Raw genomic sequence first — 144,179 nt, 5'->3', positions numbered from 1 at the left:
ATGAGAGCAAAGAAGCCCTCACAATTGCGACCCGCAACAAGTCTCGCATTGAATTCAAGCAGGCCAAAATACAGATTTACAATGACTTATCCCCTATTACTCTAGCAAAGAGACGCAGCTTCCGCCCTATTACCACTCATCTGCAGAACCACCAGGTCCCCTATCGTTGGGGGTTCCCTTTTCGCCTGTCTGTCCTGAAAGATGGGACCCAATATTCTCTACGAGACCTCTGCGAGTGTGATGCCTTCACGCGTAACCTGGACCTACCACCCGTCCCTGAAGAAGACCTTCAGCTCCCCGCGGTGAACCCTAAACCTTTGATGACACCGGCCAAGATCTGGACCCCTGTACAACGCAAGTCGAGAAAGGCGTTCTCTACTCCACAGAGGGACAACCGCTCAGGAGCTCACACCTGAAGTCTTCATCTTTTTTGTGACACTCCTTATGCCCCCTTTATTCCTCTGCCTTTATAGAGGGTCGAGGCTTACTCTGACTTTGTTCGGAATTTTCTTTTTTGACTCTGTGCTGCACATTGCCTCACGGACGCTCCCAGTCCCTATTGCTTCTTACCTCCGATCCTGTTGTCTGCGGTAGCCCTACAAGCTGAAATGCCCTCAAGTTGTTTTTCCTGCTTTTTGGTCTCGACTCGGTGCAGTCCATTCTCAGGTATGGCGGGGATCCACCCGCCCTAGGTCTTCGGGAGTCGACATGCCCTCCATCCAAACCCTGGGCTGCTGCCTGGGTTCCCTGGAGTTTTTTCATCTCCAGGGCTTTTTGAAAACATTTTTTTTTTCTGTGGTTCCACTGTTTTTTTTCTTTTTTTTTTTCTCTTTTTTGATTTTTCTCTATTGGGTCTTTTTTTTGACCCCCCATTGCTACACAGAGCTTTTTTATTGCACTCATTCTGAATATGAGCAGGTTACATTCTAAAGGTTTTGCACCATGGTTATTTCTTGATATAGATGTACTATATGTGGAATCAGCTGTACTGTTAAATGATGTACAATGGCTCTAAGGGTATACTCATGTAATGTTAAAGGCCTGAACTCCATTGGTAAAAGGTGGCAGGCTCTGAAGGAGTTTAGGTCCTCCGGTGCGGAGGTGATTATGGTACAGGAGACTCATTTCAAATCTGGAGGTTCCTTTAAATTCGCATCCAAACAATTTCCCGTGGCACATGTGGCTTCTGACCCCTCGGGTAAGGCGGGAGTAGCAATCCTCATTAAACGCTCATGCCCGATACGGGTTACATCTTCATATTTGGACCCTAAGGGCCGCTACGTACTCCTGGACTGTAGTCACCTAAACACCCAGTTCTCTTTGGTAAATGTGTATGCTCCTAATGTAGGCCAAATTGGATTTCTTTCAGAGGTTCTTGAGAAGCTTCAAACAATTTCCCACCCCTTCATGATTATAGGGGGGGATTTTAATGTATGCATGTCTCCAACTAGAGATAGGCAGGCCTTATTTCGGGATGCCCCTAGTAGCGCTGCCCAAAAGGTATCCGCCTCATTCCGCAAATTGACCAGGTCTTACAATCTCTTTGATACATGGAGGGTTAAACATCCGACTCAGAGAGGGTTCACCTTTTATTCCCCGCCCCATAAGCTATACACTAGACTTGACCATTTCCTTGTGACGGCCCCCTTGCTTCCGTATGTAGTCTCTTCTGAGATTGGCCCGATCACATGGTCAGATCATGCCCACATTGAGCTTGACATTGTTTTATCTGCACCTGCCCCCAGGACTTGCCACTGGCATCTCAACGAGTCCCTGATTAAAGACCCGTTGACACAAATCCAGCTGCAACAAAAACTATCTGAATTTTTTGTTCATAACGAGGGTTCGGTTGCTAAGGTTTCCACCTTGTGGGAAGCCCATAAGGCTTTTTTCAGAGGAGAGTGCATATCCGCCAGCTCTCGTTTGAAACGAGACTCTCTGAGGCAAAGAGACGAGCTCCTAGTTCAGCTTACTGCTGCGGAAGCTCGTCTTCTTGATTCCCCCACGGTGGAATGGTTGAGAGTAGTGACGTCCCTACGGAATCGTATTAAATCCTTTAATTTGAATAACATTTCTAAATCTTTGCTTTGGGCCAGACAGAAGTTTTATGAATTTGCCAATAAGCCACACAGGATGCTAGTTAACAGGTTGAAGCCACGCCCCTCTCTCTCGATCCCTGATCATTTTATGCAGTTGGACGGCACCCCCACATATTGTCCCAAGGCTATGACGCAAGTCTTTGAAGACTTCTACAAGAATCTGTATAACTGTCTAAGTGGAGACACACCTGCTCAATTTTCCCAGGTTAACTTTGATGCCTTCATGTCCTCTTTTGATCTACCCAAGCTATCTAATGACCAAATCCTGACACTTAACGCCCCTGTTTCTTTGGAGGAGATAGAGAGGGTAGTGAAGGCTCTTCCAGCCCAAATATCCCCTGGCCCGGATGGGCTTTCCTATGCTTACTATAAAACATTCTTGGACATTTTGAATCCTCACCTTAGATCTCTGTTTTCCTCGTTGCTCAAAGGCACCACCCCTCATGCCCATTTTTTACATGCGTTTTTGACGGTGATCCCAAAACCGGGTAAGGACCCCTCACTGCCAGACAATTACCGCCCCATTGCATTATTGAACTCAGATTATACGATTTTTACTAAATTGTTAGCTAACCGACTTTCCCCACTTCTGACGACCTTGATACACAGAGACCAGGTGGGCTTTGTCCCCACGAGACACGCTGGCAATAATACTAGTGGACCTGATAGACTTATTAACCAGAACCAAACAGCCAGCGATTGTCCTCAGTCTAGACGCACAGAAGGCTTTTGACCGCCTTAGCTGGCCGTTTATGTTTGCGGTCCTGGACAGATTCGGGTTCTCGGGCCCCTTTGTTAAAGCACTGTGTGCTATTTACTCCACTCCCACGTCCCAAGTTCAGCTGTCCTCCTGCCTGTCTCAGCGGTTCTCCCTCAGTAATGGAACCAGGCAGGGGTGCCCTTTGTCACCTCTGCTCTTTATTTTAAGTTTGGAACCCCTGGCTGCGGCTATCCGACTGCACCCGGAAATAAGGGGAGCCGCGCTGAGACAGAGGGATTTTAAGCTGTCGCTTTTTGCTGATGACATTTTATTGACACTCACTCACCCTTCCACCACTTTACCTGTGTTACATGATACTCTCTCTATATTTGGGAATCTGTCGGGTTTTAAAATCAATCAGTCCAAAACCGAGGCCCTGCCAATAAACATACCACCTGATGTGCTTCAAACTCTCCAAGGACAGTTTAAATATCATTGGCGCTCCTCCTCGCTGAAATATCTGGGTGTGCATATCACTCCCTCTTATTCCACCTTATACCAAGCCAATTTCCCCCCCATGTTTGTAGAGATAACACGTCTTTTGAATTCGTGGACCTCTCTCCCACTCTCTCTCTTAGGCCGGATCAACGTTCTTAAGATGTCAATACTCCCTAAACTGTTATACCTTTTCGAGACTCTCCCTGTGGCGGTCCCGATGTCGCAGCTGAAACTTCTCCAGAGGCGCTGCCTCAAATTTATTTGTAATGATACTTCCCATAGGATTGCGCAATCCGTTGTTTATGCCCCCAAACACAGAGGAGGCCTGGCGGCTCCAGACGTTATTAAGTATTACTTTGCATCCCACCTTCGAGTCTTGATCTCTTGGATCTCTAGAAAAGCTTCTTCAAGGTGGGCGGAGATTGAGATGGGGGTTACTGCCCCGGTACATCCCTGTTACATGCTATGGCCTTCTTCGGCTAAATTTATGCCCCAACTGAGATTTCTATGTCTTGCCCCAATGTTGTTTACCCTGACTATCTGGAGGAGATGTGTGGAGCGGTTCTCCCTCTCCTCCAGATGCTCCCCTCTAATGAACGTCCTTTTCAACCCAGATATCCCTGACAGTTTGTCATTTGAGAGGATGTACCCTTGGACCCAGGCGGGGGTCCTTCAGCTGCGACATCTGGTCCATCCTGTTACACGCGTCTTTTTGCCATTCCCGGAGCTCAAAGCGAAACTAGATCTCCCATCCTCCCTTCAATATTTTCATCTACAATTTCAACACATCTTCCTCTCTTCATTCCCCTCACTCACGCTGGAAAGACCCATAGATTTCGAGCTCCTTTGTGTGGCAGGTCCCTATGAGCCAAAACAGATCTCATCCATATACAAGATTCTGCATGAGTTTCCCCCTATGACAGATGCTTTGCATAAGTATATGACCAAGTGGACCTCTATCTTGCGACGTCCGATCTCGTTGCTGGATTGGGGGAAAATTTGGGCGAGTACATCCAAAATTTCACGTTGTGTGGTACAGAAGGAGACAGCCTTTAAGATTTTGATGTTTTGGTATAGGACCCCAGACCTGCTGCATGCCCGAGACCCTGCAATTTCTAATCTTTGTTGGAGATGTCAGGAGTCTGTGGGTTCCCCTTTTCATATTTTTTGGGAATGCCCCCTCATCAGCCCTTTCTGGATACAGATACAGGAGCTTTTACAGAAATTATTGTCTCACTCTGTGCCCTTGTCGCCTATACACTTCCTCTTGGGTTTGCCTATTACAGATCTACCTAAACCGTCACAGAAACGTATGTCCTTTGTTCTCCTAGCTGCCAAAAGGGCCATCCCTAGGTTATGGCTTTCCACTTCACCCCCCACCCTCCATCAAGTCATTTCGATTATAGCTGACACACGTAAAATGGAACATTTGACAGCTAAGGTTGAGGACACTTTACCTCTTTTTGACAAGATATGGTCCCTATGGGACGATTCTGATTTTTCGTCAGACTCTATACCTGCAAATATTCATGTTACTTGATTCTCATGGTGCTTTCGTTGTATGTGTTTGTTTGTACACCTACTCATTTGTTTATGTTTCTATAATATCCATGCCTTTACTTTATTATTTTGAGTACAGAACTGGCTAATCTCTACAGGTTTTGTTTGCAATGGATCACGGTTAGTTCATATGTCTTTATGGTATACAAGTCTTCCGTGATTTAGTGTACACCTATATGTTTACACTGCTTTGTCTCAGATGTGATTGGCAGTGTATGTCTAATTGTTGACCTTATGTATCTTATTGTCAGATGCTGTATTTTGTTTTTGAAAATCTTTCATAAATAAACAATAAAAAAAAAAAATATCAAAAATTACATAATTACCCATTCCAAAATGGCTATTTCCTACTGGCAAGTGACCAGAGTTAAAAAATGGCTGCCGTGGCTTTCTATGAAACTTCATGGGATAAGGATATGTCTTCATGCATAGTGCAAGTGTGCCAGTGTGCCAGTGTGCCCGACCCCGTCGCAGTCAATCCTCAGTCATCCCTCCACGGGTCTCTCCTTTCCTTCTTTCTTTTCCGTTTCATTCATCTAATTTTCCTTCACTTAAGTACCCCTCCGGACAATAAGACTATAAAATGTATACTAAGTTCCAACCGGTATGTGTCCTTAACTCATAGGTTGGTTGCAGATATGGGAGTGACTGTCAAAAAGTGTCTGGTTTCTATTGGTTGACAACTTAGGGCCAGATTCACGTAGAATTCCGGCGGCGTAACGTATTGCATTTACGTTACACCGCCGCAAGTTTTATGGGCAAGTGCTTGATTCACAAAGCACTTGCTTGTAAACTTGCTGCGGCGTAGCGTAAATCCGTCCGGCGCAAGCCCGCCTAATAATTTTTGAACGTCGACGTGAGTTATGTCCTTTCCTTTTCAAGCACGACTTATGCAAAAAAAATTAAAATTTGAAATTCGACGCGGGAACGACGGCCATACTTTAACATGGCAAGTCTAAAGATAGGCCATGAAATACCAGCTTTAACTATACGCCGGGAAAAGCCGACTAGCGACGATGTAAGAGAATGCGACGGCCGCACGTACCTTCGTGAATCGCCGTAAACAGCTAATTAGCATACCTGACGCGGAAAAAGACGCAAACTCCACCCAGCGGGCGCCAAAGTATTACACCTACGATCCGAAGGCGTACGAAGCCGTACGCCTGTCGGATCGAAGCCAAAAGCCGTCGTATCTTGGTTTGAGGATTCAAACTAAAGATACGACGCGGCAAATTTGAAAATACGCCGGAGTATCAGTAGATACTCCGGCGTATTTCTTCTGTGAATCTGGCCCACAATAATTAACTGTTCTCTGGACTTTGAGATCCTCAAGTAATATCACTTTCAACCACCAGGTGTCTCACATTTATTGTGAGATTATCTCTTTACGTTAATCTTTATATTATTCTGGTGCGACTACACACACACACACACACACACACACACACACACACACATACATACATATATATATATATATATATATATATATATATATATATATATATATATATATATATATATATATATATATATATATATACACATATACATACATTGAACATTCTGGTAACTTTATATTTCATAAAATACAATTAGTATATTTTTGATTCCTACATAACATGCTTCTATATTCCTGTATAAATGTATATTTATCAATATACACAAAATGATTATTAATGTGGATACATGAATCAGTTTGATATGTGTTCGATGAATACGTGTTACTCTAAGTACAGGTTCATTTATATTCTTATTTTCTTTTTTTTTTTTTTTTTTTTTTTTTTTTTCTTTTTTTTTTTTTCTTTTTTACCACCTCAGCTTTTACCAAATCCTTGAGACCGGCTCATGGTTTGATGCGTCTTACGTCTCGTTTTGTGGTTTGCATCATGTGTGGTATATTTACTATGCTCCTTATGTTTTTTTTTTTTTTTTTTTTTTTTTTTTTTTTTTTTTAATAAATATAGGCCAACACTATAATAATGATGGTAATAGATTGTAACAATAGCTTACCATTGTGGCTCTATATTGATTAACACCCCCCCGCCCCCCCTCTTGGCTCCCCGGAATCTCCTAAGTTTTCCTTCGTAAGCTAAAACAATCTTTAACGTTCATTGATCATGAATAATATGTGACTCGCTCTAGGGAAGGACCCTAGCCTGGGGAATGTTATAATTTCCATGTTGCCGACATGTGGCTTGTTAGTAGCATACCCTAACTCTTTCTGCATAACTCCATGTTTTTTTATACTCCCGCCATTTTTCCCATTTTTCCCCATGTCCCCCGCTCGTCTCCAGGTGCCTATCCTTTAACTCTTCCAGCCTGTACGTTTCCTCCACTTCGTCTATCCAGTTCCAAACGTGTGGACTTTCCGTCTCCTGCCACTTTTTGGGTATAAGTTTCTTTGCGGCATTTAGGAGATGAGGAATTAAAGACTGCTTATATTTTTTTTTCCCCTCTTGGCTACAATGAAAGAGCACGACCCAGGGGTCTTTCTTTAAGTCTTTGCCCGTAATAACTTTAATTTGACTCAAAATTATGTCCCAGTAAGTTTGTATTTTTGGGCATAACCACCAAAGGTGGGCCATCGTGCCTCTTTCAGAGCAGCCCCGCCAACACTCTGCGGTCTGATCTGCTTTATATTTATTTGCTTTGTCTGGTGTAATATACCACCCTGAGATACACTTATAGTTTGTTTCGGCGGTTCGTACATCAATTGCGGATGAATGGGTAAAATGCATAATCCTCTTATAACTGTTTGTCCCTCTTGTGGTTCCTAATTCTCTTTCCCATTTACCTATGAAGGGTGCTTCGCTCCGTGAACCTATCTTTACCAATAATCCATATAATTTAGTGATAGTGCCCTTTGTATTCTTAGATTTACAAATCTTCTCGAGTGGAGTTAGCTCCGCCTCCGTCCGTAATGGACGGGGGAGGTGCCTCACAAAGTGATGCAATTGGGAGTAATGCCACCTATCCAAGTTCCAAAAATCCGTTTTGGATCTCAAATCTTCATAGGTCATTATCTCTCCCTCTTTAATAATATCCCCTAAATATACCGTGTCTACCTTAATCCAATTCCCTCCAATTTTATTTTCCCCTGGTGCGAAATAAGGATTTTCTTTAAGGTTCATTAATGGGGAATTAAATTTACCCTCTATTTGTGTCAGGGTCTTGTCCCACATTCTTAAAGTATCCCGTGTTAAATCATGTGTTTTGTGGTCTAGTACTCTGTGTTGTGCAGGAATCCAAATAATATTATTCAAATGTTTACTAGTTAGTGCTTTCTCAATTTGCACCCACCTTTTGTCCTTCCTATCCCGTGCCCATTCTACCGCACGTGCTAATACCGCCGCCTTATAGTAACTTTTAATATCCGGAACTGCCAGACCGCCGAATGGCTTACCCTGTTTTAGGATAGAGAGGGATATTCTATGCTTCTTATTTTTCCAAACATAGTTTAGTAACAAGGAATTAAGAATTCTCAAAAATTGCTGAGGAAGTGCTATTGGGAGTAATAAAAATTTATAAAGAATTTTTGGGACTACAACCATCTTTAGCATATTAATGCGTCCGATCCATGAAATGGGTTTATTGACCGTTCTTTTTAATTCGCTCTTGATCTCATTTAGTAGGGGAATATAATTTATTTTATACATCTTCTGGATTGTATTGGCCAGTTTGACTCCTAGATACTTTAATTCTTTGGTCCAGGGGAACACACAGATCTCCTTGACCCGACCTACCTCCTTTTTGTTTAAACTAATGTTCAGAATTTCAGATTTAGTTTCGTTAATTTTAAAATTAGAAATGGCCCCATATTGTTGCAACACTTTGGAGAGCTTTGGGATAGATTTGGCCGGATTGGTTAGATAGAACAAAATATCATCGGCAAACGCCGATAATTTATGTTCCTCCCCTTCTACTCTGACTCCATTAATGTCGGGGTCGTTACGAATGGTAGACAACAGAGGCTCTAAAGAAAGAATAAAAAGAAGGGGGGACAGGGGGCATCCCTGCCTTGTCCCATTTTTCATCTCGAAGGGGTCCGATAGTGTCCCATTGATTTTTATTTTTGCTGAAGGGTGATGGTAGAGTGTTTTAATCCAGCTAGACATCCTTTTTCCTATTCCCATGGCATTGAGAGTCTCCATCATGAGCCCCCAGTCTACCCTGTCAAAAGCTTTTTCAGCATCAACTGACAGGAATAGACCTGGGGGCCCATTCTGCCTTATGGTCTGAAGCAGGAGGATAGCCCTGAGGCTATTGTCTTTGCCCTCTCTGTTGGGCACAAATCCTACCTGGTCGGGGTGAATCAAAACGTGCATAGCCCCTTTTAATCGCCCCGCCAGAATCTTGGCAAAGAGCTTAGTGTCTGTATTTAACAGAGAGATAGGTCTGTACGCCGAACAGAGAGAGCTATCTTTCCCTTCCTTTAAAATTATTGCAACCGTGGCCGCAGTAGCTTCCCTGCTGATTTCAAATTCAGACCCTAGCCCGTTGAAGTATTTGCACATCTTTGGGATCAAAATGTTGCTGAATCTCTTATAGTACTGGGGGGTAAACCCATCTGGCCCCGGGCTTTTACCCCCCGCGGTGGAATTTAGAGCTTCTTTTATTTCTTCTTCAGTTATGGGGCGGTCCATATTTAAACTTTCCATCTCCTCTAAACTAGGAAGTCCTGCCCTGTCTAGAAATTCTCGGGTCTTCCCCTCCCTTTCCCCTGCCTGCCACCCTGGATTTTTTAGAGTATAAAGTTCCTCGTAGTAATTTTTAAAAGTATCCGCTATTTCTCTATTTGCGTAAACCATGTTCCCGTCTTTCCTTTTTATTTTATCGATATAGTTTCTAGCTTTCTTTTTTTGAGCCATTTTAGCTAGTTGCTTGCTTGGTTTGTTACCCCATACGTATCTCTCTTTAGAGATACAGTTAAGTTTATTTCTCGCTTCCTGTTCCATGGTCTCCTTGAGGGCGTCTCTCTTTATTGTTAGGTTAAGGTATGTTTCTTTTGATCCCTGCGCTTTATGTTCGCGTTCTAAGGTCTCTATCTCTTTTTTCAGGGTGTTTGCTTTACTTTTCAACTCTTTTTTTTTTTTTACGCCCTCCGCAATTAAAATTCCTCTGATGTAGGCTTTGTGTGTCTCCCAAAGGGTTGCGCTGGTTATCCCTTCTGTATCGTTGATGAGGAAGAATTGTTTTAATTCCTCCTCCACCCTGCTTGCCCCCCCTTCATCGCGTATCAGGCTATCATCCAGGCGCCACACCGGCCTCTGTCTCTTTTGTATGGACAGTTTAATTTTCATAGAGATTGGAGCGTGATCTGACACCGTCATTATTCCTATGTCCGTTTCCGTTATAGAGTCCAGAAGCCTGTGGTCCGCCAAGATGTAGTCGATTCTGGAGTACGTTCCGTGGGGGGGGGAGTAAAACGTGTAGTCATGTTCCTTAGGATGAAAAATCCGCCAGGCATCGACTAGTTGGTGGTCATGAATCTTTTGTTTAATTCTTTGTAGAAGCCCATTTTTTGTCACCCTCCCACGGAACGTACTATCCTCTTTCGGGTCCAGGACAAAATTAAAGTCCCCCATCAGGATCGTATAGCCCTCGGCGAAGTCTTTTAACTTTCCCAGAATTTTCCCTAAATATTGGGTTTGATGAACATTTGGGGCGTAGATATTTGCTAAGGTATAGACAATGTTGTCAATCCTTACCCTAAGGAAAATAAATCTCCCTTCAGGGTCTGTCTTCCTTGCCTCTAGGGTAAATCCAAACCCCCTTGAGAACCCAATTGCCACGCCCCTAGCGCGTTTCGAGATAGAATCCCCGTAAAACCAAATGGGATAAGCGGGTGAAAAAAGCTTAATATTCGCCTCTATGGTTAAGTGAGATTCCTGAATAAACACGACATCCGCTTTAAGTTGTTCGATCTCTGCGAGGACCTTGAGTCTTTTAACGGCTGAATTCAAACCCTTAACATTGTACGATAGAAATTTTACTTCAGTCATTATTCTATCGCTGGATCATTTCTTAATGAACTGTCCATGAGATTCCATGGGAGCCAAGTTCCCTTTTCCCTTCCCCATCCCCCACCCTCCTCTCCCCCTCTCCCTCCCCCCCTACCCGGGCCACTACCTCGCCTCTGAACCGTAGGGATCCTTGGTACCCCCTACCCATCGGCTCTTATGGCTGAGGTGGAGCTCCTCTACGCCCCTCCCACCCTCTTTTCCTCCCGAAATTCCGGGGACTTGATCTTTAGTGGGTGGGGTAACAGATCTGCCCTCCCCCCTCCTCCCTCCGCTCATCCCCCCCCTCCCCCACCCCTTCCCCCCAATACCGGATAGTATCCCCCGGGACCTATCCCCCAGGACTACCCTGGGGGTCAAGCATCTTTCAACAAGCTATTCCTCCCATCCGGGCAGATCCACCACAGGCATATCGAATTTGCGGCAAAATCCCACCAGGTCCTCTGGGAATATTAATTTTGCTGACACCCCTTCCTTATGGCCTATCAAGCAGGCCGGGAAACCCCACTGGTAATTAATATTAAGTAAGCGCATCTGTTCCAATAAGGGTTTTTGGTGTCTTCTTCTAGCCAGGGTTTCCCCGGCCAGGTCCGAGAAGATCTGAATCTCAGTCCCAGCATAGGATAGCGGCGGTTTATTTCTCAATTTTCGCCAAATCTCCTCTTTATGTTCGAAATGTCTGAACCTAACAATAATATCCCTATGCCAGTTGCCTCCTCCCTCTCTGATCTTTCCCACCCTATGGACCCGTTCTATTTTGAGGGGACCCTCCGAGGCTTTATCGAGGAGGGGGAGGAGCAGGTCATTGAGAATTTTTCTCAGGTCTTCGCCCTTCTCCTCCCTAATAGAGCGTATTCTTAAGTTCTGCCTTCTGTTACGGTTCTCTTGATCTTCTATTCGATATTGCAACCACCTCTGGTTTTGTTTCAGCGACAGATGTTGGTTTTTTATTTCAATAAGGTCAAGGTCCTGCTTTTCAATCTTTTTCTCGACTTCCTCTACTCGTTCAAACACATGATGTAAATCCATTCTTAATGTGCCGATTTCCTCTTTTATTACATTCTCCAACCTCTTTAACATGGCCTCCATTTCTCCCATGGTGGGAACATGGGACTCCCGGCGAATGTCGTGTATTTGACTGGCTGCGGTTTCGGATACAATTGAAATGTCAGCAATTGGGGTGCCCGCCTCCCCCGCCCCCTTTTTCGTTGTCCCCGTTTTTTCTACTTTTTTTATCTGACCTGGGCTCTTGGTACTCCCGTCCGGGGTCATATAGTGTCTGATCGTGCTTGTAGAGGAAGTCTCTTTAGGGATTTTCGGGGCCGCCCCCCTAGTTGACCTGTTCATATTATATTTTTTGGTCTGTCTGATGCGCTTCCCCAGTTTGGAAAAAAAAAAAAAAAAAAGGGAAAGAAAAAAGGATGTTTTGTGCCGGGTATTTCGGAACCACTTTAAGAGTTGTATATATCCATACATTACCCCATACGTTAGGGTGAGCTCATGGGAGAAGGGTAGCGCACGCTCTACCTCAAAGGCAAAACCACCCCCGTTTAAACCAGCCCCTTCCCCCTCTGTGATGGCCGGCAGCCTCGAAACCAATTGGGCTGTTGCGCCCTGTTGTTTACCTCTGCTCCTGGGTTTCTAAATGCCCCAAAGGCTTTATAACACGTCCCTCCAACACTCCGGGCCAGGCCCGGTAGGGGGGTAAAAATTCTCTGACGTTGTATCTAATATTCCGGTCAAGCCCCCAGCAATTCCACTAACTCTGCTGAGGCAAGTAAAATGACTCTTAGGTGACAGGTACTTGCCAGCTGTACCTTAGTGGTGATTCCTACAGGGCGTGTAGCATAAAAACCTATAGGCCATACATGCTTATCCTTCTTGAGTAAGGCAAGTTTTCTTTGCCTTAATCTGTTGTTTTGTATAAACAGCCAATCTTAATCAGCAGAGTGATGCGTTTTTAATATATTTAGTGTATGCCTCTGATATTTGCCAGCTGTTTCCAATACAGAGCCCCTCTCCTTAATCCACCTATATATTCCCTTTCTTTCCCTTTTTTCTCTTCTTTCCCCTTCCCCTCCTCTCTTCCACCTTAGAGGTAGGTACCGTGACTCCAGGGAATCTGATATTTATACACTAAGTGTCCATATTAAAGTCCATATCGAACAGAGCTGTGATTGTAGACCTTCAGACCATCAATGTTTAAACTCTTAGTGGATAAATTGAAGAGATATATTGAGGAAAGATAAGGAAAAGCCACGTTTTTGCAAGGCACCTTTATAACGTTTAAAGTACAAAAAAAAGATGAATGGATAAGCTCCACTTTCTTACCCTGTCTCAGCTGCTTAGACTAGGACTCCAAATCCACATACTGCATTCATAGGATCTTTTACCAATAAAAAAGGGTTAATGTTACCTCATTCGTTGATCTTCTTGCCAAAGATAATTTGATTTTCCCCCTTCTTTTTTCACCTGGTACAGAAATATTCAGAAATTTCCCGGGATTGCTCCACGCAAAGAGGGGGGGGCGGGCGGACAAGCAACGTGCCCCGGAGGGAAGCCTCCCAGCTATTCCCTCATGTTATGCTTCACCTGCTGCCGGGGGGGGGGACGTGGGGGGGCCGGAGGATGAAAGATTCCCGGAGAGCGGAGGGAGTTGGTGCGGTCTACGGGGTGGACGGACTAGCCGCTCGGTGTCCACCTTCCCTGCGACGCCTCCCCCGTCGCTGGCACACCTCCGGGTCTAGGTCCCTCCATCCCTCGCAGCCTTTCCTGGGTCAGATCCGTGGCGCTTGCAGCTCCTCCCTCCGACGTGCGTGCTTCACGTGCACCACGTCATCCTCGGCCCCATTTACTTTTGTCAGGTGGTAGCACTCACCAAAAGCAACAGGGGGTTTTGCATTTATATTCTTATAATCACAATTTGGCATCTTTCATAATGTTGATTAGCTTCTATTAAACACTTCTATTTAAACTTACATTCATATATATATATATATATATATATATATATATATATATCATTTATACATTTCTTTCTTCTAACAAAGTCTCTAGATCAACAGATGCTATAATCATACTTTTCCCTATGACATAAGATGTTATTTATAATCTAAACATTATTTTTCATTTATTCCATGTCAACATATATTCTTACTTTTAATATCATGTGTATTTTAAAATATTTCTGACTTGTATCATATGATATGTCCATATCAGAGATAGATGCATGTATTTGTCATTTCACATTAGTTTCAATTTCTGTGAAGTCTCGTACACACGATCAGTCCATCCGATTAAATCGGTCTGAAGGACAGTTGTCCTAGGTTAACCGATGAAGCTGACTGATGGTCCAATGCGCCTACTCACCATCGGTTAAATAACCGATCGTGTCAGAACGCAGTGACGTAAAACACAACCACATGCTAAAAAAAACAAAGTTCAATGCTTCCAAGCATGCGTCGACTTGATTCTGAGCATGCATGGATTTTTAACCGCTGGTTTTGTACACTAACGATCGTTTTTGACCTATCGGTTAGCAATCCATCGGTTAAATTTTAAAGCAAGTTTGCTTTTTTTTTAACCGAAGGTTAAATAACCTATGGCGCCCACACACGATCGGTTTGGACCGATGAAAACGGTCCATCAGATCGTTTTCATTGGTTTAACCTATCGTGTGTACGAGCCTTGACTGTTTCTATCCTGGTGAGTAATTAACTGGGTTCTTCTGCTTTTGTCTAAGAGAGAGGCTGAGACAATACTGGCTGCTTTTCTTAGGGGCAATCTTACTCCCCGGTACAATGGGGATTATTTGCTCTGGTTTAGACTACGAGTAACTTCTATGTGTGATCATATTTAGCTATCTAGGTGTATTGCCCTCCTTGTCCATTCACAAGGGCAGGTGAAATGTCTTTCCTGGTGCCTCCATGGCAGCATACCTGTGATAGAGCTCCGCCTCGACTCCTCCTTCAGGACTAGTGAATAGCATAAATTAAAGGCATAGTCCCTCCCCCAACATTCTCCTTTCTTTCCTCATACCTTCTTGTGCTGGTGAAGAGTAGATGTATGTCCATACCTCTGCAGTCGGCAGCGTCCGCCGGGTTTAGCCTTTCCCGTGCGCAGTCCCTGTTCTTGGGCTGCTCTTATCGCTAATAAGACTGGGAACCCCTCTGTGGATCTGTTGGGGTCTTTTCGCAGAGTTTCCTCACAGGAACGCAGTCTGCTATCGCATCCATGATGAATGCAGTGGAGTCGCAAAAGGATCAGCTCACATCTTTTCAGGCTGGTGGTTTCCATTTTATTTTTAGGCATATATTGTTTTTTTGTCTCTCCCCTCTCCCATCCCTTCCTTTAACTTGCCTGTTAGGTCTCCTTTAAAAAAAAAAAAAAAAAAAAGTGTGCTTGTTGTTTTATTTTGTGATGCTCCCTTTAAGTCCGGTCAGTTTGATGGGGCAGGTGGCTTTTATCCTGACAAGCTTGCAGTTGTTGATTGTTTCCCCCGAAATCAGCGGTGGGCTACAGTTTTTGTTTTGTTTTGTTTTGTATATCACTCGACATCACTGCGGCCATCTTGGATTCTGGAGGAAGGGCCAGATTTGCCCTTTCCTTCCAGAATCAATTTGCAATGGTGGTTATGGGATTATTAGCCCATCCACCTGAGCCTAGTTAAGTTCAGATTCAGGGTTAGCTGTCAGAGTCTCCTCAGCTGTGCCCTGCTAGGTTTCACTGATGCTGCTCTGTGGTAGGTACCTTTTTGGTTTTTTTTATTCTAAAAAAAATGGTGATAAAAAAATAAAAATAAAAAATAAATGTATGTTATTAAAAAAAAAAAAAAAAAAAGTGTCAAAAAACTCCATAGTTCCTTTTTTTCCCTTTCTTACTAATGTTCCGCAGCTGATCCTTCTGCCCAACTCCGCAATTAGTCATTTATCTTGCAACAAAGATCCTCGCACCCCTATTAGGTATGTGACCAACTATATGTGAGTATAAAAAAAAAAAAAAAGTGCGCTCACTGGTCTAATGTGAGTTCCTTACACCGTGGCCCTGCCCACTCCAAGAGGTCCAGAAAATCTTCAAGACACCGTGATGACGTCAGCTCAGACCGCAGGTCTCATTCTTCACGCCACCAATCCCAGGTCCCATTCTTCACGTCATAGATCAGAGAGATCAAGATCCAGAGGACAAGATCCTTCCCCCTCTCTTAGGACCTATACAAATAAGAAATGCTGGACAGGTGGGGCCACACCACTACCAGACAGAGTGGTCTGTAAGGACTGTTTTATGGACTATGAGTCCAGCTGCGAGCTAGAAAATCAGCACGCTGTAGACCTGCTCAAGTGAACAATGAAGGACTCCTTCTCCGAGCTTGTGACTTTGGTCCCCACTCAACCACTTTAGCAGATGTCCCAGGTTCAGGATACAGAACCTAATCTCCCTGGTCCTTCAGCAGTCAATACACCTCTGCCTATGTCAGGCTGACTAGCTAGAGATTCACCACCTGTAGACTCTTCAGAGGAGTCAACCTTCTGGCTTCAGTCTCTCCTTGGTAAAGCTGTTCTTCCAGGCAGTCAAAACTGCAATCACCTGAAAAGACGCAGAAGAGCCTCCCCAAGAGTCTACGAGTTACTTCCCATCCTCAAAGGGAGGCAGGTTCTCTTCTTGTTGAGGGGCGACATTAGTCAGGTCATTCAGAATGAATGGTCAAAAACTGATAGAAAACTTTCATGGGGCTGGTTCAATAAACTATACCCCTTAACAGAGTCGGGAAGGCAGTCACTAAAGTCCATGCCAGTGGTAGACGCATCGGTGGTGCGACTCGTAAAAAAAAAAAAAAAAAAAGCGCGCTTTACCAATGGAGGATTCCGCTTCCTTCAAAGACCCTCTAGACAGGCGAACCAACCTGGAGCTGAAGAGGAGCTATTAGCCGCGGGAGCAGCGTGTAAGCCAGCTATCGCCCTCACATCGGTATCAAATGCCATAAGATCTTGGACATATAATATTGAGACGGCTTTGCGTCAGGATGTCCCCAAGGAGGATATAATTAAAGCCTTGGAAGAGCTTAGATTGTCAGCAGACTTTGTCAGGGTAGCGGCCATTGACACCATCAGATGCTCTGCAAGATCCATGTTGCATTCAGTAATGGTGAAGAGGGTCTTCTGGCTGAAAGATTGGCTGGCTGACTTATTCTCCAAACAAAATTGGTGCAAAATCCCATTCAGAGGGAAAGCACTATTCAGAGACAAAACGGATAAAGCTATCTCCAGGCTGTCAGGAGGGAAGTCCGGTATGCTTCCCCAGGACAGAAGGATGTGAAGATTCAGAGGCGGGTCCTCTAGGTTCCGCCAGACAAATCCAATAGATTTTAGGCAGTCAAGACAGCCCAGAGACAACAAAAGACCTTGGAAAGGTACTCAGACATTCCTTTTGAACAGGAAGATGAAGGACCTTTCCGGCTCCACAGGAGCAGAAGCAGTCTTTTTGACGCCAGAGTAGCCCAGGCACTCCCGGTGGGAGCCAGGCTAAAGTTCTTCGTCCCAGTCTGGGCCACATGCTGTCAGGACCCCTGGGTTCTGTCAACAATTCAATGGGGGCACCTTTGGAATTTCTCTCATCCCCCACCTCGGGATTCATTCAAAGGAACAGAGATTCCATCCTCTCCGCCAAAGGCTCAAGCTCTGTAAAACTTCCTAACGTCACTCCAGCTTCAGGGGGCAGCTGTTCTGGTTCCCTTGGCAGAGCGCTTCGCAGGTGTCTACTCCACCCTATTTCTGGTCCCAAAGAGGACAGGTGGGTGGAGGCCTGTGACAGACCTTCAGAGGCTCAGCCGGTATATCTGCCCCAAAAGCTTCAAAATGGAGTCCCTGCAGAGGATTATTCAGGCAGTCCAGCCATAAGATTGGATGATTTCTGCAGGATGCGTACCTACACGTTCTAATTCTACCTGCATTTCAAAAATGTCTGAGATTTGCAGTGGGATGGACAAACCTACAGTTTCAAGCCCTGCCTTTCGGTCTGTGCACCTCTCCCAGGGTGTTCACCAAGATACTAATATCCGCTTTGGTTCCCCTGCGGGAGAGGGGCTTGAGGATATTCCACTACTTGGACGACATCCTCCTAGCAAGCAATCCGGATCAGTTGGTATGTCACCGGGAAATTCTTCTACAGTCCCTAAAAGAGCTAGGGTGGCTAATAAATTCCGAAAGGAGTCAACTAGCACCCACACAGCAGATAATCTACCTGGGTGCAATGTTCAACACTCAGGAGGGGACAGTGTCATTACCACCGCCAAAGGCAAGGATTGTCACCCAGAGAATGATCAAGGTCATCCGGAGCCCGTATCTGACAGTTTCACAATGCCTGAGCCTCATTTGCACAGTGTCTTCTTGTATACCCATGGTTCCTTGGGCCCATTGGCACTTGAGGTAGTTTCAGACAGGTTTCTTGGTGCAGTGGAAGAAACAACGACTATCCCAGACGATACTGCTGAGGGGAGTAATGCACAGGAGTCTTCACTGGTGGACAGTTCCAGAAAACCTCTCCAAACCTCGTCACCTGGTCCCCCATCCTTGGATCACAATTATGTCCGATGCAAGCGGACAGGGCTGGGGAGTCCATTCCGGGGAAACCAGAATACAGGGTAGATGGTCATGTTCTACCCAGGGAGTGGTATCCAACATCTTGGAGATGAGGGCAGCCTTCTTAGCATTGGCGTCCCAAATCAGAGGCCAGAGAATACTTCTACATCTAGACAACATGGCAGCTGTTCGCTTATCTGCAGAAGCAAGGAGGCACTCGCAGCAGGTCGTTCCTCAAGGAGGTGATGCTGATCACACTCTGGGCAGAGAAGAACCTCCTGGACCCCAGAGCAATGCATCTGCCGGGCAGGTTGAACACGGAAGCAGACACGTTGCCCAGAAACTTCCTGGACAACAACGAATGGGCTCTCCACCCCCTCATCTTCCATCAGATTGCCAGCATGTGGGATCCCCCTCAGGTAGACCTGTTCATCTCCCCAAAGAATACCAAGCTGGAAAGATTCTTCTCTCGAATGCAGCATCCACAAGCCGTGGCAGTGGATGCCCTGTCATGCCCCTGAAGGTTCACCACAGCATATGCCTTTCCTCCCAGGCCATTAATATTCAAATTGCTCATGAGGCTCCTCAGGGAGTCAGTGCAGGTGGTGGCAGTACTTCCGTATTGGCCGAAGAGACCCTGGTTCCCTCTAGCCATGCGCCTCAGTGTGAGCTCTCCAATCAGGATCCTTCCTTTCCCTCAACTTCTGTCGCAGGGCACTCTAGTTCATTCAAACCCTCAGAAGTTGAATCTTTGAATCTGGAGGTTGAGAGGCGAAGGTTCGAGTCCCTAGGGTGTTCCCCAGGAGTCATAACAACCCTTCTAAAAGCCAGAAAACCGGCAACTAATGCCATGTAATCAAAAATCTGGGACAAGTTCTTGTCATTTGCTTCCGGAAATGGATTTGATCCAATCCTTCCCTCTACGTCCAATATTCTAGGTTTCATTCAGACAGGACTTGATCTGGGGCTTGGTCTGAGCTCCCTCAAAGTGCAGGTAGCAGCAATCTCTGCCGCAACAAGTAAGAGATGGGCGGAGGATCTCTTGGTAGTCACTTTCCTCAGAGGAGTATTGAAGATTCGTTGACACCTGTCAGACAATCATTTCCTAAGTGGGATTGTCCCTGGTCCTTAAAATTCTATCTGACCATCCCTTTGCTCCAGTGGAACAAGTAGCAAGATGGAACCTGACACTAAAGACAGCTTTCCTGCTAGCCATTACATCTGGCAGAAGGATCTCGGAACTTCACACCTTAGGGATGGGTGACGGCCACATCTCCTTCTTCCCGAACAGGGTGGAATTTCGCCCCATCAAGGGTTCACACCTAAGGTCGCTACTCCAAGCCACCTGTTGGAACCTGGGCACTACCAGTGTTTACAGACACAGGTTCAGAGTCTTGTCGTGAGCTGGATGTATCCAGAGTGCTCAGGGCCTACCTAGCAGCCACGACCCCTTCAAAAACTCTGAGAGACTTTTCATTGTACTGTTCAGTAAATACAGGGGCAAAGAAGCTTCCATCAGAACTCTGGCATCTTGGGTTGTAAAGTTAATCCAGAAGGCTTACAGGGTAAAGAATATTCTTCATCCTGAGTAAATGCTCATTCTACAAGGGCAGTCTCAGCTTCCTGGGCAGCAAGGGCTAATGTTTTGTTGAAGACGGTGTGCAGGGCCGCCACCTGGTCTTCTCACCATACGTTCCTCAGACACTACCATATTGGTCCAGGAGCTCTCACGACTGTTGAGTTTGGAAGAAGGGCAGTTCAGGCTGCTATGTCCTCTTCTAATTAAACATTTATTGTTAAGCATTATCCCACCAATGTCAGCTAGTTATTTATCACAGGTATGCTGCCATGGAGGCACCAGGAAACGGAAAATGGTATCATACTTACCAGTAATTTTCCTTTCCTGGTGCCTATCCATGGCAGCATACGCTCCCACCCTCGGTATTCTATATTACGGAGAATGTTGGGGGAGGGACTATGCCTTTAATTTATGCTATTCACTAGTCCTGAAGGAGGAGTCGAGGCAGAGCTCTATCACAGGTATGCTGCCATGCATAGGCACCAGGAAAGGAAAATTACTGGTAAGTATGATACAATTTTTCATTTTCTGGTTTATGTGACCAGAGACCCTATTGTTTCAGGCCAATCTCTGTTAGAACATCTGCTTGTAAAAGTTTACAGATAGCTAATGTATTGGGCACTTGGCAAACATGAGCTGAGGTGTTTTTTTTTCTTTTCTGAAAGGTCCCCAAAAGGACAAGTGTAAAGAAGAGGAGGGGTTTGGGACTTTAAGTGAGGTATGCATGGGAGAACTCAAAGATAAGACAGTGTAATATGGATGCGTTTATTTGTCTAAAACACATAGCAGAGCATGCGATTTCGAATGTATACATAATAGTAAACATACATGACAGTGCATATAAAAAAAGCATGATGCAAAAACCATAAACATTGTATAACAACTTGTACATTGCATTATTTAAAAATATAGAATCATTAAACTCAAGGTGAGTCCTAAAACTGAAACATGTAGCATCTGTGTAAGCCCGAGACGCCTTTCATGGCATTATAGCCAATCTTCAGGGGCGGATGCGTAGTGGAGTAAGATCTGCAGAAGGACACAAGTATAATATGTAAGTTTTAGCATAACGCCCAAATAATGGGAAGCAATAAGAGATGGAAAGAAGGCCATCTTCAAGAAACTTACTCATTCCCAGCATGTGAGGATGTGCGACCAGGAACGCACAAGTCGCTAGGGTTGTCTGCAACCGGGAATTGAGGTAGGGCCAGTGGGAAAGCCAAGAGCATAAACATGTATCACAGATGAATGTGTGTGACTGGGGCTCCCATCTAAATTAGATAATTGATAATTGATAACATTAATGAAAACCAAAAGGTTAAGTGGTAATTGGGTTATATAGTAAAAGCCCCCAACCCAGGTAGTAGCTGGGGGTAATAAATATGCAATTGTTAGCCTGTATGGAGATAAGACACAGTAAATAGGGATATGTAAAGCAGGATTGGCCCTCAGCTGGTGTCCTAAGTGAATGCTCCCGATATTCACCACCCAGCCCGACCAGCGTCACTCTGGTATGACACCAGGAAAGAGTCATTTAGAACCAGACAAAGCTTCCCATTGGTCAACCAAGATGGCATGACTCGTCCAAAATGCCGACGCCCCCAGGCGTCGGACATATGGGGCGGGTGCGTAGCGCCGATGCTATAAGGAAAGAACACCCACCCTCCGCACTCAAAATGAGTGACCAATGGGGGGATTGGAGGGCACCTGAGAGCATCGCAGCTCCCGGAAGTGCAGGCAAAAGCAACCCCATAGTCCCTAAATGCACAACCAAAACATGCCGGAATAGAGCAGAAAAAGGGTATGTCTAAAAAATCGCGTGGGGCGTGCACACGGGAATGTCCATGACCACCGGACCCGGCGCATCACGGTAAATCGCCGCTGATGGCGGCGGTATACCACGTGATCGCTCCGTCCAATGAAAACAATGTAAACAAACCGGCATCATGTGATGACGCCGGTTCCTCCCTCCTCTCTCTGTACCGAACGGTACAGTGTGAGAGGAGAGGGGAGAGAGCGGATGCAGCACGAGTGCTGTGGGCAGGATCTGTGACAAATGCATGTCACAGATACAGCCATCCATCCATCCCTACATGCTCAGCTACCCCTGTCCATACTGTGCAATACACAATACCCTGTGCAATACTCTGCAATACTCCACACTATTCTGCAATACCCCACACTACTCTGCAATACCCCACAATACTCTGCAATACCCCACAATACTCTGCAATACCCCACAATACCCTGCAACGTCGTCTATGGGGATTTTTAAGTGGCAAAGTTTGGCGCCATGCCACGAGCGTGTGCAATTTTGAAGGGTGACATGTTGGGTATCTATTTACTCGACGTAACTTCATCTTTCACATTATGCAAAATAATGAAGAAAAAATACAAAATTTGCTAAATTTTATAACAGAAACAAAGAAAAATTCATTTTTTTTTACAGAATTTTCAGTCTTTTTTCTCTTATAGCGCAAAAAATAAAAAACCCAACGGTGATTAAATACCACCAAAAGAAAGCTATATTTGTGTAAATAAAAATGACGAAAATTTTGATTGGGTACAATGTTGTATGACTAAGTAATTGTCATTCAAATTGTGAGAGCCCTGAAAGCTGAAAATTGGTCTGGTTATTAAGTGGGTGTACGTGCCTGGTGGTCAAGTGGTTAAAGGAGTTTACAGGGTATAGAGACATAGGGCCAGATTCAGAAAGATCAACGGATCTTTCTGCTGGCGTAACGTAACTCATTTACGTTACGCCGCCGCAAGTTTTTCAGGCAAGTGCTGTATTCACAAAGCACTTGTTTGTAAAGTTGCAGCGGCGCAGCGTAAACTACCCGGCGGAATTCAAATTCGGCGGGTAGGGGGCGTGTATCATTTAAATGATGCGCGTCCCAGCGCCAAACGAACTGTGCATGCGCCGCCGCAAATGAATCCCAGTGCGCATGCTCCAAATGACGTCGGCAACTCGTGATGCTTTTGACGTTTACGCAAATTACGTCCATCCGCGAATGACTTACGCAAACGACGTAAAAGATTCAAATTTCGTCGCGGGCACGACGGCCATACTTAACATTGGTTGCGCCTCATAGACCCAGGGGTAACTATACCCCGGAAAAAGCCGAACGCAAACGACGTAAAAAAAAAAGCACCGGGCGGTCGTTCGCTTCTGAATCGGCGTAACTCCTCATTTGCATATTCCTCGCGTATACAAACGGAAGCGCCACCTAGCGGACAGCGTGAGATTGCAGCCTAAGATCCGACGGTGTAAGTCACCTGTCGGATCTTAGGGAGATCTATGGGGAACATGATTCTATGAATCAGGCGCAAAGATCTGACCGACGGAACTCAGAGATACGATGGCGTATCAGGAGATACACCGTCGTATCTCTTTGTGAATCTGGCCCATAATAGTTAACTGATTCCTTTTAAAAATGATTAAGAATAGATAAAAATCAATCATATAATGTGCCAGTGGCGGCTGGTGAAGTTTTAGGATGGGGGGCGCCAGACCCGCCCTTCCTTTTTGACCCCTCCAACTTGGTGGAAATGGGCGTGGTTCAGAAAAATAGTGGGCGTAGCTCTAAGGTGGTGTAGAGAGAGAGAGAGAGAGAGAGAGAGAGAGAGACAAGATCCTACACAACAATAGAAATATATGTGTATTCTAGAAAGTTTAACAATCAGAAGATTGATACTTCAATCATCCCGGCACCATGGTTGTTATGGTGTCAGGATGATTGAAGCACATTATTTCTATTATTACATTGTAATATAAAATGAAATCCTTCAACTCACCATAATGCAGAATCAGTGGGAGCCCCGAGCGTGTAGCCTGCCATCAGGTGCCCACAGCGGAGTCCCTCCTTACATACAGCCCTGTGTCACATCAAATGCAGCCCTGTGTCACATCAAATGCAGCCCTGTGTCACATCAAATGCAGCCTTGTGTCACATCAAATGCAGCCTTGTGTCACATCAAATGCAGCCTTGTGTCACATCAAATGCAACCTTTCCTCCCCCCATAAAATGCAGCTTGCCCCCCCCATCAAATGCAGCCTGTCCCCCCCATCAAATGCAGCCTGTCCCCCCATCAAATGCAGCCTGTCCCCCCATCAAATGCAGCCTTCCCCCCATCAAATGCAGCCTTCCCCCCATCAAATGCAGCCTTCCCCCATCAAATACAGCCTCCCCCCCCCGATCAAATGCAGCCTCCCCCCCATCAAATGCAGCCTTCCCCCCATCAAATGCAGCCTCCCCCCCATTAGATGCAGCCTGCCCCCCCATCAAATGCAGCCTGCCCCTCCCCAGAAGCTGTGGCGCTTCCGAAAGCACCACAAGGCGGGATAAAAGCCCGCAAATGAAGCGCCGCATCTGCAATCTCATGATTGCATTGACGTGGCGCTTCCCATAATGCACGTGGCCGGTGCCACATAGTGCTATTACTGAAGCAAAAGGACTTTTTTTTTTAAAAGGGGCATTATTAAAAACATTATTACTACAGGGGGGGTGCGGCGCCCAGGTGCCCCCTATGGACGGGCCGCCACTGTAATGTACCTTCAGTTTCGTTTTTGCATGTTTCCTGCTTCTCGGCTGCACAGAGCCAATACAGGGCAGTGATGGTTTGGAAAACGAAACTGATTGGTGTTGAGGGGTTTTAGACACACAGGGGTAGATTCAGATAGATTAGCGGATCTTTAGATCCGCGTAATCTATCTGATTTACGATCCGCCGGCGCAAGTTTGAGAGGCTAGTGTTGTATTTAGAAAGCACTTACCTCGAAACTTGCGCCGGTGGATCGTAAATCCCCCGGCGGAATTCAAATTCCACGGCTAGGGGGAGTGTAGTATTTAAATCAGGCGCATGCGCCGCCGGCTAAATTTCCCAGCGTGCATTGCTCCAAATGACGTCGCTAGGACATCATTGGTTTCGACGGGAACGTAAATTCCGTCCATCCGTATTCGCGACCGACTTACGCAAACAACGTAAAATTTCAAAACTCGGCGCGGGAACGACGGCCATACTTAACATAGGATATGCCGCATATAGCAGGGGTAACTATCCGCCGGAAAAAGCCGAAAGCAAACGACGTAAAAAAAAGCGACGGTCGTTCGCTTCTGAATCGGCGGATCTCCTCATTTGCATATTAGTCGCGTATACAAATGGAAGCGCCACCTAGCGGCCGGCGAGAGATTGCAGCCTAAATCCGATGGTGTAAGTCACTTACACCTGTCGGATCTAAGGGAGATCTATGCGTAACTGATTCTTATGAATCAGTCGCATAGATCCGACCGTCGGATCTCAGAGATACGATGGCATATCAGGACATACCCTGTCGTTTCTCTATCTGAATCTGCCTCACAGTAATCACACCTCCTTGATTAGTGACCACAGAGAGAAAGCTCCCATGACTTTTTTCATCAGGAAACAGACAACCAGGAAGTGTTCAGAACAGAGAAGGATTATAGAAAAAACGAACAATGAGGGCATGAAACCAGGACTGCAGTAAGGTAAAATAGCTAAAAAAAAATCCTTTAGTGACCCTTTAAGCCTCCAATTCCACCCCCCCCCACTCCATTACACACATATGCCTCCAATTCCACCCCCTTCCCCCCAATCTATCATACAGTAAAATAGATTGGGGGAAGGGGGTGAATATGGAGGCATAGGTATGATGGATTGGGGAGGGTGGGTGTAATTTAAGGCATAGGTATAATGGATTGGGGGGGAAATTGAAAGCATAGATGCGCTGGATTGGAGGGGGGATTGGAGGCATAGGTGTGCTGGAGAGGGAAGGTTGGAAGACAAGGTGTGCTGGGGGGTCGTTAAAAGCACAGGTGTGCTGGGAGGGGGTGTAAGAAGGCAGAGATATGCTGGAGGAGGAATTAGAGGTAGATGTGTGGTAGGGGAGGGATGATGCATAGGAGGAGGTAGAGGTGTATTGGGGGAGGTATTGGAGATAGATGTGTACTGGGTAGGGATGAGCCGAACACCCCCGTGTTCAGTTCGCACCAGAACCTTCGAACGGACCTAACGTTCGCGCGAACGTATCGTACCCCATTGAAGTCTATGAGACTCAAACGTTCGAATTCAAAAGTGCTCATTTTAAAGCCCAATATACAAGTTATTGTCGGAAAACGGGTTTGGGGACCTGGGTCTTGCCCCAGGGAACATGTATCAATGGAAAAAAAAGTTGTAAAAACTATAGTTTTTTTCTGGAGCAGCGATTTTATAGATGCTTAAAGTAAAAAAAAAAATGAAAAATACCTTTAAATATCGTACCTGCTGGGTGTCTATAGTAGTGGCACGTGTTTAAAACTGTCCCTGCACAAAATGAGATTATTATAAGAAAAAAGTCATTTCAGACTGCTTGCGGCTTTAATGTAATATTTGGTCCCTGCAATATGGATGAAAATCACTGAGAAAAATAGCATGGGTTTCCCCGCCCCCCTCATTAAAAAGCCCCTTTGGCCCTATATACTTTGAACAGCAGTATACAGGCGGTGCAAACAAGACAGGGACTGTAGGTTTGTTAAGTAGAATCTGTTTGTAATTTTCAAATGGTACGTCTTTAAAGTGTAGCTTTAGCCATAAAATCTTTTTTTAAGCTTTTCTGAAAACATAGAGAAGGGTTATCACCCCTGTAACATTTGTTTTGCTGTCTGTGTGCATCTGTTCAGAAGATTGCACCTCACTTTCTGTCCCAAAGACAAATGATTTTTTTGAAAAAAATATTTTTTTTTGTGAAACAAGGATTGTGATAAAGCATCAGTGGACAGGAGACACCTTTTACAGAAGAGAATTTCCCATCCTAGGAGTAGATTTCCTCTCACTTCCTGTTGTCTCCTTCCGTTTGTAAGTTGGATGTTTGAAAGTAGGGGCCTGACGTATATGCTCTGCAGAAATTTGGGCCCTAGGTGTTGGTGTTGCCACAACACTGTAAGCCCTCACAGTTGGTCTTGATGGGCGCTGGAACACCCTGCTGTGAAATATTAGATCAAGAATTGTAATAACACGCCCCTGTTGAACAGGGGCAGACAAATTGGGCCTTAGCCACTGGTGCTGGTGCCACAACACTGCAACCCCTCACAGATACTGTAATTGGAGCACAGCAAAGAGCCACATGCAAAGTAGTGCATCAACAATTGTTATTACACGCCCCTGTTAAACAGGGGCAGAAAAATTGGGCCTTAGGCACTGGTGGCAGTGCCCAGAACCAACAATGTTCTTACTAGCTATCAGCAAGATCATTGAGGAGGAAAAGGATATTCAGTCAGCATAACAGGATAGTCACTCAGCATTAGCATAGGCAGTCTCCAAGGGATCTGACACTTCCAAAAAAATATTCAGTTACATCAGCATCAGGTGCTTGGTAGCTGGTGTTGATCCAAGCCTGATTCATTTTTATGAAAGTCAGTCGATCGACGGAGTCGGTGGAGAGGCGCACCCTGTGATCTGTCACAAAGCCTCCAGCAGCACTGAATGTGTGTTCTGAAAGAACGCTGGATGCAGGACAAGCCAGTAGCTCAATTGCGTACTGTGCAAGCTCTGGCCAGTGATCCATCCTCAAGACCCAGTAAGCCAGAGGATTTTTTAGGTGGGGAAGGTGTCCAAGTCTACGCCGTCGTATCTTAGCTGCCTATTTACGCTGGCCGCTAGGGGTGTGTACGCTGATTTACGCCTAGAATATGTAAATCAGCGAGATATGCCTATTCACGAACGTACTCACGGCCGTCGCAGTAAAGATACGCCTTTTACGTAAGGCGTTTTCAGGCGTAAAGATAAACCACCAAAAAGATGGCGCAGCCAATGTTAAGTGTGGACGTCGGAACTGCGTCAAATTTTTCAAATTTTACTTAGTTTGCGTATGTCGTCCGTGAATGGGGCTGGGCGTAATTTACGTTCACGTCGAAACCAATGAGTCTTTGCGGCGTAATTGAGCATGCGCACTGGGATACGTCCATGGATGGCGCATGCGCCGTTCGTTAGAAACGTCAAATACGTGGTCACAAGTATTTAGCATAGAACACGCCCCCAACCAGCCTATTTTGAATTAGGCGGCCTTACGCCGGCCCAGTTACACTACGCCGCCGTAAGTTAGAGCGCAACTTCTTTGTGAATACAGGACCTGCCGCTCTAACTTACGGCAGCGAAGTGTATCTGAGATACGCTACGCCCGCCTATAGATAGGCACATTTCTCTGAATCTAGCTATAAGTTGGTTTAAGTGCAAACTATACAGCACAAGTGAAGTAAACACCAAGTACGTTTAGGTGCAAACTATACAGCACAAGTGCAGTAAACACCAAGTATGTTTAGGTGCAAACTATACAGCACACGGGCAATACAACACGTTAGAACACTGCAGCTAGCACAATCAACTGCCTGACAAAAAGGAATAGCTGATTTAGCTAAACTATACAGTGTATAAATATATGTACAACACCTGGGATGTATATATATCCTCTACACACTGTAAATTTAACAAAACTGACTAGCCTGCCTGCTCTATCTATCTATCTATCTATCTATCTATCTATCTATCTATCTATCTATCTATCTATCTATCTATCTAGTAAAAAAGACACTGTCTCTCTCTCTCTCTCTATAGGACTGATCTTCTCATTAACAACGCCGCAACACACTACACGAGGCCGCCTTGCAGGCTGCCTTTTATAGTGTGGGGCGTGTGCTAAAGCCCTGAGCCATAATTGGCCAAAGCCAGCCTGGCTTTGGCCAATTATGGCTCTCCGTTTTTTGCGCGCTGTGATTGGCCAAGCATGCGGGTCATAGTGCATGCTTGGCCAATCATCAGCGCGCAATGCCGCAGTGAATTATGGGCGGTGATGCGTCACTTGAATTTGGCGCGAACGACCCGTTTTTTTTTTATTTCAACGAACAATCGAACAGGCAGTGTTTGAGTCGAACATGGGTTTGAGTCAAACGCGAAGCTTATCCCTAGTACTGGGGGAGGAGAATCAAAACCACAGAAATTCCTTCTCAACTTACTAACCAGCCTGCTAAACAACCACATTTTCCTGGCTGATGAGGCTGAGCTGATGGGCTCTGATGAGCACTGATGAGGAGGCACTGATGGGGCCACACTGATGGGCACTGATAGACTGCATTCCTGGGCACTGATGAGCACTGATAAAGTTGTTGTTAATATTCATGAGATATTTGAGGGTGTGTTTAGGGGCGGGGCAATGTAGGGGTTGGGTGGAGCAACTGGCATGAGTAACCCCTAAGGCCTGGCTAGTAGCTCAGGCCTTAAAATTTTGAGCCCTGCCTGCATGATATGTGACCACTGTCCCATTGCTCAAAGCAAACTTGAGAAAGCTTCACCTCAGCTCCTCCTTGGCTATTGGGTATGTTCTGGCTCATGAGCAGAGAATCAATAACATATAAGTGTCTCAACATTTATTGGCTAATAAGTGTACACACATCTAGAAGTGTATATGAGACAAGAGGGGTTCAGCTGCAGGATTTGAACAATTTTGGCACTTGTCAAGTCTTTGTCCCCTGGAAAACGGCATCACCTTCCCTTTTTTAATGTTTTGCTAGGAACTAGTCCCCCAAAATCCTGCGGGACCACTATGTCTCCAAAAAAGGGCACGGGGAGTCTAGTGACCACCATTATGGAGTCAACTAGTGGCAAAGCAATATTGCCACCATACCCAGTTTAAGGTTGGTTGACTAATTCTGGAAAATGTATGGCCAAAACAGATGTGACTTTTGGGGAATTGCTAAATCTTGTATTGTACTTTTTTTAGAGGAACTTGACAGTGAAGATTCTCAATTTGGAGCCATGGGATCTGTCACCTGGACCCAGCTCAGATCTTGTCTTACTTGGCCAAACATCCCCTGACATGACTCCCAGTGAGGGCCAAAGAGAGCCAGAAAGAGACCAAAATCTTTGTGAGCCTGTTTTTTGCCTAAGTATTTATTGAATATTGCTTATTCTGTATCGACATGTCCAGTGTTTTAAGCTACAATTAAAACACCCATTTACTAAATTCCCTAAGTAGGTAGTGCCTTACCATTACCATGGAGAAGAAAGAGGTGGAACTAGCTGTCTGTGATGACAGGTAACATAGTTTTGTTTACCAAGACACGAGGGCCAAGATAACAGAGTATTTTCAGTGTGTGCATTCATAGTAGTGTAGGTGTCAGAAGGTCCAGTAGGTTACACCGAACAAGACACAGGGTACGTAAGTATTTAATTATGTTTACTATTAACTTGTCCAAAAAACAGTATGTAGGGCCTCAGTCACTTGCCCATCATTGCCTTACTAGTTTTTTGTCTTTTTTTACCAGGTCATGTTTTTTCCCATTGTACAATTGGCAGAATGAGTGCTAATATGTTGCAGTGTTGCAAAGGAACTTGAGCAAATCAAGGAGGCTGCTTTACAGCACAGAATGCAAGACTTTGTGGACATGCTGGCTAAATTCTAGTTTCCTCTTGACTTGTATTCTCTTTTTGTTTATAAAAAAAGCTAAATTACTTCCCTTAATAAAGGGGTCAAGTTTATGCTGTGAGTGCGCATTTTCCACACATGTTGTGGCTGTATACACAAAGAAAAAAATGAAGAAGAATCACATGTTTCTGAATGATCTACATGGTGTTGGGTTACACTTGCTTTGATCTTTTCTTTTGAACTTTTGCTTGATTTGTGGTTAAATATAAATATTGAATTTGTGTTAGGCACATTATTTTTGCTGTCAATAGCCATACATGCACTGATTCAGATAAAAACTATTGGATTGGTGCATATACAATATATGAATGCTAGACAAGGCTCTGAGCAATGGATTATCAATAACTAGATCATTACCCAAAGAGTCATTTCTAATTGCATTTATATGATACAAGGTTCTAAGCAATATCTGTATCTCAAACAATATGGATGAAAGGACATTTTATTTTCTTTCACCTTATCCAAACATGGACTTAAAGGAAAATACTGGTCAACACTCACCACACACATGCCAATCCACATTGGGAACAGCGAACTTGATACATTATGAATCTGTAAATCTATTGGTGGTAAATTATATAGATTTAAAATATGCAGAGGGGGCAGCCTTGTCACGATATTGGTTAACCCCATACTACAATGGACCCCATTAATAAAGCATACCTCATCTTAACAAACAAAAATATCAAAGCAATCCATCCTAGTGCATACTTCGATAGTTACTTTGACTTTCACCATTTTTGTTGCCAGTCTCTGACCTTGTTCTAACATATCAATATATTTTTGTAAATGAGGTCTTCAGAACTGAAACAGCATTCTAAGTAAGGTCTAACTAAAGATCTATATGGGGGAATTGGGGCTACCTTCTTCCTGCTGGCGATCCCTCTAGTGATACACCACAACATTTTGGAGGCTTTTCCCGCTGCCTGGCTAGACATTACTAGACTGGTAAAAAAAGAAGATGAAAAGAAAAAAAGGAGAAAAAAGAAAGAAAAGTGCACCAATCTAAGTGCAGTAACATTAAAAAGTTTAAAAGATTAAATATTAATGTGAAATGAATGCATTATACATAAATGAATAACATATATAAATATATACAGAGGCCAATACCCAATATTGGGACATCATCAGTGCTGTGCAAGTTACAAAATGCAGGCACTGAACAAACATAATCAAAAGCAGAATGCTCTACAAGAACTAGCAAGTGCTACAGAAATAGGCAGAAGGGATTAAACAGAGGTCGTGCAGACGATTGCACAGAGGTCTCCTGGAAAAACTACAGGTGTTGTTGATAACTCCATAACCATCTATATTGGTCACTTCCTGTCCATGATGATAGCTGATGATGACCCAGAGGCCTTTCTGGTAACATTTGAAAGATTTGAGGAGAGGGAAGCATGGCCTTAAACACAGTGGAAAGGACTAGTGGCCCATGTTTTAGATTCTGCTAGGTCTGTTTTCAAGACAAAAATCAGGGGCCAGATCCTCAAAAGAGATACTCCGACTTAAGTGCTGTTCAGTCTGTGTGTAACTTTGGAAACGATCCTCAAAAGGCTTTTTCCAAAGTTACACAGAAGATCCGGCATGTGTAATTGAATTACACTGCCTAATTTTAGGATGCAGTACCGCATCCGCCGCTGGGGGCATTTCGAGTCGAAATGCCGTTGCTAGTATGCAAATTAGCACTTAAGGCGATCCACAAAGCTTTCTAGCTTCTTTTTTGCGCCGTAAGTGTTATTTTGCAAGTGTAAAATTAGGGCTCGTTTTACAAAGTGTAAAGTTAGTCACACCTTGTAAAGGCCCATTGCAGCGACGGCATTTGGTATGCTTTCCCGAGGGAGAACTCCACGTCAATTTGTAAAAAACAAAACCGGCATGGGTTCCCCCCCAGGAGCATACCAGGCCCTTAGGTCTGGTATGGGTTGTAAGGGGACCCCCCCTACGCCGAAAAATTGACGTAGGGGGTCCCCTACAATCCATACCAGACCCGTATCCAAAGCACGCTACCCGGCCGGCCAGGAATGGGAGTGGGGACGAGCGAGCGTCCCCCCCCCTCCTGAGCCGTGCCAGGCCGCATGCCCTCAACATGGGGGGGTTGGGTGCTCTGGGGCAGGGGGGCGCACTGCGGGCCCCCCCACCCCAGAGCACCCTGTCCCCATGTTGATGAGGACAGGACCTCTTCCCGACAACCCTTGCCATTGGTTGTCGGGGTCTGCGGGCGGAGGCTTATCGGAATCTGGGAGTCCCCTTTAATAAGGGGGCCCCCAGATACCGGCCCCCCACCCTAAGTGAATGGATATGGGGTACATCGTACCCCTATCCATTCACCTGGAGGCAAAAAGTAAAAGTTAATAAACACACAACACAAGGCTTTTTAAAATAGTTTATTATTCTGCTCCGGACGCCCCCCCTGTCTTCGTTATTAGCTCAATTACCAGGGGGGGCTTCTTCTTCCGCTCTCCGGGGGTCTTCTTCCACTCTCCGGGGGTCTTCCGCTCTCCGGGGGGGCTTCTCCGGACTCCGGGGGGGCTTCTCCGGACTCCGGGGGGCTTCTTCCATCTTCTCCCCTCTTCCGCTCTTGACTCGGCGAACCCCGGTTCTTCTTCAGCTCTCCGGTGCCTTCTTCTTCAGCGCTGGCTGCCTGCTATGTTTGTGTGTTAGCTCGATTTCAAACAGGCAGCCGGCGCGGTCTTCTGTGGCGTCATCTTCTCTTCTGGTCTTCTGTTCTTCCGATGTTGCCTCGTCGCCGGTTGTCGCTGTAATGATGGAAGCGCGCCTTGCATCACATTTATATAGGCATCACCGTCCCATCATGCTCCGGTAGGTACCCACGTGGTGGGTGCACGTGGGTAGGCACCCACCACGTGGGTACCTACCGGAGCATGATGGGACGGCGATGCCTATATAAATGGGATGCAAGGCGCGCTTCCATCATTACAGCGACAACAGGCGACGAGGCAACATCGGAAGAACAGAAGACCAGAAGACCCTGACGCCACAGAAGACCGCGCCGGCTGCCTGTTTGAAATCGAGCTAACACACAAACATAGCAGGCAGCCAGCGCTGAAGAAGAAGGCACCGGAGAGCTGCAGAAGAACCGGGGTTCGCCGAGTCAAGAGCGGAAGAGGGGAGAAGATGGAAGAAGCCCCCCGGAGTCCGGAGAAGCCCCCCCGGAGTCCGGTGAAGCCCCCCCGGAGAGCGGAAGACCCCCGGAGAGTGGAAGAAGACCCCCGGAGAGCGGAAGAAGAAGCCCCCCCTGGTAATTGAGCTAATAACGAAGACAGGGGGGGCGTCCGGAGCAGAATAATAAACTATTTTAAAAAGCCTTGTGTTGTGTGTTTATTAACTTTTACTTTTTGCCTCCAGGTGAATGGATAGGGGTACGATGTACCCCATATCCATTCACTTAGGGTGGGGGGCCGGTATCTGGGGGCCCCCTTATTAAAGGGGACTCCCAGATTCCGATAAGCCTCCGCCCGCAGACCCCGACAACCAATGGCAAGGGTTGTCGGGAAGAGGTCCTGTCCTCATCAACATGGGGACAGGGTGCTCTGGGGTGGGGGGGCCCGCAGTGCGCCCCCCTGCCCCAGAGCACCCAACCCCCCCATGTTGAGGGCACGCGGCCTGGCACGGCTCAGGAGGGGGGGGGGACGCTCACTCGTCCCCACTCCCTTCCTGGCCGGCCGGGTACCGTGCTTTGGATACGGGTCTGGTATGGATTGTAGGGGGACCCCCTACGTCAATTTTTCGGCGTGGGGGGGTCTCCTTACAACCCATACCAGACCTAAGGACCTGGTATGCTCCTGGGGGGGGAACCCATGCCGATTTTTTCTTTGAAAATTGGCATGGAGTTCTCCCTCAGGAATGCATGCCGCTGTCATTTTTTTTTTTCCCCGACGCAACTTTAAGCCGTCGCGATCCTCAAAACTCGGCGTAACGTAACTTCGCGCATGCGCAGTATGGCCGACGCGCATGCGCAGTACGGCCGGCGCGGGAGCGCGCCTCATTTAAATGGGACTCGCCCCATTTGAATAGGAACGCCTTGCGCCGGCGGAATTTTAGTTACACAGCCTGAATTTTCTAGATAAGTGCTTTGTGGATCAGGCACTTAGGTAGAAACTTTAAGCCAGTGTAACTTAAATTGGATTTTTTAAGTTACGTCAGGTTTTTGTGGATCTGGCCCCAGGTCACCAACCTGTAGGTGCTGTCTTGCATGACATGTAAATCTTAGGACTGCGTGGACAAAAATATAAATCCTTTTGCAGGTAAAACAGTACACATGCTTTTTATTTAGCCTTTTGCTGTAGTATAGCTTTATGAAATGCATCCATTTGTAGTGGGAGATATAATAGGTTGGTCTTGTTTACATTAATACTTAAGTCACAAAAAAACACAATAAAAAGCCAGCCCCCTTTATTTATAAATCTGTTTTTATTCTTAGAAGCTGTAGTATGACTCTTATGAATAGAGCAACTGGGCAAAAATTGCAGGCATAGTCAGACTTTCTTCATGAGAGCCTGTGACATGCCCTTACTTGTATTAACTCCACCAAACCTGAAGATTATGGCATCGGGTGGGGGAGCAACAGATGTATGGGGAATGGCCGAGTGGTGGTTCAGTTATCCTGACTCATATGACATCTTTCGGAATAACATGCCGGTGCACACCCAGCACGGCGATCAGTGGTGCGGCGTGTCAGTCTGTCACACTGCATCGTCGATCGTGGTAAGGAACCTCTTGCCGGAAGCTCCTTACCATGCTATCAGCTGTGACCAATCACAGCTGATCATTGCGTGAACCATGAAGTGTCGTTAAACAGCTTTCCTCGGGTTCACGCTGACAGGAAGAGCCGATCGGTGGCGGTGTGTATTCAAATCGGACAAGCATAAAAAAATTTCTTTGTACGATACCACATCGTACGATTTTCGTTTATGCCACTTACACACGGACGAAATTTCTGACAAGAAAAGTTTGATGTGAGCTCTTGAAATAGTGAACAAAAAATGTAGCGCTAATAAACTCAAAAGAAAACAATACGAGATACCATGTGAGGTAACAACATTAATGGTATATGTGCACATGAAGAGGAATACCAAACATTAAATAAAATTAGGTAACCAAGAGGATTTTTTTTTTTTCATGTGATAAAACGTGGCAAAGTCTCTAATCAAAGCATTAAGTGAATAGTCTCTAACTGAAGCATCAAGTGGACTTCAATGGAAAAATTAGAGCAATACATGGAGTGGACTGATGTCCAATGATTTGAATAAGACAGGTGATCAAGTTGTCTGTAGAGATCTATGGGAATCACAATCACATCAGGTGTAAGGAAAGTGTAAACACGCTTACCAGATGGGTTGGACTCTACTACTATACAGCAAAGAGTCAATCAGGCGTTGTGGTCTTTGGGGACCGGGACCACTGAAACCGGAAAAGGACCGTTGTTGTAGTGGAAACTCCAGCCGGCGTGGACTCCAGAAACAAACGATACTCAGACAACGTGTTGCGTAGTCACCACGGATTCGTAGGTGTAGCCCTCAGGCTTTGTATCCAGGGGTACAGGAGTAGATGTAACTGAACCTCCAGTGGGACCATGGAGTGAATGAAAATGGAAAAAGGGCTCCAATAGCGCAGGTCAATTAAACCAGGAAAGGTTTATTATTAAAAGTCATACATATAAAATTATGACAAAAATAAAAGTGATCACATAAAAAGCAATATGGGGTGCACAATGGCAATACCCGATGCGTTTCGGCCAAATAAACCTTCAACAGGGGCAAAAAGATGCACCCCCATATTGCTCGCTTAAATATATAACATGGCTCTAAAGCCCTCCCCAAACAGGGCGGTACTTACAAATAGGATGTGATGTAATCAGATAAACATTGCAATATAAATAAAATAGCAAAACAATCAAACATAAACTGCAAGTTAATAATAACATCATAGTACAAAGAACATATCAAATGTCCTCTGTCATTTGGTATGAACAATAACATATCACATGTTTTATAAAGGTGTATGTAAATATAACAAGGCGTGAAGCATGTCACCAAAGGGGCATCACTGTATTTGTTGTGTATGGGGACATAGGAAGTTGGTAAACTTAATAGCTCCCTGATCACATATCAACAGCCAGCAGAATCGGACACATCAATAGCCAGCAGTATGACAAAATGCTGACAATCCGCAAATGCAGCTAGATAACAAACTCCTACTGGTGTATATAACACCAATTTAAACGCCATATATGCACCGATCAGTGTGGCGGCCGTAAGCCGCCACATAGACCAATCAGATGCGAGGGCGTGTCCCACGGCCGCGCCGGCCAATCAGTGCCCACCTGTCATGGTCTTACCTCTCTCCTGTCTCCTTCGTTTGACATGTGCTGGCGGCCATCTTGGTTTCTGGGACTCTTGTAGCCTCCCACCCTGCGGCTCCTCCTTCCCACTGGGAGGAGCTGGATGCCTGGCTCACATATATAGGAGCTCTGTGGCTTCAGTTCCTTGCTTGGTCCTCCTGTGTTCACATGCTTCTAAGACTGCTGCTGCTTCTGGTTCCGATCCTGGCTTCGTCTGACTTCCCTGCTGGTTCCTGATCCTGGCTTCGTCTGACTTCCCTGCTGGTTCCTGATCCTGGCTTCGTCCGACTACCCTTCTGGTTCCTGACCTCTGGCTTCGCAAGACTCTGTTTAACCATCCGTTTGGACTTTTGCTTTACAGCTTGATTTTCAATAAAGCCTTCTTATTTTCACTTATCTCTTGTTGTACGTCTGGTTCATGGTTCCGTGACATTAGGACCAAACCATGAATTTTGACGGTACAGGGCCATCCTCGCTACCCACACTGGTTGCAAGACTTGATCAGCAGGATTACCTGTTGGGTCAGTTCGCCGTGGCGTTGCAAACCCTGCTTGAACGCACGTCTCATTTCGCTCCCGTTGCCGATGGGTCGGTTGTCGCTCCTGGGCCCGCTCCTACTGCCGCTCCGGTTGTTGCGCCAGAGTCTACCCCGACACCTGTTGTTGCGCCTGTGGTGTTTCGGGGTATGATCGGTTCTGCCCCCCTTCCACAGCGATTTGGGGGAGAGCCAACTCAGTGCCGAGGTTTCCTTAACCAAGTGGGCATTTATTTCGAGTTGCTGCCACATGCCTTTCCCACTGAGAGATCAAAGGTGGGCTTCTTGATCTCGCTGCTCTCGGACAAGGCCTTGGCCTGGGCCAGCCCTTTATGGGAGAACAACAATCCGGTGGTTGCCGAGTTTTCCGGTTTTGTTGCTTCTCTTCGGAAGGTATTCGATGTGCCGGCTCGCGCCGCCTCTGCTGCGAAGCTCCTTATGTCCGTCAGACAGGGTTCACGATCCGTAGCTGAATACGCCATTGAGTTTCGTACCCTGGCAGCAGAGGTGGGCTGGAATAATGAGGCTCTGGTCGCTGCTTTCTCTCATGGTCTCTCGGATGCCTTGAAGGATGAGGTTGCAGCTAAGGACCTACCAGTGGAGCTCGAGGCTCTTATTTCTTTCCTGATTTTGATTGACACCAGACTCAGGGAGAGACCTTCCTTTAAGGAGAGCCTGCGGAGGCCTCCTAACAGTTTGGCGCCTACGTTTGCTGTCCCACCCGTGCCTCCCTCTCCTCCCACGCCTCCTGGGGTTGACTTGTCTGGGGGTGAACCCATGCAGCTGGGGTTTGCTCGCCTGTCCGAGGGGGAGAGGGTACTCCGGAGACGCGAGGGCCGATGCACGTACTGTGGTCTCGGTGGGCATTTTCGGTTGGCATGTCCGAACCGTCCGGGAAACGCTCGCACCTGAGATCCTGTCGGGGGCAGATCTTGGGTGGAGTCTCCTCGTCCCCGGTTTCCCGTGTTGATAAACCACTGATCACTGTTGTCCTCTCCTGGGTCGGGGGCTCGGTGACGACCCAGGCGTTGGTGGACTCTGGTGCTGGTGGTTTTTTCATTGATAGTGAGTTCGCTGCCGCCAATTCCATTCCTCTGCAGGCTTGAGGTTCCCAGCTGGCTCTAGAGGCGATAGACGGCAGACCCCTCCAGCCGTCACACGTGACTCATGAGACCCTTCCAGTGGGGATAGCCATTGGTGCCGTTCACAGAGAGTCTGTCTGCTTCCAGGTTATTTCGTCTCCACACTACTCGGTGGTCTTGGGGTACCCCTGGCTCCAGAAGCATAATCCGACTTTTGACTGGAGATCGGCCGAGATCCTCTCATGGTCACCACAGTGTGGGGCTAGTTGCATCCATGGGCCTGTCAAGTTGCTGTGTACTTCCTCGGACTCTCTGTTGCCTCCTGAATACGAGGAGTACCGGGATGTATTCGATAAGGTGCGCGCAGTTGCCCTACCTCCGCACCGCCCATACGATTGTGCCATAGAGTTACAACCTGGTGCCGTTCCTCCTCGCGGCAGGGTCTATCCACTGTCGGTTGCGGAGAATGAGGCCATGGAGGAGTACGTGATGGAGGCGCTGTCCCGTGGTCACATTCGCAAATCCTCGTCCCCGGCAGGGGCTGGATTTTTCTTTGTGAAAAAGAAGGGCGGTGAGTTGAGGCCTTGCATCGATTACAGGGGCCTTAATCGCATCACGATCAAGAACGCTTACCCGATACCCTTGATTTCCGAGCTGTTCGATCGCCTTAAGGGGGCCACGGTCTTTACCAAACTCGACTTGAGGGCGGCATATAACCTGGTAAGGATCAAGGCGGGCGATGAGTGGAAGACCGCGTTTAACACCAGGACCGGTCATTATGAATCCTTGGTTATGCCCTTTGGGTTGTGCAATGCGCCCGCAGTCTTTCAGGAATTCATCAACGATGTTTTCCGTGACCTGTTGCAGCAGTGTGTGGTGGTCTATTTGGATGACATCTTGGTATACTCTGAATCCATGGAGGCCCACATTCTGGATGTCAAGCGAGTGTTGCAACGGTTACGAGAGAACAAGCTGTTCGGTAAGCTTGAGAAATGCGAATTTCACCGATCCCAGGTAACCTTCTTAGGTTACATCATTTCCGCTGAGGGGTTCTCCATGGACCCTGAGAAGGTTTCGGCTGTCTTACAGTGGCCTCAGCCCAGTGGTCTTCGTTCCTTGCAGCGCTTTTTGGGCTTCGCCAATTATTATCGGAAGTTCATCAGGGACTTCTCCATGCTGGCCAAGCCTCTCACGGATCTGACCAGGAAGGGCAGTAATTCCCAGGTCTGGCCGCTCGAGGCCATCCGGGCTTTTGAGGCCCTAAAATCCGCCTTTGTGTCGGCCCCGATTCTGTCTCATCCCAACCCTGGGTTGCCCTTTGTCCTCGAGGTGGACGCATCTGAGACGGGAGTAGGCGCCCTTCTGTCTCAGCGTAGAACACCAGAGGGTCCGCTGCTTCCTTGTGGGTTTTACTCCCGGAAACTGTCACCCGTGGAGTGCAACTATCAGATTGGTGACAGGGAGTTATTGGCCATAGTGCAGGCTCTCAAAGAGTGGAGGCACTTGCTCGAGGGCTCCGTGGTTCCGGTTCTCATCCTGACGGACCACAAGAATCTGACCTACCTTTCTGAGGCCAAGAGATTGACACCAAGTCAGGCCAGATGGGCTCTGTTCTTGTCACGTTTTAATTACGTGGTCTCCTACCTACCCGGTTCCAAGAACATCAGGGCGGATGCCTTATCACGGCAGTACTCCGAGCTGTCCAGGGAGGAATCTATACCGACTTCGGTCATACCTCCGAATCAGATCCTGGCCGCCATTCGCACCAGCCTGACCTCTCCCCTTGGTGAGCAGATTTTGGCGGCTCAATCTGGTGCTCCCTCTGGGAGACCCAACGGCAGATGTTTTGTGCCTGAGGAGTTGCGCACTCGGTTGTTGCGAACCTACCATAACTCCAAGACCGCGGGGCATCCTGGTAAGAATCAGCTGTCCTGGGCTGTTTCACGTCTGTTCTGGTGGCCTTCCCTACGTTCCGACATCGCCGCATATGTAGCGGCATGCTCCGTTTGTGCCCAGAGTAAGTCCCCTCGGCACCTTCCGTTGGGCCTGCTGCAACCCATAGCCACCGGGGAGCGCCCATGGTCACACCTGGGGATGGATTTCATTGTGGATCTCCCTGCATCCCGAGGCCATACGGTCATTCTCATGATTGTGGATCGGTTTTCCAAAATGTGCCACTGTGTTCCTCTCAAGAAGTTACCCTCTGCACAAGAATTGGCCACGATTTTTGCCTGGGAGGTCTTCCGGTTGCACGGTTTGCCCAAGGAGATAGTGTCGGATCGGGGGAGTCAGTTTGTGTCCAGGTTCTGGCGCGCCTTTTGCTCCCAGTTGGGGATTCATCTCTCCTTCTCCTCGGCCTACCACCCTCAGTCCAATGGGGCCGCAGAACGATCCAATCAGGCCTTGGAGCAATTCCTTCGTTGCTATGTCTCCGATCACCAGGACAATTGGGTTGACCTCCTGCCTTGGGCTGAGTTTGCCAGGAACACGGCGGTGAACTCTTCCTCTGGGACGTCTCCCTTCATGGCCAATTATGGGTTCCAACCTGCCGTGTTACCGGAGGCATTCTCTCCCCAGGATATTCCGGCTGTGGAGGATCACCTTTCCGTCCTACGCGCCTCTTGGGTACAGATCCAGAAGTCCCTTGAGGTCTCTGCGCAGCGCCAGAAACTCCAGGCTGATCGCAGACGAGCGCCTGCTCCTTCCTACCAGGTCGGAGACCGTGTATGGTTGTCCACTCGCAACCTCAACCTTCGAGTGCCCACTCCCAAGTTGGCTCCTCGCTTTGTTGGTCCCTTCCGAGTGCTTCGCAGGGTAAACCCGGTAGCCTATGCCCTTGCGCTTCCTCCTGGCATGCGGATCTCCAACGTGTTTCATGTCTCCCTGTTGAAGCCACTGGTGTGCAATCGCTTCACTTCCTCGGTTCCTCGGCCTCGTCCGGTCCAAGTGGGCAATCATGAGGAGTATGAGGTGAGCAATATCCTGGACTCACGCCTGGTCCGCGGTCGGGTGCAGTTTTTGGTCCACTGGCGTGGTTACGGTCCAGAGGAGCGTTCCTGGGTTCCCTCCGCAGATGTCCATGCTCCTGCCTTGCTCCGAGCCTTCCACGCACGTTTCCCTCAGAAACCGTTTTTTGCACCGCGGAGGAGGGGCCCTTGAGGGGGAGGTACTGTCATGGTCTTACCTCTCTCCTGTCTCCTTCGTTTGACATGTGCTGGCGGCCATCTTGGTTTCTGGGACTCTTGTAGCCTCCCACCCTGCGGCTCCTCCTTCCCACTGGGAGGAGCTGGATGCCTGGCTCACATATATAGGAGCTCTGTGGCTTCAGTTCCTTGCTTGGTCCTCCTGTGTTCACATGCTTCTAAGACTGCTGCTGCTTCTGGTTCCGATCCTGGCTTCGTCTGACTTCCCTGCTGGTTCCTGATCCTGGCTTCGTCTGACTTCCCTGCTGGTTCCTGATCCTGGCTTCGTCCGACTACCCTTCTGGTTCCTGACCTCTGGCTTCGCAAGACTCTGTTTAACCATCCGTTTGGACTTTTGCTTTACAGCTTGATTTTCAATAAAGCCTTATTTTCACTTATCTCTTGTTGTACGTCTGGTTCATGGTTCCGTGACACCACCGCAATGTGATGTGAGCTTTTGGTCGGAAATTCCGACCATGTATAGGCCCCATCGGACTTTTTCTGTCAGAATTTCCCACAGCAAAAATTTGAGAGCTGGTTCTCAAATTTTCAGATGGGAAAAGTTCTTGTCGGAAATTCCGATCGTCTTTGTGCAATTTCAATGTGCAAAAAAAAACATGCATGCTCTGAATCAATTTGACGCATGCTCGAAATCAGTGGACTTAATTTTTCTCGGCTTGTTGTAGTCTTGTACGTCACCACGTTCTTGACGGTCGGAATTTCCGACAACATTTGTGTGACCATGTGTATGCAAGACAAGTTTTTAGCCCAAAAAAATCCACGTGTTTTTTTTGGTCAGAATTTAACCACTTGCCGCCCGCCAATGACAAATTGACGTCGGCAAAGTGGTTGTAGAATCCTGACTGGACGTCATATGACGTCCTCAGGATTCTGAGCCGCTGCGCCCCCTGGGGGCGCGCATCGCGGCGATCGTTGTTGCGGGGTGTCAGTCTGACACCCCGCAACACCGATCTCGGTAAAGAGTCTCTCACGGAGACTCTTTACCACGTGATCAGCCGTGTCGAATCACGGCTGATCACGATGTAAACAGGAAGAGCCGTTGATGGCTCTTCCTCACTCGCGTCTGACAGACGCGAGTAGAGGAGAGCCGATCGGCGGCTCTCCTGACAGGGGGGGTTCGCGCTGATTGTTTATCAGCGCAGCCCCCCCTCGGATCGCCACATGGACCACCAGGGAAGCCCACCCTGGACCACCAGGGAAGGGCAGAAAAAAAAAAATGCTGCAAAAAAAAAAAAAAAAAGGCTGTAAAAAAAAAAAGCATTTAAAAAAAAAAAGATGCCAATCAGTGCCCACAAATGGGCACTGACTGGCAACATAGGTAAATCAGTGTCGCCCCAGTGTCCATCAGTGCCACCCCACATTGTCCATCAGTGCCACCCTACAGTGTCCATCAGTGCCACCCCACAGTGCCCATCCATGCCCAGTGCCCACCTATCAGTGCCCATCTGTGCCACCCATAAGTAGCCATCAGTGCCACCCATAAGTGCCGCCCATGAGTGCCCATCTGTGCTGCCTATGAGTGCCCATCAGTGCCGCCCATGAGTGCCCATCAGTGCCGCCCATGAGTGCCCATCAGTGCCGCCTATGTGTGCCCATCAGTGCCGCCTATGTGTGCCCATCAGTGCCGCCTATGTGTGCCCATCAGTGCCGCCTATGTGTGCCCATCAGTGCCGCCTATGTGTGCCCATCAGTGCCGCATACAAGCGCCGCCAATCAGTGCCGCCTATGTGTGCCCATCAGTACTACCTCATCGATGTCCATCAGTGCCATCTCATCGGTACCCATCAGTGCCGCCATATCAGTGCCCGTAATTGAAAGAGAAAACTTACTTATTTACAAAAAAATTAACAGAAAAAAATAAAAACGTATTTTTGTTTCAAAATTTTCAGTCTTTTTTTAGTTGTTGCGCAAAAAAAAAAAATCGCAGAGGTAATCAAATACCACCAAAAGAAAGCTCTATTTGTGGGAAAAAAAGGACGCCAATTTTGTTTGGGTACAGTGTAGCATGACCGCGCAATTGCCATTCAAAGTGCGACAGTGCTGAAAGCTGAAAATTGGCTTGGGCGGGAAGGTGTATACGTGCCCTGTATGGAAGTGGTTAAGATCGTGTGTACGATCTTAAATATACGATCAGTATAGTTGTCATCCCAAAGTACAATACAAATACATTACAACACATGACATCACTTCTGATTTTTTTTTCTATCGTACGAGAATTTTTGGGACTTTAGTAAACTATTTAATTTCTACTTGAGACTATTAAGCAAAAAAAGTTGTACGATCTGTCGTAGAATATTCGTATCGTGTGAACAGGCCATAAGAAAGCACAGTCGACATTTTGTGCAGAACAGATTCTGTAAGGACATCATTTTTAGAGCACACAAATAAAATAGTATACTTTTTTCTAAACAATGTAAACTGAAAAGCTTTGTAGATGCTCAGTGACATTTCCACAACCATCAATGCAATTTCTACAATTTAATCATTCGTAGATTTTGCAGTAGAACATAGCATAGCATTGAGCGCATCGAGGCCTTCGGGTAATGACTGCGCTCCCAATAAGCATTTTTATAAATAAATATAAATAAATAAATTAATTAACCATGTGTACTGCTAGTTAGGAAAACTAACAAGGGTAGAAAATAGATACTAATCCTTTGTAAATGTGAAGACCTGTACTGCACATAACTATATTAACAAAAGTATAATTTACAAACCTATTACCAACTTTTAATTTACTGCATATCTTGTTTTATTAAATATTTAAAATATATATAAGTATATATATATATATATATATATATATATATATATATATATATATATATATATATATATATATATATATATATATATATATATATATATATATATATAGTCTTAGTATATATTTAAATACTTTTTGTGTACTTTTTATATTTTACATCTAAATTACACAATCATTGTCATAGCACATGAAAGGTTAGCAAGCTTAGGCAAGAACCTTATCTGTTTAAAAATGATTTCCCCTTTGGTTTAGCTGCTCAAGAACACAATATTATCAGTTCAAATAGATATCGAACCTGCCTACTTATTGCGATTAATTGGCACAGCATAGTGCCCACTGCCCAGTTCCCAACAGCTGGCCACACTGGCTCATGGCAACATCCCAACAGTCACTGAGATAATGACTTTGGCATTAGCCTATGAGTGCTCGCTACTGCCCACAGAATTTACAACTCACAAGTGGGAGATGTCGGCTGCAACAGAACTTTTTTTCATGCAAGGTCTTTGAAATTTATTAATGTAATGCAAACACAAGCCTTCCAACCCATTAAATTGTTGATGTTATGCGAATCCACTCTGGAATTGCAGATCCTCATTAACATTATTTGCATGTTAATCTGCATCTTTTTAATTAGTGATATTATTTATGCACATAATTTTTGACTACCGGTGCCAAGGATGAAGCGCATTAATTAATCTACTGAGATGCCAAACTGTTTATTTTCTCCCACAGTTTTATTTGTTTACATGGTGTTTTGGATTCAGGGAAAATAAAAAAGAGCCTGAAGAATAAAAGCAGAAAGACAAGATTAACTAAAAGCTCTTTTTGTTTTCATAATTTAAATTGTAATATTAGCCAAATGTTGTGATTCTTCCCTCAGAGATCGGTTATTCAGTTACATTACCTTGATGTATTATTAAAATTTATAATGGACTCTAGAGGCTTCTTTTAGTTCTCTCCTTCATTTACAGAATATACTCAATGTTATTTTAATCTTCCTACAACGCTCCCATGCATAGGCAATGAGCAGTCCTCCCTTGTGAATCTTCAGCACTGCTCCACATCTCATAACTGATAAACATTAAAATAAGCCTTTATATAAAAGAAGAAAAGAGACAAATTATTAACCCATTCATGGAGTCAACGTTTGTGTTCCTCAAATGCTAAAGGAGTGTTCGAAACTCATCACTCAGTTGTATAGAATTCTACTGGACATTATAGTGTTATGATTATTTCTAAAAATTGTCCATTGAAAAAAAAAATTGGGGTTTCCTAAGGATTTTTTAACAGCAGCATTTCAGAAAATTATAAAATACAATATACAAAAAAGGGCATTTAAAAATGAAAAAGAAGCACATACTACCATGAAAATCGAATTGTTATTTAAACTGGTAAACTTGCTGAAGTTACTAAATATATTGGAGTTACTTTGTATGAAAAAAAAAAAAAACATTCTCACCTATACCTCAACCTGAGTGTTATATATATTTATTGTTATATATTTTGTTAAAATAATAATAACATATTAAATGTCATAAAATATTAGCCCAATACACAACTTTGCATTTCAATGTTTGTAAATGTAATAAAAAGCACGTTGGGAAAAATTATTCCTTAGTAGAGTATAAATTATAGATACAGGGGCAGATCCACAAAAGAATTATGCCGGCGTATCTATTGATACGCCGCGTAATTTTAAAGTTCCCGCGTCGTATCTTTGTTTTGTATCTACAAAACAAGATACGACTGCATCTGGGATCGATCCAACAGGCGTACGTCTTAGTACGCCGTCGGATCTTAGGTGCATTTTTCCGCCGGCCGCTAGGTGGCGTTTCCGTCGAATTCCGCGTCGAGTATGCAAATTAGCTAGTTACGGCGATCCACGAACGTACGTCTGGCCGGCGCAATTTTTTACGTTGTTTGCGTTAGGCTTTTTCCGGCGTATAGTTACCCCTGCTATTATGAGGCATACTCAATGTTAAGTATGGCTGTCGTTCCGGCGTCAAATTTAGATTTTTTTACGTTGTTTGCGTAAGTCGTTCGTGAATAGGGATTTGTGTAGAATGACGTCACCGTCGTAAACATTGGCTTGTTCCGGTTTAATTTCAAGCATGCGCACTGGGATACCCCCACGGACGGCGCATGCGCCGTTCAAAAAAGACGTTGTTTACGTCGGGTCACGACGTATTTACATAAAACACGCCCCCATCACATCCATTTGAATTGCGCGCCCTTACGCCGCCAAAGATACACTACGCCGCCGTAACTTATGGCGTGAATTCTTTGAGGATTCCAAAAAAAAAAGTAAGTTACGGCGGCATAGTGTATCTTAGATACGCTATGCCCGACGCAAAAATGTGCCGATGTACGTGGATCTGCCCCACAGTGTTGGCCAGGACAACAGAGAAAAATATTTGAATTACCTATTCAGATAATTGCAAAATTAGCAAAGTGTGGTCAGGGAGCAGGAAAAGCAAAAAAAACTCTGCCTTGTACACATGAGCAGAATTTCTGATGGAAGAAGTCAGATGGAAGCTTTTCATCGGATATTCCGTCCGTGTGTATGCCCCATCTGACTTTTTCCGTCGGAAATTCAGACGGAATTAGATAGAGAACATGTTCTCAATTTTTCAGATGAAAATTTTCCGTTCGTCTGGATGCAATTCAGACAGACTAAAACCCCTGCATGCTCAGAATCAAGTCGACGCATGCTTGGAAGCATTGAACTTGACTTTTCTTGGCTCATCGTAGTGTTGTATGTCACCGCATTCTTGACAGTCGGAATTTGGTGTGACCATGTGTATGCAAGACAGCTTGAGCAGGATTCCATTGGAAAAACCATCTGAGTTTATTCCGACGGGAAATCCGGTCATGTGTACAGGGCATTAGGTGCATCACAGAGGGATCTCCAGCTGGGGGAAGGAGGTCCAGATTGTTTTATAAGTAGTTGTAGTCAGCCCTCTTTTTAAAGCGGTATTAAACTGCTGCTGCAAATATTTCCCTTGTAAAATACTAGAATAAGGTGCTAGTATGCAGCGCACACTAGCACATTATGAAATGTTTACCTTAAAATTAAGCCCTCCAGCTTTGAAGGTCCAGCATGGTATGCCAGACCTTCAGAGCGCATGTGCAGTGATGTCAACAGTGTGACCTGGTCCCTTTTTTATCATTTTGAATACTGTGTCCAGTTCTGGTGATCTCAATTACAAAAAGATATTGATAAGAAAGAATGATTTTAAAGAAGGACAAACAAATGGCAAAATGGCTGAGGAATAAAATATATGAAGAGAGACTTCAGAAACTTAATATACACAGTCTTGAGAAAAGAAAAGAAAAGGGAGACATGTTTGAAACTTTTAAATACATTAAAGGTATGAATAAGGTTCAGGAGGACAGTATGTTCAATATAAAGTTAAAGTGATTGAAAAGTCTAATTTTTTTTCCTATAAAAATATCAAATGTGCTCTATGCAGTGGAGTTGCACAGAGCAGCCCAGATCCTCCTCTTCTCGGGTCCCTCTCTCCTGTTGAGTGCCCCCACAGCATATAACTTGCTATGAGGGCACCCAAGCCGAGTCACGGCTCCCTGTGTCCATTTGGACATGGAGGCCCCTACCTGGCCCGGCTCTCTCTCTCTCTATTGATTGGCTGGCTGACTTTGGTTGACAGCAGTGGGATTCAATGGCACCACTTCTGTGGCTCAGCCAATCACGAGGAGAATCTTGGATGTCTGAGACACTTGTGGACATCGCTGGACAGAAAGGGACCTCAGGTAAGTATTAGGGGGGCTGAGAGGGGCTGCTGCAAACAGAAGGCGTTTTATCTTAATGCATTAAGATAAAAAAACTTCTGCCTTTACAACCACTTTAAGATCAAGAACAAGGGGACATGACTAGCAGGAAGAAAGCTCAAATCTTGCTACAAATAGAAAAAAAAAAAAAGAACAGACAAGTACACACCCTAAAGAGTTAACTGAATATTTATTAAATTGGACACTAAAAACATGTATCAAAAAGTACCAATAGACATACATAAACCAAGTCCCCTATATAATATAGGGAATGTGCAAAAGATCCTATATGATATTCCAGTGACGGCATGAACAACTGACTGGCTGGAAAGAACCTCCCTAGATAGGGAGACAAGTAAATAGCATGCACACCCACCCTCCCCCAAAGACAAACACCCCCTAGTACACCCAGGGCTGGATTAACAAGGGGGCTGATGGAGCTGCAGCTCCAGGCCCCTTTCTCAAGATAGGCCTATTTGCCCAAAAAAAAAAAAAAAAAAAAATCGAAAAAAAAAAAAAAAAAGATGGACTTTGGGGGTTGTAGCTCGATGACCAGAGGTCACAGAAACACCACATTTGGGGGGTATGCAGTTGAAGACATACCCCACAACTGGTCAAAATATGGGACGGCTATCATTTATGGTTCCGGAGGTACAGGCCTGCTTGCACAGCCTGTCAGAAGCTACATTCAGAGCGGCCAGTATAAATACAAGCTGACACACTGCAGCAGACTGATAGGATCGCAGTGCTTATAATAATTATCTGTATATTACTCATGGTAATTAAACCCCTTGCCACCCAGGCCAATTCTGACACTTCTCTACTACATGTTAAAAATCATCATTTTTTTTTTGCTAGAAAATTACTCTATGGTGGTCTTTGCAACTTTTTATGTTGCACGGTGTAGAGCTGCATGATTCTGACTAAAATGAGAATTGCAATTTTTTTGCTTAGAAGATAGATCACGATTCTCTCACGATTCTTGCAGGGTAACATCATCTTTCACATTAAAACAAAACAAAAAAAATGGGCTAACTTTACCGTTTTGTTTTTATAGTTTTTATTATTCATTGAAATGGGCAAATGCAGTGTGACATAAAATATAAAATATTGCAGCAATAGCCATTTTATTCCCTAGAGTCTCTGCTAAAATATATATAATGTTTGGCGGTTCCAAGTAATTTTCTAGCAAAAAATATTGCTTTTTAACTTAAGAAACAAGTGTTGGACTTTAAGTGGTTACATTTCCTGCATTTACACACAGATGTTTGATCTAAGATGATAGTTGGTTACAATGTTTCATGTTGTTACAAACTTGGCAGACGGATTTGTTCTTTACACACTGGATTGGACATTGGACATTGGATTGCATTGGAGATCGTCAGGGGGGTTCAATGGAAATCCCGATTTTTTAACGATTAATTGTGCAGCTCTAGCACGGTATTTGCGCAGCAATTTTTTAAACATGTTTTTTTGGAAATAAACTGTTTCATTCATTAAAAAAAAACACTAAAGTTAGCACGATTTTTTTGGGTATCCTAAGCGATGCTTTAAAAAAATTTTAGGTTACATTTTTAGAGTTACAGAGGAGGTCTAGTACTAGAATTATTGTTCTCGCTCTAACGATCGTGGTGTATGTAACCTGTGTGTATCTGGCTCTGATACTAGCCAATGCCTCACCAGCCACTGACTAGTATATCTCCCCAGCCTGTCCCCACACACCCTCTCACCTGCTGACCTGTGGATGGGGGAATCACTCCTGCAGTGTTATTGTGTTCTGCCAGTGCGTACAATGATCAGTGTTGCTAACTATAGCTGGCAGCACTGATTGTTTTGGGAAAAACCTAACAGGCTGGTTGTACTCAAGTTGATTAATAGATTGACTTGTGTAAAACCAGCTAGCCCATACATAGATCGACTATGGCTGGTCTCTGCATAATTGGCGTAATTTCAATCCATGTATGACCCGCTTAACCACTACGCAGTCCCTAAACATCTTTCCACTCCTGTACATAGTGCTCACTGTCATACTCTCCACACTCCTCTCCTGTACATAGTGCCCACTGTCATACTCTCCACACTTCTCTTCTATACATATTGCCCACTGTCATACCCTACACACTCCTCTCCTGTACATAGTGCCCACTGTCATACCCTCCACACTCCTCTCCTATACAGAGCGCCCACTGTCATACCCTCCACACTCCTCTCATTTACATAGTGCCTGCTGTCATACACTTCTCTTCTGTACATAGTGCCCACTGTTGCACCCTCCACACTCCTCTCCTGTACATACTGCTCACTGTCATACCATTCACATTCCTCTCCTATACATAGTGCTCACTGTCATACCCTCCACACTCCTCTCCTGTACATACTGTTCACTGTTATACCCTCCACACTCCTCTCCTGTACATAGTGCCCACTATCATACCATCCACATTCCTCTCCTGTACATACTGCCCGCTGTCATACCCTCCACACTCCTCTCCTGTACATACTGCCCCATCATACCCTCCACACTTCTCTCTGGTACATACTACCCTCTGTCATACCCCCACACTCCTCCTGTACATACTGCCCACTGTCATACCCTTCACACTCCTCTCCTGTACATAGTGCCTGCTGTCATACACTTCTCTCCTGTACATACTGCCCACTCTCGTACCCTTCACACTCCTCTCCTGTACATAGTGCCTGCTGTCATACACTTCTCTCCTGTACATACTGCTCACTGTCATCCCCTCCACACTCCTCTCCTGTACATACTGCCCACTGTCATACCCTTCACACTCCTCTCCTGTACATAGTGCCTTTTGCCGTACCCTTTGCACTCCTCTCCTGTACATAATGCCCACTGTTAGACCCTCCACATTCCTCTCCCTCACCTGCACATACTTCCCACTTATATACCGTCCATACTCCTCCCCTATGTCGCTTACCCACAAAAACAGTTCTTTAAAATGATACTGAATACCCTCAATGTTACCAGCTCTCGAATGGACACACGTTTGATAGTTCAACTAAAGGAAATCTCAGTTCTCATATTTGTTCTGCCCCATTATTAGTACTCATTTAATTTTGTGATTACTACTGTGATGTATAGAGGAACATAGGGGATCTCAGCTACTCTAAATATAGCACTTGTATAAAAAAAGTGTTCCTGAAAAAAAAATTTAAATGTTGCCAACTATGCACTTAGGCACTCCCCAAGGGCCACCGCCCACCGGGTCACTAGGGGGCCCCATGAGAGGCTCCTGGGATCCTGTGATATTAAAGCAGTAGTAAACTTTCCTGACATTACTAAATTTTCAGACTGAGCTCTCCAGTGCTGCGCTGTGATGAATCCGGTGGGGGCCTGGGAGCTTCCATCTTCACCCGGTCTTCCTTCTGGGTTCTGTGCCTTTGGTCACTTGCCTTGGCCGGGCTGTGTTGATGTCATTCCCACGCATTTATTTATTATTTATAAAAGGCCCCACCAAAATCCTCAGCACCAGGCCCATGATGTTCTTAATCTGGCCCTGAGTACACCTAGTACAATGACCAAGTTACTATCTAAATATATGCCCTAAAATGTTCCTACGTTAGGGAAAGTGTACCCTGAAATCAGGTACTGTTGACACTGTCCCTATGTGGAACCCATGCGCTGGAGACAAAACAAAAATGAATGATAGATGTATGTGTATGAATGCACCTCAATAACAGACACTGGGAGAGAAAAATATATAGGAAAGCCAGTCACAACTTGAAAAATGGTAATAGTGACATATCTGTATATGCCATAGGTGATCACCCTCAGCAAGGCAGGTATAATCTCAGTCAGTTCTCCATAAAATCAGAGTTGTAGATGGATATAGAGCGTATCAAACACTATTGGTAACTAATCTTTCTACTCAGAGGTATGTCCAGAGCTAAATGTCACCTGAATAGCTGCAAAGAAGCAAGATGATCTAAAATGGGCAAGTAGATTTGGTAAGCTCATATAGCTAGATTCAGGTACAGTTAGGTCGGTGTATCTACTGATACGCCGACCTAACTCAGAATCTGCGCCGACCTATGTTTAAGTGTATTCTCAAACAGAGATACGCTTAAACATATTGAAGATACGACGGCTTGCGCCATCCTATCTTAGGTTGCAATATTTCGGCTGGCCGCTAGGTGGCGCTTCCATTGCGGTCGGCGTAGAATATGTAAATCAGTAGATACGCCTATTCACGAACGTTCGCCTGGCTGCCGCAGTACATTTACGCCGTTTAGGTAAGAGATAGGCCGCCTAAAGTTAAAGCTGCCCCCTAGGTGGCGTAGCCCATGTTAAAGTATGGCCGTCGTTCCCGCTTCGAAATTCGAAATTACTACGTCGTTTGTGTAAGTCATCCGTGAATAGGGATTTACGTAGTTTACGTCCACGTCGAAATCAATAGGCCCGTGCGGCGGACTTAGCCGCAATGCACACTGGGAAATGTAGGCGCCCGGCGCATGCGCAGTTATAAAAAAAAGTGTATATCGTCGGGTCAAGCCTCATTACCATAAAACACGCCCCCATAGACAAATTTGAATTAGGCGCCCTTACGCCCGCCCGCTTTAGGCTACGCCGCCGTAACTTAGCAGGCAAGTACTTTGAGAATCAAGTACTTGCCTCGCTAACTTACGGCGGCGTAGCCTAAACACGCTAAGCTACTCCCAAGAGATTACATGTTTTGTTCCCTAATCCTAGGAACTTCTTCAGAACTGGGGACTAGTCCGTGAACACTGAGTTATTTATGAAGCCACAACCCACCTTTAATTGTTTGAACAAAATACAGGTGCTGTTACCTATTTACCAATTAACCATCATCTGTGATAAACCCACTGGTGCTCTAAACTACTTAAAAAATTGACATGGTGTGCTGCCCTGCACAATACACAACAATCATCTATTGCAAACTTATTTTTGGTGTGTATCTTATTATAAAAATATATTGCATCGCATCATCTATTTACAAAAAAACACACATATATCTTTCTACATATTTAAGCCACAGGCAAAGAGATCTCCACTGCCAATCAATGTCAATCGTAAAGTAATTGTTGTAGCAGGGGTAGATAGTCCATACACCATCCAATCCTAACCCAAAGAATTCCAAGGAATGTAAAACATTGCAATGATCATCAATTAAATACCAGCACAGAGCATATATATTACAGCGTTCAAATGTCTACATTAGTAAAACAAATATATAATTTGATTCAGATATTCAGGAATATCGGTTAAAGAAGTTAGATAGTGATGAAAACTCCCCAGATAGACAGCCACATATATCCAATAGAGTGTCACATCTTACTTCCACTCATCAGCTAATCAATCATAGATTTCATTAATGTTTCACTTCATTGGTATATACACGACAATAATACATGCAGGTTGGGAGAGAGCCTGGGCTAGTAGCCATTATATCTGTTAAACAGGTTCATCCACATGCGAAGCAGTATTCACCCAATCAGACCAATCGCTTTTTAGTAGCGTAATGATACACAATATCTAAAGATAGTTCATTTTATAGTGGCATAACTGCTCTGATATAGTGGACGAGTATCCGATTGCATATGCATGGACAGACACAGAGTGTTTTCATTGAATATTCATTGTACATTTAGAAAAGGACAAAAAATAAAGATAAACGGCAGCGCCTCTATATAGCCAATACCTATATAACCATAATAGAAAATTCCAAAAACATGCATATATCTGTCTCATTATTATACCCAATAAAAGCTATTTGAAAAACAAATTGGAATCTCAGCCTTTAATACTATAGAGATGGTCAGATGCTGGCAGGTTATATGGCTATTATAAACACCCGTTTGCTTGCGGTCCAGTGTCCACCCTAATAATACATCCATCCATTGCCAAAATTGACATAAAAAATCATAATATGTAAGAATGATCTATACACAATTGATGTAATTCCTTTTGTAATATAATTTTGTCCCAATCTCCCCTATTTGACAGTTCCAATTTGTAGTTTATCATGCATTGGTCCAGAAAGTGCATAGCCACAGAGGATTTGTCATCGTGGCTATACTGGATAAGTGTTCACCCATCCTCTTCCTAAACTCTCTGATGGTTTTACCCACATATATCTTCCCACATGGGCAAATAGTCTGATAAATGACGTAGGTGGTAGAACAATTAAAGGAGTTGTAAATAAAAAAAATGTTTTTTGCTGAAATTACTGTTTACAGGGTATAGAGACATAATAGTTAACTGATTCCTTTTAAAAACGATTAAAAATAGATAGAAATCAATCATATGATGTACCTGTAGTTTTTAGTTTAGTTTTTGCATGTTTCCTGCCTCTCTGCCTTACAGACATACAGAGCCATAGAGCAGTGATGGTTTGGAAAACAAAATTAGAAACTAGACAACACAGTAATCACACCTCCTTGAAGTTAGTGACCACAAAGAGAAAGCTCCCAGCACTGTGGTCATCAGGAAACAGACAACCAGGAAGTGTGGAGATCAGAGAAGAATTACAGCAACTTGAGAGCAAAAACAAACAACGAGGACATGAAAACAGCACTGCATTAAGGTAAAGGAAGCTATTAAGATTAAAAAAAATCCTTTACAAACCCTTTAACAAAAGGTTTTATCTTAAAAGAATGCTTTCCAGTGGAATCTTTAAAGGAATTTGTTTTCATGACATATTTACACACTGAGCAATGTTCGCAGGGTTGCATTCCTTTAATTCATTTGGCAAAAGATAAAGTAGTTTGTTTTTTTGTAACTTACACTGTGTACTAGCACATCCCCTATGGTAGGTGCACGTTTTGCTATCATATTAGAACGGTGTCCCAATATCTGTTCGAATCTATTGTCAAGCATGAGTAAATGCCAGTGCCTGCCCATAGTTTTAAGGTATTCCCAGTGTGAACCATAAGTGGTTACCAGACCTATCCTTTTTATGTTTATTTTCGCTTCTTTTTCTTCATCCACCTCCAAACCCAGAATTTTCTGCCGCGTTTTTTTCAATGCTTTGATCTGCACTTGTTTTATCGTAGAGTTTGGGTATCCTCTTTTTCTTAATCTTTGACCCAATTCCCTACTCTCTTTGTAAAAGTCTTTTGTATTTGTACAGTTTCTACGAATTCTGAGAAACTGCCCTATGGGAATGCCTTTAATTAGTGGCCACGGATGGTGGCTGGTGGCGTGGAGCAGAGTGTTTCCTGCTGTTGGTTTTCTGAATGTTTTTGTCACAATCTGTGATCCTTCCTTACGGATCAACAAATCTAAGAATTCTATCTGTTCCTTGTCCACTTTATAGGTGATAAAGATATTTGTTATTTTCATTTAATTCTCCTATGAATTGTTCAAATTAAAGCAGAGTCCCTCTCCACGCCACCAGGACATCATCAATAAATCTTGCCCAAAGGGCTACATGTTCTTTAAAGGCTGGATGATGATAGACCTCTTGTCTTTCCCACCAGCCTACATGTAAGCAGGCATATGATGGGGCACACAAGGCTCCCATTGCTACTCCCTGCTTTTGAAGAAAGTATTTACTGTAAAAAAATATTGTTAAGGACTAATTCTAATAGTTCAATCAAAAAAATGATTTTGTGGGCCTGCCAGAGGATGTCTAATATCTAGCCATTGGGACACCGCCTGTATTCCAACTGCATAGGGGAAGGATGAATAGAGAGACTCTATATCTATAACTGCCAATAGGCAGTCATTTGGTACAACCAAGTACCTATCTAATTTTCTTAAAATATCAGCAGAGTCTTGTACATAGGAAGGTAATTCCATATTAAATGTTTAATTCTCTTATCTATGTATCGCCCAATCCTCTCCAATTGTCCACCCATCCATGATACAATCGGCCTACCAGGCGGTCTATTTAGATTTTTGTGGATTTTAGGTGTAACATACAAAGTACGTTTGTTGAAATTGGTAATCCTAAGAAATATAAATTCTTTATGGGTCAATAGGCCCACCTCTGCTGCTCTAGTCAAACTGTGATTTATCTCGTTGACAAGTTTCTGGAAGGGGTTCCATGGCCAGCGTTCATAGCAATTAATGTCAATCAATTGTCTATTTACTTCTTCAAGATTTTCTGGCCACAGAACCACATTCCCACCCTTGTCACTAGGTTTTCTGATACAATTTGGTAATTCTCTCAATTCCTGAAGGGCTTTTCTTTCACTCTGGGATAAATAATCTATATTGTGTTATTTTTTGTCCCATTTAATGTCAGCATTGATAGCTTCCAAAAACATTTGAAGATATTTATTATTTGAAAAACTGGAAAAATGTTGTCATTTATTAGCTAAACCTAATGCTGGAGGTGGATCTAGAATATGTGAGTCTATCCATGTATTCCCTTCCAAATAGTCAACTATTTGAGATTCTTCAATCTCCAATAGTGTACCTGATCTATTTTCACTCATTGGTCCTTTATTCTTTCCAAAGAACATCAGTTTAAAATGTACTCATCGCAGAAAGAGGCATATATCTTTATATATCTCAAAGGGATCATATTTATTGCATGGTGAGAAGCCCAGACCCTTACTTAAAACTAATAAATGATCCTGATTAAATTTATGTTCAGTGGGATTAATAACATTCATAACTGAGTCTTCCCAAATCTTGTAACTATCCTGTCCTCCTGCAAAATAGATTTCCCTGTCTTGGATGAGTTCAATTCCTATGTTTCTTTTTTTCTTTCTGTTTCTCCTTCTCCTACATTTCCCTTTTCCACTATTTTTCCCCTCATATTGATTGTATCTTTTTGGGGATTCTTCTCTAAAAAAGTTAAATTTTTCCCCCCTTCCCTGCTATTATTCCTATTATGTTGTTTATGAAATCTATTACGTGATCTACTTCTCCCACGTTTTTCTCTAGGTCCAAAATATTCCATGTTTCAAAGTCCATAGTGTCCCTTTGGAATTAATTTTTTTCCCTAATTTGTGTTCCTTCTGAAAGTCATCAACCTCTTTTTTGAGCCTTTCATTGAATTTGTTAAATTCATCTAAATCCTGATATTCATCAAGTGATTTAACACTCTCTTTTAGTTGTTGCTCCAAATCATGTAATTGTATTTTTTCCTCCTCCACTATCAAACCAATCATATGTAATCCATGTTTGACCAATTCCTCAGTCCATTTTTTCAATGATTAAGCGCTGGCTGTGGATCTGTGGGCCAGATCCACAGCCAGCCGCCGTAACTTAAATATTGCCATTAAGTTACACTGGCTGAAAATTTCTACCTAAGTGCCCGATCCACAAAGCACTTACCTAGAAATTTTCGGCTGTGTAACTTAAATCCGGCTGGCGTAAGGCATTTCCAATTCAAATGGGGCGAGTCCCATTTAAATTAGGCGCGCTCCCGTGCCGGACGTACTGCGCATGCTCGTGACGTAATTTTCCCGACGTGCATAGTGCGAAATTGCGTTACGCCGAGCTTCGTGAATCGCACCGGGTCAAAATAGTTGCATCGGGAAAAAAACGAGTTGCGGCGAAAAAAAAAAAAAAAAAAAAAAAAAAGACAGCGTCGCTGGAAAGAAGGGTCTGCTTTTACAAGGTGTACTAACTTTACACTTTGTAAAAGCAGCCCTAATTTTACGATTGCAAACTAATAATTACGGAGAAAAAACGAAGCTGAAAAGCTTTGTGGATCTCCGTAAGTGCTAATTTGCATACCCGAGGCGGCATTTCGACTCGAAATGCCCCCAGCGGCAGATGCGGTACTGCATCCTAAGATCCGGCAGTGTAAGTCCCTTACACATGTCGGATCTTCTGTCTATCTCTTGGAAACTGATTCTGTGGATCAGTTCCAAGGATAGAAACAGGGATACGCAGGCGGAACAGCAGATCCGCCTGCGTATCTCTTTTGAGGATCTGGCCCTAAGTTTTAGTGTGAAATGTGTCAGCTTGAATCCTGTTTGCTGTGGCATGTATCCTGTGATTTTATTTTTACAATAAAACAATATTTTTTTGGGAGTGCGGCTGTCCAGACATCCCTCTTCATTTTTGGAAATTGTGTGACTTTGGAGTCACGCTAGTGTGAATGGAGCCCATAGTATTATTATTAATGAGACATCATAATCGCTACAGCCTGCTTATGTGATTACAGTCCCGAGAATAACTCTTGAAATAAAAAGCAACCACTAATAATAAACACACAAACATGTTATTCACCAAACTCTAAACTGCTTTTAACCACCTCACCCTCTTCCTGCCCAAGACATTTTTCAGCTTTCAGTGCTGTCACATTTTGAATGACAATTGAGCGGTCATACAACACTGTACCCAAATGAAAATGTTATAATTTTTTCCCCACAAATAGAGCCTTCTTTTGGTGATATTTGATAACCCCTGTGTTTTTTATTTTTTGTGCTATAAACAAAAGAAGAGTGAGAAGTTTGAAAAAAGCACAGTACAGGCATACCCCACTGTACACAATGGGGTTTATTTACTAAAGCTAAAAAGTGCAAAATCAGGCTCAATTCTGCATAAAAACCAATGAGCTTCAAGGTTTTATTACCAGGCTTAATTGAACAAGCTGGGGTTAGAAGCTCATTGGTTTCTATAAAGAAGTGAGCCAGTTTTTACACGTTCTAGCTTTAGTAAATAAACCCCATTGTGTACTTAAAAGTGGGGTATGCCTGTATTTTTTACTTTTTGCTATAATAAAAATAATTTTTGTCCCTTAGTTTAGGCCGATATGTATTCTTCTACGTATTTTTGGTAAAAAAAAAATCACAATAAGCCTATACTGATTGGTTTGCGCAAAAGTTATAGCGTCTACAATATAGGGGATAGATTTATAGCATATTTATTATTTATTTTTTTCTTACTAGTAATGCCGATGATCTGCAATTTTTTTTTTCCCAATTACATTTTTATTGAAAAGTTTTCAGTTTTACAAACATATAAACAAATGCGTCAAGAAGTCACAAGACATTGGACCACAGTGAGAACAGGGACGTAATATAGGCAATTGTCATAATCATAGGAGCACATTTCCACTACAGTATAGGCAAGACCTGTTACATCTGAGAGACATATTATACAGACTGGGAAAATGCAACCACTACCAATTAACAGCCCTGCAGACTCCTTCCCCGAGAGGTCAGGAAAGGGACCAATGTCAGAAGACCACTCGCTAGAGGGGGAGAGGAGGGACTAAGTACTGGAATGGAATGTAGTCGAGTAAGGTGAATATAATTGAATCAATAGTAAACATAAAATAAAATGAAATGGGGGGGGGACATAAACAGGGGTGAGATGGATCACAAGAACTGATTACGATAAGGAGAAGTAGTCGTACCAGGACGTGACGAGAGCCACCGCTCGCTTTACATTATCATCAAGAAAGCCGTGTACCAGAGGTAAGTTCACTCACCAAACACTTCTCTCCAGATCTGCCATTTTTTGTCAAAGCTTCTCCTCTGACCCATTCTAGAGGCTATTTGAGATTCATATATATAGTTGTTACGAGTGAAGGTGATTACATCTGAGAGATTTGGGACTGTGGAGGACTTCCAGTTCCGGGTAATCAACGATCTCGCAGCTAGTAACAGATGTGTCACTACAGTACGGAACTGAGGGGGGAAGGAGTCAATGTTCAAACCTAGTAGGGCCAACGCGGGGCCTGGCCGAGTGAGAACCCCAGTAATAGAGGATATACACTTGAACAGACTCTTCCAGAAGCTTGTTAAGTGTTTACATTTCCAAAAGACATGCATAATATTACCCACCTCACCACAATCCCTCCAGCACAGGGGGGAGTTGTCTTGGGAGAACTTAGACATTCTGTATGGCGTAAGGTACCACCTTAGGGCAATTTTTTGGGCAAGTTCCCAGTGGTTAGTGCATTTGGATGCTTTGTACACCGAGTTGAGGGCCACTCGCCATTGAAGGTCTGTGAAGACAGTGCCTAAGTCTTCCTACCATTTCAGGAATGGGGGGGACTTGACAAAGGAGCGCCTGTGCTGGAGAAGACTGTAGAAGAGGGGAATCCCCTTGGTGGAGGGGGTTGTGGATACGTAGAACCTCCATACCTGGTCCGGGAGGAGCACTCTGTGTTCACTGACAGAGCTAAGGAAATGTGACACCTGGTGAAACCTGTACAGATCTGATTGAGTGAGGTGGTATGTAGCCTGAAGGGACTGAAAAGTGGAAATGCGGTTAGCACTGAAGAGGTGGGATATCTGCGTGATACCTTTGTCTCTCCAACTTCTAAGACTGACATTGGGGATGGCGCTTTCTAAGACGTCAATAGGGACCGGTACCTCCACCAACGCGTCGCGGGGATCGGTCCTGTTGCCAAGGTCCCTCCAGGCCTCCAGTGAGGCCCGAAGAGACAAGGGCAACCGATGTAGAGGAAAAGGCTTCCACCTGTCCAGGCACAGCAAGGAGACCAAGTCCTTGGTGGGACTCAAGGATCTCTCAATACTGCACCAGGGGGTCGCCTGGGGGTTTGTGAACCACACCTTGAGCTGGTTTAGAAGGGAGGCACGGTAGTAGTCTCTTATGTCCGTTAGGCCCATGCCCCCCACTGACCTATGTCTAGTTAAGAGTGTCTTAGAGCATCTGGGCTTGCGTGAACCCCAAGCATGGGACCTAAGGATAGAATTTAATGAACGGAGATGGGGGGCTTTTAAGGGAATAGGGAGTGTGCGAAAAATGTACAGGATCTGGGGAAGTAGCAACATCTTAAAGGAAGCAAGACGACCAGCCCAGGAGAGTTCTATTTTGGAAAGGCGCATCGACTCCCTACCGAGTTTCGCTATTAGCGCTGGATAGTTAGCATCCGCCAGTCCATAAGGGTCTGCTGTGATCTGAAGACCTAGGTATGATATGCTTTTCTTGGCCCACGAATAGGGGAAGGTTTTTTCCAGATACGCCTGGGCAGGGGTTGGTAGGTGCATAGGTAGGATAGTTGATTTGGAGGCGTTCACTTTATAGTAAGAAATATTGCTGAAGGAGTGCAAAACCTCCTGGACATGGGGGAGCGATGATGACGGGGATGTTAGGGACAGGATGATATCATCAGCAAACAAATTAATTTTATGGGATATACCTTGGATAGAGAACCCTGTGATATGGGGATGGGCCCTAATCTTTTCGGCCAAAGGTTCAATTAGGAGGTTGAATATGGAGGGAGAAAGAGGGCATCCCTGACGCGTCCCGTTGGATATGTGGAAGGGTCTTGAGAGGCAATTGGATGTGAAGACCTGGGCTGAGGGGTACGAGTAGAGGGCCAGAATAGCGGACATAATGGGGCCATGGAACCCGAATTTAGTTAGGGTATGGGACATATAGTTCCAATGGACCCTGTCGAACGCCTTCTCCGCATCCAAAGAGAGGAGCAGAGAAGGCGTCCGAGAGGTCCAAGCACATTGTACAACCCCTATGATCCTGCGGGTGGCGTCTGATGCCTGTCTTCCCGCAGTGAAACCAGACTGGTCAGGATTAACTAGGGATGGTATGACGGTCAAAAGTCTCTGGGCTAGAATTTTGGCATATAACTTAACGTCTGTATTCAATAATGAAATGGGGCGGAAGTTTGAGGGAACATCAGGAGGTTTACCAGGTTTGGGGATTGTGACAATATAGGCGGAAAGCATCTCAGGAGGAAAACTAGCAGAAACCATGGCTTGTGAAAAAACTGAGCACAGTGAGGGTGCAAGAATCTCACCAAACGTTCTATAGTAGTCATTAGGTAGGCCATCAGGGCCAGGGGATTTGCCTAGGGGCATCTTAGATATCATTTTCTGGATCTCTGCAGTTGTGATGGGAGCATTGAGGGCATTGAGTTGTGTAGGTGACAGGGCAGGGAGGGATATGTCGGCTAGAAAGTTCTGTATGTCTCGATCTGAGGGTTGTGGGGTGGAACTGTCCTTTTTAATGTTGTACAGGGCAGAGTAGTAGTCTGCGAAAGAGTTGGCAATATCTCTCGGGTCATACAGTTTGCTATTGTTAAGTGGGCTGCGGAGGAAAGGAATTTTCATACGAGTTCTCTGGTCCTTCAGGCGACGTGCCAAAAATTTGCCAGCCTTATTCCCAGAGGAGTAGTACGTTAGCTTCAGGGCGTTAACAAATTTATTATGTGATTCTAGGAGTAATCGCCGAAGGTCGCACCTAAGGCCGACCAATTTGTTTGACAGAGCTAGAGTTGGCGAGGCCTTATTTTGCACCTCCAAAGATCTGATTTCCTTCAAAAGAAGGTCTATCTTCAGAGTTCTCTGGCGTTTTAGTCTAGCGCTGATTTGGAGGAGAATCCCTCTGATGAAGGCCTTGTGGGCGCACCACAAGATCGACGGGTCAGATACTGAACCTTCATTCAACTCAAAGAATTCTTTCAGTTGCTTGGTGATAGCATTCACCTGAGCCTGAGTTTGGAATACCCCTGCGTTTGCTCTCCAGATGTAAGCAGGACTGGGGGTCATCCCCTCCGCCAGCGAAATGGAGACAGGTGCGTGGTCAGACCACGAGATGTCGTGGATGGCGGAGGAGGTGACCGCCCTAAGTAGAGCCATGTCAACAAGCACCATGTCAATACGGGAGTAGGTATTGTGTCTGGTCGAGTGGAAGGAGTAGTCCCGTTCACTAGAGTGCTGACACCTCCAAACATCGTAGTAGTCCTCTCTGAGAAGAGCAGGGTGTAGGGAGGGGAGGGGGCGTTTGGATTTAGAGGTAGTGTCAACACTGTAGTCAACCGTCATGTTATAGTCACCACATATAATAACATTACCCTTCTTAACATCAAGTATTTTCTTAAAGACTTTGTTGACAAACCTGACCTGATTGGCATTGGGGGCGTAAAGGTTAGCAATAGTGTACATGTGATTGTTAAACTCCCCCACAAGAATCACAAACCGGCCCGCTGGGTCGGAAACCACCTCCCCTAGTTTAAACGAAACAGAGTCTCTTATGGCCGTGACGACCCCTCTATGCTTCTTATTGGGGGCTGAGGCGCAAAACACATGGGGAAAGTTTCTGTGTTTGAGGCAAGGGGGGTTAGAGGATAAAAAGTGGGATTCCTGTATGCACAAGATGTCCGCCTGTAATTTCTGAGCCTCTTTCCACAGAGCAGTTCTTTTAGCAGGGTGGTTCAGCCCATGCACATTAAAGGAGATTACGTTAAGAACCATAGCAACGCGGGGTGAAGATGTAACAGTACCTCAGGTTGAAGAAACTGGCGTAGCAGGAATGAAAGCCAAGGTGTTGTTTCCGGAGGCGGAGATCTCGACAAGTCCTGGTCCATGGGGTGAAGTCCATCTCTAGGTAGGGGGTGAGGAAGAACAAAAAAGAGAAAAGAAGAGAAAAACAAAACAATGCCACATGGGTTAGTGGTCTTTAAATAACAAAGTAGTTCGATCAGAACCAAGTCGAACAATAAAAAGGGAGATCCTTTTGAGAATCTGGGAGCAGAGGATCTGCTCATTTAACACGGAGGGGAAAATAACAAAGTTAGTAGGGTAACATGTAGTATCAAACTGTTGAAGTAACCGAGGCACTTAAGAGAGGCGTTTCTTGCTCTTTTTCTTGTGGGTCACCTTGTGCCATGAGTCCTGAGTAGAAACCTTTGAGGCAGAGGGCTGGTCCCCATCAATCTGCGCCGGCACAATATCCCAGGAACGTAGGAGGGCCAAGCCCTCTGTGAGGTTGTTGACCACGGATGAATGGTTGTCTCTCGTGACGGTGAGTTTGGCCGGATAGCCCCATCTATACACAATGTCATGGTTGCGTAGAGCCTTTGTGACCGGAAGAAGAGCCCTGCGTCTTTGCATTGTATATTGTGAGAGGTCGGCGAATAATTGAACAGAATCATATTGGGGAAGCGGATTTTTGTTCTTCCTGAAGGACATCATGAAGCGCTCCTTTATTTGGAAGAAATGTACCCGCATTAAAACGTCTCTGGGTATGTTCTCAGGGAGGTAAGACGGCTTAGGCAGGCGGTGTATTCTATCAATTGCCAGATCAGCGTCTGACAGATCAGGGACCAGCAACTTCATAAGGTCCTGGGCATATTGTTGCAATTGGTGGGGGAGGACAGATTCAGGGACACCACGGATCTTGACATTGTTCCTCCTGGATCTGTCCTCCAGGTCCGAGACCTTTGTTTTGAGCCAAGCCAGTTCATCCTCCTGGTCGTTATGGGCATCCACCAGTGAGTTAAAAGATGAAGCAAACTCCCCCATCTTCTGCTCCATATGATCCACTCTGCCCCCCAACTCCTGCACATCAGCTTTAAAACCCCTCATGCACTCCATCATATCCGCATGGAGGGAGCTGCGGAGGGACACCAGCATGTCTTTCAACATGGTGTCTGAGAGCGGCTTGTCAGCAGTGGGAAAAGAGTTAATGGGTGCCGCCAGCTCCCTGGTGTCATTTAGTGAGTCCTGCAACGTGTCCACCCTCCCACCGGAGCATTCAGGGGAAAGCCGCGGCTTAGATTTTGCTGGGCTGCGCACCAGGGGTGAGGAGGCCTCGGGGGACCTATGTGCTTCACCTGGGAGCGGGTTAGGACTCGTAGGGGCCGAACCGGAGCCGCTGGAGGAGGACGGCGAGGCGCCGCCGGTGCCATCTTGGACTAGGCCGCGGGACGCCGGGGAGAAGAAGTGGGACAGTATCTGTACCTGCGGAGCCGTTTTTCTCTTGCGGGCCATCTCGGGAGGCTGGACGATCCGGTGGAGCGATCTGGAGAGGTTAGAGCCGTAGATGGAGCCTCGGTAAGTTGATTCCCCTACGAATGGCACGGAGCTCTCTGCCTACAAGTCCATGTAGAAAGCCCGGCAGCCACGCCCCCGATGATCTGCAATTTTTATCGTGACTGCGATATTGCGGCGGGCATATCGGACACTCTTTTTTTAAGTGTATTTTGTGCGTGTACTCCAGAGAGGAGCCGGACTGCATGAGTTGGGAGTAGGCAGGCCTCCCCCAGAGGCAATCTGCCACCTTTCTCCATGCCCCGGGTGGCAATGGCGGGTGTGTAAGGGGGTCCTCCCACATAGCCTGCCCTACCTGCTCCGCTTTTAATCCCAACGGGGCAGAGGGACTCCCTATAAGGGAGTGAGAGGATCTAGCCCGCTCAACCAGCCCTGTTAGTCCTTCGCCTCTCTTTTCAGAGACTGCATGGTCAAAGTGCGTGCATGTTAACCCAATTTCGAGTGCGTGTAAGTGTGGTGGTTTTTGTGGGAGGGGGGTGGGCGTACTAAGCGCAGGCTTACCTCGCATAGCACACCCACCGGGAGCCGGGCTGAGACCACCAAACTCAATTCACATGTAGCCGAGACCGGGATCCGAACCCCTAGCTGCAGAGGTGAATGGCTTGTCAGCGCAGTGCCAATCGCGTTGAGCCAACACTTTTGACACATTTTTGCATTCACATTTATACTGCGATCCGTGCTATAAAAATGCACTGTTACTGTAAAAATGTGACTGGCAGGGAAGGGATTTACACTAGGGACGAACAAGGGGTTAAATATGTTCACTAGGGAGTTATTCTAACTGTAGGGGGCGGGGACTCACAAGGGGAGGAGGCCAATGGGTGTTCCTCTGTACAAGGAACACACCATCGGTCTCCTCTCCCCTGACAGGACATGTATCTGTGTGTTTACACACACAGATCCACGGTCCTGCTCTGTTACTGGGCAATCGCGGGTGCATTGGGTCCCCAGTGACGTGGTGCACTTCTGTGCATGCTGCCGGTGGTGCGCACGCACCCCCTAGTGGGCCGGGAAGGTGAGAACATCATATGACACCCACCCAGAACAAGAGCCACACCGTCCAGCCATCATCTGATGGGAGACAGACCAAGGCCTAAGGTGGAAGGTCTGAGCAGGAGTGCTGCGTTTTAGCCAGGAAGGCTGAATGCTTGTTCTGAAGCAGTACTGTAATGCTGAATACCCCTGCAAGGGAATCTGATGTTTTTTTTTTTTTTTTTACTTTGCTTCTTTTGAATAAAAGTGGGCAAAACCAGCCCTGAAATGGAGAAAGGTGAGTGTTGTAGTCCTTAACCGCTTCCCGACCGCTGCACAAACTTATACGACAGAATGACACGGCTGGGCAAATAGGCATATATATATATATATATATATATATATATATACACACATGTCCCCTTTAATTTGCTGCCATCTGGTCGCGCGTGACCCTAGCTGTCACAAGCTCCGTGACCGCGGGACCCACGGACTCGATGTCCACTGGTGTCACAGAGCTGAAGTACGGGTAGATGTTAGTGTAAACACGTCTCCCCGTTCTTCCTAGTGACATGTCACTGATTGTCTGTTTCCTGTCATCAGGAACAGCGATGAGTGACATGTCACTAGTAGCCACGCCCCCTAAAAGAATAACTCCCTAGGACACACTTAACCCCTTCAGCGCCCCCTACAGGTTAACTCCTTCACTTCCAGTGTCATTTTTACAGTAATCAGTGCATTTTCATAGCACTGATCGCTGTAAAAATGACATTGGTCCCAAAAATGTGTCCAATGTGTCCGCCATAATGTCGCAGTCACAATAAAAAAAAAAAATCGCTGATCGTCGCCATTACTAGTTAAAAAAATAGTAATAAAAATGCCATAAAACTATCCCCTATATTGTAGACGCTATAACTTTTGTGCAAACCAATCAATAAACGCTTATTGCGATTTTTCTTTTTTTACCAAAAATATGTAGAAGAATACGTATTGGCCTAAACTGAGGGAAATTTTTTTTTATATATTTTTGGGGGATATTTATTATAGCAAAAAGTAAAAAAAAATTTTTTTTTTCAAAATTGGCGTTCTTGTTTTTGTTTATAGCACAAATAAAAACCTCAGAGGTAATCAAATACCACCAAAAGAAAGCTCTACTTACCATATATATGAATCACAGCTAGTGCACAAAGAGTTGTCTTATGTGTAATTAGGGATACAGATTATAAGATAAGGTGGACAACTAATAAATATATATGGCCAGATTCACGTAGAGCCGCGTATCTTTTGGCCGGCGTAGCGCATCCCATTTGCACTACGCCGACGTAACATAGTGAGGCAAGGCCAATATTCACAAAGCACTTGCTCCGTAAGTTACATCGGCGTAGCGCAAATGGGCCGGCGTAACCCCAAATTTGATGCAAAAATAGGGTAGGTGCTGGGGTTGGTCTAAAAAGTAGGATTAACCCACATTCAAAATAATTGTGCACATAGGAAATTGTTCCTCTTGTGGGACCTTTCAGGGAAAAGCTACTTTATAGTGGAACGTAGGGGAGTAAATATGAGTATAGGATATTTATTATCAAAAAGTTAGTAGATTGACAAAAATCTATAATGCAATAGAAAAAAATCATATGACATATACAGAATGCATACACAATAAATATGCAATACAATAGATGACAATCATGGACTGTTGTATACAAACACAAACGGGGAATAACCAACACGTTTCAAGTTTTTCTCTTCTTCAAGGATTATAATTGAGATCAGCATGGAGCAAGACAACAATCTCTGTGGAGAGTAAGAAAATATATGTGCTAGGCTCAGAGTGAAAGCCATGCATGCCCAAGACAACTAGGTGCCCACTTTGTCCCCACACATATACTAGGCGGTAGGGCCAAAGGTGGGTGGATATATGAGGGGAAGTAGAAAGGTTTGCTATACCTGTTGCATGACCTAGAATCAAAGATGATGTAGGTTGATGGAGTAAGCTAGCCTGTCATGCACCAGAAAGGTGCAACCGACAGGTCAAGGGAATGTGGCAATGCAGAGGTCTTCAGAGGGGTCCAGTGGAGCCTGGTGTTCCAACCCTGTGTGTAAAAGATGAGTGGAGGAGTACAGTGGGTATTGGGGGTGTAATAAAGGAAAATCACTCATAGCATATGTAGGGGTGAGCTTGAACAGTTACCCCCTCCCCTCATAGAAAGCAGGGGGATAGTGCCCATGAATAGTTGTCGTTACCTGTAGCAGGATCAGGGATGACTCAGGTGGACCCAGGACCGTTTGGTCTGAAAACATAAGGCAGGGAGTGGTGAATGCGATGGCCCAGTGAAGTATGATGTGGTGGTGGGGCTGTGGCCAATCCCGTAGGAGCTACGGGGAGTGGCTGGGGTACTGGTACACACCCCCTGAGTCGCTGGCGTGCGAATCTGCCCTTTATCATGCAAGGAGTGCATGGGAATAATGGCCGTGGCCAGTGTGTGCTAACACTGCCATGCACAGTGACATGTGACGCTCGGCATGATGACGCCGGATGCACGTTTTATGCTGTCTAATGGGCAGATGGAGAGGGGGGCCGTGGTTGCGCCTGCCGTGCATGGACACAGTGCACCTGTGTGCAGGCGCCAGTAGGCTGATTAAAGCCCAGCACGCCAGAAGCCTTCTGTAAGCAGCATGGACACAAAGCTGTGGGCTCTCTCATCAGATTAGCCTTCTGAGGGTGAAAAATCCCTCTCTGGAGATGAGGATCATGTGCAGTCTGAGGACTCAGAGGATGAGAGTATTCCTGCTACCTCTCAGTCGCTAAAGATGCAGGTGCAATAATATGCAGAGATGGGGCGTGCCACTTACAAATTGCCTCCTGTGGAAGCTTCTATGTCCTTTGTTTCCTCTTTTGGGGATCTCAGAAGTCCCCTCAGGCTGCATGCTCCTTTCCAGTTCATCCCTTGCTGGATAAACTTATGTATGATGACTGGGTTCACCCAGATAAACTGTTTCTCCTCCTAAACAGTTTTCCCTCCTTTATCCTATGGAGGAATATTTCACTAAGAAATGGGGGAACTGCTATAGATGCAGTTATTTCTTTTGCAAACAAAAGCCTGACCTGTCCTATAGACAATGCTCAGGGCTTTAAGGATCCAACAGATAAAAAGCTGGAGTCCCTATTGAAAGCCTCCTCTTCAATGGCTGCGGCTGTAGTACAACCTGCAGTTGCAGCTATTGGTGTATGTCAGTTCCTCAAAGAACAAATTAGGCAGGTTTATGAGGACCTTCTTAAGGCCTTGTGTTTTGTGGTTGATGCAATTATGGACTCTGTTCAGCAAGCATCCTGCTTGAATCTCCTGGAGGTACACATGCGCAGGTCCCTTTGGTTAAAACATTGGGAGGCCGAGGTTTCTTGCAAAAGATACTTGGCAGCGGTCCCCTTTGGGGAAGGTTGCCTGTTTGGGGATGACCTGGATATATACATCCAAAAGTTTACCGGAGGCAAGTCTACCGGTTAAAAAGAAAAGTAAATGTCCTTCATTTAAGCATTCTCTTTTCTCCAGCCCCTGGAACCTCAATTCTCCAGGCAGTGGCGACGGACTCCCCAGTCTAACACTAGGGGAGAGGCCCAGAGCCAAGCCCAAGGGCAGAAAAGGACTTGGGGTCCAAAGTCTAAGCAAAATCCCAAAACTTCCCTATGAAGGGATGCCCCCGCTCGACCGAGTGGGGGGAAGGCTACTGCAATTTGCAAACGCCTGGCGGAACAAAGTTAAGGACAAGTGGGTCATCTCCACAGTGTCCTCAGGCTACAAGCTAGAATTCAGAGAACTTCCGCCACCCCGTTTTCTGAGATTAAGAGTTGCCAATGACCCAGAAAAAAAGAAGGCCTTTACTGTTGGCCTTGGAACACCTGTTGTCCCAAGGGGTAATCATGGAGCCCCAGAGGATCAGGGATCAGGGCTTTTACTCAAAATGTTCACGGTTCAAAAAACAAACAGAAATGTCAGAACTATCCTGGATCTGAAAGGCCTGACTCAGTTTCTGAACATTCGCTCCTTTTGCATGGAGTCTGTCCGTTCAGTTGTTTCCACCCTTCAGGGAGGAGAATTTCTGGCATCAATAGACATCAGAAATGCATATCTACATGTGCCAATATTTCCCGCTCACCAAAGGTTTCTAAGGTTTGCGATGGTTCAGCGCCACTTTCAGTTTGTGTCCCTTCCTTTTGGGGCTGGCTACAGCACCTCGAATGTTCAGAAAAATACTGGCGCCGGCCCTGGCAAGGCTAAGAGCATGAGGCATAGCAGTAACAGCCTATCTGGACGATCTGTTGATCATAGATCAGTCCGCTGCATGCTTGGGCCACTATGTGCACAGCACAGTGGAATATTTAGAGTACCTAGGCTCGGTCCTCAATCTGGGGAAATCCTCCTTGCAGCCTCAAAGGAGGCTGGAGTACTTGGAAATGATTATAGACACGTTCCCAAGCCAAAGGCAAAAGCCATAGGAGACTTGGTCCGAGTGATAAAGGCAAAGAGAAGGCCTTCCATCCGTCTATGCATGATATTATTGGGGAAGATGGTAGCCTCATCCTTACGCCCAGTTTCATTGAAGGCCATTAAAGGGCAGAATTCTGTCTGCTTGGAACAAAGATGTTCAGGCCCTGGACCTTCCTCTGATCTTATCTCCAAAAGTTCACCAGAGCCTCCTACCCAAAAACATTCTGAAGATTCGGGCAGTTCATCTGACCCTCAGAGTTTGGTCTTACAGACTGCAGGGTTGGCCTGTTCTGATTCAGTCCGACAATGCTACAGCCGTGACCAATATCAATCACCAAGGAGGCACCAGAAGTCTGGATGCCCAAAGAGAGGTGAATCACATCCTGGCCTGGGCAGAAAAGCATATCCTCGCCTGTCTGCAGTCTTCAATCTAGGGGGAAAAAATTGGCAGGTGTATATTTTAACCCACCAGCAGCTTAATCCAGGAGAATGGTCTCTACACTCCAACATATTTCAAATCATATGTCAGAAATGGGGTTCCCCGAGATGCGGACCTGTTGGCTTCCCGGTTTCAACGCAAAGCTGGACAAGGGTCAGATGCCCTGACAATCTCATGGGAATCATTATTCTCTGATTATGCATTCCCTCCAGCTACGCTTTTCCCACGATTCCTTCAGAGAGTCAAGAGGGAAGGAAAGCCGGTGATTTTGATCACCCCGGCCTGGCCCAGGAGACCCTAGTACGTAGAAATCATAAGGATGGCAGTAGGTAGACCTTGGGTTCTCCCACTACGCTCGGACCTACTATCGCAGGGCCCAATATTCCATCCTGCCTTACAGAGTCTAAATTGACGGTTTGGCTGTTGAGACCCACATTCTGAGGAAACATGGGCTCTCAGGTCCAGTCCTATCCACTCTGGTTAATTCTAGGAAGCCGGCCTCTAGGCTCATCTACTACAGAATCTGGAAGGTATACTAGTGCCCCTGGAAGAAGTACGTTTTTTATGAAAGGGACGTAGGGCGAGCAGCGCGCTGTCATCACCCAAGAAGCTCCTGACGTTCCCCCAGTGGATGGGTGCCTGAGAGTTTTGGGTACCGGCCGACACATTAGATTCAAGGCAAATTTTAAACTGCATAACTGTAAGTGCAATTTTAACCTTTTTAAATACATTTCTACACATTTAATGCACTATGTGGAGCTGTCACTGTTTTTTACATGGTGGGCATTGATATTGCTGGAATTTCTTGGAGAACGAGATCCATCAGGACTGCACATCTGAAACTGTGAGATTGGGACCTATTATATGCTGTTTCTGATCCCCTGTCATAAGGGATCGTGGGAATTCGGTAAGAGGCCAATCTATAAGTTTGGTGGAGGAGATCTCACTTTTTTCTTTTGGACACGTTCATAACTTTTTTTTTTTCATATTTAAATCTTTTATTTTTTTATTTTTTTTATGGTCAAGTTCACAGAAGATTAACATAACCTATACAATGGATACATAAACATATAGTTCTTATAGAAAAAAATGTGATCAAACAATGGCGCCCTATTGATTCACACCTCTGCGCTCAGGACAACAACAATAGTAGAAATCACAGCTGCTGTTCTAAAAGTGTCAATATGAAAAAGTATATATAACGTGTTTAAACCAATAAACCAAAAATTATATATAAAACAGCGCTCAAGTGTGTGTGATCCACACTGTGATGAATAATAAATAATAATAATCCAAATATAAATGCAAATGAGTCAAAAGCCTGTGATAAAAGTGTTCATAGAAAAACATAAAGTTCATGGAAGAGCGAAAAGGAAAAACACTTCTTTCTCTCCTTCAAGGTGTAAAATCTTCAAAACATATTCAAAGAAATCTTCCACCACACCCGATGTGAAAAAATAGTGAATCCTCCACCAATAGAAATGGCCACTCACCGGAACTATATGCCTAGCACTCTCGTGTTTTGGCACAGTAGCTTTGTTATAGTTAGTTTACATCAGCAGGCGAGCTTCCGTTCCCAGACAGGTGGACAAGTGAGATCCTCATAAATGAAGAAAGTGTGACATAGTGTAAAACCGTAAAAGTAATTTAATCACAAACCACAAGCAAAATCTTCAAAAGATGCACTCACACAATGCCAAAATTAAAAAGCGTGATAAATACACAGCAAAGATTCCTCTGTATTGTGCGGCTGAAATGCAACGGTCTCGGCGGACCCAGAAAATAAAACCCAGGCAACTCACACCACTCGATCCCCACACTGTGTTGGAAGTGAAATTGAAGCTGGCGTGAACGAAAAACCGAACGCCGGTCACTGGCGAACAAACACGCAACTGGCCTATCTTCTCACGTTAGCAATTGGTCACTGATCAGATGATAACCAAGCTTCCGACATGTTTCGTCGTAAAATTTGACTTATTCATGGAATGAGGTAATACATCTGAGATTCACTGTTTAAATAATGGTGGATACACTTAAAAAATTAAGAAGGAACATGATTCACCTGTGTACTGGCTCCAATGTTAGGTGTCACCTGTGCACTGGCTCCAATGTTAGGTGTCATTTCCTGTGCGACGTTTCTGGGGGTTGGTGAGTAAGCCAATAGGAAATCTAAATCATCCATCCATCATAATTGAGGGCCCAGAGACATTCATCACTGCTAGGATGCGTGTCTCCCATCTAGCAGATTCTTCCAATCACCATAGCTGGTGTATATGGGCGGAAGTGAGTCATTGTGAGACTCACAGTGTGGGCGGAAGTCCATAGCCACAACATCTCCTCTGGGAGATGATGCAGTGTCAGCAGAGAAGGTCATGCTGTCTTGCCTCATATTTATTTAAACTCTACAATCGTCAGATGCTGCAGAGGGGGACACATCCCATGCAGCAACCAGCGATACAAACAACACTCCTACCGGTGCATTTTCAGCCAAAATAAATACATCGGATCACAGTATTAGGCATATATAAACAATATAAAATAAATATAAAAGACTGCACATTTCTATAAAACATGGATGATAAATATGGAAACAAATGTCAATAATTAAGACATTAATGGTAATACCAAATGTTGAACAACATTATGTATATATAAGGAATGTTACTAAAAAATACAATAAAAGTCAATAAGATAAAAAAAACAAGGAAAGTTTTGGGTGTTATGCCCAAACTAGACCATATATATAAAAAGAGCCGGAAATATATCATGAGGAAAACTATAAAGCCCGGAAAAAATATGTATAGTTTTATATGAATCCCACAACAGCTGGAGGGCCCAACTAACAATGAAGGGGAAAATGTTTTATCCCTAAAGTTATTAATTAAGGACACACTCAAGGTTAAGGCCAAGGGGTAAACAACCCCTCTTAGATGAATAAGACTACAATACAGAGTGAAAATTCAGTCAAAAACGTCCATTTAGGAATTATTGATAAAACTATTCACGTCTAGTTCGATGTTCATGCCCCGCGGAAAAAGACTTTTGAGGGCGAATATCCAAGACGTCTCTCGCTGTGACAGGTCACTTACCCTATTGGACCCTCTCCAATTTGGATAAACACAGTCGATCCCACAAAATTGAGCAAGTGTGGGGTCCTGGCTGTGCTTCTCCTTAAAATGGACAGAGACACTATGGTATTTATAACCCTTCCTTATATTGGCCAAGTGCTCTGATATTCTTATCCTGAGTAATCGTTTTGTTCTGCCAACATAAAGGAGGCCGCAAGGGCACCAAAGGAGGTATACTACGTGCAATGAATTGCACGTCGTAAATTCCTTCAATTCAAAGGTCTTACCATCACTTCCCTGTATTTCCTTAATTCCCCTGTTGTGTATTTTCACCGTTTTACAACAGATGCATCTGCCACACGGGTAGAAACCAGTAAGGTCTAATTTTAACCGTAGGTTTGGGGTATCTAGTATTTTCTGAACCACCCTATCTCCAAAATTGGGTGCCTTGCGGTAAATAAACCTAGGTAATGAAGGCAGGATTTGGTTAAGGTGTCTGTCCTTACTCAGAATATGCCAATGTGTTTTAAATATATTTTCAATATCTTTATACTGAGCATGGAAGCCCGATAGAAAACTACATTGGTGTTGGTTAGTTGTCATTATGGTGTCTTTATTTCTAAGACATTCCTCCCTAGGGATAGTAGAGATTTCTTGGATGGTACAGTTCAATTTAGCTTCATCATATCCCTTTTGTACAAATCTGTCTTTTAGTACATTGGCCTGTACAAAATAATCAATATCCTCAGTGCAATTCCTACGGACCCGAAGAAACTGGCCCCTAGTTATATTGCGGATCCAAGTCGGATGATGTCCGCTATTGATGGATAAGTAGCTGTTCCGATCCGTGCTCTTGAAAAACACTTTGGTCTTAAAAGATCCCTCACAATATTCAATCACCACATCCAGGAAATTTACGCTGAGATCGCTAATAGTGTAATCTAACTTAATATTGTTGTTATTAATATTAAGGTCTTCCAAGAAGTTTTTAGCATCGTTCTCAGTCCCTTGCCAGATAATAATAAGGTCGTCTATGAATCGACGGTATAGTACAACCTGTGGCTTTTTATTCACAAAGATACGCTTATCCTCCCACTCAGCCATAAACAGGTTGGCGAGGCTGGGGGCAAACTTTGCCCCCATAGCCACGCCAACCTGCTGTAAAAAGAAAAAAACATCAAACCAAAAATAATTGTGGGTCATACAAAAATCTAGTGCATGGCCCAAGAACCGTTTCTGTTCATGCGGAATATCATCTCTCTTGCTTAATGCCCAATTGAGGGCTAGAGCAGCATCTTCATGTTGAATAATAGTGTAGAGAGACGCGACATCTGCAGTAATAAGATGGACTTCTAAATTTGGATCTATGGTCACCTCATCCAATGCTCTGAGTAAATCAGAGGTATCCTTCAAATAGGCTTTAGTTGCCTTTACACTAGGTTGAAGGAACCTGTCTAAATATTCGCCCAGTCTGGCAGTGATCGACCCAATCCCATTTACGATTGGGCGAGCTGGTGGTAAAGTTGGGTTTTTGTGGATTTTGGGTAGGGTATAGATCACAGGGATCCTACAAAAAGTTGGAGCCAAATACTTGGATTCCTTGCTGTTTAAGGCCTTGATGTGATAACCCCACTCAACAAGGGCATCCAGTTGGGTTTTGTAGGATTCAGTCGGGTCCGATCCCAGTCTTTTATATGTGACACGATCCTGCAACATTTCGGTTAACTGCTTCTGATAGAAGCTCCTATCCAAAACCACCACCCCTCCCCCTTTGTCCGCTGGACGGATAATGATATCCTTCTTTTTCTCCAGAGCTTTTACACTTTCTTTGATGTATTGTGGATTGGTATTCTTTTTTTGGGGTAGGTCTTCAATATCTTTAACCACAAGTTGTTTAAATACCTCAATGAAGTGGTTGCTTGCATTTTGAGGATTGAACAGTGATCGATTTTTCAGTCCACTGTCAATATTTTTATTCTTATTCACAACTTCACTCTTCATAGTTGATTCCACCAGGTGGCTTAAAAAGTATTTTTTTAAAGCCACAGGTTGTACTATACCGTCGATTCATAGACAACCTTATTATTATCTGGCAAGGGACTGAGAACGATGCTAAAAACTTCTTGGAAGACCTTAATATTAATAACAACAATATTAAGTTAGATTACACTATTAGCGATCTCAGCGTAAATTTCCTGGATGTGGTGATTGAATATTGTGAGGGATCTTTTAAGACCAAAGTGTTTTTCAAGAGCACGGATCGGAACAGCTACTTATCCATCAATAGCGGACATCATCCGACTTGGATCCGCAATATACCTAGGGGCCAGTTTCTTCGGGTCCGTAGGAATTGCACTGAGGATATTGATTATTTTGTACAGGCCAATGTACTAAAAGACAGATTTGTACAAAAGGGATATGATGAAGCTAAATTGAACTGTACCATCCAAGAAATCTCTACTATCCCTAGGGAGGAATGTCTTAGAAATAAAGACACCATAATGACAACTAACCAACACCAATGTAGTTTTCTATCGGGCTTCCATGCTCAGTATAAAGATATTGAAAATATATTTAAAACACATTGGCATATTCTGAGTAAGGACAGACACCTTAACCAAATCCTGCCTTCATTGCCTAGGTTTATTTACCGCAAGGCACCCAATTTTGGAGATAGGGTGGTTCAGAAAATACTAGACCCCCCAAACCTACGGTTAAAATTAGACCTTACTGGTTTCTACCCGTGTGGCAGATGCATCTGTTGTAAAACGGTGAAAATACACAACAGGGGAATTAAGGAAATACAGGGAAGTGATGGTAAGACCTTTGAATTGAAGGAATTTACGACGTGCAATTCATTGCACGTAGTATACCTCCTTTGGTGCCCTTGCGGCCTCCTTTATGTTGGCAGAACAAAACGATTACTCAGGATAAGAATATCAGAGCACTTGGCCAATATAAGGAAGGGTTATAAATACCATAGTGTCTCTGTCCATTTTAAGGAGAAGCACAGCCAGGACCCCACACTTGCTCAATTTTGTGGGATCGACTGTGTTTATCCAAATTGGAGAGGGTCCAATAGGGTAAGGGACCTGTCACAGCGAGATACGTCCTGGATATTCGACACCTCAAAAGTCTGTTTCCGCGGGGGATGAACATCGAACTAGACGTGAATAGTTTTATCAATAATTCCTAAATGGACGTTTTTGACTGAATTTTCACTCTGTATTGTAGTCTTATTCATCTAGGAGGGGTTGTTTACCCCTTGGCCTTAACCTTGAGTGTGTCCTTAATTAATAACTTTAGGGATAAAACATTTTCCCCTTCATTGTTAGTTGGGCCCTCCAGCTGTTGTGGGATTCATATAAAACTATACATATTTTTTCCGGGCTTTATAGTTTTCCTCATGATATATTTCCGGCTCTTTTTATATATATGGTCTAGTTTGGGCATAACACCCATGACTTTCCTTGTTTTTTTATCTTATTGACTTTTATTGTATTTTTTAGTAACATTCCTTATATATACATAATGTTGTTCAACATTTGGTATTACCATTAATGTCTTAATTTGTTTCCATATTTATCATCCATGTTTTATAGAAATGTGCAGTCTTTTATATTTATTTTATATTGTTTATATATGCCTAATACTGTGATCCGATGTATTTATTTTGGCTGCAAATGCACCGGTAGGAGTGTTGTTTGTATCGCTGGTTGCTGCATGGGATGTGTCCCCCTCTGCAGCATCTGACGATTGTAGAGTTTAAATAAATATGAGGCAAGACAGCATGACCTTCTCTGCTGACACTGCATCATCTCCCAGAGGAGATGTTGTGGCTATGGACTTCCGCCCACACTGTGAGTCTCACAATGACTCACTTCCGCCCACACATCGCGATTTTAACTGACAGAATTCCGTCCATATACACCAGCTATGGTGATTGGAAGAATCTGCTAGATGGGAGACACGCATCCTAGCAGTGATGAATGTCTCTGGGCCCTTAATTATGATGGATGGATGATTAAGATTTCCTATTGGCTTACTCACCAACCCCCAGAAACGTTGCACAGGAAATGACACCTAACATTGGAGCCAGTGCACAGGTGACACCTAACATTGGAGCCAGTACACAGGTGAATCATGTTCCTTCTTAATTTTTTAAGTGTATCCACCATTATTTAAACAGTGAATCTCAGATGTATTACCTCATTCCATGAATAAGTCAAATTTTACGACGAAACATGTCGGAAGCTTGGTTATCATCTGATCAGTGACCAATTGCTAACGTGAGAAGATAGGCCAGTTGCGTGTTTGTTCGCCAGTGACCGGCGTTCAGTTTTTCGTTCACGCCAGCTTCAATTTCACTTCCAACACAGTGTGGGGATCGAGTGGTGTGAGTTGCCTGGGTTTTATTTTCTGGGTCCGCCGAGACCGTTGCATTTCAGCCACACAATACAGAGGAATCTTTGCTGTGTATTTATCACGCTTTTTAATTTTGGCATTGTGTGAGTGCATCTTTTGAAGATTTTGCTTGTGGTTTGTGATTAAATTACTTTTACGGTTTTACACTATGTCACACTTTCTTCATTTATGAGGATCTCACTTGTCCACCTGTCTGGGAACGGAAGCTCGCCTGCTGATGTAAACTAACTATAACAAAGCTACTGTGCCAAAACACGAGAGTGCTAGGCATATAGTTCTGGTGAGTGGCCATTTCTATTGGTGGAGGATTCACTATTTTTTCACATCGGGTGTGGTGGAAGATTTCTTTGAATATGTTTTGAAGATTTTACACCTTGAAGGGGAGAAAGAAGTGTTTTTCCTTTTCGCTCTTCCATGAACTTTATGTTTTTCTATGAACACTTTTATCACGGGCTTTTGACTCATTTGCATTTATATTTGGATTATTATTATTTATTATTCATCACAGTGTGGATCACACACACTTGAGCGCTGTTTTATATATAATTTTTGGTTTATTGGTTTAAACACGTTATATATACTTTTTCATATAGTTCTTATCACTACAATCTTATGAAGGGCTAGCAAATAAACAAGAGGGGATCCAGAAACTTAAGAAGAATAAACCAAAAACAGTACCTCTCTGGACCCCTTACCCTGTTCCCACGCCATCCTGCCTTTTATCAATAACTTATTTTCCCGTTTCTTAATACCACTGTATTGACCTCACACTTCTTCCCCCCTCTGTTCCCTTGTCCTTCCCTATACCCCACCTAACCCCTCCCTAAACCTAAAATCAGCATAATCATCAACACAAAAAAAAAGGGAAAAACCTGCCAACTGGGGGTAAACCACCTCCCACCCCCTCCCTTCCTCTCCCCTTCCTCCCCCTCCCCACCGGAGACGGGCGGATCCTCCCCTACTTCAACCCTTCGGCCTCTCCCATCCTACTTCTACTCAAAAGGGCTCTTCTCTCCCCAATCTATTCCTCCAGTAGTCTCTTCCCCTCTTCCGTACTCATAAACTGATTCCAACCTGTCCAAGTTTCTACATATTGTTCCCTTTTGTTCCGGGCTGAGAGGATCAGATCCGCTATGGCTCCAGTATCTCTCACTCTATTGAGCCATCTCGCAATAGAGGGTGATCTACTATCTCTCCATTGTAATGTTATTCCATTTCTGGCAGTATTTATCATGTGACATATCACCATCTTTTTGTACTCTCGCACTGGGATTTGTGAGCTATGGAGCAGAAAAAAAGCTGGATCCTCCGTAATCTGTAATTCTGTAAATTTTTGAACAATTCTCTGAACTTCCTTCCAGTATTCTCTTACTTTTGCACTGGACCAAAATATATGCAGCAAGGTTCCCCGCTCCACACCACATCTCCAACAATACTCTGAGTAGCCTTTAGAAAATGTATGCAGCTTTACTGGTGTGTAATACCATTGGAACAGTAGTTTATAGTTGGATTCCTGTATTCACGTAGATATTGAGGAGTTTAGTGCTAAATGAATTATGTGTTTACGTTGAGTCTGTGAGAAATTTCTCCCCAGATCTCTTTCCCATTTCCCCAATCCCGGCAACTCAAAATCCTCCTGAGGGGAATTCAATAATCTATACATCTTTGAACTCACTCTTAGTATTGGTTCCTCCTCGTCGCAGTATTGTTCAAATTTTGTTAGTTGTCGCTGAAAATTAGATGGTTGTCCCAGGGATCTTAAAAAGTAACTTATTTGAAATGCTTGCCAAAAGGATAACTCATAATTCCCTCCTCTCTTTGTTAGGACCTCAATTGATGGCCATGTACCAGTTTGCAGAAAATGTGATACCTGTACCTTGCCCCCTTTCTTTTAATTTATTGAAAACTGCTCCTACTGTACCTGGTATGAAGCCTGGGTTCCCTAATATAGGGAACAAGGGAGAATACTTAGATGAAAATTTTGTATTTTTACATATTTTAGCTGCGATTGACAGCGTTGGGCCAATTATAGGATGTTTCTTCATCTTACTTGGCAGTATCTTATAACACCAAGGGGCCCTGCTTAGTGTTATTGGACAGGTCTGCTGTTCTACCTCAACCCACCTTTTATAGTGTCCGTTTCTGCACCAGTCTATCAATCTCGTCAAATGTGCCGCTTGGTAATATTTGGCAATGTCCGGGACTGCCATCCCCCCAAAACACTTGGGTAACCTCATCACCTCTTTTTTAATCCTTGCCTTTTTCCCTGCCCAGATGAATTTCATCAGGAGGGCATTCATTTGCCGTAGAAATGCCGATGGTATCGTTATCGGCAGTGTTTGAAACAAATACGTAATCTTTGGTAAGATGCTCATCTTGACTATATTATTTCTGCCGAACCATGAATGTAATCCACGTTGCCATTTCTCAAGTAGCGTTCTTATTGAAGTAAGAAGAGGTGGAAAATTTATTTTAAAAACGTATTTTATGTTTGCTGGAATCAGGGTACCCAAGTATTTTAGCGCAGTCTTCCACTTAAAACCGTTTTGTTGTATAATCGACTGTTTCTGGGGTGTCATTGACACACTCATTGCTTCAGATTTTGCCTGGTTTATTTTTAGGTTGGAGAGCTCTCCAAATTTCGCGATTTCTTTGACGAGATTGGGAAGAGATACGTGTGGGTTTGATATAGTAAACAGCAAGTCATCTGCAAATGCGGTTATTTTATTCCTTCTCCCCCTTATCTGCATACCCTGTATATCCGGGTTTTGGCGTATTTTATTTAATAAGGGCTCCAAAGATAACACAAATAGTAGCGGTGAAAGGGGACATCGGACACGTTCATAACTAATCTGTAATGTGGCACAGATGCACGGGTGTTTGACATACTACCTGCTATCTAATGGACTTTCTGCTGTCAACATTTTGGACTGTGTATTAACTCATTCAGAGCCAAAATCCATATTTAGTTGATGTCTTTTGATCCAAGTTTTTTTGGTTTTTGTTTATTTTTCTTGCAAATCACCATCACCATGACTGTTGAGGGATTTTGAAGTGGCTTCATGCTGCACCTTAGTGGCCATTATAGGTCGCTTCTGACTTAGCAGCCAGCCTTTTACTTACATCACTATAGATCACCCACTTGCATACGTTTGTGTCTGGCAAGAAGGGTGGTTGAGGTAGCGCGATTTATATTTTTCTTATGTTTATTTCTTGTAGTTATTGTTTACACAGTAATCGCAGCACCTGGAGGGATTGGTCTGTGACTACGTTGCAGGTTTCTTTTCCCTCTTTTCTCTTCTTTCTGGTATTTTTTAGCGCAGTTTCTTTCCATTTTTCCATGGAAGGTATACGTTTCCTGGTGTAAACCCAGAAGGGGGCATCCTAGGAAGTATGCTATTGATAGGATTCTTGCCCTTCCTCAGTTGGGCTTAAATATGAAGTTGGCCTTGAGCACTATCAAGGGCCAGATCTCGGCCTTGTCGGTATTCTTTCAAAAACCGCTTGCCTCTCATTCCCTTGTCTGGGCCTTGTTCAGGGGACACTGTGTTTGAATCTGCCGGTTACGTCTCCCGTGTGCCCATAGGATTTGAATTTGGTATTATCTGTTTTACAGAAGCTACCTTTTGAACCATTACACCATGCTTCTTAAAGTTTTTTGACAAAGAAACCTTTTTTTTCTTGTAGCCATATCCTCGACAAGGAGGGTATTGGAATTGGAGGCTCTTTCTGTAAAGAACCGTATATGATTATTCATGATGACAGGGTGGTGCTGCGTCCTCACCCGACTTTTTTACCTAAGGTGGTTTCAGGATTTCATCTGAATCAAGATATAGTCCTACCATCTTTTTTCCAGATCCGCAGTCTGCGGAGGAAGATGGTCTACGCTCTATAGATGTTGTAAGAGCAGTGAAAGTTTATCTGCAAGCTACGGCTCAGATACGAAAGACTGATTGTTTATTCTGCCAGGACCCAGGGAAGGGCCAGGCAGCGTCGAAATCTACTATTGCAGATTGGATTTGACAAGTCATTATTCAGGCCTATGGTTGGAAAAGGAAATTCCTCTTTTTCAGGTGAAGGCGCACTCGGCTAGAGCAGTTGGTGCTTCATGGGCAGTGCATCACCAGGCCTCCATGGCTCAGATTTGTAAGGCTGCTACTTGGTCTTCGGTCCATACATTTACTAAGTTCTTCCAGGTAGATGTGAGATGGTATGAGGATGCTGCCTTCACCGTAGTGTGCTGCAGGCAGCAGTATCGATCCTCTGGCCCAATGGCGGTCTTATTTCTGATCTGTGTCTCCCTCCCCTCAATTTTAGCTTTGCTATGGGACATCCCATTAAGTAAATAAGGCTCTGTGTTTTCCGTTTTGTATGATCAAGAAAATAGGATTTTTCAATACAGCTTACCTGTAAAATCCTTTTCTTGGGAATACATCATGGGACACAGAGCTCCCACCCCTCTTCGGAGTTAAACGTGGAACACTTATTGCTTTGCTACAAAACTGAGGCACTCTCCATTTGGGGGGGGGGGCTATATAGGGGAGGAACTCAATTTTAGTTGGGTTAACCAGTGTCCAATCACCTGGGGTGACTACATAACCCATTAAGTAATTAAGGCTCTGTGTCCCGTGATGTATTTCCAAGAAAAGGATTTTACAGGTAAGCTGTATTAAAAAATCCTATTTTTAATTTTCCTTGGCCCATTGATGGTAAAGAGACATAGATAAAGCTTAAAGTAGATGAGGCACAAGCTCATCTATGGAAGAAACAGGGGTTTAGTGTGGCTCATTGGGCTCCCATTTGGACCCTGAAAAAACAAGCACAATGATGGCGCAAAAGAGGGAGATTTGAACCACAATACCACAAAAAGTTGATAAATTGTTATAAAAAGGGAAGGCGGGGAAGGGAAACAAAAAGACCAGTAACTGGATAATAACAAAAAGGATGGTAATGAAATATTCAAAGTTCGCATATAAACAGTTCAAAATGACATGTACATCGTGGCAGCACTTTGGGGAGTGAAACAAGACTCTGTAATAGCAAAAAGAAAAAGAAAAATGTGCCTACTAAGTGCAGTGTGTCTGATAATATGGAATTTATTAATTCATTAAAACAGCCAAATGGCTACTCACTAAAAAGTAGTACAAAATGCACTCATAAAAAGGGGAAGTGTAGTCACTGCAGATCGTCAGCCGATGATGGTGGCTTCTCTGGTGAAGATATTTGTTGGTTGCTGTCCAGGAAAGAAGCGAGGCAGAGCACTGCGGGAACAGCGAATCCCAGAAGTACCTGTTCGGCGGCGTGCTTTCGGCCTGGAGCGCACCATGCTCTCGGCGACAGGAAGTGACTTCAGACAGGGGCTCGTAGTGATGACGCGTTTCAATGCTTCCGCATTTTCATCATATCTAATGGGAGGAGGAGACTGGCATACTTATATATGCTCTGTAGAACGAGATGGGGCTGGAAAGCAATGATAATGGGCAGTCATTTAAAAAAAAAAAGAAAGGAAACATACTGAGCCTTGCATAACATACACTGGCCCAGATTCAGGTACAACTTGCGCGGGAGCAAGTGTGATTTGCGCCGCACAAGTACGGATTTGCTCCCAGGCAAATTTGCGGGTGACCCAGAAAGCAAGCTAAGCCTGAAATGTGCCATTTTTGCACGAAGGCAGTTTCTCTGCCCCGGCGCAATTAAGGGGCAATTTTGCTCAGGGAGCAACTTGCGCTCTCATGGTTTTCCCTCAGCAAATATGCAAATGAGGAACTGCCACTGATTCATAAACTTGCGCGTGTGAGGAGCATTTTGCTCCCAAAGTGCGCAAGCTGTTTGGCCGGGGCAAATTTGCACTTTATAAAAGCAGGGGCAAGTTAGCAACAGATGGCCACAGGTCAGCTGGAGAGCAACTACAGCAGCACCAAGACAGACGAGCTGAACAAGCAGAGCACCCACACTTTCTGGATCTCACATCTGTGTGCCAACATGCCAGGGGCAGCTATGGTTCTTGCTATCCTATTGAGTGAACCGACTCGTAGGAGGGCACGGGAGAGGGTATGTAGATTGCGCCACAACATCTTTGACATGAGTGATATTGAGGTGTATCGCATGTTTCGATTCAGCCCTGAAGTAATCCTTGAATTGGCAAGAATCCTGCAGGATGACATCAGCAGCCAGACACATCGTGGCCAGGCAGTGCAGCCACTGGTGAAGGTCGTGGCAACCCTGCATTTTTTGGCAAGTGGATCATTTCAGCGCACAGGTGGAATGGTGGCTGGGATGTCCCAATCCAGCATGAGCAGGTGTGTCCACCAAGTGATCCCTGCAATACTCAGGCGCATGGCCAACCAATTTATCAAACCAACCACGGATGACCTGCGGCAGAAGGCAATCACCGATTTCTATTCAATAGACAGATTCCCACGCACTGTGGGTGCAATTGATTGTACCCATGTGGCACTACGCCCCCCCCCCCCGTCACCTAGAGCATATCTACTGTAACAGGAAGCACTGGCATTCCATAAATGTCCAGGTGATTGTGGATGCCCATGGCCTCATATGGCATGTCCGTGCCAAACACCCCGGGTCCAGCCATGACAGTTTTATCTACCGTCAGAGCCCCATCCCAACCGAGTTTGACCAGAACATGTATGGAGACAGCTGGCTGATTGGTGAGTGACATGGGTGTCTGGGTGTCAGGTATGACGGTCCCCCCCCCCCATGATGCAGACATCACGAGGGGCACATGCACGACTAACATCCTTCTGTCTTTTCCCTTCCAGGTGACGCGGCATATGCCCTGGGACCTCACATGATGACCCCATTCCGGAACCCCCAAACCCCAGGAGAGGAAAGATTTAATGAAGCTCACGCACGTACCCGTGCAGTGGTGGAACGCACATTTGGCATCCTTAAATCCCGTTTCAGATGTCTGGATAAATCCGGGGGGACCCTGTTGTATTCACCCAACTTTGTATGCCAGATCATCGGGACATGTTGTATTCTGCATAACTTTGCCGAGATAAGGGGCATGCAGATTGACATACGTGATGACCTGACCCCTGAACCACGCAATCCCCCCCCCGAAGAAACTCTACCCGGTCTACTGAGGGAAGAGCAATCATGAGTGTCTCGTGGAACGTCTCTTTTCACGTTAAACACACACATTAATCATGTCACAAGTAGAATGCACGCGTGCACACCACTGTGGTCCCTAGCACACACACCCCACATGCACCCAAAATTGGATTAGACCCAACGATACCACATGGTATTAGGGAGCAGCAACGCCGCGTCAAGGCTCCAATTATGTTGCTGTCCATTCATACACCTTTCACATGGCAGAGGGTGACACCCCTTTTCCAGCAGGAGTGACACCCCCCCATTCACACACCAGTCACACTATAGTATACACTCTTCACCGTGTGTAGGGACTACAAAATAAAATAAAAACTCAAACTTTGAGCATATACAAAACCAACAAAAAATCATATTCTGAGCATATACAAAATAATCAAAAACTCATAATCTCAGCCCAAGGAAAAAAAAAATAATTTTTGGACATCTTTGGGCCAAGGGTGCCCCGGCTCTGGCTCCTCAGTCTCCGTGGTTGAGCCTGTGGTGGAGATGAAGCATGGGGTGGGGATGGAGGGGGGGAGGAGCATCAACCCCTACTTCAACACTCCTGGCAGGTAGTGCCTGCATGCCCTCCATGGCGTTGGCCAGGCGGGTGAGGACGGTGTTGGTCTGGGCCAACATGCGCATTTGCCGGGTGGTGGTGTCCCGGTGGTGACGCCGGGTAAGTCTCCCCTCCTCACGCACAGCAGCAGTGTTGGCCTCCACCGCACCTGCCAACCTGCTCACCTCCGCTGTCAGTAAAGCGGTGGCACCCTGCTGGTCAACCATGCAGGTCACCATGGCTGAACAGTTCACACTGACTTCCTCCAGGCTCTCTGCAATTTTTTTCTCCCGGTCAGCATGCAGGGTAAGGGCCTGATCAACAGAGGAGGAGGAGGATGCCAGGCTGTCCACCACCCGCCTCAGATCTACCACCATGGCCCCTAGATGGCGGGTCTGCCGGGCCTGCTCCTCCTGCAGACCTTGACGGAGGCTGGAGGGTACACCCCTCGTTTTTGAAAGAGCCTTCCTGGGAGGAGGAGAGGCTGGGGCATGAACAGAGGGAGAAGAAGGGGAGGGGGCCACACTGGAGGGGGGGACACTGGAGGGGGGACACTGGAGGGGTGGACACTGGAGGGGCTTGCCCTGGAGGGGGATGACGTGATGGTCGGGGGGGTGGTGGGTTGGTCAGGGATGGTGGGATCCTCCTGGAGGTAGCCAGAGTCCTCCAGGTTGAGGATACATGACTCCTCCACCACTTCCTCCTCCATACTTGGCCTTGGTAAAATCTCCTCCTCAACAAACATGGCCAGTATGTCCATGGGGCCTGACTGGACCCCATGCTCATGTGGGGATGGCGTGGGTCGCCCCGCAGCCGACGACGGCCCAGCTTCATCATCACCACCTGTGGATGACACAAAAAAACACATGTTGCTGGAGCAACACACTTCTCATATGTTCACTTCTACCCCCTCCCATAATACACAGCAAATATGAAAACAAAAAACTTGTTACATGTTCCCTTCTACCCCCTCACATGTTCACTTCTACCCCCTCCCATGATACACAGCAAATATGAAAACAAAAAACTTGTTACATGTTCCCTTCTACCCCCTCATATGTTCACTTCTACCCCCTCCCATGATACACAGCAAATATGAAAACAAAAAACTTACCAGTCCCCAAGTCCCCAACAGTGGAGTCGTAGCCTGGGACTCCCTCCACCTGCTCCAGCGCTAGACTTTGCGCGATCACCTCCTCATCAGGATTTAGACGGATCTTGCAGGGTGGTCCTCCTCCCGTGCCACTCGTATGCTTACGGATAAGCACAAGCTTATCCCGGACCCTACGCCGCATGTCATTCAACTTCTTTTGAATGTCCTCCCACGTCCTTTCTTCATTACCCAGGGCATTTATGTCCAGGGTAATGCCATCATAGATAGCCCTCCTTTGGGCTACAGTGGAGTGCTGCCGCTGGGCACCATACAGCACATCACTATGGCGCGTGAGTGCCGCAAGAAGTATCTCCATCTCTGAAGCTATAAAATTAGCTTTTCTTTTTTTTTTTCATGAGGAGGTGCCATATCAGCAAAAAGGGCAAAATTACCTTGCTCAGGAGGGGGTGGGGGAGGAAGCAGGATGTAATTTTGCACAGGACCTGCGCAGGTCTGCCCCTATTTATTTGCTCAGTGCAAGCAGCTGGGCAGAATTTGCCCTGAAAATAGGCGCAAACCACTGCTGAGTGGAAAAAAGATCATTTGCATAGGGCACACCCACTTTCACTTGCGCTGCCTTACGCCCTGATTTTTGCCTTACAAAGGAGCAAGTTAGCAGACAAAAGGAATCCTGAATCAGGTGGCAATCTTTCCAATTTGCCCCAGCGCAGAGCAAATCAGCTGCTCTTCACATGTGCAACTAATGGGCAAATCTACCTGAATCTGGGCCACTATCTGTAACCCTAACCCTAACCCTTACACTACCTGATTGATACAACATCATACCTGATGTTTTAAAGCATGTTATTCCAAACAATTTAGGAATGTTAGGTGATTTATGCCCTTTAAGAATTAAAAACGGACTCAGGTGTTAGTCCCTTTGAAACAACTTTTCCATCACTATTGTGGCCAGAAAGAGTCCCTGTGGGTTTTAAAATGTGCCTGCCCATTGAAGTCTATGGCGGTTCTCCCGGTTCACCCGTTCGCGAACATTTGCGGAAGTTCACGTTCGCCGCTCGCGAACGCAAAATTTTTGGTTCGCGACATCACTATGTATGAACAGCGATCAGTCATTTCCCCTAGTGAGGCCACCCCCCCTACAGTTAGAACACACCCAGGGACATATTTAACCCCTTCCCCGCCCCCTAGCGTTAACCCATTCACTGCTCAGTGGCATTTTTATAGTAATCCAATGCATTTTTATAGCACTGATCTCTATAAAAATGCCAATGGTCCCAAAAATTTGTCAAAAGTGTCAGAAGTGTCCGCCATAATGTCGCAGTACCGAAAAAAAAACGATGATCACCGTCATTTCTGGTAAAAAAAAATATTAATAAAAATGCCATAAAAATACCCCCTATATTGTAAACGCTATGACTTTTGCGCAAACCAATCAATAAACGCTTATTGCGATTTTTTTTTACGAAAAATATGTAGACAAATACGTATCGACATAAACTGAGAAAAAAAATGTTTTTTTTTATATATATTTTTGAGGGATATTTATTATAGCAAAAAGTAAAAAATATTCATTTTTTTTCAAAATTGTCGCTCTATTTTTGTTTATAGCGCAAAAACTAAAAACCGCAGAGGTGATCAAATACCAAAAGAAAGCTCTATTTGTGGGGAAAAAAGGACGCCAATTTTGTTTGGGAGCCACGTTGCACGACCACGCAATTGTCAGTTAAAGCGACTCAGTTAAAGCGAATCGCAAAAAGTACTCTGGTCTTTGGGCAGCAATATGGTCCGGGGGTTAAGTGGTTAAAAGTTGTGATCGACCCCAGACAAGAGATTTTTTTGTTTTATATTTATTTAATCCATTCAATTGTGAGCCCTTCTTCTTTTTTTGTGTTTTATATGAATTTGTTATGTGTTTTTTATATTGTATATGGTGCACTTTGTGTTTCCAACTATAGCATATGCACGCTCATTGACTCCACTCCTTGTCCCATTATTTAAGACTGCTCCCCCATCCCATCCTTTATGCTTGAAAAAGGAGCATTACTGTCACACCTTTGCAACACGAACGCTCATAAATGTGTTGTATGTTTCTAACGTCACAGCCCAGAGCCCTGCTGCCACATGTGACACCACAAGGCCATTTTCCACTCTGCAGCGGATACCAGTGAGGACAAGTAAGGAATATCAGCGCTGAGCGTCCCATCTCTGAAAGTTCACTGGATATCTGATGTCCCAGCAGGACTTCAACTATACTAGTGAGAAGTGGACCTCACCTCACTGTCTTTTATGACCCTGCTCCTGGATGGTATATAGCTCACCCATGTGCAAAATTGCTTTCTCTCATGTGAGTCAATATTACTTTTTTTTTAAATCAAAGAGTTTACTATTTATTCAGAGGCGCCCCCCTCCTTGTCTTTTTCATGACTGTGCTAGCCCTTGCATCCCTTTCTATCTGTGCAAGGAGCTGAGTCTCCCCCCACCTCATTAACATTGGGTGGTCTATAACAGAATCTAATGATTAAAGAGTAACTTCACTTTCATGGGGAAAAAATAGCAAATAAAAAAATTAAATAATATAGCATACACAATAACAACACAGGTCATATTGTAATTGAATGTTATTAAAAATTACCTTTTCTTGTCAATCTACAGCTCAGTAATTTTCTGTAAAATGCAATATGACTACATAATTTCCTGCTTGTGTGATTGGCTCACTTAATTTTCCAGAAGTCATATTTTTGGCATCCCCTGCAATAAAAATATTATTTTTGGTGAGATATTCCCAATAGGAAATAATGTCTAAAGGGATGCAGACCCTGAAGTTTTCCTGATTAGAGGCTTGATTCTGCTGCAGCTGGTTGATAATTATGAAACCACTCCCATTACACTCACTAAACAAAGGGGGACAGAGGAACAAACAGTGATTTCTTCAGGATAACAAAAGGTAAGAATCCACAACAAAGTTCGTTAAAATCATTGCAATGTACATAGATCACCCAAAAGTGGAGTAATGCTTTAACTCTGTAGTATGCACACCCATATGCAGTTCCACCTATAATGCTTCAGCCTCATCACAATCTCAATCAGCTAGGTCCTCTTTAACACTCACCTTGAGATCACTTCTCAAATACAGACAGATACCACCACCTCTCTGTTTTACCCTGACTCTCCAAAAAAAAACATAGTCAGAAATATTAATAGCCCAATCATGTGAAGAATGAAGCCAAGATTCAACAATACCAATTGAATCATAGTTCTCTTCATGCACAACAACTTCCAAACTTCCTATTTTGCTTGGCAGACTTCTGGCATTGGTGAACAAACACTTTAATTCATTGTCACATTTTCCAAATATATTTTGCATTTCCCCCCAATGAGATGAGTGTTTTGCATGCAACTCATTAAATCAACACATTCTATTTTATTAGTGGACCTCCTTTTCAGCCTACCATTCATCTTATGAGACAGGCTTCCCCACTGTCACAATAAATGGCCAGTAAATCTGTAAATGCAAAAATGCAGCCTAAATATCTGGATTTTTCAAGAAAAAAGTCAGACAGACTTTTTTCTAGGAAAGTCCGGCCGTGTGTAGCCTCCATCGGACCTTTTTTTTCGGAAGTCCAAAGGACCTTAGATAGAGAACCTGTTCTCTTTCTTTCTGTTGGACTTCCGACAGACTCTCGGCTGATTTTTGCATGGTCAAAAGTCCGACCGTGTGTACAATGCATTCCATTGCTTACAATAGAAAATGTTTTATGTGGAAAGGGTTACGCCCCACGTGGAACTCTAATGTTCTGAGCAAACATGCAAGCAACATTGCCCTGTGTGTGTGTGGTGACCATTTCAGGGTGAGAATATGATTTTTAGGTGGGGAAAAGAGTGTATGTTTTAAGTTGTGCTGTTATATGCAACATTGTTGTGTGCCAAGGTCCCTAGTGGAACTGTTCCTAAAATGTTTGTCTACGCATTAAATGTTCATTTGTGATGTCCCATGTTGGTCAGTTTTTGTGGGGGGGGGGATTTTTGGTTTTGCCGGGAACAACTGCTTTGCATGCGTTAATGGCGCCATTTTGTTGTGGCCTGGCTTTCATCTGCCATTTCCTTTTGTTGTTGTTACCATGTGACTGTGGTGTGGCTTTCGTCGGCCATCTTTCTGTAGTCCAGATTTCATCTACCATTTTGTTGTGGCCTGGTTTTTGGCTTTCATTTTCTTTTACTGTTGTTACCATGTGGCCTGAGCCACCATCTTGTTTCTAGGCATCATTTCTGTTTTCCTTTAAGTGAATGCAATCTTTTTAGGTTTGGCTGTGTTTGTGCTTTTTGTCAACTTTTCAGTATAAGAGTGGCGATTTTGGTATTGGATTTCGGTTTTGGGAGGGGTCTCTGCTTTGCACTGGGTTTCAGTGGATAGTGTCATAGAATTATTAATAACGCACGTACATAATTAAAAATCAGCGATTCATAGAAATATTAATATCGCACGTGAATAATTAAGATAAGCTATAAAAACCCTTTTGTCTATATAAAAATAAAATAAAAACAAAGAATAGCGCTGCGAAAAAGAGAAAAATTATTACATTTATTGATACAGAGAAGACACTTATATTAATCCCATAGTTACAACCATAACATAACCGATACCACCTTCAAAACCAAGATGATATCCCAGGCACACAATTATACAAACAGTAAGATGGCTAAAATGGATACATCAGTATCTCAAGACAATTCATAGGAAAGGAAAAGTTACAGAGATTAAGCTTAGGAAGAGAGAGATAGAGAGAGGGAGAGAGAGAGAGAGTGAGAGAGGTATAGAGATAGAGAGAGCGAGAGACACAGACAGAGAGAGAGAGACAGAGAGAGAGACAGAGAGAGACAGAGAGGTTACATCACCACGCCTGGCTCAGCTCAACCATCATGCTTCAGTCTGCACGGTCAAGACATCATACACTGATTTTATACCCCTCAGACTACACCTTTTCCCTCCAAAAAACTCAAGTTCCCGAGGATTTGATTGGTTGCCTCTATGAGTCTTTTCAGAAATGACCCCCAACCGGTAACCTCCTCTTGACACCTACCAACTTCCCTTGTGATCACCCACTCACATATTTCCCACACTTAGTATCTCACAAGGACATAATTGGACATGTTCAATTAACACAGGGAGTCCTATTGTGTTCCTTAATCAGACAAGAGATGAAAGGAACCTTTTATAATATACAGGTGGCCACTTCCTATCAGGAAATATATTGTAACTATCAAATGGTATGCAGCTATCCTTTGAAGCGTAGTCACACCAGTTATGCAAAGGGCCCCTGTCCAGCTGTCCAGCTTCAAAAGGACACTTTGGCTACTGTAGAAATCATTTTTTACAGCTCAGCTGAGTGCTTAGTATCACAAAATTGAACCAGTCTGGCAAAACATATTATACATTATCTTTACACTGGTTCCCCTGGTATAAATATGACATTCAATCTTTCCACCACAGTCCCCCCTGAAGTTCATTCTTGAACTTATGTCCTCCTTCAATGATCCAGTACCCACCCACAACAGCCCAGAAGCCCTGACCCTTCCCCCACCACCACTGCGGCCTCTTCCTTTCTTGAACTCGCCGTAACTCATCAATGTAGACTTGAGACAGTCCTGGTGCCTTTGAGACTTCAGCTCCAAACCCTGAGTGTCTGTACTGCAATGTTTCATCACCCCTCTGCATTGGAGGAGTGGAACTCCAACATTGATGGCGGGATCCTTACATATTTAGTCCTGTATCCTGTAAATATGGTGTTATGATTGTCACAATTGGATCGGACCGCGAGACAGCACTTTTTCAGCATGATGAAGGAAAGTTCAGGAGAGTCTTCTTCGTGGCACGTTTGTCTCAAAAAGAATGACTTGTTGTTGTTGCTTCTTCAGGTGGTGGTTGGGTGGGCCTCCGGACAGTCATGTATGAATATAAAAGGAGAAAGGAGAACGTCAGTGTACAGTTATTGGAGGAATGTCAGACAGGAGCAGTGGGGTGGCTTTTATGACTATAAAGCCATAGGTAGACTAGGGGAGGTAGAATTAATGCTCACGCGCCTTAAAACAAAATGATATGACTAATGTGCTAGTTGCATTATCCTGAGAAGATGTATGATAGCAGCCAAAAATAAAAAATAGAGAGCATAATACTAAAGGAGGAAAGGAAGAGAGGTGAGTAATGAAAAAGAATAAGGAAAATAGAAAAAAATAAATAAACATAAAAAATAAAAACTACAGATTTATTGCTGCTCCCACCAAGATCTCCAGTTTAGATTCCACTTTCGATTGTTAAAGAGCATTGAATCGGTATTAAAAAAAAAAAAAATAGACTCTTCTGCCCTATTGGTGATCAACAGGTGAACATGATCATGGTCACTTAACAATGTACAAGTCGAATGCGTTATTTATTTTTTCCTTCCAGGTCTATGCACTACTCCCCCCTTCAGGTGGACACAGTTCAAAGCTTTTGGAACTTTTCTCACCTGAATGGAATGAGAGAGAAAAAAATTATAATAATGAAAAAAACTTAAAAAAAAGTAAAAGTAAAAAAATTATAACCATAACACTTCAGGGAGAAAAATGAGAGAAAAAAAAATAAAAAAGAATAAAAAAATAAAACTGACAAAAATAAAAAATGAGAAATGAGAAAATTGATTAAAAAAATGAATAACAATTGAAATAAAACCGAGAGAGAAAAAATGAATAAAAAAAAATAACTTTTACAAAAATTTTAAAAAACGTATAAAAAGGAAAAGTGAAAAAAAATTGTAATGGAATAAAAAAAATGAATAAAAAAAAAATAGAAATAAAAAATGACAAAAAAATTACACGAACATGATAAAAATTTAAACTAGGAGTATTAAAAACGTTCATTCTCCTGATAGTAATGCACATCATTACTTGCATCAGGGAGAGCAATAAAGCTACACAGATTAGAACAACAACAGGGCGGAGCAAAATGTTTAGGAAAGCTGAAGCGTTAGGACTATACCCAAATATACTTTCCCACCATGAAATCCTAGCGTCTGCCTCTATTTGGATCAACTTATTTTGATCATGGGTGAGTCGTATAGTGGCTTCTTTCTCAGCATCTCTTAGCACATTTAATATTTCATCCTGTTGTTCAAAATCTGCCAGCCAAGCCTTTAACTCAGCCCCAAATCCCAGAGGAAGTTTCTGTAGATGTATGGGGGTGTCAGGTTTGATATCAAGCCTTTTCTCTGGGGTAACAGGGGTACGTCCTTGTGTCCCGGCTATATCTATTTCCAGGACCGGGGAAAATGTACAGTAGACTCCCTGAGGTAATGTACCCCGTTGAGTACAGTTAACCCGTAGGCAGAATATAAGGCATCATTGGACATTTGATACCAGCACCAATACCCTTGCCCCAAGTATTTTACATAAGGTTGGGACAATTCCTCGGCATCCAGGAGACACGACCCTTCCTTGTGCCAGCATTGTTGTCTCATGATCCTATCCTGTTTCCCTTGTGTTTAGGCTACTCAGGACATCACCTCCTGCTCCTAAGGCAGTATCTATTAGGGTCTCTCTTTGCTCTAATGCGGGAATATTCCCCCCCCCTATATGTCCAGCCAGGCGCTACCCTTTCCACACCTAGAATGTTCTCTCAGCCAGCTCCATGTCCGATAATTCCCAGCAGTTATTATATTTGTTCCACCCCCTCCCCTTAGCTTATAAATCCCTTGTGACAGGCCTTTTTATTCACGCCTTGCATAAACTGTTGGCACCATTTAAATCCTGTTGCCCGAAGTTTAACTACCTGACTTTTAAATCCTCCCCGAATCCCAACGGAAGTTTCAGTAAGTGTAAAGGGGATGTCAGGTTTGCTATAAAACCTTTCTTCAGGGCAACTTGGGGTGTAACCCGGGGTTCCGTCTATATCCATCCCAAGGACAAGAGAATAGGTACAATAGACTCCCCGAGGTAGCGTGCACAGCTCGGTACAGTTCAACCTAGTGCTGATAACAGTGCATCATTAGACATGTGATACCAGCATTCGGTATTGAGTCCAACAGCACATATACCATTGAAACAATGACAAAACCCACAAAAACTCCATCCCTGTGACTTGATTTTAGTGACCATGTCCCACTACCACCTGGTAGGTCCAAGGAACACCCTAGTTCCATGACTAACACCCCATCGGTATCCTCTAGGACAAAGAAACAAAACTCGCCCATGTCCTAAATTATACCTAGGTGTTTCCTCCCCCGTAATGATCTCCCCATCCAGAACCCACAGTGAAATACCTTCCCAACATTCCTCATTCACCACCGTGTATTGACCTGGAATGCAAAAGACATCGTGGTCACACTTCTGACAGGGGGAAATATCAACCTGCTCTTAGCTTCCGTACCCTCTGATCACATGTGGGTCACTTAGCCCCAAATGCACCAAGATAGAATCCCCAGTCAGTAAGCTCATTGATGCCAACATATCTACAGACCGAGTCTGCACTTCCGTATATGGGATCATACAGCACCTCATTTCTCACAATCCAAACCAGTACAGCCCATCCCGGCATTTGACTACCATTTTGGATTAGTGTAAGCGACGAGTTTTGTCAAAGTCTTACTGAGTGGTGATGCTAACTCCTCAGGCTACCGCCCATCATACAGAGATTTGTACAATCAGCCTGATACTGGTCAATAACTCCGCCTGCCCCTGCATGTACGCCAGAGCCAATGACATATTTTTGTGATATACCCCATCACACTCTCTTCCAACCTCTCAACATGGTCGATAAAATCATGAGCCATATTAAACTGGGGTAATTATGTAACTTTGTTGCATGTTGTCACAACTGTCCCCAATCTCTCTGAGCAACAAAGCCGTGCTTATTGTCTGAAGCCATGGCTGCGGGTCTGTTCCTCAGGAGACCGCTGTTCACTCTATTACTAACACCCATCCCAGCTCCTATTCCCCCTATATAGTGCCGAATACACCCCTCCTCTGTTGGGTTACTCCTCAGAAATAAGCGTCCTGCGTGAACCTTATGCTGTCTGCACATCTCTGGGAGAAAGCCACTGGTCACTTAATAATCACTTGATTCAGTGTATACTCAGCACATACAGGTTAATAGTCTCATCAACCACTGTGAGATGCTGCAGCGCCATGTGTACCCTGTTAGCCAGCGTTTATTCCCTTTATGTAACAGGGTATGTTCCTGTATGTAGTTACTGGCATTACTCGTGCAGGGATTCAACCTCTCAGGTGAGACATCAACTAGGTGTACCTCTCCCATGTCAAGTAACCGAAAGCTTCTTTATAGGACTGCTAAGCTTGAGACACTGCCCCGACGAGGAAGTTTTCACCCCATTGATGTATCACCTGGCACCCTCTAGTTTGGCCAACAGACACCCTATTATGCATAGATGCCAGTCTCCTGGGTACCTGCACCACATACATTTATGTATGACTAACCCATTCCAACATTTCTTTCAATTCCTGTCTGGACTCACAACCCTCAGAACAGGATGGACTCCAGGGTGTACCCCAGTAGAGTCTGATAGGATAGTACCCAAATTAACTGTGATATATGCACAAAGTTCCGTCAATGCCCAAAGTTCCTTCCCTGCCCTTAGGGATAAGAATAGAACGAGTTGGAGTTTCCTAACCCTTCCCTGATATGTAGCCCAGGGCCTCCCAATGTGTTCTTGATTATCTCCAGCTCTATAGTGATTACGGTATCCAATTACCCACCTCCCGCTCCAAAGACAGTCGCCATTGAGCCTCTCTTTAGTATGGGAAATAGTCTGGATACCCGGGTTGAAAACCACCTGCCACCAGGTACACCCGATCCCTCATAGAGGCTGCACACTTTCTCCCTCCTCTATCAATTCAGTATTTAGACTATGTTATCCTTCACCCCTACCAAACAAACTGCCTTCACCATTCAGACAGGACTCCCATGAAAGACAGGAGTCTAGTGCCACCCTGGGGCACTGATCTTCTTGGCATGCAAGTCACAGACCACCAGTTAAGGTACACAAGTAATCTAGGACAGAAAGGACACCTAGGGATATTAACCGAGGAGAATACTGCATGCCCACATATATATCGGAAGTGAGGGCCCCTGGAACAGCCAAGAGCTGGTATCACCCCATACAATCTTCCTGCACGCCTTTTCTCCAGACTCAACCCTAAGGCCCCGTACACACGATAGAATCCATCCGCGGATAAATCCGAGCAAATGGGTTTCAGCGGATAGATCCTATGGTGTGTACACTTGAGACTTTCCGCGGATATTTATCCGTCGACTCGCTTTTCAGCAGATCGAATATTTGCTGACATGCTAAACAAATCTATCCGCTGCGAATCTATCCGACGGACAGATCCGTTGGTTAGTACACAATATCCGCGGATAAGAACCACGCGCATGCTCAGACAAAATAAGGGGATGGGAGCACTCGTTCAGGTAAAACTCTCGTTTGTTTGTGATCTGGCACATTCGTCCTTTTAAATATCTAGTGTGTCGTTTATTGCCTCTTGTTTTTTCTGCGTTCTCTTGCTAGAATAAACCCGTTCTCTTGCTGATGCTATCTATCCAGATGTTGGAACTTTCTTTTTGTCCTCCACATGTCAATGTTTATATCTTTTGGTTATTAATTTAATGTTGTTTCTTTTTTTTTCCTTTTTTTTTGGTGCAATTTATGTCACCATTGTTTTTTCTTGCACATTTTTTTATTTTTTTTGTGCAATTTATGTCACCATTGTTTTTTCTTGCACATTTTTTTTTTTTTTTTTGTGCAATTTATGTCACCATTGTTTTTTCTTGCACTTTTTTTTTTTTTTTTGTGCAATTTATGTCACCATTGTTTTTTCTTGCATTTTCTTTCTTTTTTTTTGTCAAGTTATGTCACCATTTTATTTTGGCGTGTGTTTTTCCTTTTTTGTTTTCCCAAGTTGGTACGCCAAATGTACCCTCCCCCCAAGGAGTTGGTGTCCTTTCTAAATGACACATATTATTTGCTAAAATGTTTCATGCCTAATTACCACAGTATTAAAACACAATAGACAAGGTATTTCAGTAAATCAAATAACCATTTATTTTGGCCATAAACAAAAATAAATTACCGAGAACGGCAGCACTTGATGAGATAGCAACATACATGCAGACTTGTGTTCCAGACTGCACAGGCAACATAGTCAAGGAGAAAATGGCAAACCTTGAGGACCACATACCGAGAACTAAAAAACAACCACAAAAACAAAAAACAGGAGCAGCAGCAAGTGAGCCAATGGAGCCCAGGCTGTGGTAGTCCAAAAAAACCAAAGTTTTTGGGGGATCAAATGGAAGGCCGGGAATCATCTTCTCCTGTTCCTTGTAACCCTCCTTGCAGCCTGCATTGCAGCAGATCTTCCACGGACCCGTCCACGGCCCCTTGCAGGTCGGGATGATGTGGCAGCAGGAGGAGGTAACAGGTGTTGGGCAGGATGGGCCGGGTCACTGAGCTCGGTCTCATTGGTCAGCCAGCCCTGGTGCAGCCATAAAAGCACCAGGTTTCTGGCACGCCTCTGACCGGCCTCCCCCGCTTGGGACAATTTGTGTGCCACATAGGCACTGTAGGCCTCAGTGGGGTTGAGGGGGGCCCTCATTAAGGCGCTAGCCTCCCGAATCATCTCGAGGCTCTCATCCTCCACTTGCCTCCTGCGCCTCATTAGGCCTGTTTGCCTGACCCGGGGGGGGGGGGAGAGACTTGCCTGGTGGTGCTGACCCTGGGCCTGGGGCCCTCCTGACTGGTGCTGGGCCCGGCCTCCTCCTCCTGGCTGCCAATGACCCCTTCCTCCTGGCTGGCATGCATCTCAGCATCAGTAGCCGAAATATCATGGCTGCTCCCTTCTTCCTGTGGCAAAAAAAGTGACATGTTTTACAATTTGGCACAAGCAAATCACACACAATTTCATGCTCTAGACTGGTTTGTTTTATCTTACTTTAAACTTGAATAGACTCTCCTTCTGATCCCTGCACTTGGCATCCATGACCCCTATTTTTATGCCCATGACTTTTATAGTCCATTTTTTGTTTTGGGATTACAATATCAACTCAATAAACAAACAAGAATTAGCAGCCCAATAAAATTGATACAAATACTCTACCTCATCAGAAGTGGAGAGTCGCAGATTTTCATGCATGCCAGCCAGCCCCTCACCGCGCTCCTCCTGGCTGTGGTGATCCGTGGAAGGTCTGCTGCGATGCCGGCTGGAAGGAAGGCTTGACATTGATCGCCAGCCCTCCATTTGATCTCTTGGTAGTACCACAGACTGGGCTCCGTAGTTCTCTTCTTTTGGTTCGGTATGCGGCCCTCAGGTTATTAATTTTCTTCTTGACCATCTCGCCTGTGCAGCCGGGACATGTCTGCATATATGTAGCTATCTCATCAAGTGCTGCCGTTCGTCGGTCCCGCTTAGAATACAGAGGATGTTTTGAATCCCAAAGTAGGGGCATTTCCCTTTATGTTTCTATGAGGCGAGAAATTATCTCTTTTCCCATGATGTTTTCCATTTTTTTGTTTATTTGGCAAATTTCAAGATTAACACTGTTAAACAAAAAAAATTAAGCATTAAAAAATGCACAGCATTCACATTGTAAGAATATGTGGCCCCAGATTTATCAAGTACTATGCAAACACAGTGTCTCCTGCAGCTAAAATGCTGGCCAGCTCTGCCCCATTGTTGTGACCAAAAATGAGTTCACATGCAGACCCTTTTTTAAATAAGTTTGCTAAATACGTGTAATCTAGAACCATCCACAATTTGTTATATTTAGACCTTTCCTCAAGGCACTATTTCATGTGTACTTAGCATGCCCCTCATCATTCCTGACATATAAATACACTTCCTAATAACCTCTGGCCAACCAACACAGAACAATACTTGCATGATCACAATACACCTGGCAAAAAATACAAATAGGTAGAGCATTCTTCACATCTAGATTTAAGTGATGTGTGAAAGCATTGTGAGAAGTAGATACCGTTTTGGGGACACAAGAAACATAAGTAGCGTTAAAAGGGTGCAAACAACAGACCAAACCCCAATCCCATGGCTCTCAAGTTTCTAGGCCTCTGCTGATCCCATGTTGTAATTTCTTACCTTATTATCTCTAGCTCCTCGTGAAGCACGATCAAATAATCTCCGCGTAACCTACGTAAGCACGTCGGTTCCCTTTTATACACTCCGCGTGTGCATGAAACACCGCCTTCGTCTCCATTGCCATGCCCCCTAATCAATGTTAACTCAAAAAATATGGCGTGAACTGTGTAACTTCTGTCAAATGTTCTAATAATCTCCGCGTAAGCTACGTAATCACATAGGTTCCCTTTAACAGACTCCGCGTGTGCGTGACACACCGCTTTCGTCACCATTGCCATGCCCCCTAATCAATGTTAACTCAAAAAATATGGCGTGAACTATGTTACTTCTGTGAAACGGGCGAATAATCTCCGCGTAAGCTACGTAATCACGTAGGTTCCCTTTAACAGACTCCGCGTGTGCGTGACACACCACTTTCGTCACCATTGCCATGCCCCCTAATCAATGTTAACTCAAAAAATATGGCGTGAACTGTGTAACTTCTGTCAAATGTTCTAATAATCTCCGCGTAAGCTACGTAATCACGTAGGTTCCCTTTAACAGACTCCGCGTGTGCGTGACACACCGCTTTCGTCACCATTGCCATGCCCCCTAATCAATGTTAACTCAAAAAATATGGCGTGAACTATGTTACTTCTGTGAAACGGGCGAATAATCTCTGCGTAACCTACGTAATCACGTCTTATTCATTCTCTACACTCCGCGTATGCATGAACCGCCGCCCTCGTCCCCGCCCATGACGGGACATTTCCTGTTTTCCACGCCCCTAATCTCTGTGGGAAGGAAAGATGGCGATGTCACACAAGCATGCACGGAGCTCTCAGGCCGCAAGTGAGGTGACAGAGGCAGGAACGTCGCGATCCTGGCCAAAACGATATAAGGCCACTAATATGTCTTTCGACGAAATGGTGGAGCTTGTAGACATTATGCGGAGGAAGGACTATGATGGGCAATATGGGCCATACAAGACCCCAAACCGCAGGAAGGGGAAAATTATGGAGAAGGTGGCAAGGAAAATGCAGAGGATGTTTGGGATCACCAGGTCCAAGGAGCAGCTACGGAAGCGGTGGTCCGACTTAAAACTCCGTGAGCCACATCAATTGAAGAAAATCAAAAAAATTCTAAAACAAAGTAAGTTCTTTTTTTGTTTGTGGGGGGGGGGGCAATTTTATTAGTTTAATGTTTGGTCAGGTACATTTCTACATCTGTATCCTTGGCCTGGTTGTACTTATGAACACATGTTGAAATAGTATTTTTTTTAAAAATATCATTTGCTTGGCCAACGAGTGTTAATAGGAAACCTTGTTCACATCAGATTGCTTCTCACCAATACAATGTTGGCCCAGGAACAACACACCTGGACATGCCTCTCTGGCCAAAAACATTGTTTGTAAACATTGTGTAAAAATATAATTTTGGAAAATTTGAATCCTAGAATGGGAAATGCAAACAGTGCTACTAAGCAGGTGTTTTCATATCTGTAATTCAGAGCACCTGTGTCTCCCCCAAAATATTACACTAAAATTTGTATGGTCTCAGAGCCAAAATTTTAAGGGAGGGGGCATCCATGTGTGTCACTTTGCTAAAAAGGGACTGAATCAGGGGGGCGTGGCCGCGGCATGAGCGAGTGAGGACGTGCTCTCCCTGAGCTCCGTGCGACCCGCGCTCTTACCGACTCACACGGAAGCCCTCACCGCAGCCTCAGCGTGCAGCCCGGGGACAGCCTCAGCGTGCAGCCCGGGGATGGACCGGATCGCTGGAAGCCTTCTTTGGAGCCTGCAGTGACATGGCAAGTACAGCCAAGATGGCGCCCGGCCCTCGTGCTTCCAAGCCTGCTTCCCCTATAGACTCCCCGCACATGCAGGCTTCTACACAGCCTCACTCTCCTTCCGCCTCCAGCTCCGAAAGCATTGAGGAGCATGGGAATGGTGTGGACCCCTGGGAGGACAAGGACATCCGCTCCCATATACTTTCTCTCCCCACTAAGGCTGACCTGGAGCGATTTGCTCACACAGTAGAGAAGGCCCTGAGACAAGATATAGCAGATCTGCAGGTGGATACTGCTCATTTGGGAGGCAGGGTGGAGACTCTGGAAAATCAATGGGAAGAAACCACCCCAGCCTTACAGGCGCTCACTGAACATTGCAAGAGGCAGGACCGCAGGCTTGAGGCCCTGCTTGATCAAATGGATGATTTTGAAAACAGAAGCCGCAGAGTGAATATACGCATTAGAGGCCTGCCTGAAGCGACAGGCCCGAGGGAGATTATCCCCACCCTGCAGGGGGTCTTTAAGCAAATCTTAGGCCGACAAGCACCGGACTATATTGAGATAGATCGTGCACACCGTGCCCTGCGCCCTCCCTCTGATGACCCAGAAAAGCCTCGGGACATTATTTGTAAGCTGCACAAGTATTCCCTTAAAGAACGCATTATGGCTCAAGTCAGGGGGGTCAGGCATGTGGACTTTGACGGTGCACAGCTTACTTTCTTTCCGGATCTGTCCAGACGCACTTTGATGCAGCGCCGGGCGCTCAAACCCCTTCTGGGGGCTCTCCATTTAGCCTGTCTGTCACTAAGGATGGCCTGACGCATACTCTTCGTACCACGGATGACTTACCCCGATTCCTGGATTCCCTGGGGTTACCTCATGTTGATATCCCGGATTGGCGGTCGTCTCTAGACATACCTCTACCTAATCGCCCTGGACAGTGGCTCCCTGCTCGCCGCCGCAAGCGCCGCCGTGGCCCCAGGAGAGGCCCACCCGGCCACACACCACTTCCTCACTCCCCTCAAGGGGAGACCTGAACTGTGGCTTCTGCTGTTCCTGGCACCTGAACTGCCTTTTCTTCTTCTTTTATTTTTTGGTTGCTGACATTGCTGAATAATATTCCCCCCTGATTGTAATTGCCGTTGCAATAGTCTCCCCTGGGCTCAGGGGTAGACGCTGCTTTAAAAGACGCCCACGGGTCGCTGGACGGACTCGCTCTCTGTGCCTCGTCACTAACCCCCCAATAGGCCGACTCCCTTGGAGTCATGCTCCCTTTTTGGGGACAACCTCCGCTCGCTGGCCCCCGCCGCCTCTCCTCCGGGAGACGGGGGGGTCCCCGACCGGCGGTATTATTGCACTATGCCGGGCCCGTTGGGCCTTGTGGTTTTTTTTGTTACATTGTTTGTTTTATGTTGATTGTTCTCTCTATGTACCCCCCTCATCCCTTGTGTTGCTGGTACTAAGCATCTGCTATAACCGTGCTCTATTTCTTAAGCTCCCTCGAGGTTCAGTGAGATCTATGTGCTCCTGTCTGCTGGCGGGGTTGTGTGAGCGGTCCCTCCCACTTCCCATTGGCGGTCGGGCGCCCCCTCTCCGGGTTCAACTGCGATGGCTGATGTGAAGGTCGTATCCTATAATGTCCGTGGTCTGGGCTCACTGATGAAACGCAGTAAGTTGTGGCTTGAGATGAAACGCATGGGGGCTCATGTTCTTTTTTTACAGGAGACGCATTTCCGCACTGACTCGGTCCCCCGCCTTCCCATTCACCTTTACCCATTGTGGTTCCTTAGCAACTCCTCCCGAGCCAAATCGGGGGGGGTGGCTATAGCCATACATAAAAACTGCCCCTTCATTGTTGAGGACCAAAAACTGCACCCTAATGGTCGCTTTGCTTTTGTCAAGAGCACCATTTCCGGCCGTAAATATACCCTAGCTACGCTTTACGCTCCAAACAGTGGCCAGATAGCCTTTCTGAACTCGGTGCTGGAGTCGTTGTCTGCCTTCCGGGATGGTCATCTCATCCTGGGCGGAGACTTCAACGTCTGCCCGGACCCCCTTGCTGACACCTCCTCCGGCCGCTCGGGGCACTCATTTGCCTTTTTGAAGCGTTTCCGGAAGTCTCTGCAGATCCACCACCTGGTGGACTGTTGGAGATTGCTTCGCCCAACAGATAGGGACTATAGCTATTTTTCGGCCACGCACGAGGTGTACACTCGCATTGACCTTCTATTGATGGATCAGTTCTCCCTAGACTCCTTGGCCGGGGCCTCCATTGGTTCCATTACCATTTCTGACCACGCGCCTGTGTCCATCTCCCTGCGTCCCCTTTCGGTGGAGGCACGGACATGGTCATGGCGCTTTAATGACGGCATCCTGGATGATGTGGTTGCTCAGAAACAGGTATCAGATACTATCTCCCTGTATTTCACGGAGAATACAGTTGGCGAGGTGGGTATGGGGTCCATCTGGGAGGGCCACAAGGCAGTGGTGCGGGGAGAGCTGATCTCGCAGGGGGCTAGGCTGAAGAAAATCAGGGAGGGTGAACTGCAGACCCTGCTGGCTAAACTCCACTCAGCAGAGCTTACACACAAGAAAAAGGTCACCCCGGCGCTGGCGGAGGAGCTGGCCTCCCTCCGGCGGAACCTGGCTGACTTACTGGACTCCAAGATCAGGGCGCGGCTGCGATATCTGACCCACAAGTTCTACGAGTTCGGTAATAAATGCGGGAGGATGCTAGCTAGGGCCCTTAGGGGCCAACGAGACGCAGGTCATGTACACAAACTAAAATCCGCGGCGGGCGTGCCTGTGATGCATTCCTCTAAGATAGCGGCAGCGTTTCGGGATTTCTATGCTCAGCTATACCACCTCCCAGACACTTTGCCCGGCGTTTCCGAACCGCAACGGGTCGCTCGAATACACCAATATTTGGCGGAGGCGCAGTTTCCACAGCTAGAAGCCTCAGTAGGCAAACAACTTGACACCCCTATTACTGTCGCAGAGATTCGGGCGGTGGTGAAAGACCTCCCTAATGGGAAAAGCCCTGGCCCGGATGGCTATACCAACACCTACTACAAAAAATATGTTGAGGAATTATCGGGGCCTATGTGCAAGTATTTTACGGCGCTGGCCTCTGGTACTGCTGTGCCCCCTGAGGCACTGATGGCCCATATTTTGGTCCTGCCGAAGGAGGGGAAAGACCACTCCCTACCGGGCAGCTATAGGCCTATATCACTCCTGAACACCAACATTAAGATATTGGCCAAAATATTGGCCGATAGGCTTAAACCGGTGCTCCCCTCCGTTGTACACCCGGACCAAACTGGCTTTATCATGGGCAGGGAAGCGAGGGACAACGCGAACAGGGCGCTCCAACTGATACATTGGGTAGAATCACAGGCAGCCTTACAGCCGTGTCTTTTGCTTTCCACTGATGCCGAGAAGGCATTTGACAGGGTGGACTGGACATATATGAAGATAGTTCTGACCAAGCTTGGCTTAGGCCCTAATATGCTGGCCTGGATCTCTTCCCTGTATAGCTCTCCATCTGCCAGGGTTAAGGTGAATGGACTGCTATCTGACCCCTTTCCGATTAGCAATGGGACACGACAGGGATGCCCGTTGTCACCCCTCGTGTTCGTCTTAACGTTAGAACCGTTGCTCAGCCGGATACGCCTCAATAACAATATCAGGGGTTTTACGGTTGGCCCGAGGGAGCATAAGCTGTCCGCCTATGCGGATGATGTGTTATTCTATGTGTCTGAACCCCTGGTCTCCTTGCCTAACATTATGGCGGAGCTGGCGGAGTTCCACCTCTTATCAAATTTTAAAATAAATTATGCCAAGTCAGAGATCCTGTCACTAAATATCCCCCCGGGATTGCGCACACAGCTGCAATCCGCTTTTTCGTTTACATGGTGCCAGTCCTCCCTGAAGTATCTAGGGATTCAACTTCCAGCGAACTGTGCTCAGCTGTACGAGTGTAACTACGCGCCGCTGCTCTCGACCATTAGAGTGGACCTAAAGAGGTGGGATAAGGCGGCCTTCTCATGGATGGGCCGGGTCAGTGTGCTGAAAATGAATGTACTCCCCAGAATTTTATTTTTCCTGCAGATGGTTCCGATTGCCTTGCCCAGGGCCTTCTTCTCAAGCCTCAACAGCCTTTTCATCCAGTACATCTGGAGCGGGAAATGCCCCCGGCTGGCTCTCCGCATTTTGCAACGTCCTAAGTCTGTGGGTGGGTTGGGAGTCCCGGTGGTGCGAAGATATTACGAAGCGATAGCCCTACAGCGCATCTTGGACTGGTATCACAATGTCCAACACAAAATGTGGGTGCCCTTAGACAAGTTCCTGGCGGGACGCAATCTGTCCCACGCCCCGTGGGTACCTGGGGAGCATAGGGGTTTGTCGGCGCTGGTGTCTCCTTTTGCTGTCCATGCCCTGGCGATCTGGGATGCTCTGAATAAATCAGGGGGGCTTGCTTTGCCGACCTCCCCGCTGGCACCTCTGGGGGGCTTCCCCTGGTTCACTCCAGGGGAACACCCGTCCTTTTTCCGGACATGGACGGCGGATAGGGAGTCCAGGTGTGGGAGATTTGTCCAAGATCAGGGCTTGCTGTCCCTGGCTACACTGAGGAAGCAGTATGGTCCCTTACTAATGGACGAGTGGCGCTATCGGCAACTCAGTCATTTCCTCACCACCCTACCCCAGGGGGTCAGGTCGCCCACACGGGCATCCCCCTTTGAACGTCTCTGTATGTCCCAGGAAGCTATCCCCCATGCCATTTCAGTGTTGTATGCCCTCATATATTCCCTGCGCGAGGACGGGAAGCCAAGGTTTATACGGGAGTGGGAGGGGGACCAGCAGCACACCTTTACTAAGTCCCAGCTGGACCATATGTATAGACTCACACACTCGAGCACGGTTGACACGAGGATGCAAGAAAATAGCTATAAGGTGCTTACCAGATGGTATAGGGTGCCGACCAGACTTGCCCAGATATACCCTTCCCTTCCAGATGCGTGCTGGCGGGGATGTGGCCAATGGGGCACTTTCCTACATATTTGGTGGGAGTGCCCCAGGCTGCGCCCCTTCTGGCAAGAAGTCCACGCTCAGGTCAAGTTGATTTTAGATGTGGAGTTGCCAGACTCTCCGTTGGAGTCCCTGCTCTACTTCCCTACTGTTCCAGTTAGTCAATATCGCAAGTCTGCACTGCCTCATCTGCTTAATGTGGCCAGACGGCTGATTCCAGTACACTGGAAGACGCCTCGGATACCGACCCGCTCTGAGTGGGTGTCTATGGTGAACAAAATCATGGAGGCTGAGAAGTGGATGGCGCAGTGCAAAGATAACTATGATAAGTTCTACTTGATATGGGCGACGTGGATACATTATGTGGGGCCTGAAGAGCTGCCTGTGCCGGGGCCCCCCCAGGGGGCGATTTCCTCTGGCAGGGGGCCCGGTGTTAGGGAGAGGAATACCCCCGTTGGTCCTGAGGCTGTAATGGATTGTTAGAGCCATGATGGAGACATCTCGGTGTCAATTTCTTTTTGTTTTGTTTTTTTACGATGCATGCCTCTTTCTTTATTTGTAAGATCCTTTTCTGTGTTCCCCTTTCCCTGTTCCCACATTGCACGAGGGTCTGACTCTCGAAGGCCGGTCTTGTCCATTTTTGACTAAGTGGAGGGTGTTACATCCCACTGGGGTGTGCCTGGGTGGTGCAAGTGGGGTGACCCACGATGGAATAGGTTTATAATGTGCACTATAAATGACGCTTACCATTCCCCCTGTTGCGCTTCCAGGTATGGGCATGCCCTAGAGGTATTGCTTGCCACAGTGTTTTATTTGAATGCCCGAGACAGGATCAGTATTGCCATGCAATGTGATTGTTATATTTCATTTACCGGGCCATGTTGGCCGACTATATGTACGTCTGTTTTTCTTCTGCAAAAACTTATTTTGAAAAATAAAGATTATATAAAAAAAAAAAAGGGACTGAATCAGAGCTTGGCCTAGAAGTCATCCAAAAATTTAGGTTTGGGGTGATAAGACACCAAAACTCCAAAAAAAAAGCCTCTAAACTTCTATGCAATGTGTGCGATTTCTGCTCTACAATATCTGTGTGCTGATGAGTATACCTTTTTTTTTGTGTTATTTATAGGGGAAAGAAGACGCCAGCATTTCGAGGAGGCAGAGAGGGCCAGACACGCCCGGAATCTGCCATCTGGCCATGTGGAGGAGGAGGAAGGAAGAGAGGAGGATGTGGAGGAGGAGGATGTGGAGGAGGAGGAGGAAGTAAGAGATGAGGATGTGGAGGAGGAGGTGGAAGGAAGAGAGGAGGATGTGGAGGAGGAGGAGGAAGGAAGAGAGGAGGATGTGGAGGAGGAGGTGGAAGGAAGAGAGGAGGAAGGAAGAGAGGAGGATGGAGTAATTTTAAATCTGGTAGTTGTGGAGGATGAAGATGAAATTGAAGAAGATGATTTTGGTGATTTTGAAGATGGTGGATTGGTGGAAGAAGAAGAAGGAGGAGTCGTGGAGGATGAGGGGGAAGTGGTTCAAGAAGGAGGAGTTATTGAAGATGGAGAAGTGGTGGAGGAGGAGGAAATCGGCACAACATCAGGTCAGTGTCACCCCAGCTTTATAGGGCAAAACAGATGTAGATAGGGTTGCCACCTCATCCCTTTAATCCCGAACACATATGGATTACACATGTTCTGTGGCTAATGTAATGCAGATATGGCACCAGGTGAGTTAAATTACCACCTTTTAATCAGCCACAGAACCTGTGTAATTAATATGTGTTCTGGTTTAAAGGGATGAGGTGGCAACCCTAGATGTATATAGGCTGGTAAAATTGGTAAATTTATATTTTGTATTCATTTTGTAGGCGATGAAGATGCTGTTCCGCATTTTTCTCGCGCAAGTGCGGGAATAATTATCCAGCAAGTGATGGAGTGCAGCAGTGAAATGGAGAACATGCGGCAACAGATGGTTCTCATGGAACAGAATGTGAGAAATGTAATTGTGGAGTGCTGCACCGAGCTGGACACTATGCGGCAAAGAATGGTGGTTATAGAACAAAACTATAAAAACATCATTGACATGATGGGCCGTGTCAAAGACTGAACACCCCCCCCCCCCCCGCCCATCCCCCAACCTGTTTTAATTTTTGACTCAGCAACATGCCAAAATGTGCTATCTGCCATCACAGAATATCGAATATCTGTGCTTTGTGGGTACAACCCCCTCCTCGATTCTCAATTAGTTTTCGAGGAAGGGTTTGCTCCCACAAAACACAGACATTGATCACCCATGATGGCAGATAGCACATGTCGCCCTTTTTCTGTCTTTCTATGTTGTAGAACTGACATTTGGCGAATTGCACTGAATGTGTGCATCTTCAAATTTTGGCGTGTTCCAGGTGTGAAATCACACCATGACTGTTATTGTGAATGTAAAAGTGACACATTTGTGTTTTCAAGTTTTTGGACATGTTTTATTTTTTGTAGTAAAAAAATGGCTTCCAATCAACAAGCCAGAAAAATCATAAAAAGTTAAAAAAAAAATATTTTAAAATAAACAAATTAGTTAACAAAAAAAAATGGGTAACACATCTATCCAAAAAATGTTACCAATCTTTTTTTTTTTACAAAAAAAAATTATAATTAATAAATAATTTTTCAAAATTTTATAAAAATTTTATAAAAAAATATATAAAAATAACAAAAAAAATTGTTGAACAAATATATTAAAAAAATGTTAGCAATATTTTTGATAATAATTACCCACAAAAATTTAGACAAAAAAAAGAGATCAAAAATCTCAAACATATTTTGGGGAAAAAAAACAAAAATTATTAAAATAAAAAAAAAACATTTGGTTAAGTTTACACTTGGTAAATAGAATATCTGTGTGAAAAATGGTACAATTGTACTACATTGTTTGTGAACACCAAAAAATTTAAAAAAAATTGTTTGGACAAAAAAAAAAAAAAATGAGAAAAAACACAAAAAAAATAAAAAAAAAGCCTTGCAAACTAAAAATGTTGGCATGTTTATTACTAAAAATCTTCTTAAAAAACAAGGAAAATGAAAAAGCTGAAAATAAAAAAAGCTTTTCCAAAATCATAAAAATGAGTGTGTTTATTCTTTTATATGCTGGATACCCAGTTTGGAGATGAGTGATGATGTTTCTTTCTAATTCGGCCCCCAAAAGAAAGAAATATTCACAGAACTAATAAATAATTAGACCATTGGACTTTATACAGTTGTTTGTCATTACTGCTTTTTCTCTTCTATGGAAACAAAGATTACCGTTATTACAAAAATACACACATATACACACATATATACATAAGGCAGTAATGTGCAATTGTGTTTATTTACTAAAACCTGAACCATACATTTGGCACTAGAACTGCACTATTTTTGGTGAGAACCAGGAAGACAGATAAAAAGAGAAAAAGCAGTAATGACAAACAACTGTATAAAGTCCAATGGTCTAATTATTTATTAGTTCTGTGAATATTTCTTTCTTTTGGGGGCCGAATTAGAAAGAAATATCATCTGGCATAGCAATGGCCCCCCGACCCATGAAGTACTCAACATATTTCTCGCGTACCTCACGAGCTGATTGGGTGGCCAAGCCAGTGCGACCAGTGTCCAGCCCAGGGAGAGGATCTGAGAGTAGTCTTGCCTCAGAAACGCTGTCGGGTAGGTACGTCTGGGAGTGCCTGCGTAAAAAGTTGTGCAAAATGCAGCAGGCAAATACAATGGTGTTCAATTTATATTCCGCCAGATGTATCGCTGTCAGGAAAAGGCGGAACCGGTTGGTGAGGATCCCAAAGGCATTCTCGACTACCCTCTGAGCCCTGGCCAACCGAAAATTAAACACCCTCCTCTCGTAGGTGAGGGTCCTCTGGGGAAAAGGCCGCATTAGGTGAGGTCCAAGCCCAAAAGCTTCGTCCGCTAGGAACACAAACGGAAGTCCTTCCACATTATCTTCATCTGGTGGCAATGCCAGACCACCAGCTTGTAGACGATCATAGAATTCAGTCCGTGAGAACACTCCCCCATCTGACAGCCGGACGTTTTTCCCCACGTCCACATATAGAAACTCATACTGTGCCGACACCACCGCCATCAACACAATACTATGTTAACCCTTGTAGTTATAATAGTAGGACCCCAAGTGGGGTGGGGGCACAATGCGGACGTGTTTCCCATCTATTGCTCCACCGCAGTTCGGAAAATCACAATGCTGGGCAAATTGGGAAGCCACAGACTGCCATTCCTGTGGTGTGGAGGGTAGCTGTGGGGACAAACAAATAAAGAGATTTAGTACTTTGGCACATAAACATTGCAAACAAAATACAAAAACCATCATTGTGCAACATCAACAACAGGATTCACATTTCCTACAAGCATTGTGAAGTGAGTATTTCTTTACAAAAATATAGGCCCACTTAATTATCAGACTCCACATCCCTCTGATGATAGAGCAATAAACAATTTTCGGGGGGAGGAGGGGGGGGCAGAACTACAATGGATTAGCCAAAAAAACACCAAAAAATTGGCTAGGTGGGTTTGGGCCTAGGAAAGCATGCTGGACAGGTTTATGGTGGGTAAGGACAAAATATGCAGGTAGGCCCAAAACAAACATGTAAAGGTTAACAACATGCATGGGGAGAAAAGGGAACATCCAACACACAGCATATTACAATCTAATGGTTATTAGGGAAGAAAAAAATATTAGACTTTCTCACACATTTCAACAAAAATACATTGTGAGGTTAAAATGAGTGAACTTACCTTAATATACTCCTCCTTCAAAACACGTATGATGGCAGTACACGTCTCCGGTATGATGACCCCAAGCGACTGGGGAGAGATGCCTGTCGAGAACTTGAGGTCCTGCAGGCTCCTCCCAGTCGCCAGGTACCGCAACGTGGCAATAAGCCTCTGCTCGGCCGTGATGGCTTGGCGCATCACAGTGTCCTGCCTCGTGATATAGGGGGACAGAAGTTCCAGCAGACGGTTGAATACGGGGTCCGTCATGCGGAGAAAATTCCTAAAGTCATTAGGATTATTCTCCTGGAGTTCCCTAAGCAGAGGCATATGAGAAAACTGGTCACGCTGGCGCAACCAATTCTTGGCCCAGAAACGCCTCCTCTCACTGTTCCTGGCCAATAAACAGGTTCGCTGGACATGGCCAGAAGCAATCCCATAACCAGCACCAATTCGCGAGAATCGACGCTGCTGCTCCATCATGGCTTCAAACCGGCCAGCTGGTCAGTCAAGAACACACTCCAACAGAAAGCACCCCCAAATCCAGCACAACCTGCTAAGCCCGCACGACAAACAGATACGAGCGCACAGTACGCAGAAACGTGCTGAAAGCCTGTGCCCGAATGCCAACTGCGAACCCGCAAGCAAACGCACTGAATCAGAGAATACCTACTGTCAAAACGCGAAGACTGAAAAGCACGAATCGGCTCTAACCAAACCTTGACTAGCACGCGGTAACACGGAACTAGCAAAAGCGGAACAGAGGGCGGCGCCGTTGACTTTGGTCTTCCCCTTTATAGTGACGTCTTACGTGGTTTACGTTGCATACGTTCTGGTTCGCGGGGATTTTTTGGCGCTAGTATGTACGTTCCAGCGGACCAACAGATAAATCCGCCGATCCGCTGAAACCGATCCGCGGATAAATTTCAGCGGATGGATTCTATCGTGTGTATGGGGCCTAAAACTATACAATACGAGGCCAGACCTATGCACTTTCAACTCGTATGCCACCAGGCAGGCCCTCGTATTACATGTCTGCTGGTAAATCTAAAAGAAACTGGAAAACAAGAATTGCATAATGTGTATCCAGCTCAAGGCAACGGGTGCTGACCAATAGACTAAGAAAATTCCCTTGTAGCACTGAGGCGCCGGGATTACTGAACAGTAGGGGATACACGAGCCGACCAGTGTGCCTGGACACACACAGCTATTCATTAGGCAATTGGTAACAACTAGCCACCACAACTGACAAAAATAAAAACTCTAGGAGAGAAAAAAAAAATAAAAAGTGTCGCATGGTGACACGAAAGGAAACCGCTGTGAACTTCATTTGGGGACATACAGATAGCTAGGGACATTAGCATACCTTAGCCTGAGGCAATGCAACCTTGTACAGCCAGGCTTAACAGCGGGGGGGAGTTTAAGCAGTCCTAAAAACACAAGTCTGGCCAAAGTAGCATCAGGATTTTACCTATTAGATCTATGGAACTACACGTGTCAGCATGGCTGATCTTCGGTAATAAGAAAACAGATATGCCACGGATCTATGGCCGATCCATTTCAACCGCTGGAGAATACCACAAAACCCTTTTAACACTAAGTGTGGTACCCCTGAATGCTGCTTAGCCTAATATATGTGTTAGAGTGCCAATTATCCCTTGCAGTCTTACTCCATTCCAACTAGATAATGGTCATGAAAACCTAAACCTTGTGAAACCCCACCGACTGACCAACATAAAAATTTCCTCTTATTCTGAAATCCTGAAAAACCCAGTTATCGATTCTGAGGGATAAAACACAAAATAAAAGTTAGTAATAAACATTCAATTTTTTCTTAACCTGGAAACAAAAAAACAATCGTTATATACCTGTAACAAGACATTATCGTATGAAACACATATATACAACACATTATATTACATAAACCGTGCACTTTCTTTTAAAAATACCAAAAATATTAATGCCATATGGATTTTTGTGTTATGGTATACCAATAATTCCCCCCTAAAAAATGTATTCACCATGGTTAAAAATGAGCAGTTTTAAAACAAACACATTTTTTATAAGTTTCCCTTTTGTCTTGCAAGACAGTCATACTTCACCTATTCTGAGTACATTGGAAAACTTCAAAAAGTTTCTTCTATGGAAACAAAGATTACCGTTATTACAAAAATACACACATATACACACATATATACATAAGGCATTTTACTTTTTGTTTTATTTTTCAATCGGCTCACTCAATGTGCATGACAATACAGCTGTTCACACACTCTCACAGAATAGAAGGGGGGTTATTTGGGTTGTCAGCACTGAGTCAGCAGCTGAGAACACACATCACACCCTCTCACAGGATAGAAGGATCTCACACATTTCCGCACAACACGTTTAGCTAGATCAAATATGACCTCAAGACCTTACACAGATCCACATGTTCTATATCCTACTTAAACCCATAACCTCTGTTTATCACTTCTCTGGAACTGTGGATTCCCTATTAAAAATACTCACCTCATCAGTTCTGTTATCCTACCATCCCTGCCCTCCAAGCCTCTCGCATTTCTCTTAAAAATACCGTTTCCAGTCTAGCGATTCCCATCATTTTATATATTTCACAACCCAAGGTCCATATTTATCTATCATTTCTTCCCTTGGAGTCAAGTGGTAAGGTTCCCCACAGTTCGACTTCCGATTTGATTTCCCATCCTTTACGGACGAAGGACTTTGAGCTGATCCCGCAACCCTTATAGGGCGCTTATTCCAAAGCTAGCTACACTTTGACATGAATGGGTCGGCGGGTACCTCCCCCGTCCACCTTTACCGATTTTTTTTCACTACTTGCCAGAACAATCCATGTACTGATTATAGTCCTTCAAAAAATTAGCCCGGAGATTTTCCAAACCAAACGGTTCAACCTCCCCGCAGACTTTCCAAAGTATTCTAAAAGAAATGCTTACTGTACCACAGGGCTTCCCAAGCGTTGAGCTTGATTAGACCCTATGACGGCTTATACTACAGGAGGCAATTTTAACTGACAAACACCTAATTACACTATGATATTTTTTTTTTTTTTTTTAGCCGTTACAATATAGCCAGTGTTTCCAGATTCAATTACACCGCTTACAATCCCCAATTATTTATTTAAACAGAGGAATAGATTCACATACATCCGGATAATTCAGTGTGATTTTGGTCTCCGTTTCCACTGATGCGATTTGCCATGCAACTTTGGACCCAAAGTCGCATCACAACTCGCAGCTCATTGATTTCAATAGCACCCATTCCAATCTATGTGGCTCGATGCTGCAGCGACCGATAAGGTACCTGCACCATTTTGATGCGACTTCTGGATCAAAAACGCATTCAAAGCCTCCCCGTAGTCGCACTAAGTCGCACTAAAGCTGCATCACAAAATCGCACCCTGAATCAGGCCACATTGGAGTTGCACCAGTGGAAACGCATCCCAAAAGCATAGGTGCTGACAAAACTGAAAATTAACATTCGTGAGATGGATAGGGGAGCTTTGTTCAACAAGAAAAAGCTTCATCAAGCACCTACCATGGATCTGGCCTTTATCACAGAATACAGCAAACAGGATTAACACTTGGAAAAGATCTTCAAAAAGTATTGGCCCATTTTGAAAGAGGACAGAACTTTAGCAGCGTTATTGCCATCACGACCCAGATTCATGTGCCGTAGAGCACCAACACTACGAACACACCTTGTCCACAATGTACTTGATCCTCTCAGGGAAGTGAATATTTGTCCAGAACTGGAAGGATTCTCCAGATGCCAGAGATGCACACCGTGCAAAACAAATAAACCCCAACCTCGGAGAAAAACAACATTCAAGTCCCATGTCTATAATAGAGAATTCCAGATAAAATAACGTATTACTTGTAATAGCACCCATGTGACCTACGTCATAGAGTGCCCCTGCCGACTCCAGTATGTGGGCCGTACCACCAGACCCTTACATGTAAGAACACGTGAGCACATCAAAAACATACGTAATGGATTCCCAAAACATAGTCTCTCTAGACATTTTGAGGAAAAACATCATAAGGATCCATCTTGCCTCACGTTCTATGGGGTTGACATTATTAAAGACCACTGGCGGGGGGGCAACAAAAAGATCCAGGTCTCACAAAATGAGACCCATTGGATACACAGGTTGGGGTCTCTAGCCCCTAGAGGCCTCAACCTGGATATTGATTTGAACTGCTTTATTTCTAATTTTAATTTTTTTTGATCACAAGTCACTTCTCTTTGCTGGCCTGCACAGGGTCCTGACTTTATTCATTCATCTATTTCTCTTACTAACGTGGAGGTTTCTTGGACACCAACTATTGGTGGAGGTTCACCAACTGAGTCACATAGGTTTAATAACCACTACACCCACACCTTATTGAATATTAATCATTATAGCGGCGCCATCGCCCCACTGTTTATTTACAAAAGCATAGGTGTGTTTCACTCACAAAGATTGGCCTAATCTCATTCAAAGGGTCAACTGCATAGAGGCTCACAGGGCCAGATTCACAGTCAGCGGGGTAAATTTGTGCGGGTGTAACGTATCCGCTCTACGCTACGCCTCTGCAACCCAGACGGGCAAGCGCTGTATTCTCAAAGCACTAGCTCCGTAAGTTGCGGCAGCGTAGCGCAAATCGGCTGGCGCAAGCCCGCCTAATTCAAATTTGGATCAGGGGGGCGTGTTTTTTTTGTAAATCTAATGTGACCCGATGTGATTGACGTTTTTGCCGAACGGCGCATGCGCAGTCCGTGGAATTTTCCAGTGTGCATTGCTCCAAAGTACACCGCAAGGACGCCATTGGTTTCGACGTGAACGTAAATGACGTCCAGCCCCATTCACGGACGACTTACGCAAACTACTTAACTTTTTCTAATTTCGACGCGGGAACGACAGCCATACTTAACATTGGTACGCCGCACTTATGCCTCATATAGCAGGGGCAACTATACGCCGGGAAAAGCCTAACGAAACTTTACTGCGTCGGCCGGCGTACGTTCGGGAATTTGCGTATCTAGCTAATTTGCATACTCAACGTGGAATTCGACGGAAGCGCCACCTAGTGGTCAGAAAAAAATATGCAGTTACGATCCGACGGTGTAAGAGACCTACGCCTGTCGGATCTAATGGATATCTATGCGTAACCGATTCTAAGAATCAGGCGCATTGATATGATGGCTCGGATTAGGACACACGGCTGCGCACCTGTCTGGGCGCCGTCGCAAGTCCCTTACGAATTTCTGGCCACTATCTTCAAGATTCCAAACAGAATCCTTATTATCCGCACTGACACGCTGCTGCAATTTCATTCTATATATATCTACATTATTCAAAATCAGTCTCATAAACACATTCGCATAGACAAAAAGACAAAGTTAAGTTCTGAAAAGTTAGTTTGTTGTTAGGCATTCAGACAGGTTAAAACTAAAAAAAAACTCTTAACCCAGCTCTGTCTACCATACCAGAAATCATATTCATCCAAACTTTAAACTCTCCTTACTCACGGGGCAACATTTGTCATAGAATTATTAATAACGCACGTACATAATTAAAAATCAGCGATTCATAGAAATATTAATATCGCACATGAATAATTAAGATAAGCTATACAAACCCTTTTGTCTATATAAAAATTAAAAACAAAGAATAGCGCTGCGAAAAAGAGAAAAATTATTACATTTATTGATACAGAGAAGACACTTATATTAATCCCATAGTTACAACCATAACATAACCGATACCACCTTCAAAACCAAGATGATATCCCAGGCACACAATTATACAAACAGTAAGATGGCTAAAATGGATACATCAGTATCTCAAGACAATTCATAGGAAAGGAAAAGTTACAGAGATTAAGCTTAGGAAGAGAGAGATAGAGAGAGGGAGAGAGAGAGAGAGTGAGAGAGGTATAGAGATAGAGAGAGAGAGACACAGACAGAGAGAGAGAGAGACAGAGAGAGACAGAGAGAGAGACAGAGAGAGACAGAGAGACAGAGAGGTTACATCACCACGCCTGGCTCAGCTCATCCATCATGCTTCAGTCTGCACGGTCAAGACATCATACACTGATTTTATACCCCTCAGACTACACCTTTTCCCTCCAAAAAACTCAAGTTCCCGAGGATTCGATTGGTTGCCTCTATGAGTCTTTTCAGTAATGACCCCCAACCGGTAACCTCCTCTTGACACCTACCAACTTCCCTTGTGATCACCCACTCACATATTTCCCACACTTAGTATCTCACAAGGACATAATTGGACATGTTCAATTAACACAGGGAGTCCTATTGTGTTCCTTAATCAGACAAGAGATGAAAGGAACATTTTCTAATATACAGGTGGCCACTTCCTATCAGGAAATATATTGTAACTATCAAATGGTATGCAGCTATCCTTTGAAGCATAGTCACACCAGTTATGCAAAGGGCCCCTGTCCAGCTGTCCAGCTTCAAAAGGACACTTTGGCTACTGTAGAAGTCATTTTTTACAGCTCAGCTGAGTGCTTAGTTTCACAAAATTGAACCAGTCTGGCAAAACATATTATACATTATCTTTACACTGGTTCCCCTGGTATAAATATGACATTCAAACTTTCCACCACAATAGTGAAACTAGCTTTAACTGAGTTTTTGTACACAGCGTGTGTTTTTTTTTTCTATGTTTGGGAGTTTCTTAGAGGGCAATTTATTGTTTTGAGGCTTGTATTGTATAGACTGCAAAGGAGGAGGGGGGCTTTGGTTGACCTTATTGAGCCATCTTTTTGCAGGAGTTTCAATTTTGGCTTTTTGTTGCGCTGTTGTGTGGTATTTTGGTCTCAAAACTTGTGGTTTGAGTCAAGGGAGATTCCCTCCCATTTGCAATATGGGGGTTTATTCCACCATTTCCTTGACAAAAGTTTTTTAAATTGTTGAAATATATATGATGTTAGCCATAGATATTAATTATGTCTTGATAGACATTGTATGAAGCTAGGTTCCCCTTCCCCCTCCCTCTTCCTGTACATTGATATGTAAATAAACCAGTTTGGTGGGTTTTAAGAGCTGAGCATCCAAATATATTTTGCATTTCCCCCCGATGAGATGAGTATTTTGCATGCAACTCATTCAATCAACACATTCTATTTTATTAGTGAACCTCCTTTTCAGTACCATTCATCTTATGAGACAGGCTTCCCCACTGTCACAATAAATGGCCAGTAAATCTGAAAATGCAAAAATGCAGCCTAAATATCTGGATTTTCCGAGAAAAAAGTCAGACAGACTTTTTTCTAGGAAAGTCCGGCCATGTGTAGCCTCCATCGGACCTTTTTTTCTTCGGAAGTCCGAAGGACCTTAGATAGAGAACCTGTTCTCTTTCTTTCTGTCGGACTTCCGACAGGCTCTCGGCTGATTTTTGCATGGTCAAAAGTCCGACCGTGTGTACAATGCATTCCATTGCTTACAATAGAAAATGTTTTATGTTGAAAGGGTTACGCCCCACGTGGAACTCTAATGTTCTGAGCAAACATGCAAGCAACATTGCCCTGTGTGTGTGTGGTGACCATTTCAGGGTGAGAATATGATTTTTAGGTGGGGACAAGAGTGTATGTTTTAAGTTGTGCTGTTATATGCAACATTGTTGTGTGCCAAGGTCCCTAGTGGAACTGTTCCTAAAATGTTTGTCTATGCATTAAATGTTTATTTTGTGATGTCCCATGTTGGTCAGTTTTTGTGGGGGGGGGGATTTTTGGTTTTGGCGGGAACAACTGCTTTGCATGCGTTAATGGCACCATTTTGTTGTGGCCTGGCTTTCATCTGCCATTTACTTTTGTTGTTGTTACCATGTGACTGTGGTGTGGCTTTCGTCGGCCATCTTTCTGTAGTCCAGATTTCATCTACCATTTTGTAGTGGCCTGGTTTTCGGCTTTCATTTTCTTTTACTGTTGTTACCATGTCGCCTGAGCTTTGGTTGACCTTATTGAGCGATCTTTTTGCAGGAGTTTCAATTGTGGCTTTTTGTTGCGCTGTTGTGTGGTATTTTGGTCTCAAAACTTGTGGTTTGACTCCCCATGCGAGTCAAGGGAGATTCCCTCCCATTTGCAATATGGGGGTTTATTCCACCATTTCCTTGACAAAAGTTTTTTAAATTGTTGAAATATATATGATGTTAGCCATAGATATTAATTATGTCTTGATAGACATTGTATGAAGCTAGGCTCCCCCTCCCCTTCCCTCTTCCTGTACATTGATATGTAAATAAACCAGTTTGTTGGGTTTTAAGAGCTGAGCATGCAACAGGAAGTTGGTGGGAGGAACAAGGTCTTATGAAAGGTGAGCAAATGAAATTTGTGCTTGGAAGGGCAATGGAAAACATTTTGGCTTTTGAGAGATTATTATACTATTATTCAGTTTTGGGTAGAGAGTAAACGGGGGGCATCACCATTATTGTTGGAACATCTTGTTTTGAATAGTGGAGGATTTCATAATGCTTTGAAGTTTGTCTGACAAACACGTTTACAGGGCTGCCGATAATCAAGTTAAAGAAATGTAAATTGTGAGGAGTAGTATGCTAGCAGCCCTGCTCAGGCCATTTACAATAATCGGGAAGCAGGGGTCGATTATGGTGATAAAGGCACAAACCATAACCGCTCTGAAAATAAAGTGCAGGGTTCTCTGGACGCAGAGTTCGCCAAAAAAGCATTTCGAATTGTCATGGGTAATGTCCGTCCATGCGTTGGAGGAAAAAAATTTGGTTCTACACCAGTCAGACAGCTGCACCGCACATGAGGTCTGGGTTTGGGTCTCCAGACATGAGACCCCTTAAGGAATGACATATATGGTCAGAGGGTACAGTAAGGTGTATTCCTTTGGAAGGTACTTTTGATGTCTGGAGGTATGAATCCTCAGAATAAAAATACCTTGGAAATAGTTCAGCTGTGGCTTCAGAAATCTGTAACGATGAGTGCCTTGATGGATGTGTAGTACAGTTTTGTCGTTAAAATTCTCATGCCTGTTTTTGAACATTGTATGGCTGGTCCTTGCAAGGGTTTCGAGCTGCTCTCATGTTTTTCCCATTGTATTTGTTTCTATTGCTAAAAGAGTGAAGGCAACATTCTGGCTGTTTGTTTTGTTTTTTTAATTTTAGTATTGGAAACTATGAAGTATCTTCCCCACATTTGTATCTAAATGTTTTTCCCATGTTTCAAGCCTTCTCATGGTTTGTATGTAGTAACGTGAATATGTTTGAACTTACTGCAGCGAACCTCCTACGCGTCACGGCTGTTGTATTTTTGTAGGAACGGAAAAGTAAGAGTTACAGGGGCTTTTAGTTGAATTGGTTTTAAAGAATGTCATTGACAATTTACCTGTCAGGGAACTCCTGTGAGACGTCTTGCACACAGACGTGCGCAAGCGCATAGCCTTTGTCATAGAATGACACACAGGCTCGCGCATGCGCGCCAGAGCTCGCAATGGCGGGCATGCATGCGCACAGACACGTGCGCGCGCACATACAAGCCTAATACCGTTTGGTGCCAGACAGCCTATTTAAAGGGAGTCTGAGCTCTTGTGCTTTGCTGAATGATCTTCAGCTGTGTTCCTGAATCTTGCTCTGATCCTGTGTGTCTTCCCAGTATTCTGACCCGGCTTGCTCTTGACCTTAGCTCTGTGTTCTGTTCCTGTACTGATGCCCATCCCTGACCCGGCTCCGTTCCTGACTCTGGTTCTGTCTATCATTCGGTACCTCACTGCCCGCTTGCTGATGAACCTGGCTATCCCTGAGACCTTGCCCCTGTCTATGTTCCTGGTTGCTGTTAACCCTCGGTTACCTGCCTGGCTGTTACCTGTTCCTGCGCAGCTCATCACCATCTGCTCCAGGCCGCTGAACCCTGCCAAGCTCCTGCTCCAGGCACTTGTGTCCCTCTTGTCCTTCGGCTTCCTCTGTCTCACCTTCAGTGGAGCCAGGACAGGAGATATAAGAGAGGCCGACCTCATCGAATCAGTCTCCCAATCCGATCCCTGACATTACCAATGTACAGGAATGTCATTACTGTTTGACATTCTTTGCAGGTTAAATATGAAGGATAGAGTAATATTTGTTGCTTTATAAGTATTTTTTTAGGTCCAAGGAGTTTCTGAAAGTGTACATAGAGAGAAGGTATATGTAGACAGCTGTGCACATGGATAAATACACAAGTCTAAGGAAGTAAAAGTATCATAAGCTATTTCATTGTTTATTTTTATCCACACCACTCTAAATCCTGAATTTCTTCCTTCAGTCTGTAATGAGGAAAAAAAAGGGGGGATAAATGTAAGAATGACAGTTTTTCAAACTAATAATACTGACCTTTCTAATTCTAACTAAAGTTTGTGCCAAGACTGTCTTTCTTTGATGGGATTTGAATCAGCAAGCAGCAGTCTGGTGAAGGACGTTCCCATCCTAGATGCTTAGAACCTTTTTGTCAATGGTTCCAGGTATTACATCCCAGATGGTAAGGCACGCACAGGTTATGCAGTGACCACAGTCCCGATGTCTGGGTTATTGTCATATGAGGTTTGTTTGGAGGTCAACCAAAACCAGGGTTGTACTTTCCTCATTGGCTGTCACTTACATTCTCAGCTGATGGGGTAGGTGCGGTCACTGTAACATAGTTACATAGTTAGTCAGGTTGAAAAAAGACACAAGTCCATCCAGTTCAACATGAACTTCAAAAAGTCCACCACATGGTTCACGAGTCTCTCCTTGACCCTGACACAATAACCAGTTTACATTCTTTCCAACCAGATGACTCGGTCATTGTAAAGAAGCTTGAGGGATGAGACCATACCAGCCACTGCAAGAAGTGGCTCAACCACACCAAAGAATTTAGGAGTATATTTGTTTATTTATTTTTTTTGTTTTGTAAATTTTAGCATGGGTAATGATAAAAAACATCCCAACTTACTGTTACTCCGACTAGCTAAGAAAGTGAACAGAACCAATTGTTGGGTCTATTCTGAATCTCCACCAAGCTTTAGTCCCCAGCGATGACAGCAGTACATGCTATTTATGATGTTAATATTGGTATGAGGAGTTTTGCCAACTAGTGAAGACTCCAAACAGACACTTGTCAATGAAATGTAACAATACATTTCTACAGGGCAAAATTGGTTATAGTTTTAACAGTAGCTCTAGTTCAGACTTCTGCAAAAATTGGTGCGCCAATCACACAAGCAGGAAATTATATTTCTGGGGGGCATTCTGTACACATTCAGAACACCTTTGCATAGCCATATTGCATATTAAAAAGGAAAGGTAATTTTTGATAACATTCAATTACAACATGACTTGTGTCGCAATTGTATATGCTATACATTTTTTTTTGTTTGCTATTTTTTCCCCAGGAAAGTGAAATTACCCTTTAAGACTAACACTATGGGACTGAGAGGTCAGTGTTATTAGTTAGTAACTAGATATTAGGACCATATACTGTATGTGTTTTTTCATTACCCCGCTTAGTGTAAGCACATCTTACGACCATTAAAAATGTAATAATAACACACTAAATACTGTTTAATACAAAGTGGTATTTTAGCTTCAACAAATATTAAGCTTATAGCTCCAACATTAGGTCAGCTATCATAAAGCACCAACTATTTTTTTTAATAGCAGCACCTGAAAGCATTAGGTGCTTGGGATGAGGTAATGGGTGGGCAACTACATGGCAAATAAGGTTTAATGCTGAAAAATGTAAGGTGATGCATTTGGGTGCCAAATATACAAATAAAAGTTATTCACTAGGGGGAGAACCTCTGGGGGAATCCAGGATATAGAAAGATCTGGGGGTCCAAGCTGCTGCAAGCAAAGCCAACAGAATACTAGGGGCAACACAGCTAAGGGACTGCAGGACCCCAGCTATGGGGAAAGACTACAAGCACTGAACTTATTTTCTCTGGAGAGGAGGTGCTTGAAAGTGGATATGATAGCGATCCACAAATATCTCACTGGTGACCCTAGCATAGGGGAAAAACTGTTCAGTGAAAGGGAGTTTAAAAAGACACATGACCATTCACTGAAATTGGAAGATAAGTGGTTTACCCATAATCACCACAGGGGGTTCTTTACAGTTAGACCAGTAAGAATGTGAAATTCTCATCCACAAGCAGTGGTATAAGCAGGGAACATCGATAGTTTTAAAACAAAAAAAAAAATATTAGATAGGCATTGTAATGATCTCAAAATACAGGGATATACAGTACACTTTACTATTGAAATAAACACATTCAAACACACCCACACAGGTTGAACTGGATGGACTGGTGTCTTTTTCCATCCTTACCAACTATGTTACTATGAGCACATGATGACACTTGCACTTGTAGTTCAGTTTATAACCCTTTTAATTATAATCAGACTATAAAGTATTCACCCATGCTTTTAAATATACCGGAACTATAGTAATTAAATACAGTAATTCCATTTACCCTGTAGCATTTGGATGCTAGCCAGAAAAGCACTTCAGTAAATCCTGTATCATGTGTGCTATAATAAATATAAAACACAATAAATCTGAACAGAAAACTGTATTCTGATAAATCTGTGTCATGATATTTCACGTGTTGTTCAAATTAAATAATAATAATAAAAAAAATAGGATACAAATGTTTAGAAATGTAAAAAAAAAAACATTTTCATTTGTAAGCAAAACATGTGGTAAAATGTTACTGATCTTTAGATAAAGCTAGCAAGATAGATAGCTTGATAAAAAGCACCTTCCATCTACTTGTTTCAGAAGAAGAAAGAAACTATATAAAGTTTAGGTCAGTTTGCTGCAGCAGAACAAAAAAATACTTCCTAATCCAATAGATAATCATATAACTCCATGGATCATTATTCTTTAATGTTATAGTGTATATTAGTAGTCATGTAAAATGTTGTGCAATAAGAAACAAAAACCGTCTCAATTTTGAAAAAAAAAAGACACTACTAAATTGGTTATAAAAAACGAAATCCAGTGAAAGTTTACTGAAGCATACATCTTGCTCTTAGGTCTTTCTCAGTGCCCTTAAATGAGTAACTTTAAAGTATAATAGTTATGTATTTATAGAAGATGAATATTCCCCCTCCCCTGTATTATCTTTTCCTATTAAGTAAATGTACTTCAGTTTATCTTTCCTCATGCAAAAATCTTATGATCGATTCAAGCAGCTTTAATCAAGAAAGCCTCTCCAGGTTTATTTAAATTTTACATTTTCATTTTTTATTTTATTTTTTGTTTTGGATAGAGTATCCTGTCAGTTTTTTATTGCTGTCTGTGCCCCTGATAGGGAGATTCTCTCTCTCTCTCTATTTTTCTTGTTTATCATTATCATTGAAAGTAATTGAAAATCCCAAATTTTGAGTTGACATCAGAGTAGTAATAGTGGGAAACCTTCCAATAGGGACACTAGTTCTGTTGACCCTGGTGACACCCCCGGATTCTTTCACTTTGGAAGGATTTCCCCTAACTTCCTGTTTTGGGACAAGAAGTTGGCAAACAAAAATGTCTCTGAAAGGGATTTTGTTGCAGCAATTATATTAAACCCCGAAAAGTTTTATAAAAATACAAAAGTTTATTTATACAATATGATAAAATGATCCTGGTCTATACAGTCCAATAACTATTCTGTTATGCATTAAAAGTTCTACAAAACAAGAATAACATGTGATGAGTCTATTTTATAACTAACATTTATTATAATAAATGTGTTTTGACTACCCTGAAGAGTCTTCTTTAGGGGTAATATGGTAAGAACAAACATGAATGACCAGGTATAAAACCAAAGAAGGCTATTATGCATCTTAAAGTGGTTGTAAACCCACTTTGACAACTTGCACCTATAGGTAAGCCTAGATTAAGGTTTACCTGTAGGTGCAATAAATACCTCCTTAACCTACACGGTTAAGGAGATATATGCAGAAAACACTGCACCGATGTCTAAGGCGCACTGAGTGTCCCAGCATTCTAAATGGGATAATGCTGGTCCCGTGCGCATGCACGGGAGTGACGTCATCACCGCTCCGACCAATCACAGCACTGGAGGGGCGATACCAGAAAGAATCTCCGCAGGGACACGGTGACGGCGGCGGAGGGGAACGAGGAGCACTTTGGGGGCTTTGATTTCAGATAAGTGCCACATCATGAGCTAGTATGCGTTTCTCTTGCAGGTGTTTTTTTTATGGATTATTTTAAGAGGGTTTACTTCCTCTTTAAGTGGCTCGGCATGGAGGTCTGCTCACAAGCCCACAAAAGCACACAATCGGGTAGTCAGATGGAGGCAATTGCACAAAGTCCACCACTTTTATATCTAGTGGGTGGTAAGGACTCATATATAGGAATTATGCTATTCCAGGATGGATGGGTGTATAAGTTTGATTGTATTATATATATGTATTTTTTTAAGTTAGGTGAATTACATGGGGTCCTTTAAAGAGGAGACCATCCTAATGTGTGACCCTGATCACTGCTTGTATGGGACAAGAACTTTAGGGGAAATCTTCCTTATGGGGCAGAGATGGCAAAAAAAAAACAATAAAACAACTGACAGGTGTTATAACCCTCCCCTACTCTGTCCACAATGAAAAAAAAAAAGGTTTGCTTTTAGTTATACCTTAATTTTCTTGTTGTGAGATATAAACTTGTTTACCCACTTCAATATCGCACCATAGCCAAAATCCTTCCAGAACATGCCTCCTGCATGCCCCCTGGGCCATCAACGGGCACACTCTGTAATCGTTGTGTCCTTCAGGCACAGGTGATCACAAATCAAGGTAAAGGGACAATCACAGTGGCCCTTTACCATTTGATCAGCTGTGTCCAATGATAGTTAATCACATGTAAACACACTTGCTCTTTATTGGCATTCCTTTCCTTACACGCTGTCACAGCGCTGGCAAGTGTGACAGGGGAAAATTTACACAGATAATTAGGGCACTAATCATCAGTGCCCTGGTTATCAGTAAAGCCCCAACAGTGCCAATCAGTGAAGCCTATCAGTACCCATCAGTGCTGCCTATCAGTGTTCATCAATGCTGCCTACCAGTGCCAATCAGCGCTCATTAGCACAGCCTCAGTACCCCCTCATGAGTGCCCATCAGTGCAGCTTATCAGTGGCAATCAGTGCCGTCTCATCAGTGCCCATCAGTGCAACCTCACCAGTGCCCATCAGTGCAGTCTCACCAGTGCCCATCAGTGCAGCCTTTTCAGTATCCATTAGTGCAGCCCCATCAGTGCACATGAGTGCAGCCTCATCAGCGCACATCAGTGAAGAATAAAAATTACTTGATTGCAAACATTTTTGGCCATTTTTCATTAGTTTCAAAAAATAAAAAGCCCAGCGGTGGTTAAATACCACCAAAAGAAAGCTTTATTTGTGTAAAAAAAAATGATAAACAATTCATATGGGTACATTGTATATTGAAGTGGTTAATGTTAGTTTAACAATAAAATCCATTAATGTACATTATACAAGTTCTTTCTTCTCTGTGGACCTTATTCCTTTAGGGTGCCTTCATACAGCTACACTGAGAAATACATAAATAATTATGCATTTTTGCCACATTTTTTATGCCTTTATGCTGTGTTTTCTGGACTTCCGAGTCCAATCACCAAGCACCTGTAAAATATGTGACTCAAAAAAAGCACCAAATCCACACCATGGGTGTGTTGTTGATGCATTTTTGGTGAGTTTGCTATAGAATCAATTGGAGATGTGTTTTTGGTGCACGTTTAAAAAGCACACCAAAGCTGTAGCATGCAGAACTTTTAAAAAAACACTGGTGTGAGGAGTTCAAAAGGTGTTTAAGCCTCAATTTACACTAATGCGTTTTTTTTTTTTTTTTTTATCCATAAAGATTTTATTAAAAGGAAAAAGGTAAATACAATGGTATAAACATATCCTTAAAGGCAATGAAAAGAAAAACCAAGTCCTCATAAGAGGATATATCACAAAATGTTTACAGGAGGGAAAAAGGTACACTTTAGGTATGCAGGGCATGAATCAGGGAACAGTCACAACATCTTTATAAAACGGCTCAATCATACCCCGTATCTGACGAAGATGTCCAACAAAATAGTACATCCATTTGTTCCTAATATAAAGGGCTTCTATGATCACCTAAAGACCATAATCAACCTGGGATCCCTGTCTACCAGACTATGTCCCATATTCGCCGTTTGGATCCTCTTGGTTCAAGCGGGATGGGGGAGGGGGCCAACTAGTGGCGACCTCGTCCCCCTTCCGCGCCCAGCTTCAAAAGATGAGAAAGAGAGAGAGAAAGGAAAAGGAAACACAAATAGGTAAAGATCAAATAATAAAAAAAAAAAAGGGGGGGGGGAAGGGTGGGGGGGAAGCCTATTTCTTGAAAATCTGTATTTTTAAAAGGAGGTAGGTGGGGAAGTCCACTACCCTCTCCGTCTACATCGCCTAATGCGTTTTTTGATGCATTTTGCATTCTGCAGAAATGCAGGGTATTTCCTAACATGGGTTCCTATGGAACACGTTCACATGAATGCATTTTTGTGCCTCTTTTTGGAAAGGATTGGTTACGTCCCGTCCCGTCCCCCAAAAAAATGCAGCATCTTGCATGTAATAGACTTTAATGGGCATGCAAGAAAAATGAAAATTCTAAATTTCAAGATTTGAAAATCCGAAAACTCTAAAATTGGAAATTGGAGAATTCTAAAATCAGAAATTCTAAAATGTGAAATTCCAAGATTCTAAAATTAGAAAATTCAAAAATTCTAAAATTAGGAATTCCTAAACTCGAAAATCTGAAATTCTAAAATTGGAAATCCGGGACTTGAAATTTTAATAATCGCAAAACCAAAATTTTGAGAATTCAAAAGTTCGGAAATTTGAAAATCCAAAAATACAGAATTAGAAAATTAGAATATTTGGATTGCTGTCTCTCGGGGGTTTGTCTGTCACATTCACCACTGCTTGAATATCTCCTGTTGGCTATATGCGCCCAGTGGTCTAATACTACGGTTACTGAATCTACTCGGTCCATCCTGACCCGAGATTATGTGTGGAATGTTTTGGGCTCTCTTTGCTGCCTTTTTAAACCGCTTCCCCCGCTGGAGCTAGATCATTTTCATGCAAATTTATGGACCCTATGCCCATTGTACAGCGTTTCCTTATATTGGATATTTCCCTTAAAGGGAGTGGTCTGTTTTAAAAAAAAAAATTATCCATCTAATCTGCTTCCTGTAGAGCTCTGAGATATACCTCTTGTGGAACATCATATATATTTGTGAAAACTTTACCACTTGGATATACTCACATATCTCACTATACGTCCAAAGATAGTGAGATTTTGTTCTCTGTCAGGCTGCGTACACACCATCGGTCCAAACCGATGAAAACGGACCGAAGTTCAGTTTCATCGGTCCAAACCGTCCGTGTGTATGCCCCATCGGTTTTTTGTCCTTCGGACAAAAATTAGAGAACTTGCTTTAAAATCGAACCGATGGACCACTGACCGATAGGTCCAAACCGATGGTTAGTACACAAAAGCATCGGTTCAAAACCCGCGCATGCCCAGAATCAAGTCGACGCATGCTTGGAAGCATTGAACTTAGTTTTTTTAGCACGTCGTGTGTTTTACGTCACCGCATTCTGACCCGATTGTTTTTTGAAATGATGGTGTGTACGCACATAATCCCCTTTTCATTATACTGGAAAGGTTTTGATATTGCCATATGTATATTTTTTCCATGCCTCAACCGCTTTTACAAATATGTCACTGTTTACCTGTATGTTTTGTATAGATGTAGATGTATAAGTAAAATATGTTTTGTTACACACTTTTCTTTTTGATCTAATAAAAATTACAATTATTAAAACACGTAAAAGGGGAACTCTGTGGACCCTGATGTAAAGGGGGACTCTTGTTGTTAACTTCATATGATTAGAAATGTTATTTAATAGCAAAATATATGTATAGTCTATACAATAAAAAATAATTGCTGTGTGCCACTAAAGTATTCGGGTTTGACTTGAATAAAAGGTGGCAACCCTACCAAGGACAGACACAGGACAGAGCCCTGCCTATGTAAGCAAGTCAGAGCTCCATCCTGTCAGCTGAGATGTGATTGATTTTGCTTCCTGCAAAACAGGGCATAAAATCCACCACATAAATTAGTAAAAGAAGCACACATAGTAAACAAAAACACTGGTTAGGTACACATTTAATCCTTTGATCACCTAGATGTTTAATTCCTTCTCAACCAGTGTCATTAGTACAGTGATAGTGGATAGTTTTAGCACTGAGTCACTGATTACCGCCATTACTAATATAAAAAAAATCTACAAATATCTATAAAATTCCAGTATATATATATATATATATATATATATATATATATATATATATATATATATATATATACCATGGTTTATAAAGGCTATAACTTTTGCGCAAACGGAAAAAATATATATAGTTATTGGGATTTTTTTTTACAAAAAGTATGCAGCAGAATAGATATTGGCCTAAATTTATGATGAAATTTGTTTTGTTTTTTTGGATATGTTATAAAACATATCCAAAAAAACAAAACAAATTATAAAGCAGAAAGTAAAACAACTTTGGTTTTAGTTTTTTGCTAAATTGTTGATTTTTTTGTTTGTTTACAGAGCAATAAAAAAAAAACAGTGGTAATAAGATACCACCAAAAGAAAGCTCTATTTGTGGGGAAAATGTACAGAAATGCATGACTGCACAATTGTGAGTTAAAGTAACACAGTGCTGTAAAGCACAAATAGGCCTGGTTATGAAGAGGGGTAAATCTTCCAGAGGGCAAGTGGATATGAAAGGGTTTATAACCACTTTAAAATGTATCACAGTTGCCTATTGTACATTTTCTGAAGGTTTATACAGATTTCCAGCTACAATACAATGTAAAAGAATGATTATAATAATATGTTAAGCTCATATGTCTTGGTCTTAATTTTACATTCATTCTGATGGTTCCTTATGTAATGCAACCCATGCATGTAGACATATATATATAGGCGTATATTATAATGCTTAAGGTTATACACATATACATATATTGTTAGCGTAAATATGCACTTATTGCTTTTTTCCTCCCCCTCTTTATCAGATCATCGATCTCTAAACATATTTTTTGTACTATCTACTACCATCGGTATATATTTCATCTATCATTGGAATCTTCCTGGATGATTATATCCACCGCTGTGTATCAGGTGATGTAGCCACATGTTGTAACCCATATGTATTGCAAAAAATTGTGTGTTTTTTCGCTGGTTTTAATCAACTGATAAAGATATATGTTTTAGGAATTTTTTCTTTTATGTAAATATCATCATTATCATTTTTTATGCTGTACTAATATGATGTGTACTATTCACAGATTGTGAAAATCATGGCTACATAGTAGCAATAATCCTGTTCATTTCGTCCTGAAGAAGCCCCACAGTGAAACGCGTAGGCGACTTCAATAGGATTCTTTCACTATTCTCTTGTTCTGAATGGTTGTATTGTGATTGTTATCAGTTGCATTCCATTATACCATTGTTAGTGTACATTTTGTAAATTTATGTCATAAAATATATATTTTTTATACTTCCACGAGCCTCAAAGTCCGATTTTGCCCACTCTTCTTGAAGGGGTACTGTTCTATGTAGAACAGATATAGTTCTATAGTTTGCTATATTGCTCCTAGTGCTACTTATGCACTGTCACTGTACAATATGTTCCTAGTAAAATGAGGTCCCTGTTATTAAATCACACTGTGTGTATATTTTATCAAGCTCAATGTAGTCTGTGCCCCCCTTTTATAGTGGCTTATCCAAAAGATTTTTAAATTATTAATTACTATTAAGATTTGCCTTAAATCCATGGTAGTAGCAAACCCAAACCTCACCCCAGTGAGCATGTGTCTTTAAGAAACCTGGGTCACAGCTCTGTAGAAGGAATAAGTGAATATATAACTCTTAGTCTCCAAAATGAAATTAAAACATTGTATAACACAAAATTCCAGATGTTGTTATTCTTTTGTCTAATTAACATCATGAAATGAAAAAGCTTCCAAGCACCACTTTAAGCCATAAAGACCTAAATTCGGCCACAAATCATTGCTTTTTTTTTTAATGCCCAATTTCACAAAAACAAAGTAATAATAGGATTAGAACTCCTGAGTCACGGAGAGCAATTAAAGCCTTCTTTTTTTTTTGTAATGTATAGAAATGAGAATATGTGTCAGTTATTTGTTCTTTTCATGTTCCAGCAGAAAAAAATCACCCATAAGTGTGGCTACAGGACACAACATAATGAGCAATCTCCCAAAGAGGAACACAGACAGAAATACAAAATTGACCAAGGATCGTATCCCAATACTCCTTATCTCAAATTAAATGAAAACATGTTTGTTGGAATCAAGATATAGTCATCTGTTGTTAAATATTGCTGGCATGGTTGATTACATTTTGAAAACTGCTATTACCAATAGTAGTACTAGTGTTAATAATACTGACATTATATGTATTTTTTGTATTTTTTTCCAGCAAATGCAATAATCAAAATAAAAACTATAAAAAAAAAGCAGGTACCTAGAATTCCAATGTTAAATAATATGCAGTGTGTGCTCACTAATTTAGTGGCCATCTTGTGAATAAATGCCTGCAAGTAGCTGACTGCATAAAATTGATTCACAATGCCAAATTTGGTCTAATGACCTATCTAAACCTGGTGTGAGCTCTGCACAAAACAAGTAAATCTGTATACTCAGACGTAAACAATAAACTCCACACAATCAGCTTGTTTTCTGGGTACTGCCAATGTCATTATTTCATTAATAATACATTTTTACTTGTCAGAACTTATCAACATCGCATTTCTTTCCAGGATGCTGTTTATTATAAATCACATTTCAGCGCTTAATTTATAGAGAATAGGAAAAAAAAAACCCTGGCAGTTTTAGAGAATTAATGGTAAGAAAGAGTTCACATTTTCAAAATATATATTGTATTTTTTTTATATATATATATATATATATATATATATATATATATATATATATATATATATATATATATATATATATATATATATATATATAAATCTGACATAAACAGTTTAAATAATATTGCAGTAAATGATCTTGCACCTATTTTAAGGGTCAGTTAATCATCTTCTTGGCAAATAAAAACATTATTTTTTTATAATACACATTTTAATAGAGCAGACATATGTACAGTATAATTGATGGAACAATTATATACTTTGTGACACCTTGTGGATATTTTAGTATATAGTAGATGTTTTATGTTTAATATGTATACAGTAATCATATTCTGTTTGAGGCTAATTCCAATTCAAATAGAAATGAAAATTGTGACATACCATTTGTATTTTTGGTTTACTCAAATTCTGAATATTTTTTTATAGGCATGTATGGAGTTTCTGATTATGATTATGCAATACTGTGCAAAGATTGTAACCAGGGCCGGTACAAGGCAGGGGCGGAAGGGGTGGATGCCCTGGGCGGGACAATTTTCTAGAAGAAGGGGGCGGTGAAGTGCCAGCGGTGGCTGGACTGTACACACAGGCTGCGCTAGTATACTGCACAGCCAGTCAGAGCTGCAATGATGTGCCAAATGAGCTTCTGCACCCGGCATAAGCGAGGACGAGCCCTTTACTTCCCTGTCAAGCGGAGAAATCTCCGCCCGACAGGCATCTCCTGGTCCAGTCCTGCATTACGTCACTGAGAGACCAGCTGGGAGGTAGGAGTGGAAAAGAGCATAGAGTGCCTGATGCGAGTGTGATCTAGAGGAGGGGGAGGAGGAACCAAGCAATAGTAAGCCATCTGTAGACGTTTTAGTTAAATCCTTTTTTGGGGGGGCGGTTAATAAATTACCAATGGTATTTTTTTAATATGCATGAAGGGGTTAATGTGTATTATCACTGCTGCATTAGTTACAAGTGGCAGTTATTTAACCCCTTTGGGCTGCATTAGTGGCACCAGTGTCAGTGTTAATTAGCCCCTGCATGCTGCAGCAGTTATTTAACACTGATGCCACTAATGCAGCCCAAAGGGGTTAATTAACTGCCACTTGTAACTAATGCAGCAGTGACAATACACATTAACCACTTAAGCCCCGGACCATTCTGTTGCTAAATGACCGGGCTACTTTTTGTGACTTGGTACTGCGTCTCTTTAACTGACAATTGCACGGTCGTGCAACGTGGCTCCCAAACAAAATTGACGTTCTTTTTTTCCCACAAATAGAGCTTTCTTTTAGTGGTATTTTATCACCTCTCTGGTTTATATTTTTTGTGCTCTAAACAAAAATAGAGCGACAATATAAAAAAAATGCAATATTTTTTACTTTTTGCTATAATAAATATCCCCAAAAAATATGTAAAAAAACATGTTTTTCCTCAGTTTAGGCTGATATGTATTCTTCTACATATTTTTGGTAAAAAAAAATCGCAATAAGCGTCTATTGATTGGTTTGCACAAAAGTTATAGCATCTACAAAATATGGGAATTTTTTATAACATTTTTATAAATATTTTTTTTTTACTAGTAATGGCGGGAATCAGTTCATTTTATCGTGACTGCAACATATGGCGGACACATCGGACACTTTTGACACATTTTTGGGACCATTGTCATTTTTACAGTTTTTAGTGCTATAAAAATGCACTGATTACTATGTAAATGTCCCTGGTAGTGAAGGTGTTAACCACTAGGTGGCGTTGTAGGGGTTAAGTGTTCCCTAGGGAGTGATTCTTACTGTAGGGGGCGTGGCTTGCTGTGACACGTCACTGATCGTTGTTCCCGATGACAGGGAAGACAATCAGTGACAATGCCACTAGGCAGAACAGGGAGATGTTGGGCCAGATTCACGTAGCTCAGCGGATCTATAGATCCGCTCGATCTACGTGAATTAAGATCCGCTCCCGCAAGTTTAGGAGGCAAGTGGCTAATTCACAAACCACTTACCTCCAAACTTGCGACGGCGGATCCTAAATCCCCCGGCGGAATTCAAATTCCGCGGCTAGGGGAGTGTACTATTTAAATCAGGCGCGTTCCCGCGCCAATTTAAATGCGCATGCGCCGTCCGGGGAATTTCCCGGCGTGCATTGCTCCCACTGACGTCACTAGGACGTCAGTGGTTTCGACGTGAGCGGGACTTGCGACGCGCATGTTCGTGAATCGGCGTACGCAAACGACGTTGGAAATTTCAAATTCGACACGGGAACGCCAGCTATACTTAACATTGGCTGCGCCTGCTAAAAACAGGGGTAAGTATACGACGGGAAAACAGCTACGGAAACGACGTAAGAACACTGCGACTGGTCCGCGTACGTTCGTGAATTTGCGTATCTCGCTGATTTACATATTATTTATCGTAAATCAGCGGGAACGCCCCCGGCGCCATTTTTAAATTGAAAAAAAGATCCGACAGTGTAACACAGTGTAACACTGTCAGATCTTAGCCCTATCTATGCGTATCTGATTCTATGAATCAGGCGCATAGATAGGACCAGTGTAAGTCAGAGATACGATGGTGTATCTGTAGATACACCGTCGTATCTCTTTGTGAATCTGGCCCGTTGTGTTTACACTAATATCTCCCTGTTCTATCTCTCTGTGAGACGATCGCGGGTATGCCCACGGCGATCAAGTCCGCGGGACCCACGGGCAAGCTAACGGAGATCGTAATGGGCGTGCACCGGCGTGCGTCCACAACAACCGTCTGTTAAAGGGGACGTATATATACATCCTTCTGCCTGCTATTCTGCAGACGTACATCTGCGCGCACCGGGTGGCAAGAGGTTAACCCCTTCATGCTGCATATTATAAATACCATTGGTAATTAACCACTTGCCAACACGTTGCAGTACATGTATTGCGTTGGGGTGGCAGCTACAAGCACCGTCAGCCTAGGTTTACACTGTAGCAAACACAGATATCACATGTGATTCGCACCCACACTGCCGATCACATGCGATGTTGTACGGCTAAACTGACATTGCATTTGCACAAAAAAAGCACAGAGGCTTTTTTCCCGCACTAGAATCAGATCGCATGTGTGTCTCTCCTATCTTAATCCACAGTTCGCACTGCAATCTGCAAACCGATCTGGTGGTGTCATTAACATTGTATTGACACACACAGCTGTTCGCAGAGGGCAGTGTGAACTGCCTGTGGGGGATATGCGATGCAGGAACCGGTGCTGGAATCGCACTGGTTCTCGCATTGCTGCAGTGTGAACCTAGGCTTAGGGTTTCAGGCGCATGCCCCTGCCTGCCAACCCCCTGTGATTTGACACAGTGGGCGTTCATTGAGCAGATCCCAGCCAATGATTCATGGCTGGGACCTACTGACTGGCTGTGTCAAATTACAGCCCAGAACCCTGTCAACACAGGGCTCTGTAAAAGGGGGATTTTCGCTTGCAAAGCAGGGAAAATCAGTCTATGGTAAAAATCAGTACACACATTGCACATTGTTAGGCACACAATTAACCCCTTGGATGCCCCTAGATGTTAACACCTTCTCAGCCATTGTCAAGGTGTTCTGGAGTGTCTTTTGGGCAACAGGCATCCCGCAATTTTGTCATGATTTGTTGGGGGACAATTGCCACAAAATCGCACCGCGATTGGAGTGCCACTGAAAGTAACAGGATTGCAATCGTGTCTGTGCATCAATTTGGGAATTGCGGGCAGAATCACAGCGATTCCACACCTGATCCGGAATGCCTAGGTGTGAACGGAGCCTTAGGCCTTGTACACACGGGCAAACATGTACGACGAAAATGGTCCGCCGGACCGTTTTCAGCGTACATGTCTGCCCGGGGGTTTCTGTATGATGGCTGTACACACCATCATACAGAAATCCACGCGTACTCGATACGAGGCCGCGCCGTCGTCGCGACGATGACGTGGCGACGTGCGCGGCCCTGCCAGTTCAATGCTTCCACGCATGCGTCAAAGTCAATCGACGCATGCGAGGGATGGCGGCCGCTCGTACAGACTACCGAACATGTCCGACGGACAGGATTCCAGCGGGCTGTTTCTAAACAAGTTTGGAAATATTTGCCGCTGGAAAAAGGCCCGGCGGGCAAATGTACGCTGGAATCCTGTCCGCTCGGCTGTACAGACGACCGAACATGTCTGCTGAAACTGGTCCGCGGACCTGTTTCAGCAGACATGTTCGGTCGTCTGTACGGGGCCTTAGTGTCACTGGGTCCCACTATATTTTGCTCCTTCTTTACAACCGGGGGGGTGCAGTTTGCCATCTTCACCCCGGGCACCGGATGACCTTGCACCAGCACTGATTGTAACACTACAGTGGCTCTGTATGTAGTTTCTTATGCAACAGAGTCAGTGCCAGTAGGGCAGTTTTTCCATCCTTATTACACAGGCCTGGAAAATATAGCATCAAAAACATTTTTTTTTATGTTTTTTTTTTCTATCGAAATCTGAGGTTGGAGTAGAGGACAATAGAGTGAGAGAGAGTAGGGGACATTATAGCTGGCCTAGTTTTTGGGTCGCAGCCGGAGAAGATAATCAATGATATTCAGGGGGATAGCTTGTCTTTCCATGCAGAGCCATTCGGGCTTCGGGCTCCTCGAAAATACCATTGAAATTTGCGTGAGTTGTGCTGCCTGGAATTACCCCCATAGATTTGGTAAACCCAGGCCGCCCTGTGATTTCAGACCTGCCCAATCTTTTATACCTCTTCCAAACTATCCCCACTATGGTCGCCAAATCCTTCTTTATATCTCTACACTCACTTGCTATCGGGTTTCTGGGGAATCGGGGGTTGCCTAGGGTGAAATACAAATTACTTACCCTCCTGAAGCTGCAGGGTGGGGCGGGCCTGCCTGATTACAAGACCTATTACAAAGTCACCCATGTGGCACGCATTCTGGAATGGTTTCCCAGTCCCTTCCTGAAGGTTTCTGTTGCCATAGAACAGGACTTAGCACCCGTAGACCACTTATATGGGGATAGAAAACCCATCTCACCTGTATGCCCCCTCTCTCACCGCTAACACTCGCCTCTCTCAGACTCTGGTATAATAGGGGTTTGTGCTCCAATTTATCCTCTGACCCCTCCCAACTGTCCTCCCTGTTTGACAACCCCGCTATTCCCCAGGGCATAGGAGCGATGACACTAGGACCCTTTAAATGCCCAGATTGGCCCCAAGCACACTCCTTTGTGCACCCACTACAAGGGACACAAGTTAAACTGACAGGGTCCCACGACTGGCTCCCCACCCTCCATTTATCCACATTCTCTAAACATTTACACTCTTCCTCCCAAATCCACCGCCCTTTATACTAAATTTGAACGGCTGTGCTCCCTCACTGAAACACCCAGACACCTTCTTTTGACCACGTACTGTCTACTACAAGCTCTTACACATGATGACTTGCCACCTTACACCAGGATGTGGTCTGCAGACTTGGGAGTGGACATCCCCCGACCAGATTGGCAGACCTCATATCATTTTACTCACAAATCCACAAATATCCTGCTATTCGCAGAAAAAAAATTACAAGATTCTGTCATGATGGTACAGGGACCCCTCCACATTGCACAAAATTTTCACATCCACCCCAGCATCCTGTTGGCGATGTACTTCCTCTACAGGGACCTATCTACATGTCTGGTGGAAATGCGAGATACCTTTGGAATCAGGTATTTGAATGTTATAATAAAATTTATGACAAAACGCTGTCTCCTAAGATTGTCCTTCTTTCAATACTTCCTGGGTCAATAACACTGTAGAAACGGAACCTCCTCCGTTTTTTTATGTCCTCAGCTAGACAGCTCATATCATAATTTTGGAAGACAACCACCACCCCTCCCTTGTCACAATGGGTCTCGATTATTTAACCTAACCATGAGAATGGAGGAGATGCTGGCCCTTGACAATGACACCTTTGATAAGTACAAGGTACCGTGGTCCATCTGGCTCCGCTTCTATGCTTCTAATACTCTCGCCAACATGCTGTCGACCCCGATACGATCACCCTAACATGTAAACCTGACAGTGGGATGGACAGGGTATGGGTATGTATCCATGGGTCCCCCCCCCCCCCCCCCACTGTCCGGGGTAGCTCTTTTCTTTGACTGCCTCCTCAGCAGCACTTACACTCTTCTACGACTTTCTTTCTCTTATTCCTCCTCTGTTTTCTCTTCCTTTCCTGTTTTTTTTTCTTCTCTTTTTCTTCTCTTCCTAGTTTCTGCCCAATGCTGGGTCGCTCCCCCCTCCTTTTTCTCTTTTTAATTTTAATCTCTCACATTTTTTGCATATAATCTTGTTCTGAATGACAAGGCTCTACTAGCCAGAATTAATGTTAATACTATACTGTATGACACTAGGAGTTAAGCTGTGGGTGATAGCCATTGGGCTGACTCTTCACGTATGTTTATTTGCGATTGTCACCAGACTGTAACTTTATACGTTGTTCCATGTATTTTCTGTTAAAATACCAATAAATATGTTTTCAACCCTAAAATGCATTGGGGGGTCCGAAAACCAGTCAATATCTGGTGTGACCACCATTTGCCTCATGCAGCGCAGCACATCTCTTTGGCATAGAGTTGATCAGGTTGTTGATTGTAGCCTGTGGAATGTTTTTTGGCGGCGTGGATGGACAGGGGGAGGGGGAGACGGATGACACCTGTCAGTAATGGGCTTAGACCCTACTTAAGCACCATACCTCCTTAGGATCCTAATGCGATCCGAAGAAAGTTCCTTCCATATACTCAGGTTTGAAGCAAATGTAAGTACCGCATTTAGCATACTAAACTTACCTCCTCACTAGTGAACAATGTATTAATGCTGACTCTATAATCCTGCTACTATCATCCCTAGATCTTCCATGCTTATTTTTAATCCACTATTGTAAATATTTAACTATATAACTACACCAATTGGGTCACACATTCATACTGTATTGACAGTCACATATCTCACATATCTTCACTCTATTTTTCTCAATTTTTTGATCTATATTCATCATTTTTTCTTTATTTTTCTTTTTTACTCACTACATTTAGTATTTAGCTTCTATATCTTATTTGTTTTCATCACATTGCTTTTATTTCATTTTTATTGCACACACATTTTCACACACTCACTCCCTCATCCACCACATTAGTCATTCCACACACACCCCACCAATGCATTCACATTCCACTCACTTAACCGATTGCCGCCCGCTGCACGCAGATATACGTCTGCAGCATGGCACGGGCAGGCAAAAGGACGTATCTGTACGTCTCCTTTAAAAAGCGGTTATTGTGGGCGCCCGCCGCGATCATCTCACGGAGACATAGAATGGGGAGATGTTAGTGTAAACACAACATCTCCCCGTTCTGCCTAGCTGACACTGATCGTGTTTCCTGTCATCGGGAACACAATCAGTGATGTGTCACAGCAAGCCACGCCCCCCCTACAGTAAGAATCACACCTTAGGGAACACTTAACCCCTACAGTGCCACCTAGTGGTTAACCCCTTCACTGCCAGTGTTATTTTCACAGTAACCAGTGCATTTTTATAGCACTGATTGCTGTAAAAATTACAATGGTCCCAAAAATGTGTCAAAAATGTCGCAATCACAATAAAAATTGCAGATTGCCGCCATTACTAGTAAAAAAAAAATATTAATAAAAATGCTATAAAACTATCCCCTATTTTGTAGACGCTATAGCTTTTGCGCAAACCGATCAATAAACACTTATTGCGATTTTTTTTTTACCAAAAATATGTAGAAGAATATGTATCGGCCTAAACTGAGGAAAAAAACTTTTTTTTTATATATTTTTTGGGGATATTTATTATCGCAAAATGTAAAAAATATTGATTTTTTTTTCAAAATTGTCGCTCTATTTTTGTTTATAGCGCAAAATATAAAAACTGCAGAGGTGATCAAATACCACCAAAAGAAATCTATTTTTGTGGGAAAAAAACAACGCCAATTTTGTTTGGGAGACTGCGCAAATGTCAGTTAAATCGACGCAGTTCCAAATCGCAAAAAGTGGCCTGGTCCTTTAGCTACAAAATGGTCCGGGGCTTAAGTGGTTAATATGCAATTTTTTTACACTCACTTTTTAACACCTTGATTTCAATATGCAGTTGACCCTACACCTTTTATCCATTATATCTACAACATACCCTACTTGTCCCAACTTACGTTGTGGCTAAAACTAAAATAGACTCTAATATGCGGGTGAGTGTAAATCTTACTTGACACTATAAAAATTCTGCCAAAATACATCATTATCCTGCATAATTTTCATTAAATCATTTATTGAACCTATCACAGGTGTTGTCCATCCCTTTCCCATCTGAAGGTCCATATGTGTGACCCACTGTAAGCCTTTTCTAGTTGGTTCCTGCTTGGAGGATTGGGGGACACTATGCGAAGATTCCCGGTCTTTTATATATTACACTCACAATCTCTGGTTATATGCCATGCTCCGAATTTCATTCCTTGAGCAGTAAATATAAACATAATATTACCACATTTATTATTAGGAATTTGTTAAAATGTCAGAACTATAATATATTTTTTCTGATATAGATCTCACTAGAGTACAAATCCCCTGAAGAAGACTGTGATTCTATTGGTCAAAACTTGTCGGTGTACTTATATGGATGCTAATTTATTAAAGGGGTTGTAAAGGTAATTTTTTTTCCCCTAAATAGCTTCCTTTACCTTAGTGCAGTCCTCCTTCACTTACCTCATCCTTCGATTTTGCTTTTAAATGTCCTTATTTCTTCTGAGAAATCCTCACTTTCTGTTCTTCTGTCTGTAACTACACACCATAATGCAAGGCTTTCTCCCTGGTGGGGTACTATGGGCCAGATTCACGTAGCCCGGGCGCAACTTAACTTTTCCGATTTAAGTTACACCGCCGCAAATTTTCTGCCTAAGTGCCCCATCCACAAAGCACTTACCTGGAAATTTGCAGCGGTGTAAGTTAAATCCGTCCGGCGCAAGGCAGGCCCAATTGAATGGGGCGAGTCCCATTTAAATTAGGCGCGCTCGCGCGCTGGACGTACTGCGCATGCTCCGTCGGGTAAATTACCCAACGTGCATTGCGCTAACTGACGTCGCACCGACGTCATTTGCTTAGAAGTTAATGTAAATGGCGTCCAGCGCCATTCACGGACGTCTTACGCAAACGACGTTGATGTTTAAATTTCGACGCGGGAACGACGGCCATACTTACCATGGCTTAAGACAACTAGGGCTCAGCCCTAGTTTTACGTGGCGTAACTTGACGGAAACGACATAGATTTAGATCGACGGGCCGTTCGGGACGTTTCGGGGATCGCCGTAAGTCTTCATTTGCATATTCTACGCCGGCCGCAATGGCCTCGCCACCTAGCGGCCGGCCTAGAATTGTATCCTTAAGATCCGACAGTGTAATTCAATTACACCTGTCGGATCTTAGGGCTAGCTATGCATAACTGATTCTATGAATCAGTCGCATAGTTAGAAACAGAGATACGACGGCGTATCAGTAGATACGCCGTCGTATCTCTTTTGTGAATCTGGCCCTATATTCCTATAGGGGCACTTGTGCTCCTATAGGAATCACCCTGTATGTTCCATTTCCAAATGGACTGTCCAAATATAATTATTCAAAAAAGACACATTTTGGTTTAACTCATCAGAACACCCAGTATTATCTTGTACAAAGAGTTTTATTGAGAACACATCAACAGAAAAAAAATACAAAAAAAACTGTGGTTTGACACACCATGGGTTAACAAGTATAAAACTGGAGGTGTTAGAAAAGTTAGTCCATAGTCCTGAGATTGTTCCAGCTCCTAGAAATCCAAGGGTAGACGTAGAAGACCAGAAATAGGATGTCCCTACCTCATGTGTCCTGCTAAAGTGACATCATGCTGGTCTAGATGACATACCGGCTTTCACACCGGAGTATATGTAGAATTTAAAAGCGAAATGGCTATTCAATGTGCAACATTACAATAAGGAAAACAAACTTAAAAATGCACATAACATAGAATAACATTCGTCAATTTGTAAAAAAAAAAAAAGCGCATCATGTGTCCAAGGTGTCGGATGAGAATCCACTAAATCAATGGTGGCCCACAGTGGCATTTGCTGCTTCTCGTGAAGGCAGGACAGTGGGGCGATACCCGCCGCAGTATAATAAGCATGTAAATTAGGGACCAATAGGCCACTGTTGATTCTACATGTAAAAAGAACCTGCCTCTTAATCCTGGGTCTCGTGGGGCCCCAGATAAACTACAGAACTTTATGTTGATGTATTCGGAAGATGTGAGAGGGTACCTGGACAGGTAAAACTCGAAAATAATAAAGCAACTTTGGGAGATAGGTCATATGTACCGTCGCCACTCTCCCAAACCAAGAAAGCGGAAGAGTAGACCAAGAGACGAGCATAGCCACCAACTTCCCAAAAAAGGGAGGAAAGTTGGCTTGATATAAATCTAAGTACTTAGGGGTAAGCCTAATCCTCAGGTAAGGTAATGAGGTCAACCACTGGAAAGGGAACGCAGACCGTAGGGATTCTAAATCCGAGGGGAGGATATTGATAGACATTGCCTTAGATTTTGCCGGGTTAACCGTTAAGCCTGAAAACGAGGCAAAATAATCTAAAAGAGACAGTAGATTGGGAAGGGAGATTCTAGGTTTGGTAATGGTCAACAGAATGTCATCTGCAAACAGTGATAATTTGTGCAAAGTACCTGCCACCTCCACCCCTGATAAGTCCGGATGGGATCGAATGGCCTCTGCCAAGGGTTCCAGAGCCAGGACGAACAGGAGTGGGGAGAGTGGGCATCCCTGCCGAGTTCCACCCCTAATGGGGAAAGTGGACGACTTAAAACCATAGTATTGAACCTTGGCCTGGGGGGAGTCATAGATAGCCAAGACCCAGCTCAAGAAGGAAGCGCCAAAACCATAATGACGAAGGACTGGTGTCAAATAGGGCCAAGACAAAGTGTCAAAAGCCTTATTGACATTGAGGGACAAGAACATAGTCTCCAGGGATCTGTTATGTACAATATGTTGAATTTGAAGGAGCCATCTAATGGCATCCCCCGCTTGTCAGCAAGGGACAAAACCCACCTGGTTCGTCTTTATTAGGTGCAGGAGAAAGGAATTCAAGCGATTGGCAAAAAACTTAGCCAAGATTTTCATATCAATATCAATTAGGGAGATTGGCCTGAAATGACCCCAAGAAGAATGGTCCTTGTCTGGCTTTGAGATCATTACGATGAAGGTGGTCAGTAGATTAGACGTGAATGACTGACCCTCCTTTACCAAATTGTA

The sequence above is a fragment of the Rana temporaria genome, chromosome 5 (assembly GCF_905171775.1).
Source record: "Rana temporaria chromosome 5, aRanTem1.1, whole genome shotgun sequence".
NCBI classification, from domain to species: domain Eukaryota; kingdom Metazoa; phylum Chordata; class Amphibia; order Anura; family Ranidae; genus Rana; species Rana temporaria.
This window is presented reverse-complemented; position numbering follows the sequence as displayed.